General features: G+C 40.4%; 1 protein-coding gene across 2 annotated transcripts; it reads left to right on the top strand.

Annotated features, from left to right (window-relative positions):
- Positions 1-4,462: 4,462 nt before the first annotated feature.
- On the top strand, positions 4,463-85,557 carry CD109 (CD109 molecule). Of its 2 annotated transcripts, XM_087776695.1 has the most exons (33): positions 4,463-4,634; positions 4,971-5,131; positions 19,944-19,972; positions 23,582-23,812; positions 23,956-24,081; positions 33,030-33,069; positions 33,704-33,788; positions 36,028-36,124; positions 37,190-37,325; positions 38,216-38,325; positions 39,872-40,111; positions 40,461-40,562; positions 40,657-40,719; positions 42,238-42,414; positions 45,286-45,438; positions 46,182-46,256; positions 46,686-46,746; positions 47,290-47,425; positions 48,190-48,307; positions 51,053-51,166; positions 51,380-51,598; positions 53,145-53,295; positions 53,867-54,043; positions 58,782-58,863; positions 60,190-60,418; positions 60,966-61,131; positions 62,266-62,456; positions 65,857-66,012; positions 66,097-66,162; positions 73,841-73,977; positions 78,395-78,551; positions 78,970-79,072; positions 81,533-85,557. In XM_087776695.1, the coding sequence occupies exons 1-33, from the start codon at positions 4,555-4,557 to the stop codon at positions 81,721-81,723; spliced, it is 4,359 nt and encodes a 1,452-aa protein (XP_087632821.1). In that variant the 5' UTR covers positions 4,463-4,554; the 3' UTR covers positions 81,724-85,557. The 2 variants fall into 2 exon arrangements, with proteins under 2 accessions (XP_087632821.1, XP_087632822.1); XM_087776696.1 differs by lacking the exons at positions 4,463-4,634; positions 4,971-5,131 and adding an exon at positions 7,185-7,229.
- Positions 85,558-121,896: the final 36,339 nt, after the last annotated feature.

The following is a 121,896-nucleotide window of genomic DNA, read 5'->3' as shown; positions in this document are numbered from 1 at the left end:
TTCACTATAATTCTCGTCCACTCACTATGAGTGATAAACCAGACTTTTGCTTCCATCCTAGTTCCATGAGCTGCTGAATCATAGTTTCTGCTAGGACCTCATCCAAAGCATAGGCTTTAATTAAAAGATTTATCCATCCCCTAAATGAGCTTTGTTGCAGGCCCTGAGTTCAGTGATGCATAAGGCAACTGGCTGAGCTTTTGAAAAGACAGAATATTGTGCTGGAAGAGACTATAGTGATCTTCTAGTTCAAATTTCCACATAACATAGCTCTTCAGATTTCCCTGAATTTGCCTCATTTCATGGAAACACACTTTGTTTGCACCGCAATCTGGTTGAATGCCTGCTGAATCCAGCTGAATGTCTGACCAGACAAGTTCATCGTCTAATGCTAAAAGCAGGACAAGGCATTGACCATTCGAGTCCTTGCTGTCATAATTTTTGTTGAGATTTTCTCCAGTATTTTAAGTACTGTAGTGATTAGGTTTTTACATTTACCAAACAGTACTATTTTCTACATGTGATATTAGAGAAAAACAGACCTTGCTGTGCATTCGTTTATTTTCAGCCAATCTTCATACAATTAGTAGTGCTTGCTAGGTGCTGCAATCCTTCTTATTTACCAAGGCAGAAGTTGCTTTCTGGACTCATTAAGGAACCATTAGCAAAAATCCAGCAAAATAAGGTTCCTGAGGAGCAGTGATGGTGGTAACAGTGGAATTTTCATTATGGTCACACGTCACAGATGGGTATAAAACTTGAGTCTGGTAATGCTTGCTTAACTCCAAAATGTGAAAATTGAACAGAGATGGATTTTTCAGCTATCTTCGCTGGCGTGCTAAACACGATAATCTGTTTTACCTCCCAAATTGTGTCTCCAGAGTATCTACTGCACTGGCTTGGAGCAGTTGAAGATTATTGAATCCTCTCATGCTAGGTTATACTCTTTCAAAATTATTTCTAATATGCAGAAGTCAGGTCCAAAACAAATTTCCCTCACATGGTGATGTCAGTAAGTTGCTGTGCAGTTCCCTGCTTCCAGTTTTGTGCACAAATTAGTCTCTCAGGTGTTTGTCAGAGCCAGGCATTTAAAACCTACTTAGGCCTGAGACACTGCCAAATGGTTGTTTCTATGGTCTTGAAAATGATGTGTATCCCAGCTAAGGTTTTTTGCTTAATTAAACACAGATCTTCTAGCAGTTTAATAGGCCTGTTCTGGGTGGACAGGTATTTTTTAGCCGAGGATGTTTTGTGCCCTATAACAGAAGCCATTGGGTATGCAAAAACTTTTTAAATCTAGGCTCCCCTAAGTTTAAATTTAACCACTCTAGCACAAACTGAAGTGCTGCTTGTTTTTGTTTGAGTTACCAGTCTGACCTAGATCAAACTAAGCAGTGACATGTAACTGCATAACGAAACCCTAGTGTAGGCAACCGTAAATGGAAATGAGCAGATTAACAGAGCGCAGGGGAATGTAACAGTCCTGTAATCGGTAAGGTTGCGTGATAAATTATGCTTACCAGACAGACAAGTCAAGTCCAACAGAACAAATAGTTTACACTTAGGGAGCATGAATAGGCTTAACCCAATTCTCTATAGGTATGCTTATTTTCCAGTTATACCTGAGTCATTTTTATTGTCTGTGCAGAGGAATGTACAGAGGAGGCTTGAGATACATGGTGTAGTTATAGCATACACTGGCTGCAGGGCTGAAGTTGGCTTAAAATTTCCTTATTTCATCTCATATCTGCTCACACTCCACAGTTTCCTATCTACATACTGTGCTGACAGGCACTTGTGGGGCTGTGTTGCAAACAGGGTCACTGAAATGAGCGGTGTTAGAAATAAACCTCTCTCCAGAAAGAGCTGCATGGCACAGGCTGCAGAGTGGGGCTGGGAGGGCTGCGGGCCGCAAAGCTGGGAGGTGCTGGGTGGAGAATGGGAGAGGGAGCTCCTGGGGCTGGCTGTCTCATGGGAACCATCACACAGTATAACTACTCCCTGTTCAGGTACCGTATTTAGTGTTGTTTGGGCACCAAAGAAGGACCACATTTGATGATAAAAGAATGTAGGAGTTGAAATGGTGTTTCGGGGAAATCACAACTTATGTTACAATGAAAATTAGCAGCTGGAGAGCACTTTTGAAAATCAAGACCTTGTTTAGATGCTGGTAAGATGTGACTCATAAAATTATGTCTGAAGTGGGCTATTACGTGTTTAAGTTTTCTGCTAACTGGGAACTTACTGAATCCTTATGTCCCACATTTGATTCCTAAATGGTGTGTTTAACCATGAAAACCCTCTACAAGTACCTACAGTGTAGTATATCCCATTTGGAAATGAAATTATGAAAAGGGGCTTTAAGTGTCTTCTGACAAGGCAGAGGGAATCAAAGGGTGGTATAACTCCAGCAGAGGAAACTCCATGTTGGATTAGGAAGGGAATGAAGGGATTATGTTCAGAATACTCAGGGCTTCAGAGATCTCCAAGTAGTAGGATGGTCCTCCATTAATTTAACCTGTCTCTGAGTACATGGATATAACTGTAAGAAATGGAGCTTGCATGTTGTTATGGAATGGCATCTAACATTTAATTTCTGTTTATCCATTTCTTATCCGTGATAAATCTATTCAGGACAGATGAAATCCTAATATTAATAATCCATTTATTCTCTTATTTCCTGCTGTAGGATTCCTTTATTGGTATTTTTGTAGAAGAGGAGATCAAATACATATACAAAAGTATCTTTAAATAACAAGCCCTTAGGAGAAAAAAGGGAAGATGAGAGTCCACAATACTGTGGCACAACTGGGCAAAATCTGTGACATTTGCAAGCACTTTCACTAATGGACTTTTGGGCTACATCCATGCTAATGAACTAAACAGTGCCAGCAAATGTTCTTGGGACTGGAAGCTGATTGTTTCTACCCTCAAGCTGACCTGGGCATGGTTTTGCCCTGGCCAGCAAGTGCTGTCTTGAACAATTCACAGTGTGGTTTGGGGGTTGGCATGGGCCATACCCAATAGGAAGTTTGGATGTGGCCACCTTGTTTCGGAGACCAAGAGAGCTGATTAGTATTGACAGGTATGGTAGAGTGCCAGTTGGGCTCAGTGCCAGAGACTGGAGAAATGTGTACTATGAGTAGCTTTACCATCAGAGGCTGGGGTGCTTGGGATGCAGCACTACTTGTAAGCACTTTTTCCCACCATCTCCAAGAAAAGGAGTGCCAGTGACTGTTCATCTTCCCTGCCTGCTTCTCACAAGCAACAAGTTAAGGACTTACAAATAACAGCAGCAAACATCTCCCAGACTTTGTCTTATCATGCACCTTTTGCAGGTGAGGAGCTGCCAAGACTGACCTTCCTGGCATCAGCTGTGGTTGCTGTAATATCGCCCCTTCCCCAGTCTACAGAGGTGGCACCCTCTCTCCTGTCACTACAAAGACTGGCACTCCAAAAAGAATCAGCAGAAGCATGAAAACTTACAAAAGCAAATTTAAAAGATGTAAAAAGACTGCATGACTGCCTGGGATACTGTTAGAGCACGGTGTTTATGTACATTTACTGCTCATATCTGATTTTCATAAGAACAATAGATGATGCTTCTATTCAGGGCTGTAACTGATGGTATTTTGCCTGCGTAACGCAATGCAGAGGATGCCAGCCCAGCACTGCCGGAGAGGCAGACTTCAAGAACTGGGTGGAGTTTCCAAACGTATTAGACTTGTGCAGCGACGAAAGAATTCAGATGAATCAAAACATTGTTAGATGTGCCTAGTCTACCCAGTTATAATAAACATGCTAAAGGAGCAGAATCTCACCCAAGCTACTTCAGGGCACTTTTTGGACTCTGAAAGTGGGTTAAGATGCATATGCAGACATGACCTTATTTTGCAGATATTGGGCAGAGAGGACAGCCCAGCCAGAGCTACATTACCAATCGGTTCACGTTTAAGTAGCTACGAGGCTCCTTGAATTTCTACCAGCATCGCTCTCCCCATTCAGACCCAGAACCGTTCCCGACTTGCCTCCGAGCCCGAGCCCCAGGCCAGCCCGCCCCGGCGGGCTCTCCTGCAGTGCAAAGCCTTATCGATAAACGGACAGGTCCCGGCAAGGGGCTGGCACTCAGCTCGGTGCTACCGGCAGAAAACCTTACTCTCCGTGTGTACTTTGTAGGATGTTGTGTGCGTCTGGGAATCCCACCCGCTCCCCAGCTGCATCTGCCCGAAGGTGCGGGGTGCGAGGGCTGCGGGGAGCGGAAATGCACCGCTGGATACAGATGTGCATACGTCCATGTCTGGCTCCTTGGCTGCCCCCCCCCCCGCTCCCCCGGGCCGGCCTCGGGAACGCCCCCGCGGGTGCTCATGCGGCTGCCGCCGGCGGAGCCTGCCTGGCGCTGGGGCAGCGGCGGCCGCTCCCTTCCCTCCCCCGCCCGCGAAGGCGCCTCCCGCCCGGCCCCGGCCCCGGCCCCGGCCCCGGCCCCGGCCCTGCGCACAGCGCCGGACCCAGCGGGCTGCGGGCAGCGCGGCCGCGGGGCAGGGCGCACCGAGCGCCATGGCGCGGAGCAGCGGCGCTCTCCTCCGCCTCCTCCTCTTGCTTCTCCTCCTTCTCCTCGGCAGCTCCGCGGCGGCCGGGTACGTGGGGCCGGGTGGGCCGGGGGCGGGCGGGTGCGCGGGGCTCCGCGCCTCCCCTCCCCTCCCCGCGGGCGCGGAGGCTGCGCGGGGCAGCGGGGCGCTTCCCCGGGGGCTCCCCCGCGCCCGCCCGGCGGCCGAGCGGGCGGAGCGGCGCTGCCTTCTCCCCGTCCTGCTGGGTAGCGCCTGGGGAGCGAGCATCACCTCAGCCGCCGCAGCGGAGGGCAGCAGCAGAGCTGTGCAACATGTATCGTACGGTATTATGTGGACGCTGTTACTTTTTGGGGGGTCGTATTTCACTGCCCGCCCTTTCTCCCTCTGCCCTTTTGGATTTTCCAGACCTACGTTCCTGGTGGCAGTTCCCTGGAACATCAGGCCTGGAGCAAACGTGACGGTTGGGGTGGCTCTGCTGCCGGACAGCCCAGCGCAGGTCATCGTAAGGGGAGAGGTGATCAGAGATAACGAGACCATCTTGAGCAGGGAAATGGTCTTTGAGAAAGGTAAGAGAGTGGACTTGGCCTGGAAGGATGTAGATTTGCCTTCTCCCGCAAATATTTTGTTAATCCCAAAATATCACAGCTTCTAAACAGCACTAAAACAGGAACTTTATTTTACCAAGTAGGGGTCACTTATGGGAAAATAATCTTGTACTCTGCTGGCTCTGTGTGCAGGTGGGCGACTGAGCTGGATAGCGAGTGGTTGCATGGGTGGGCTAACTCATTGTAAACTCTGAAAATAATCCGATCGTAGCGAAGTGCGATGGATGTGGGGTTTCTGAGGTGCCAGGAAGTACTCTGGTCAGTGTCGTGGGGCCACTGAAGAAGAAGTAGAAGTAGAAGTAGGGGCCACTGAAAAAGAAGAAGTAGAGGAAGAGGTGCTCACTGTTAGGGTGCTTGTTAAGGTGCATGGTTGAAGCACGTGGGGCAATGGTAAGGGTGGAACAAACAAAGCGATAAAGCATCTGGAGCTGGCTGCTTCTCATGCCCTAAGAAAGGGAGGACCTGAGGGCAATAGGGAAGTGGAGATGACAATAGGAAAGTGGAGATGACTGTGTCAGACACCGTTACTTGGAAGCTCTGTGCATTTGCGGAAACAGAAATGTTTAAGGATCAAGGACTGAATCGTGGGACAGGTCAGGGATTGAAGACAGGTAAACCATAGAGCAGGCTGATTTAATGTATGCCCCCTGGGCAGCAGCAGAGGACATGGTGGCAGTTCTGAGTAGCTGGAGAACGGATATCCTGGTCACTGCTCCTTTTCATAAAGACCAGCTGGGAACACAAGCATAGAGATATCCTGCCTGAGATTTGCCCTCATAAGAAAGAAAATATTTTGTCTGGATAATCCAGCTTTCAAACTGCTTTTAGCATGAGGCAATATAAATGACACCCAAATTCTAGCTTTTTATTTGTCAAAAGTAGAGAGTCTGGGAGCAGTATGAGGTCCTAGAAAAATCTACCCTGCTATAATGTACTTTCTTCTTGTTGATGTCAACTAATTTTTCTATTAATGTCTTATAGTTAATGTAGATGACTTAATTGGAAGCACCACACCTTCATTTCAAAGCCTTCATGAAAGCCCACCTCTCTTCACAACCTGTAGAGAAGACTGAGGCTTTGAGTACGATGGAGTGCATTTGACCAGATCAAAAAATTCATGGCCCCATGATGCAGAAAAGCATATCTGACCAAAGCTTTTCTTCCTATTTCAAATATTCTGAAAAAGTTTTCCAGAACTATGCATTGGCAGGTTTTACTTCAGGTTGGGTATTGTTTATCCACTCTAATCTTATATTGTTATCAGGTATATCTCCTCCAGCAGCCAATGTAAAAACATAAACCTGAGGCAAATTTCCTGTAGTGCTATGGCTAATTAAAAAAAAAAATCATCTAAGTGTTCATTCCTGATTTAAATCAAATTTGTACACCTCATCTGTTAGTGTCCAAATCTAACACTAGTGATTGTGGTGATGTGTGCCTAAGGCAATTACTTTAGGAGGACAGATTTGCTAGCACCTAAAATCTGCAGGCAAGTAAAACAGACTGGCTGTCATGCCTACGGTCCTTGCTCTTAAGTCTCCAGAACACACTACATGCCATATTTACATTTTGCTTATTCAAAAATACAGACCAAGCCTATTGGACTAGACATAGCAGAGGATTCAGCAGTGGATAAAGGAACATTCTTATTCTGTGGAGAAAATAACTTTGATGTATTTATTATGCTATTAGTAGTGAGCTTGCCATTTTAAGTTCACAATTCCTCTTCAAACCATTCCTGGCAGTATTTTGATACAAAAACAAAAGAAACCCAAATCAACTGATTTATTGTTTTTAAAAGAAAAACTGTCTTTTCCTTTTCTTCCTCTAACTATACTGGCTTTTATTTCCTGCTTCTGTTCTGCTTAACGTCAAGTTCAGTGAGCCTTGCATGAGTTTCAACCTGTCTGTTGTTGTTTCAACATTAAAAAGCAGACAACCAACTGGTAATTCCAAGCATGTGAAAATATGTGGATGTCTCTGTCTGCACAGCACACAGAACGATGCTTGACACTGGGAGTTGCTGAAGTCAGGAGGAACGGTGGGTGATCAGGAACAGGTATGAGACTGTGTCAGACTGGGTACAGTGAGGAAAAAGGAGAAATGCTATAGTGCATGACTTGAAGTGCATGGATTTATTGTTAACTTTTAATCTTTTTCCTGTCTTTTAAATATATATTTGAATTTTCCATGCTTTTTTACTTGATAAATGGAACAGTAAAAAAAAAAAAAAAGGGTGCTGACCATGCAGTCTATTTCCTCTTGCAGAAATCTTAAAATTTAGTATGTGGCCATCCATTCTTTAAAGTCAAGTTATATAATTTGTTAGTCATTTGTTCTCTGTGAACAAATACGTAAGCAAAACCGTTACGGGCCAGAAGCAAGGGAACTGCCCTGTAACAGAGGGTGTAGTGTTGAAGTTGTGTATCCGAAGGTGCTACAGGGGTGGATCAGTTGTGAATAGAGTTACTCAGAGAGAAAGCAGTTTGTCAGAGAGAAAGCAGTTTGTCTGAATAAGATTCTAAAGCTTTAAATTCTTCACTGAAGAGCAAAACAACCTTAAGATTAAATATGTAGCTATATTGTTATAGCTGCGTTAGCCTATGAATGTGACTGAAGGAAGACTGAGGGAGGTTTTATTAGGCCAGCTGTTGCAGTTGAAGGAAAAAAACCTGAACATATCTCCAAGCGCACAAAATCTTCTTTAAATGACATAATTGCTGCTTATATTAGTTCCCAGAAAATGTTGCTTTATCTGTCACTTGGGCCCATTAGGTTACAGAGTGGCTAATACAGCGGTATTACTGTTCCTGTGGTGCACATGAGTTTGATGACTTTTATTGCCATGTGTCTATGCAAAATAAGTCTTAAGGGAGGCAGGGTGTAGCTGAAGTTGTTGACTATGCTGAATATCCAGAAAGCTGGAACTGATCTCCTACCTTGGTTGGGCTGCAAATTCAGTGGCACTGTTGCCCAAGCTGGCTCAATTATGCTCTGTATTTTGTGTTTTTCCTTGCATGGTGACAGCAAAAGCAGGTGATTAACTGCTTTGAGAAACTGATCCAACTGAAAAATAAAGTTTTTATTTTGTTGAATATTTTTTTAGGCAGACAGGTTCCCTGCTCTGGTGTGCAAACATTTGTGCTGATAGAACTGAGATGGGCACAGAGTTGGGAATTGGATGCCGGGGACAGAGGACAGGCTGAGGTTTTTATTAGTGCTGTTTAATCTTGCAGGCCAAGTTCAGCCGAGTACCTAAGCGTAAGAGCTATTACGTACCTGTCTGGCAAAGTACATCTGCAGTTGCTTAAGGATGTGCTCTGGTTCTCCAGCAGCAGCTCAGTATGGTACCTGTACTGGTCTAAATTTCTGAGTTAGCTCCATAAAAAGATGCGGTTGAATTAGAGGCACAGTTATTTTCTCTTTATATAATATAACTCTTGCTTTATATAAGAAATAGAATGCTTGCTTTCTGATGATTGATAAAACATTCACTGTTTTAATGTTACTGGAAGTGGAATTTTGATATCTGAGTGATTCCTGGGAAATTGTCCATTAGAGAAAGGCTTTAGCAGTGAGGTTGGTTCACATCTTTATCGTGCTTTTCCTATAACAAAGGGAAAAGAAATCTATTTATTAATAAGTGGCTAGTTTGTATTTTTCAGAGTGAGGGAGAAAGTGTGCATGCACATGCATTTAAAGAAGTGCTAATATTTTGAGCTTGGCTCAATATTCCAGAATCCAAATGTACTGTAGCAAGGGAGATTGTTTAAGACTGATGTTTTGGTACAGAAATTAAGTTAATTAAATTAAATGTAGTGAAAACAGACCAACTGAATGTCTGCAAGCAGGGTGTTGCTGCTACAGGTAAACTTTGTGTGAGCAAGCACAACCAAAAAAAAAAAGTCAGTGCGTCACCAGGAGAAAACAGGTTTCCATTGTCTGCAGCAGACTTTAGAAAAACACAAAACACTAACTAAAGCTGTTTCTGTGCACCGTGTCAAGCCTTGATACATTTTCTGTGGAAATGCAGTATCAGAAAGATCCTCACCCTGGTTGAAAATGACTGCAGAAAATAACAATGGCTTATGTGCAATTTGAGCTGTTGGGTTTTCTGGGTCAACAGCAACAAAAAAAAGATGGGAATAACAGACAGGCAAGTTAAATTTTATGCATGATTGGCTTGATTTTCAGTGATTACAGTGAAGGGTGACTCTTGCCATGCATATTTATCCAGTCATCGATCAATAAAGACATAGTTTAAATTGGCAAGAAGTGTTGTCTTACAAGGTTTGCTACCCAGACATTGCAGTGTGTGTTAGTGTATAAGAAACCTTATAACTTAATTGCGAGAGCTTCTGAAAAGTCTGTTTTCCTTGTTGGTGCTAGAATGATTTGGAAAGAGTAAGTAGCATGTAAGTTGAAAAAACAAATTTGTTTTGAGAAAGCCTTTCATATGTAATGAGGTGTCATCATTTACCAGACTGTGTGAACGTTTTTAATTCTTACGAGTAACATTTAGTTAGAGCTTCTGGCATTTAAGGTACAGCATTATGTATTTAAGGCATGGTGAGTGAGAACTACTTTGTGAACTGAAGAATCTGGTTTACAATAGCACGCGTAGTTTGGGTTCCCTGTAAATTACTTGTACGTGTTAATTAATTTGCAGTGCTTTTCTGTACTTCTGGAGAGGAGTAAATGTACTTGTTAACAGAGGTTATGAGCTAGAGTGTGGTAAATACTCAGCTAGGATTTACGAAACGTGATAGAGTTTGTGAGAACGTCTGTCAAGCTCAGACATGTAGTGATCATCCATATAGACAATGGAAAATCTGTTTTTACCAGAAGGCATGTTTTGCATACTTAATAATACGGTTCTGACCACATTAGTATGTGAAACAGTGAAAAACACTAGGAATCGTAAGTTGTAAAGTAACAGCTAAATGGGAATGAATGGCCTAGGTACGCCAGTCCCTTTTGTTAACCTTGAGTTGCCTCTGTACCTTATTTCAGAATAAAATGACTGACTCATTGGTGGCCACAAAATCTATGCTGAAAATCTGTGGGGCAAAGTGTTTTGCTGGCAGTTCAGTGGGACAGCTTCTTTCTGCCTAATTCTGTATCAATGCCTAAAAAGCCACACAGCAAGAGACCAGGAGTCCCCTGATTTTGTGTCCATAACCTCCACCTCCAAATGTATGTGTAACTGTGCCTCATGAAAAATAAGTTGTCAAATAGTCATCACATGCAGATAACCTATGCAAAGGCAGAATGAAGTAAAAGTTTTGGGGAAGGAGGCATTGGGGCTGGGTCCACACATGAAGGAGCTAGTAGGGAACAGGGTGCTCTCTTATTGGCTTTCATATTGCTGGAGTACATATAAGAAGAAAAAAAACAGGTTTTTGTGCCTGTTGTTGAATCCACCCTGCTAACAGGCCCATTAAGTAGTTTGCAGAAAAATGGAAGTAGCAATCCCATCCAGTACTTGAGCTTTATCTTATTGATTGGATGCTGTTTAAGATTTGAGGGAGAGTCCTCCTTCTGTGGCTCAAGGCTTATGTGCTCATACGTGAGGTCGTTGTCGTAACCATATTCTTCACCGATATCCAGCCAAGGAGAGTGTGGCCTGTCGAGCGCTACAGGCTGTTTCACAGCACCTTGAGAAGGGTGGAATAATTCACTTATAGCAGAAATGGTGGCAGTGGGGCAACTCTTACAGAGGAGGGAATATTACATGCACCAGTGTGGGATTCCCTGTTGCTACTGTGAACTGGAGAGGCTTTACAGCTTTTAGGAAAGGGAGGAGAGAGAAAAACAAAGTAAAGGCTGTGAATTTGGGGAAAAAAAAGGTGATGCCAATAAACAAAAGGAATTGGGAGGTAAGATGCTATCAGAAGCAAGAAGGAAGGGAAGCAAAGGGAGAAAGCTCTTGAGGGATTCATATTAAAGGGACAAGTACATGTTACCCTAACATAGCAGAAGGGTAAGTAACTAAGGTAAAGTAACTAAACACAACCTTATCACTGGCCAAAAAACAACAGAAAAAAGGAAAAGCGTGTGTATAAACTGAAAAGGAGATCAGATTACAAAGGTTGAGCATAAAGGAGTAGCATGAGTAAGAAAGGACAAAACTGGAAAGGCCAAGCAGTGAGTAGGAAAGAATGTGAAGGATAGTAAGGCAGGATCTTTAAATATCATATTGGTAGCAAGTAAGCTAGCAAAGGATGTGGCTTGCTATTCACTCTGATGAGAAGGGCATTGCTCAGTGATACTGAGAGGCAGTAAGTGTTCAGTCTTCGCTAAGAGGATCAATTAACTGCCATGGAAAAGAGTGAAGAATTAAAGCAACAAAAGGGGAGGAGAAGGTTAAAGAGTGCTTTGGCAAAGTAGATGTTTAGGCCTGATAAAATTGCCTGTAGAATATTTAGGGAATTGACTGAAATAATTTTAAAACTGCTAGTGAAGTTTTGAGAGCATGAATGAAGAGAGAGGTTCTGGAAGATTAAAAACCTGCAAATAAAATGTGTTCCACCGTGGGCTGGCAGGGGTTGTAGGTGGAGAAGAAGCAGGATATTGTTATATTTTGACTTTAGTAAGGCTTTTGATAGTCTGGCATGGCACTCTGACAAGCCAGCTGGGGAAGCGGGGACAGCTTATTTAATATGTTTGTGGCTGGATGGAAAATAGTATTCACAAAGTAGGTCTAAGTGGTTCACTCTCAAACTGGAAATGGCTTGCCCTGAAACTGTATTGTTCAGTACGACTGACATGGATGAAAAAGGCAGAATGTTTATTAGATTAGTGAAGGGGTGACAAGGATGCTGGGAGGAAGGATTAGATTTTGAACTCATTTTGGCAATATGGGAAATGTTCAGGGAAAAAACTAGAGTGTGATTCACTAGGGCAACTGCATAGTTCTTCTCTTGTTGAGGAATAAAAGAGCGTGCATTTACTGGATGGGGAACAAGGTGAAGAAGCAGTCCTGCAGAAAAAGATGTGTGTGTGTGGGGTGGGTGATGGTTTAAAGGTACCAAAAAGTGAAAGCTTGTAAGTAATCCTGTGGTGCTCAAAAAAGTAGGCAAATACTGTACACAAATGTATACACAGAAATATTTTCTGTACGCTATGAGAAAGTATTCTAATAATCTTCACAGCTCTAATTAGGCATCCTGGGGAATGCTGTGCCTGATTTGGGGCACTCCTAATGGAGGCTGTGAACCAACTGGAGAAATTCCAGAGAGAGCAGAGGGAAAGATCAGAGATCTCTCAGGAGACAAGTTCAAACCAGACAGAAGAAGGTGGGCCTTCACATGAGATGGAAATAAATTGTGGAACTCCATATCCCAGGTGTTGTGGATGGAAAATGTGATTGCACAAATTCATGAGACAAAAGTCCATCAGGGACCAGTCCAGTATAAAGACACTAACTTTGGCTTTTCAAGCCCCAAGCCTCCCCCAAGATTGCATAGTCTGGGAAGAGTACCCAAGGAAGAGTCACTGTGTACTTGTTCTGTTTTTACGCTGTTCAGATGTCTGTCCTTGACCATTGCTGGAGACGGGACCTTGGGCTAAACAGACTTTTGGTTTGACCCTGGGAGTCTCTTCTACATTCTGGAAAGCATTTGAGGAGAGATGGGAGGAATTGGGGTGAAGTGTCAGGAGAAGTGTGCTATGCACCTGGTTATTATGCTTCAGGTACGTAAAACGTAGCTTTAAAGAGAAAGGGATGCAAGCTAACAGTGGATCTCCAGATGGGTCTAGAGTAATGTCCTTAGTGGTGTCTAATTAGAAGGAGATCCAAGCTGAAGTGTTGAGGGTTATAGAAGTACCTGCAGAGGCAGGAAGCAGTTGGTAAATTGATGGGTCTCCAGTCATACACAGGTGACTTCTCTTTTCATGAGACTCTTACAACTATCTGCACTGGCAGTGTTGCCAGTTCCCATGCTTTGCTATCCCTACACTCTGCGTTGCAGGCTGAAGCTAGAACTTGCTAGCAGCTGCAGAGTTTGGTGGCTTTAATTACAAAAATGCCTGTACATGTTGCCTTTCTCCTGTCCTCCAGAGCTGCGGTACCCTGTCTCTTGACCGGACCCTCAGGTGATAAATTCTGGTCCAGTTCGTATTATTACTCCTGACCCTTTACACCTTTCTCCATAGGCAGTGCTGATACCCTGCCTCTCTCTCCCCCTTTATAATTTCTGACTGCTTTTAGACCCCAAGATGGCAAAAAGGATTGAAGAGGATAAGGGGCGGTGGAAACAGGGAGTAGGGTAATGAGTGGCTGTGGAGGGAAGTGTACGTAGTGCTGGCAGCAGGAAGGGTTTAGGAGGCTTTGTGGAGCAAGTATGTACCCCTTTGCTACAGGCCTGTTGGCTTCATTTGGCTTTGGATGTCAGCCTGTATACTGAAATCCCTATTGCATGCGTTTGAGTGCTGTCTTGCCCCTTCTTCTATTGTCTGGCCCAAATTTAGCCATAACTTAACAGCAGTGGCTCACATTATGTATTTTGGGCTACTAGCGTAACTAACCAGTGCTAATTTGGGTGCTAATTTTAGGATAATAGATGAGAAATATAATACATTTAAAGAAAACCGTGAACTCGACAGATTTTTTGAAAACACAAAAATAGTGTATCTTTTGGATAGGAAGAAAAATCTGGAAGGACATTAAAGAACATTATTTTTTATTTCTCTGATGTGAGTTTTTGATATAGACTCCACAGTAGAAAAAATTCCATTTACCTCTGCAAAGAAAATGCTTTTCTGTAAACATTTCCTAAGCATGGATATGTGAACACAGCTGCCAGAAGAAGGACGTGGCATCATTTCAGTAAATCAATCTGAAGTGATTCCAGTTATATTTTTCCGTTCTCACACAGGACTAAGAAGGAATGAGGATGTAGGTAGAAAAGGTTAAGTGAGAAAGTCTGTTTGTAGTGATGCCTACCACATGAGCTAGAATATAGAGTCAAGACCTGAGTTTGCGTAAATTAGTTAGAGATTGAAGCGCTGCTGTACTGATTTATATTGGCACAAGCTCTAGTTCACTGTGCCAAGCCGTACAGTCATTTTTCTGGAACCTCTGTCCTTTTCGGGGAGTGGAAGCTGAAACATTTACCTCTAGTCCTAGTGCTGGTGGTGTCAGCTCAAGAAGGGGTAGCGTAAGTTTCTGGGTTTGGGTCAGGCTCATGCAATGGGAAGAATGTAAGATGCCATAATTCGTGCAGCTCTCCATAAATCTGAAAAAAATATGCATGTATTTGGCTCTGTAGGATTTTTTCCTATTTGCTTTGCTGATAACAAGACTATTAGACCTCAAAAAAATGGCATGGTGACAAGGTACACTAAAAAGATGACTTAATTTCCCACTGCCGTCTGTACTGGTGACATGTCACTACCACACTGCCTTTGGTTCCTCTTCTGCTGGACTGTCCTAAACGCCAAGGACTCTGAGCAAGAGGAGGCAGGACAACGTGGTGTTTGTTTCCACAGTATTTCCATGTATTTCCTCAGTGCAGTATTTATTGAATGAATACAGTACAAGCATCAGGAATTCTGTGAGAGAAATGATTTTGTGAGTGACAGGAAGGATGTTTTTGCTTGAAGGATCAGGCGACTTCTGTGGGGATTTTTTTGGTTGTTTGTTTTTTAACTTTCCTCAAGATTAGTCTGGAATGGTCCACCGAATTTTTCCTGCCTCCCCCTGCAGCTAGGCCATGGCTCCAGCTGGGTGTTTTCTTTAACTAATCCCTTGCGGTATCACGGACACGTGTTCTCGCCCGGTCTTTCCCATCTGTGGCCAGTTGTAGTCGTGCCGGTTAGTCCACTGCTGCGGAGCACAGATGTGACGAGTCAGAACAAAGCGTTTTGTGGTCTGCAATGCTTGGTGCAGCTGGCGTAGCTCTTCTGGGCTCCTTTCTAAACCTACTTTCACTGCCTGACGTTAGTTACCCGTAATCGTTGGGAGCTTTATTTAATAACTGAAAGGATCCCTTGCAGGGATGTGCCAAAGGAGGGTGACAACTGTTGCCATTTCTGGGGACAGTGGACTCTGCTGATGTCATGTGTAAATCATGTGGAAGTGTTACACACTGCACGTGGGTAAAAGTGTCCAGCTGCATGATAGCAGAGCTTCCAGCAGGGCAGTGCCATGTGCTAACTGTCGGACCGTGGTTAACTCCTTATAAACCTGACATTGCTGTACCATTAAATATATCTTTAATTCATCAAGTGGACAGAAAAATGTGGTGAATTTCAGCAATTCAGCATTGGCATAAAGGAAATATGCCAATATGCCTATGGCTCTCACTTGACCACATCCAAAGCCATCCCTGGGTGTAGCCAAGCAGAGCTCCAGGGGATTGATTGCAGCTTGGTAGTCTCTGAGAACATGGGAAAATCTTGCATGACAGAGACATTCACTGCAACGCCAAAGAGCTTTGGATCTGCCCAGGCTGCTCAGTTCCTAACAAAATAATTACATGGTGACATGAATTGGAAGATTACCTCATGCCCTGGAGCCTCCTTTATGATTTTCGCTGGCTGGGAATGAGACAGCACTCAGGGCTTTATCAAGGCAGCCAGAGAGGCTGTAGCTCCTTAACACCACTTCAGAAGGTAAATGCTTTCTGCGTTGCACAAAGGAGAAATGACTGTGATTTAAATCTCCCTCCTCCCCAACTGCTTCTCCCTCTGCATCACAGCTGTATCTGGCTCAGACCTGATGTTAAGTCTCCCAGGCCTGGGAAGAAACCCAGTATTTCTACCTTAAGATTTCTGTCTTTTGCATACTAGTTGTTCTCAAAATAGGTGGAGGCAAGCAGACACTGCCCTGAGGAGAAAGCTGCAAAGCACCTGCCCTGTTATGTGAAAGGGTGCTTTGAAAGCCATTAAATGCTGCGCAGGGCCATGCGTAGCAGTCCCCTTTGGTGCTCTGCCCTTGCAGTGCGTGTGTACTACTAGTGTGTTTGCATTGGCGTGGGTAAAGATGGAAATAGAAAGCCCGTGGTGTGGGCTGTGGTATGAATATCAGATTTGTGCTTGGTGTCTTGCAATGTACTGAAGTCACTGCTAAAACTTGCTATAATTAACTGTGTTGGATAGATTAAAGCTAGTGTAGCAATGCTTACTGTGTGCATATCCACTCAGGCGCATGTGGTAAATAAAACCAAGTTCCTGTTCCTTGTTAATAACTAATTATTAGCAGTGACAAAGGCTTTTTTTTTTTCTGGTGCCACAGTGTCATAGGTTGTGGCCATACAAAACCCAGCTTTAGCACAGCCTTACACAACTGAGAGAAATCCCAGGAGGCAGCTTTATACCATCTCTGTTGTTGCTAGTTACCCTACATCCAGCCTCCTTTACCAGTGAAATATCATAATCCCTTAAAAAAAAATCTTCCTAGCTAACAGTAACTCTGTCTCTTGTAAGTTAGGAAGATAAAAGTTTCCTTTAGGTAAAATGATGTCTCTTTTAGTGTGATTGTCTGGGCATGGAGTTGTTTGGGTAGATGGTGGGAATAAATATATTGGCCAGTCCAGAGGGGTTTACATTGCCTACGAATTGGGTACTCTGTAGGACTGTGTAATGGCTCTCCCGTAGCTGGTGGCCGTCCTGTAGCCCTGTGTGCCAAGCAAGCTTGGCCGAGCGTGGGGCTCCCTGCCACTGTGCAGTGGGGCAGGGTGCCCCCTCCGCTGGCTACTGAGAAGTGTGTGTTTTGCCTGAGACTCCTGGCTGGAAAACCTCAAAGGCTGGTGGGGTTCCTCAGAGTCAATGACTGCCTGGGCTGCTTTTCGAGTATAAAGTAGAGAGGGATGATAGGAGAAAAATTGTGGCTTTAACAGTAGCATAAACATGTGGAAAGAACTGTATTGCTTAGGGCCCAATGCCACTTGTCCCCATTAAGCTTTTGAATACCAGAATGAAGTACTGGAGTGTGCTACCCACAAATTTCATTTGTGGGATATGAGTCATTTGGTTTAAGCCAGGTTATAATTTGAATAGACGGTACATGCTGGACGGGATTTTTCCTTTAGCACTCTGGCAGCAGCCAGGACAACCTGTGTTCAGTCCATCGAGACTTCCTTCTGTTTGCCACTGTCAAAGGAAAGAATTCCTTGACTTTTAAAACTAGCATTTATTGGAGTTCAAAGGTCAAGTGATTGCTTCATCTTGGAATGCTTTTACGTCCAGGATCAAGAAGGGCATAAATTAAACAAATTAATTAAATTTTTTTTGCTTACTCCATGAAACAAATGAGTAAAAGATAGATGTAAACCCGTTGCTTTTTAGGAGATATAAAAGGGTCTAATTGAATGGAATCAGCAAAAGAAATATGAGTCAATATGAGTCAGCAGTGTGCCCTGGCAGCCAAGAGGGCAAGCCGCATCCTGGGGTGCATCAAGCACAGCATAACCAGCTGGTCAAGAAAGGTGATTATCCCACTGCCTTCAGCGTTGGTGCGGCCTCGCCTTGAGTACCGTGTGCAGTTCTGGGCCCCACAATTTAAGAAGCATGTGAAGGTCCTTGTATCCGTCCAGAGGACAGCAACAAAGCTGCTTAACAGGGCTGGAAGGCATGTCCTATGAGGAAAGGCTAAGGACTTTGGGCTTGTCTAGTTTGGAGTAAAGGAGGCTGAGGGGAGACCTCACTGCTGTCTACAGCTTCCTGAGGAGGGGAAGTGGAGAGGGAGATGCTGAGCTCTTCTCCCTGGTCTCCAGTGACAGGACGCGTGGGAATGGTTCAGAGCTGCACCAGAGGAGGTTTAGACTGGACATTACGAAGCTTTTTTTTTACCAAGAGGGTGGTCAAGCACTGGACCAGGCTTCCTAGAGAGGTGGTCAATGCCCCAAGCCTGTCAGTGTTTAAGAGGCATTTGGACAATGCCCTTAATAACATACTTTAACTTTTCGTCAGCCCTGAATTGGTCATGCATTTGGACTAGGTGATTGTTGTAGGTCCCTTCCAACTGAAATAGTCCTATTCTATTCTATTCTATTCTATTCTATTCTATTCTATTCTATTCTATTCTAAAATACATTACATAATTAAAATTAAAGCTGTGGCACTAATGCGTCCATGATGTAATGATATCCAGGATCTTAACAGCACATTTATTTGGATTCTAAAAATATTTGAGGCCACATTATCAAAAATAGTTAAAATAATAAGTTATATTAACCCACATACATTAATATGTTGGTTACTTATTCCCATGGTGATGTAATGCAGTGAGGATGGTTAATTCTGGGTGGTCCTTTGCTTAAGGGTGGTAAATCCTGTGCACGGTTTTGAAAATTTTAGCCTTTATCTGAGCTGCAGAATCAATGGAAAATAATAACTCTGGTGGAGCAGAGGATTGAATAGATTGTAAAGGTGTTTCAGTCTATGTGAATGTAAAGGAAAACGTTCAAGTGGAGAACATGGATGTCAGCCCCCACCAAACAGAGAAGTAATATTGCTGTAGACTGAAGTTCATACTTTTGCAGCCCTGCAAAAGGTATTGCACGTCTTCCATCAACCATGTAAGGGAGGAAGGGGTAGAGTGGATGTGTCTGGTGAAGAGGAGGCTGAGAGCTGGTACCCAGTGAAGAAGCAGCTTTAGGTTGTTGTAGACGTAATGGCGTGACACAGACATACTGCCACACTGCTGGCTTCATTTCATACCAGTGAAACCACCAGGTAGGAGGTTACTGTTAGAGGGAATGGCCAGGATTAAGGCAGTTTTTTTCCATTTTGCCTTTCTCTAATAATGTGTAGTTTAAAGTCTTTTCCTTTTTTATTCCTTCTAGAAAAGTTGTTAATCTTGATAAAAATGACTACAAAAAGTAGTCACCTACTAAACTGCAGAAGAGATTAATACAAAATATGCTGGGTTTCTCTTACATGTGAAGAAATTGCAGAATCAACTTCTTTGCAGAAGCAGAGGGATGCTTTGGTCTTAGGGCAGTGGTACCTGAGAGGGGAGTCGTTCTCAAGGATAGCAGTGCCAAACCATACCCTTCTTGTTCAGGTAGCTCCCAGCTGGGACACTGTTGGCACCCTCAGACCATTACTTAAGTGGAGCACTACATTTCAGTTCTTCTGGGCTGTTCTGCTCTGGCTGGTTCTTTTAGCAGATTTGGGATGGTAATGATTGTTAGGGAGTTGCTGAATTTGGTAGCCTGATCGTGGGGTGATTGTGTCTCTGACCGGGGTGTTGGGGTTCCCCCCTGCTGGTGTGCCTCTGGGCTTGTGGCGATGGGTGTATGACAAGCTGAGTGCTCCCTCGGCATGGGGCTGGGTGTTATTGGGGTTCCCTCACCTGCCGTCCTTCCTTTGTGCTCCTTCATATGTCGGTGGAGATGAGCTGCTTATCCCATAGCCTAATAGTGGCTGACAGTGGCCTTGACAGGACTTGGGAGGAATAAATGCGGGGAATGAGATGTTGAATGAAGTATTAACACAGTATGTCAATACTGACTAATGCAGCAGTTGCTTCAGGCTGTATATTTTTTAGTTTCATGTCCAGACAGTGTTTGGCAGCAATCAGCTGTCCGATAAGCGTGTGCGTGCTGGCCAGCCAGTCGCAGCCATTGCATGTGTGTTGGCTGCACGGTCCATGTGCCCTGAGCTCGAGTAGCTGCTTCAAGGGAATTTCATTGTCCAATGGGTATTACAGGCAGTGTGGGAATGGGGGAGGAGCACTCCTCTTCTAATTAACCTGATAATGATGATGCTTTGTTAAGTTTTTATAAAGTTCCTGACAGTGTGGTATTTCTTCTTTTTTATTCAGATTCCTTTGGGACTCTTGTTCTTCCAGTAGTAAGTATTTCTTTCCTTTCCTCCTTGCTCAGAAAATGTTGACTCTCTGTAACTTTTCATCAGTTGGTGTTGATGAGGTGACGTGTTTTGTACGTGATCCTAGCTATTTTCACATTCTCAGATGAGTGTATTTACTGACCAATAAGCCAAGGAGTTTTCAGATCAAGTGCTCTGCAGCTTGTTGCAAGTAATTACAGGATGTGGGAGCTGATTTCCAGCATCAGCACGAGCTATCATAAAACTTGAACACAGAACTTTGCTTTGTGATTTTTTTGACTGGCTGATATCTACATCTCTATTTCAGACACACCATGAGGGCTAATTAGAGCTGAAAGAATTGTGCAAAGCAATAATTGAGAAATATTAAAATGAAAATGTATTTATACGCAGTCTTCTTAAGGATTTGGCAATACACGTTCAGTGAAAGTACATAATAAGCTAACTTGTCAACAAAAATGTATAATATCGAATTGTATGTGGAGTATGAATCCTGAATTTATAATCTTGGATGTTCATCTTGAAAACCCGATCTAAAGAATTATGTATTTATGTCAGGAAAAAAGTTTTACCAAAGTCTTTATATTTTTAGACATCTGTAAGTCTGAGTATCCCTAAATCCAGTGGGTTTAAATTCTGATCTCAAATAAACGGTATATCAGATTAAATAATCTGGAAACGTTTGATAGACGGAAAATCAATGACAATGAGGAACTCAATATTATGAAGACTACTAGGTTGAAATGCATCTGTACAAACTGTAAATTACCAAACATAGAAAATTCAGTTTAAAAAAAAAGGTTAAATTAGCAAGTTCCTTAATACAATTTGGCCAGGTCCTAAAGTGTTCAAGCACCTAAAACTAGGCGCGGTGAATTCCTTCCTCTCTCGCCACTATCTGAAGTGATGAAAACTGACTCATTTTTTTAACAGTAAGATGTTTTTTTCATTTGTGTAGCCACGGTAGACTTAGGTTTTGCCCAAAGTGTAGTTGGCTGGTAGCAGAAGGTGGGTAATGAGTTTCTGGTTTCAGACATCATCTTTTCCAGAGGAAACAGTAGGTTCCTTGTCTGAGGTGCTCGTGACAGTGGCTGGTGTGGTCAGAAGTACGTGTGATGGCCTTTTTCTCTCTTATGTTAGGAGTGCCAAAATGGGGATAGTAATACCGTTCACTTGGGGGATGTATTGACTAAGATAAAATATTTTCACAGCAAGTTCCTACCACCTACTGTTAGAGGCTGCCTTGCTTATATTTGCCTTTGGAGAAGCAGTTGGTGGGGCTGAGGTAAATAGTTACCATTATTGTAGCAGTGACCTTCTGGAAGTGTGGTATTAGTGCAGTTTCTGTTAGCATAGATGTGTGAACCAGAAGGTGGGTTACTTTGCACCTCAGCTGCCCTAATACACTGCTGTGGCAATGCAAACTTCATTGCCTCTGGCTTTTACATCCAGAAAGGTACAACAGGCAGTTTTGTCACCGTGTTGCAGGAAGGAAAGATCTTTTGAAATATAAAAAGTACAAAAATCAAGGGAGCAACCCATGCCATCTATCATTATTCATGACAGGAAAAAGATACAGAAAAATATATGAGGTCTCTAAATGGCATTTACAGAATTTTAACGAAGAAATCAAAGACAATCCTTGCATGTATGTTAAAATAATGCTGTAAGAGCACAATTCACTGCTATGATGAGACAAAAAAAGCTTATTTTCCCCCCCGTTTTGATTTTCAATGTTTATAATGTTTCCTGGACTTCTTGTAGGGAATCCTGTCTACTTTTTAGGGAATACACCTTCTTTAGTAAATGGTAATATTCATAGCTGAATTAGTTTTGAGGTAATATTTGACAGATGCAGTAACTAAGGCAGTTCCTCCTATTTAATATATTCCAGGATACTTGGCGTGGAAGTTGGAGAGTGTTGAAATATGTGAATCATATGTTCTTGGCAATGTGTATACAAAAACCTGCAGTTGAAGAAAATGCAGAATCTATTTCAGTGTGGTGCTTTGCACCTAAAATTTAGTTAGATAAGTCCAGATTCGGAATCTCTTCTTCCTGTGTCATCATACGCTTGCTCATGGGTGAAAAAGACAGCCTGTGTATTTTTCCCCTTCCTGATTTTATTTTTCCTGGCTTGTTTTTAAAAACAAAGTCAACAGAGAGGGATGAAATTGTAGCCAATTCCTCTTTATAGGTAAACACACAGAGAAGGAAATTTATTCGATACAGACATTTGCATCTACCTCATTTGTCACCCTGTGACATTTTTCCCTGTTTGGGAATTTCTGTTACCTCACTGTGTGCTCTTAAAATGAATTTTGACAGCACAACAGCCTTTCATTACAGAGCTTGGTAGGATACTTTTGAAGGGCTGTGCCTGGTGAGTTAACAGCTGTAATTTTCATTACCAGTGCAAGAGGAGTGCTTCATTTCCATATGTTATGCCGAAAAATGCAAGACTGTCTGTTTTAGTTGTCTTGACTTCAGAGGTTTTACTCCAGATTTACTGTTGTAACTGCAAACAGAAGCATGTGACTCTTAAGCTTTTTAGCAGGGCTACTTGTTGGAACCAGCTGTGTGCTGTGTTAAAACCCCTTTCCTTCTTCAAAGAGACACTCCTAAGCAGATGGTGGTACAGAAGCCGGCATCTGGGCTGGAATGTCCCTGGGGTCATTCGTTGTCTGTGTGGGCTCTGCTCGAGGTGAAATTCCCGTGTGCTGCAGCAGCTCTGCTTTGAGCCTTTTGACCCCTGTGGCTGGGATTCCTCCTACCTAACTTTAGACATGAACTGATGCATCTGAGTTATGAGCTCTAGATTTCCTCTGTCCAGTGGAGAGACAGAGAGGGAGACCTGTGCATGGTTATTCTGATCTTACGTGGTATAAATTTCCTTGCCAGTGATGTCTGTCTGTGGTTACTGCCAGCACTGAAGGAGCCTTCAATGTCTATCCTAAATAAGTTAACCATATCAAATGTCTCTTCCTTTATTCCTTAATATTTTGGAAGGAATAATTATTTTACTTTCTAGATGAGTTGTAATATGTGCTGTAATTATGAGTCATTAAACCGAAATGAGGCAAAATCAGTGAGGTTTCTATTGAAAAACAGTACCTCACCTCATGAGATCTTCATTCTGAATTTGATTTTTCTACCCCATAGAACATGAAGCTAAAGCTTGTAAAAAGAAGTGCAAGGTTTTCTTACTGTCCTGCTCATCTTGCCTGCATATAGCTTCTTCAGCTCTTTTATTTTTGGAAAATTCATTACCAAAAAATGATGAAGTCAGAAAAAAAATTAGCCCCCCAAATCAAACCCAAGAAATTTCTAACTAACAGTGAAAATAAAAGAGAGAGCACAATGTGTGTGTGTGTCTGATTACTACTGAAAATTAGATGCAAATCTGTTGAAAAGTTGCTTCTGATAACACATTTTCAGGTAATTGTTGAAATGATACTTTAAAGCCCTGAAATCCTTTTTTTCTTTTTGAAAATTTACATAAGTTGAGAAGTTCAGGAATATGTCAGATCTTTATGTCAAATGTTTTTTGGAATAATAATATCTTCAAGAATATTTTGGATAGTTAAGAGAGAGTCACTATTTTCTTTTTAGTTGCCTTTGAACAGTGCTTCTGGGAATTATGAATTACTGGTGGAAGGCCATGCTGATGGCCGGCGCATCTTCTCTAACCGTACCAGCTTGATGTACATGTCAAAGAGCATCTCCGTATTCATCCAGACTGATAAATCTATGTATAAACCAGGACAAGACGTGATGTTTCGGATTGTCACCTTCTATCCTGATCTCAAACCTTACAAAGCGTCTCTGAATATATATATCCGAGTAAGTATTTGCAGGAACCTAGTTATATATTGGCATTTCTCATATGTTCCAACTTTGTGACAAATAAAGATCATGTGTATTGCTACCTAAATCTGGCTAGCAAGACCACTCGCATTTAACATGCAGCCTGACTTTTCTCCTAGGACCCTCGGAAGAAATTGATTCAGCAGTGGTTGATGGAAGAGGGTGATTTGGGTGTAGTTTCCAAAAAATTTCAGTTATCAATGAACCCTCCACTAGGAGACTGGTCCATAGAGGTGGAAGTGAACGTGAGTATTAACATTGCCAAATCACAGAGAGATTTCATTTCTCCTGATAGATGTGAATAAAATTGTGTTTACTTTGGTGAAGCAAAACCAGAAGTAAGCATGAACCATGAGAAGAGGGAATCCTTCACTCATGGCAAACTCAATATATTATGCAAACCTGACCAGAATTTCAGTAGTATATGGTTTTGTAAGGAAAGATACTAAAAAAAGCATATATATTTTATCCTAAGGTCTGTGTTTTCATTCTAAAATACAAATGTTATTTAAAAAGTGAGGATTTTTAATATTGATATCAAAAAAAGATCTTATGGAGTACTACATTTTTTTTTAGGTGAAATGCCCTTATGTTTATTTTGTAAGTGAAAATCGTACAGAAATTCATTGTGCCCTGCAGTGCAGCCAGTCACTGTCTCAAGGGATGTGGAATCAAAGACTGTCATTTACAAATCTCTGCCTAGTTTTAGGGGTGTTTCAGCAATTCAAAATGACTGAGGAGTTACTGCGGAAAAAATAACTATGCAAAATAGAAAGGATAAATAGTAAAGCAGACCTATTGCATAACAAAACTGGTGTGATCTAGTTTGCACATTGCTGTTGGTAATAGTTGTATCAGTCAAATCCTTTAAGCTGTACACTTCTCATACACTGTGGAACATGTTGCAAAAATAACCGAAGGTTTAGCTGTTCAAAACTCTTGTGTGTCAGGTTTATTCAACCTGCTTTAAATGCGTGTAATTTGGGAACTGCATTTCCGACTTGGCTTGCAGTGGCCGTTCAGAGATATTTAGCAAGTACAGACAGGACTGCTTAATGTTCCCTAATAAGGGAGATGATGGGGTAGAAAGCAGAAAAACTCATGTGGTCATGTATTTCTTGGGAGTAATATTTACCAGTACCAGTTATATGCTTGATAGATTTCTACAGGCTGAGGTGGGTGAGGGTGGTGCTCAAGTGAGTGTCAGGACTGGATTTTTCAAACACGTTCTCATCTGGGTGTGGAGTCATTACTGTTGTCTTTGATGGGAAAAATGTTTTAAGTTGTTCCTGCCCTTGTCCCTGTGCTCAGCCTCTCCTTACCCTCCCTGTGCTGCTGTTCAATAGCTTCTCAGTCACACTGAGGCAGCTGTAGTAAGGCTGAGATCTAAAGCGGGCCTGGGAAGTGACCCAGATTGAAAAGCATCTCCATGTTTTTCTTTGCCTAACCCAGACCAGGTCACTGATCTGGCTGACAGCACAGCCCCGCTCACAGCTGCACAGGTGCTTTTCAGGAGGTGGGAAAGTGTGGCTCAGACATGGGAACAAAGGCTGGTGGCAGCGGTGGGCTCCTTCAACAGCTCGCTTGCCAGGCAAAAAAGTGTGTGTGAAATTTTGCTTGGGCTTTCTGCGAAGTCTTGAGTAATCCTTAAGTCAGGAGGACACAGCTGAAGGAACTGCAGCAGCTGTTTTCAGGATCTGAATATGACTGCCACTCCCTCCTGAAACAAAACCAAAAAGAAAAGGAAAAAAGATTGTAAAATTGAAAGACAAATGCCTTAGGTTCATCTTGGCTAATGAAACAGCTGTGAGAAAACAGACAAGTGAAGTGAAATGTTAGTAGGCCATAGGAGATGGTGTTCTAAATTTTAGCTGTGTAGTGTGTACTACAGAAGGTTAATGAACATGGAAAACATATGACAGGGTGGGAATCTCTTCTCAAGTCATGAGTAATGGGAAGAAGACAAATAGGGAACATTTTGTTCACTGTCTCTTCCAATGCATGGTTAGAGGGCACCAGGTGAAGGAGGTAAAGAGCAATTTTAAGACAGCATAACTGAACTGTACAGCACAGCACTGGCGGGTGTTGTGAATACTGAAAACTCAGGTGGGATCAAAAAATGTCTGGACAAATTCACTGAAGTACAGTCCATTAAGAACTGTTAAGTGGAAAGCCCCGAGGCTCAGACTGGCACAGAGTCACTGCTGCCTACCCTGGTTGCTGCAGTTCTCTAGGTGTTGAACCTTGGCTGCTGCCAAAGACCAGACATTGGCCTTCACATTGGATCTACCAGGGTGCACTCTTTCCTAGGTTGTCTTTATCATATTTTATTAAGAACATCTCATTTTTTTCCCCACTCTTATATTTTTAAAGCTTAGGGTTTTAGCATTGAGTGTGACATTGAATGCGGTGTTTAGGGTTCTTAATAGAGCTCTAAATGCTTCAGTGGCACGAAGAATATCCAGGGGCTGGAATACTGTCCATCACTCTAGAATATCTTTCTCTATTCACCATTGTTACAGGAGACAGTTCAAGGTGGAAAGTACTGCAAAATGCTTTTGGTACATTTAACAAAATGCTTTCTTGGGAAACGGTAAACTTGGGCAGAACAGAAATCAGATTATCTTTTTCTATTGACAGAGGAAATGGTTAATACTTAAGAAACACTGCATTTAGTAAGTGGATAAAAGGGGAACTAGGAGATAGATATCAATATAAATGAATGTCTGAACTCTTGCATACTTCTAGGAAATCTAAAGATTCCAAGGAAATCTTAATTGTTAATAAAAGTATGAAAGAGTTTTTAAAGTTTGCTAGGAACAAAAGAAAATCCGGTGGTGGCAGAGCCCAGTAACATGAGGAAACAGTAATTATGTGGCAAAGATGGAAGCATTTAAAAGGGGTGATGGTTCTGTGTGGTTAAGTGAATCTCAGTGTGAGGAGATTTGAGAAGACCAGCAGAAGATGAACGTCCTTAGCAGAAAAGAGTAAGGGAGGTAACATGGGAAACTTCAGACCTGTCATCTGGCATGAGAAAAACAATCACAAAGGTGATTTGGGATTCCTCTGATAAAGAATTAAATTCTTTAAGGCTATTATGGATTTGGCTAATAAGGTAGATTTACTGATGTAACGGATTTTTGCAAAAGCTTTTCATTGTACAAAATCCTAATGAAAAACAGCAATGTATGTAAAGTTTGTCAAAGAAGGGTGGATTGATTTTTGGGTAATCGACACTCACCCAGGGTGTTTCTAATATAAACTGATGACAGAATTTGCGGATGGAGTCAGGGGAGAAAGCTCCATGGTGGGAGACTGCAGAAGTCCCACCTGTTGACTGTATATCAAAGGATCAAATGAATCAATGGATTTATTGATTACAGTCTGTTAGTGCCGTTATAGGTTTTAAAAGGCTTTTTAATCTAGTGGAGAAAGGCATAGTATGAACCAACTAATAGAAATTGAAGCCAAATTCTCTTGGGCATATATATATCTTTCATCAATGAGGCTTTTAATCACTGGAACAAAAAAAAAAAAAGGGAGTGAGAGCTTCTCTGTTACTCAGTGTTTTAGCATCAGAAATGATTGCCTTTTTGGAAGATGCATTATAATAATGCAGGTTGCTGGAGTAGCTGAATACTTGAGTAACCAAACCTGGGATAAAAGCAGGTCAGGCTAAATGGTTCCTTCTGTCATTAAACTCTTTGAATTGAAAATTAAAATAGAGGAGAAAAAGAACAGTGTATTATATACAAAAAAAGAATTGTAGGCTTTGGGGTCCAGAAAAACCTGGCTATCCTTACAATTCTTATCCTGTGGGGATAAAACAGCAACCCCAAGCCCCACATGTGGAAGCTTATGTTGTTTACTTTCAGGCTCCTTTTCCTCCATCATTCACACTTGCTCTGCTTTAATTTTCAAATTCTATGTTAAAAGAATATAATTAGAAAGCAATATGCAGTATATTTCTGTAGCATGTGCGTACACAGCATCTTATGTTGGATAAAGCTATCGTGCAGAACATATTAAATAACTATCGCAACATTCACACTATTACACTAGGTCTATCTAGTGGGTTGTCTCACAGACTTATTTTTTTGATAGCATGTCGTACCATTGGATTAATGAAACCTGCAAGAAACCTTGCAGAATAAAGAAAAAGAACTTTTCTGATGGGAAGCTCTTTTTGATTCTCTTGGTTACAAGTGAGCTTATGCCCTGAAATACAAGGTCGTGTGGGATGGGATTCAGTTTGAGGTTTAATACAAGTGGTTGTCTGTATGTAGGTGATATGGTGGAGGTTTAGTTGGTGTTCAGTGAAAGCTAGTGAGTGACCTGGATCACTCCGAGTGGGTATTCCTAGCTATTGCCTGGATATTCCTCACTGTTCTGCAGCTGCTCAGCGGTCCAAGGGAGGTACAGGTGTTTTCTGTGTCATATATAAAGTTGTATGGATTCATCAATCCCTTCCTGATAACAGAGGTCACTGAGAACTTAGATTTACTGCTAAGGAATACTTAGTATATATCTGGCATTTTTAATAGATATGCCTACCTATCCTTAATTAGTACAGCTCGCCCTGGGTCCACATGGGATCCAGCGCAGCTTATGGATCTACTCAGGGCTTTAGGAACATCTTCAGATGGCAAACCCAGGCCGATCTCCTCATGACTTAGCTATCCTGGTGCCACGACCTGAGCTTTCTAGTTAAATAGTCAACTGTCCAGCCTTTCTATCTCAAGTTGCCCTCTTGTCTTTAAAGAGTGTTGTTAAGTCAGTAAATAACATTTCCCTTCCACTGGTTACAGAGCAGTTCCCAAGTGTACCAAGTTTGGATTCCTGGAATTACCGCCTCTGAATCCTGTTTTAAATCAGGTTCTGGCTTCTTGCTGCTGTTAAACATCCTGTAGTACTTTTTAATAAGAGTTCAGGTGTTAGTACAGCTGGTCCAAGAAAACTCAAGACAGAGTAATTACAGTCTGGTTCCCAAGTCTCCACCTTGTATTTTAGTTGGATATTGTATATTTCCTGTTGTGGAGCCTGGTGCTGAAAGGCTTTTAGTGGCCGAGTTTGAGTAGTAGGCATCTCTGACCAGAAGTTGTTCCTAGTTATAAGTTATATTTTATATAAGTTATATTTTGTAATCTAATATGTGGAAGTTGTTATTTGGAAATTTATGATCAAATATTGAAGAGTGGTAATGTTTCAGGTGCAACGAGGACTTTCTAAAATATTTTTGAAGAGAATTATGGTTTTTTAAAAGCTTCGGCTGTAAAGCAACTTTCAAAATCAACTGGGGTTGATTATATAGTTTACACTTTAAATTTTTTAACTTTTGAGGTTTTATGTATGTTACAGTGTATCCACAGTGAATTCTGTGATGTTTTACTGCTAGGTCAGCTACAGATTTCACATGTGATCCATTGAGTTTGAGGTTATATCATTACTTAAAATAAGTGTCACCCTCCTTCAAAAACCAGACTGTATGTAAAACCTTTGGACTTGGCTGCGTATTCAGTAGTTTGCAAATGAGCACTGATATTTAATCAGGATCTGATAGTGTGAATACTGGCAACAATGGTGGGACTCCCCTTGGTTTCTGGAGACCGTGCTGGTGGATTTGAACAGCAGTTTGGGAATTCACACGGAATTTTATTTTGGGGTTTATTTCCTGCATGTGAAAATAAAGCATGAAAGTGATGATGAAACGCTTCTGTTAATTCTGTCTAGCTAAAAATTGTTTTATTTAGCTGCAAAGCAGAAGCGGAGGCGTGTTTCTGAGGCGGGCCGTGAGATGGCGGTGTAGCCACGGGCATACAGGCGGTGCCAGCACCGCGTTTTCAGGGCGAAGCCCTGAGACCACACCCAGAGTCTTTCCTCAGGCCATAACTTATGACGCACGTAAATGTCAGAAACAAATAAGAAAGTGGACCTAGACCAGATTCGTTTCAGGGACTTTCAATTGCCAAAGAAGAAGAAAAAATTTTGAGGGAACAATTCCTGTGATCTCACTTGTTAGATTAGACCCAAATGACTTCAAACAGGACTGTTCATCACAGAGGAGCAAAATCTGGACGGTAGTTGTTAGTGATTCTTAGGTGTCAGGATCCACAGCATCAAAGGCTCAACTGCAGAAAGGCTCCATCATCGTCACAATCTCAGAGTATTTATGAGTCTCTTTTTGTCACTTTTTTCTTAACACTCTGGGCAATGTGCACAGAATGTAATAGATGTTTTGCAGTTAAAGAAATGGTGATTTAGAGCAAAATGCTAATAGTCTGGAAGGGTGAGTGTGTTTAAGAAGCAGGAGAAGGAATGGAAGACAAAAAGTGTACTAGAATAAAGCAGCGCTGGAAACAAGTAGAATAAGCATAGTGTTATTTTCCTATCTTAATAAAAAAAAAAAACCCTCTCTTGGGTTGTATATATAACTTACTGCTTGTCTCAAAAGCCAGCACTCCTGGAAACTGGTTTAACAACTTCCACTCCAAAATATTTGAACAATATTTGCCAGAGAGGCAGCCCTGCCCCGAAGAGCTAAAATGATACGGAGTGGTTGAAGTGCTGTTACTTGTCCTATTCCAAACCAGTTTGGCTGAAAAGCGTGCGTTAGTGGGAAATCTGTCTTGGTATTCAAATCATCAAGATGACCTAGTAGGGTCTTTTCCTTTCTCTGCACTGTGAAGCGCGGCTTGCTTTCTGTCATAAAAATTGTCATTTTAGAGAAGGTACAGCCAAGAGCGCTAGTCTCACTTTAATCTCTGTTTTCTACTGCTTACAGTTCTCTTAGCTTTTTTTTTTTTTTTTTGACTTCTAAGGTAATGTGAAACAAAATCTCATTTTCAAGGGAGATGCTTTTCCGTCCTGCCAGCTGGGGTAACGTTCTGTTCATGGTTTGCTTAATGGCAAGGGTGACATATATATGCTTAACATTGGAAATAAAAGATGTACAGAGAACCAGACATGAGATAAATTTACTACAGGTCATTTTCCTAAGATACCTGTTCCTAAGATTACCTGATAGTAATCTGATTGTGGACTGCATGTCTGTGCTGTAGCATTTTGTGTTGTAAGGTTTATGATCTGCGCAAGTGTTGTAAAAATAACAGATTCTGCGTTTATCTTTTCAAACCTAGGAATATAAAAATGGCAATTATTTTGGTGATCAGTGACTTAATCATGAAATCGGTAGCAATCTGATTTTTACTTTGATAGAAGTCTTTTGCTAGGAAAAGTGTAAATATAGAGGTATAAGGGGCTTGGTCTAGCATGCCTAATTGCAAAGTCGTTTATCAGTTATAATTGTTTCCAACTTGGATCCTGGTCCTAGGGCTTTTCCCACAGGAGTTCTCAGTTTATCCTCTCTTGCCACAGACACTCATTCCCATCTGACATATCTTGATGCTACCTGACAATTGGTTATCCAATTCAGTCTCCTTTGCCCTACATTTCAAACCATGTTCACTGAGATACTCCAGCACATATGATAACTTGTAGCGGTGTTACTGTTCTCAGGAATAATCAAAGTAATCAGACTTCTGAGCTCCACATCAGCATAACCTCATCATGCAATTGAGGAGCAGCTGGCGATATTAACCTTTCAAAATAGCCACCTCCTAGTGACAGACTGTTGTCATTCTTGATCTTTCCCCTATTTCCCAGAAGACTCTTAAGCAAAGAGGCAAAATAGGCTTTCAAAAGGAGCCTCTCCCTTCCTGTCCTTTGCGAAGTGGAGACTCCTTTGGTTTCTCAGCCCATTCTTCCAGCCCAGCTGAGCTCAGATTTTCCTCTTGGAAAATCATTGCTCCAGTGTAATCCCTGTGTCAAGCAGATCAGCTGAGATTCAGAGCTCCAGTTCTAACTGCTGCTGCTGGTAAATCACCTCATGCCCTTTCCCTGCTGATGGCAGCTTTTGGTATGATGCTGTAGAAAAATAATTGAATGAGGGTTATATGTCTGCCGACAAATGACATACATGCTTGGTCAGAATCATAGAACTGTTTACGTTGGAAAAGACCTTTAAGATCACCGAGTCCAACTGTAAACCTATCACTGCCAAGTCCACCACTAAACCATGCCCATAAGCACCCACATCTACATGTCTTCTAAATACCTCCAGGGATGGGGACTCAACCACTTCCCTGGGCAGCCTGTGCCAATGCTTGATAACCCTTTCAGTGAAGAAATTTTTCCTAATATTGAATTTAAACCTCCCCTGGCATAACTTGAATTACTCACACTTTAGCAAGAAAGAACAATCAAATAAGACAACAAAAAGCAAAATTTATGTGGCTGACTACCATGATGTTTTGGTCAACTGTCATTGTATCAAGGAACAGAAATAGCTGCTGAATTTTTAATGTTCAGAGAGTGAAAAAAAAACTTTAAAATGAATTTCAAACAATGTGCCACATATGGCCTGATGTACCCCATCTCAAAGAAATGCCAGAATATGCTTTCAGATACCCTCCTGACGAAAAGCAGGAAATAAGTAAAAAAATTAGAAAAATAGGAAAATAGACGAGAACATAAGTAACAATATATTGTATAGTTGTTTATTTCTTCCACTGATTTTTAACTAACAAATAAACAAGACAGGAAGATATAACCCAAGAATATCTCTGCTGAAGTAAGTATGCACTGTAGACTGTAACAAAATTTTAGCTGCCTTTTGAGTAAATGAAGAAACTTAAGATTATACATGCTTTTGAAATGGCCTTGTCCTCTAGATAGACACTGTAGGAGCTTCTCTTTTGTGTAGAGATACTTGAGTTAATTTTAAATGAGCTAGTAAAGATGCTGCTGGTAGGTCGGTCATGGTTTATCATGATGACTGTGAGTACTTATGGTAGGTTATTTTAGGCTAGCTAGCTCGGAAATTTGTTGTTTTATACAGAAACCAGCCGTATGTAGAGGTCTGAAGATCGGAAGCTCCACAAGCTCTTCATTATATATACTCACAATCTGCGTCATGTGAGCTTCTGTTTCCTTCTGTGGTGCAAATACATACTACTGGTTCCTACAAGAGCTTCGTAACAGGAGCTGATAATGGTTGAGCCATGATTTAAAATCACATCATGTCAGAAATTGTAATTTAACTTGAATATGGGTGGGATTTGGCCTAGAAGGTATGTTAAACTTGCTAATCTAACCACAATTGTATGTATTTTCTCATATGATTTTTTTCCAATAGGGTCAAGTTCATTATCAAAGATTTAAAGTGATGGAATACGGTAAGTTTTACTTAAGGGCATTTAGTAGCGACCAAAATGGGTAGTTGGTTCTCCATTAATTTAGACTAGCTTCCCTTGGCTAGCACAAACCTTTTGAATACTCCCAGAAAGTCTAATGTCCAAATCTCTTGCTTCTCTGAGACTGACTCTGTGTCCTGGGAAAAACGTTGTCTTATCAGCTGCTGTGTTTATCTTTGGTAGTTTTAATGACCTACCACTGTAGTGTCTGGATTTCACGCAATCTTTAAAATACTTACTTTAAGCCTATGAGATGCAGTTATTGTCCCTGTTTTTCCAGAATCATGCAGGCAATGTGGTCATCCCAAAATATCTGTATAATGTCTGATCATGAAGCTTGCTGATGATTCTGTAAAGGCCGAAAAAGCTAAACATTTTATATTTCAGTCTTAAAAGCTTGTGTGCAGGCTGCTCCTATGATGCTTGTTCTCCTTTCAACAAAAAGTCTTAGTCTGGGGCATGCATGAGATTGGGTTAAAAATATATCTTACCTTATATTCCTTAGGAAACTGTAGTAGTCTTTATAATATTATATGTCCTACCCTTACTACTTAAAAAAAGAAAAAAATATTATTTCTTGTGTGAATTTAATGCTTTCTGTAATTTTTTTTTTAAGTTTTACCAAAATTTGATGTTATGATAACAACACCATTATACTACTCTTTGAAAGAGGAAGACGTAACTGGTGTTGTCACTGCAAAGTAAGTAAATCATTGATACCATTGTCACCCTCACTCTTAAGAAAATTATTGTAGGTCTCTAAGAGTCAAAGTGAAAACTTATATTTAGAATGTTAAAAAAGTACCTTCTAGTCAAAATTAGTTGGCTAGCATCCATTTCTAGTTACTGGATTTTGTGATAACAATGTTAGATAAATCTTCAGACTTCTAGTTGTTTTTTTGGCCTGGTAAATGTATTTCTAGACTATAGCCAAGACACTTTTAGCTACCTTATTCAGAAAATTTCTTGAGTGTTTTACTTATGATGTATATTTTGAGGCCTTTTTTTTGTTTGTTTTTATGGCTCTTTTATGGTGCTCTCCAATTTATCACATCAAGGTCTGTAGGTAGAGTAACTATATTTTATTAGACCACTTGGAAAATTATGCAAACTTCTATGCACATCTTTCTTGATCTAATTTATCCACATTGTGGATTTGAAGTATAGTCTTCTCCTGCCTATCAAAATACCTATACCTATAAATGGGTGAAGCATTAAAAACTCTTGAGAAATTCAGAAGAGACTTCACTGTAGACTATTGTATAAATAATATTTTATTTTTCAGCTGAACAAATATCTAGACAAAAAATTTAGCATGCATTAATCTCAAATAGAAATTAATTTTATTTCGGGAAGATGAGAGCCAGATAGAGCTACCTGGTAGATCCATTCCAGAAGACCTGAAATAAAAGGTCTTTTGTGGGTTATTTAATGCCATAAAATACATACCTTCTAAACAAGCGCTTCATTTATAAGTGAAATACAGAAATGATTGTTTAACAAGCTATTTAAGTTAAATATTTGGACTTTTGAGAAAAAGCTTCCTTTCCTAGAGGGAATGCAACCTGATATTATAAACCATCTAGGTTTCTCATAAGGGGCAATTTTTTTAAAAAGGTTTTCCTCAATTTTTTTTCCCATTCTGCTTTGCTTTTGGAATCCATTATATGCCAATGTGAATTTAGTTTCCTAAGTTGTTTTGGTCTTCCACAGGGTACTTGGCTCCTTCATTAGGTATACTCGTAAGATACTTGAAAGTGTACCTGTCTGCTGCAATAAATCCAGACTTGGATGCAAGTGAATTGTCTGAGATTGAATCCCAGCAGTGCAAAAGTTTTACTGATATGTCATAATTATTTATAGGGAATGACTTCATTCCTGGTGACTGTTTTTATAGGCATAATGCCTCTGTATACAAAGAGTTTATATGTTCCTTACACTTGTAGATGTCGTAAAACCCTTTTCCTTTCTCATCTCTGAAGTATTATTAGATTAAGTTAAGTACAGGGATGCTACCCAATGACAGTATCATTTCAAGGTTAATGGCAGCTTATTACTGTAATTAGGTCTGCTTGGAAAGACTGAGTTCAGGTGCAAGACAGTGTTGTTAGAGTTCTTCCTGTAACTATGCTATTTGATTATTCTTTCCCTCTGCTTTTCAGCTTTGATATTTCTTAAGGGGCTGCCAATCAAATCCATAATGATTTAAAGTACTTAAAGTTACCATATCTGAATGTATTACTGCTGATGGACTAGAATGATTTTGGGTTCCTCCCTGCTTTCTCTGTCTGAATCTGATAATGTCATGGCTTCTCTTATGTACAACTTGGAAACATTTATACAAAATTTTTATTTTATTGCTGCTCACTGACTGCAGGTTGCTAATGGCATTCTAAGAAGTGAATATGTTACAGTTTTCAGATTTGCCACAGCTGCAAATTATGTTTGCCATTTAATAATGCCATGATTTCTTTGGACTGTGATTACTAAATAGTTTGAGTACAAATATCTTGAGATCTCTCATTTTGTGTTGGCAGCATTTGGGAAGCAAAACACTTGCACTTCCCACGTCCCATTTTGACTCTACTGCATATTAATTATGATGCTACATTGGTGTTCTATTCAATAACTTGCTTTCAGCTTAGCTTAATATAGTTAATTTTCCTACATTGTACAGCCCATAATAATAGGAATGGGTCTATAGAGCTCATGTGCAGGAAAGTGCAGCACTGTGTATCTGCTCCAGGTTTTGGGCTTCTGACTTTAGTGTTGACAAACTGGTCTCGGTATTGAAAACTCCATGTTTCAAAGTACAAATGTGTTCTAGCCATGTTTGAGGCCAGGGAAAAATATTTTAGTAGAATCTTTTCCCTTGAGAGCTCTTCAGGAGCCCAAGCCCTGGAGGTGGTGTGTTGTTTGACTTTGACTGATGTGTTTCAGGTACACGTATGGAAAGCCAGTAAAGGGAACTGTAACAGTCACTTGCCTTTCTGTCTCTTACTGGACAAATAAGAGAAATATAACAACAACAATGGAGGTGAGTCTTCTGTTAGCAGTTTGTGGCGTTGTAGACTTTAAGCCTGTGTCCCCCTTTGTAGGTTACATATGCCTGGGACCATTCTTGAGTGCTGAGTTCAGCTGGCATGGTCTATGGAGTCACTTGCATGAATAGTGTTAAACTCTCTTTAATTTCCAAAATAAAGTGTCGACATTCAGACTACTTGTGGGAATGATACTTGGGCACTGTGGTCCCTTGAACTGTGCCTGGAAGTTATTTTGGAGAGTGCTAGTTGGCCCAGGTAGAAAAACGTTCCAGGAGCCGCTGTAGCAGCGTAGGTGATGGAGGACCCACGCCCAGGAACGCTCCCTGGCCCCGTGTGTGCCCCTACACACGCAGCCCTGTGTTACAAGGCCAGAGGAGACCACTGCAATTGTCTATGTGGAGACCAAAGTGTTTTGCCTAGTAAGTACATTGGAGTTACTCTTCTAGTTGTAACCTGGAGCATGAAATTTAAAAAGTCATGCGGTTTTGATCTGAAGACTTAAAAGTGGTGATAGATTCATGGCATCCTTTTGCAAAATCAGTCATTTTACTTTTGAGCTGTGGACTATGTTTAAAACAGGTTCAATTTCTGCTAAATTATGTGCCTGTTGTTTTCTGTTGGCTGACTTCAGCAGTTGGCTGACTTCAGTGCCTTCAGCAGCACTTAGCCCACAGAAACTCTCAGCTCAGGGGTGCTTGATAGGGTGTACCCTGCTCCTCAGGCAGAGACCTGTTCATTGTATTTTTCAGTAAAGCATAGGCACCACTGCTCTGGCCATATAGAACTGGATAATTCTAGATATTAGGGGAAAAAAAAAAGTAACTTTCTCCATAAGGCATTGTTGACTAAAAAGTAATGAACTTCTACTGGATTTAATAAAAATGGTTACTGAGAGCAAAAAATAAAGGTCAGCTTTCATAATTTTCTGGTGTTGATACTCCAGAACTTGTGTGTGGGGAGGGCTACAGGACTTAACCAGAAATAAGCTGTTGTAGATGGAAAGGTGTCCTTGGCTTTGCTGGCTCAACATTTTTTTTTTTTTTTGTTCTCCATTGCAGATAAATGGATCTGTGAATGTAACCTGTAACAAGCTTATGTTGCAAAGCTTGAACGCTGATCAGTCGTGGCACCAAGGAGACAGTGATTACACAGAGCCAATAGAAATTATTGCAGTGGTCACTGAGTCGCTCACAGGTATGTGGCTGTGTGATGTCTTCCGAGAGAAATCCAAAGAGTAGGTGGTGCTGGAAGAGCTTACCGCTGTGTGGAAGGGCTTGGAGTGCTAGAAAAGCATCATGTGCTGATGGCAGTATGAACCATCTACATGCAAATATATTATCTGAAAAAAAATATTATCTGAACTGTTGCTTGCCTAGATATTAAATAGTTTAACCAGCTGTTAACTCAGTTGAATACAGTTCTATGCTAAAAAGTTTATTAAATAACCAAGAAATATGTTCAGATGCAGGCTTAAAGTCAATGATTGATCACTTTTGATTAGAAGAACAGGCATAAAGAATTTCTAGCATTAGCCTGAGTCTTACAAACTTAGTTTAATCATAAACTTACCTTGTTTGTTTGTGAACCACATCAGTAGAAAGACTTCTCTGGCCCCACGTTGTCCACTGTCTACCCTCTTCTAGACCAGCTGATTTACAAACTGAGCCTTTTTGTGAGTTCATGTTCCACTGCACCTTGCATATTAGAAAAAAAATCATTTGTACAGAATTTCTGCCTGTCCCAGAAACTAGGTTTCATTAGTGACTTTCTGTAGAAACCCTGGCAAGGTGAAGTTGGCTGATTTGGGATTCATAAGTTCCTTCCTTGTGTCATTCTGACATAGTCTGCATGGAGTAGAGCGCTATGTGGTATGGATTATTTAGCGTTGTGGAAGACAGTACCAGTACATATACCACCTTTCTACTGATCCTTAGCCGGACAGATGAAGAGTGACAGGAGTAGAAATGGTGAAAAATATGATAGAATTATTTAAAAATCATGGATAGTATTATTAAATAGTATTGCTGCTAAAGGAATATGTATGTTAAAAGCATGTTGTCTAAACACATACAATTATTCAACAGGAATCTCCCAAAATTCAAGTACCATCATATTTCCAAAGCAAAGTGACTATTTTATTGAATTTATGGACTACACTAGAGTTATAAAACCGTCTCTGAACTTCATAGCTACTGTAAGTTCTTTTGTTTTATTATGATCTGTGCATAAACAAATGTGACTTCTTCTCCTGCATTTTTGCTTAGATGCCAAAGTTTGCCTTGGATTTTTAAGTATAATTTACAGATTTGTTTTCAAATTACCTGTTTTTCATGATACATATTGGCAGATACTAATCTTAGAGGTGTTTGCTCTAGAAAAGGATAAAGTGGCAGGGAAAGCTCTAGTGTATATATTTGAGTATAGTTTGTCAGCATTCTTATGGAAGAGAAATCTTTCTGGTTTATAGCTGTTTGTTTTCCATTAGGTGACTGTGCTTTAAAACAATAGAGTAGTTATTGAGTCCCAACCCTCCTAATAATATTTGTATATGGAAGTTCGTATATATATACACACACAAATATATACTTTATATAATGGATATATATATAATTAAGCAGCATATTGCATATTGCCTAACTGCATTTTGCTTGAAAAGGGGAATCGACTTTACAATTCTTGAGCCTTTACTGTATAGAAATCAGACCTAAATGCCAATAAAATAGGCTGAATATACACTTTCAGAGTAGATTGGCTCAAGCCATAGCTTTGTGCTAGCCTGATCATTTGGGTGTTTGGTTTTTGTCCTTTTCATTTTCCTTGCCAGCATCCCAGTTTGACTCCAGCTCTGACCTGCTGCTTCTTCCTCTTCCAAAGGTGAGCTGAGTGAGAGTTAGCTGAGGCATTTAGCAACGCTTGCAGCTGGCAGAGAAGAAGGTATCAGTTATGCTCCCAGAGGAGTGTGAAGGAACAACTGCTGCTCTTACTAGTCAGTGTAGACTCTGTACAGAGAGAGGATAGGAAGATAATGGCTGAGGAGGAAAGGTAATGGAGTGACAGACCTCTGGATTGAAAAAGGGAAACATTAGTTTGCTGCTTTTAAATGTAGAAGTTGAATTTTTGGAGTGTGGAATGCAGAAGGATATTGGTTTTGCTATGAATGAGAATCTGCTTGAATATGGGACTAAAGGTTGATGTAAGTTGTGGTGCTGGTTGATGGATGCTGGAGTTGCAGACTGTCAATTTTGGGCCTGTTTTAAGTCTTTTCTTCAGCTCATTTGATGAATCCATAAAGACATCTGACTCAGCACCATCTCTGCTCATCTGAGACATTTTCTGGCACATGATGTAATGTTAGGATGTCCTTTGTTGTAGTAGTGAGATACAAGTGATAAAATTAAATATTCAGGCTGTAGGTAGGATATGTATAATTTGTGTGAGAGACAAGCATCTTCAACAAGAAGAGTAATTGGGAGAGCTGAAAGGCAGGTCACCTTTCAGTTCCATCTGCTTTGCTTTTGCTCTTTTTTTATTCCCTGGAGTTATGAATAATTTTGTTCTTGGACAACTTGCCTACCTGCAGTGCTTACAAGGGATTAAAAATAAAGTTACTGATGTGTGAGAAATGTGAGGATGCCCTTGGTTTTTTGATATGGTGTGAGTGCAGATATGGTTACCTGTCATGCATCGTGCATTTTAGCTTTACCCTGTTTGATGGGTGTTTTCTTTCTTTTTGTTTTTAGCTAAAGGTGACACGTTCTGATAGTAACCAGCTGACAGCTGAAGAGAGGCAGAATCTTGTCACAATCACTGCACAACAGTCAGACCTGCTTTTTCACCACTCTTCACTTTCTCACCTTGAGAATGAGGCAACAGAGGAGAGAAATCTGACAGTCCATGTCCTGAATTACACGGTCCCAGAAAATGGAATAATTGATATTGAGTTTCCAATCCTGTCTGATACAAAAACTCTGAGAGTTCAGGTATTGCTTTGTAAAATGTTACTTTGGAGCAGTGGCATACCAAATTGAGCGGGCTGTGATATGCTATTCTTGCCATCTGCAACAGCTGATATGCCACCTACTGTTATTTTCCTTACCTCATATTCATGTTTGAGCTGGAAAGAAAGTGACAGATCCTGTCTAAATGTGATCTAATAATTGCACCAAGATAGCAAGGGAAAAAACAAAACAGATAGATACCCAAAGCAAGCAGTAAAGTGGTCCTGAACTGCAATTAAGGCTACCATGCTCTTGTAAACAGTACCATATATGTGAACATCACACAGATTTTTCTGTTTTCTTAAGAGCTTTGTTTTGCATTGTCTCACAGGCAGAGTTCCTCAGCAGTAGGACCGACATAGGTGTTTATGATGTGTTCAGCTCCCCCAGCCAGACCTATCTCCAGGTTAAAACAAAGAGCCAGGATATAAAGGTACAATCTGAGACAAAACTTGCCAAGATACGAACTGTTCGAGTTACTCATCATGTTTCCATACTCATCCATATGAATCGTATGCTTTTCCTAGGCTGGGAAGCCTTTTGAGCTGAGCATTGCAAGCAACAAGCCAGTGAGAGAGTTCCACTATCTGGTAAGTTACTGTTTTTATATATGGGGATAACCCAAGGTGACTTTTTCCAACTTGAGAAATACTCCAGTGAGTGGAATGTGATTGAACGTTAGAGAGATTCAGCATTTTTTATTGTGCTTTGTGAAAGAGGTGGCCCAAAAACTTCCTTTCCACTAGGATGGTCCTTTTTGAAAGAGAGCTCCATTTCGCTACCTAGCAGAAATCCCCATGGCACTGTAAGGAAGTGGTCTCTGGGAGAAGTGTGTCTCTGATTGGGGTGTTCGGTTATTGCTGCTTGCAGCTGTGTGAGACAAGGCTCAACTGTAAGAGCAATACTGTCTCTGTCTGTGCAGGGCACCTGCGATGGCAGAAGGGGCAGGGATGTCCCAGGAGCAGCCCAGGCTGGGACTTGTCAGCAGGACCTTGTCAGCAGGTCCACCAGCAGATGCAGGTGGAAGAAGGGGGCTGGTGGAGCCTGTACGCAGGTTCAGGACTGTCAGGGCTGAGCCTGCAGGCACGGGGTGAGGAGAAGACCTGCCTGCTGAGGAAACAGATGGTCCAGAGCGCAGGGTGGCATTTTTAACAAGGGAGCTTCGTAGGAAGCATTTTAAAATAAATGGCTTGGGTAATGGCTTGTTTAATGGCTCAGCTGCTGTACTGTATGTTACAGCATCTGGATTGAAGGGTTTCTTATAAATACCATCATCAGTCTCCCATCCTGTCTTTAACACATGCCTGTCTTGTGCACAGTCTACACCATAACGATCATGATAACTACAATTCTTTTTCTTTCAGAGACTTTAATAGTAAACTGAATAAGTAAAACCTTGGGACAATATAAAATGTGGGCATTCATGTGTATTTTCTAAAACAGAAACACTCTCTAGAAGACTTAAAAAAAATCACGTCCATGCAGTCAAAGGCAGGGAACTGCCCTTCATGGCTCTGTCTTCATTAGTAAGTGGTATGGTCCAATAGGAACAGATTTAGAGTGAAAAAGTTGATGCTGTGGGCCTGAACTCCAGGTATTTCATGGTACCTTCAGACTAGGTCTAATCTGATCTGGTAAAATGAATGCCTGTTTTTAACTGGAACACGTTAGTGGGCCCCAGTTCACACTCTCCATGGTGCAAACCAAAGTGTGGTAAGTACGGGTGTTTGGGAGATTTGCTTTTAAAATTATATTCCTGATCCAAACTCAAATGCTATTATAGATGACCCACATGACCTAGCTGTATTACTGTTGTATTTTTACGTTGTCATAGCATATGTTGTGCTGTGCACTCATTGTTGTAGTTCTTTACTTCTCCATTGTGATACAGGAATTAAAGCATGGACAAAATCTATTTCTAATATTTAAATATTACATTACCCGCCTGTTCCATACCCAGTCTCATAGAACTGGTCAACCACTTAGTTAAAAAAAAAAAAAATCACAGCTATATGTCTCTTATTTTAACAGCTATTTGCAGAAGAAATTGCAGAGCTTATGACATATTGAGATACCAACAGGTTGAGTGTTTCATTTTTTTCTTTCAGGTGTTATCTAAGGAACAAATTATGGCTTTTGGCACAAAGACTGCAAAAACATTCACTTTAACAGCAGAAAATTCCTGGGCTCCTTTGGCATGTATACTTGTATTCTACGTTGATGAGCTTGGAGTGGTTGTAAATGATGCTCTCACTGTCCCCATTCAGCCTGTTTTGGATGACAAGGTAACTATATTGAACTTGAGTCTGAGATCATGTTTTTGTCTGTTTGTTGCATGGTAAACAGTATTTTAGATCATAGGATTGTAAATGTAAAAAATTCCTCATCGAGGATCTAATCTGAGGTTTGTGTAAGTCCTTGGAAGGACTTTTGATAATACCAGTGAAGTTAGGGTCCAGCTGTTGCATATCTGAAAGAAATTTCTACTGGCCCTATGTTTTCCACATAAACAGATGCACAGCGTCTCCTTGTGTTTTTAACAGTTTGGTCAATTACTGAGCCAAAGATTGCTCTGGCCAATGTAGTGGAAAGGTACTCATAAGTGCTCTAAGTGTGGAACTGTAAACGTTTATGAAGACATTGTTCTAGCCAGACAGTGGTCACCTTGTACATGGTGTGTCATCAGTGAACGTGGCCAGTGTTCGTGTTTCATGTGACCGTGCATACTTTAACTCAAAAAAGCTTGAAGAGGAGTGGGAAAACTACTATTGCAGCAATGAAATGATTTTCCCAGCTTACTCACCAGGATGAGATTTGGTTCTTTGTGCAAATAAAAGCCTCGCTGTGACTTTTTACAGGTGAGACCACCCAAAGGCTCTCAATGGGTTCAAATTCTTCCTCCCCTATGGAAACTCTAACACTTATAACCAGACATCAGTAGGGAGACTGTTTGTCTTACTCCTGCATGAAAAATTTCTCCATTTGCTTCATGATTTATCCAAACTCAGGATATGAGCGTTGTTATCACAGGATAAGGAAGTGGAGAGGCAGGATGGTGAGAGAGCTGCAGGCACATGTTTGTTGGTTATGGTTATTATGTACCAGTATCTGAAGAATCTAAATAAACAGAAAACAAATAAGATAATTTAGTTGAAACTTAGGAATTTTAGGATAGCTATAGGAAGATATTTCTAATGAGGAAGGCATAACAGTTTGGTTCAGCCTTCTGGAAACAAGCTGAAATCTTTCCACTGATTGCAGTGTCCACAAATAGATTGCATTATATTTTGTAGAATTGAGGTGAGGCCTGATCTTGGAAACACCAGTTTGATTATAGTTTATGGATGAAAAACACGATCCTAGTGTATATACAGAGAGGATGAAAAATTGAGATGATTGATAAATTATGAGAATTTAGTATCAACCTACTGTATTTGCTGTATTTCACTGGATAATGAAAAAATGTAAAATAAGGAAAGAACTGATCTCAAAGGCTTCAAAATTTCAAGCTATTTCCGTTTCGCCATTTCAAGCTAGCCACTGAAATTAATTCAGTACTGTGGAAAGCTACTTTCTCTGCAATTGGTAACCTTGCCTAACATTTGATTTCTGTAAATGAGTTGGTAAAATCAAATATACAGAGCCGCAGTGCCATAGCGTACCCAGAAACAAACCATTTTTCTGCGTGAATCAGTCTGATGCCCATTTACAGTGAAGCATATGTTGCTAATCCCATTTATGTTGGCAACATTATTGTGTTTGCTATTGCTCTGTGATTTTCGTACTGAATGTGCTTGGAAGATACCATTACACAGTTTTATCAGAGGAAGGGTATGATGGGGCTGTAGACTGAGACATCTAAATACATGTATTTACGTGTAGGGTCAGGATTCAGTTGCTTAAGCACAGACATCTAGTGTCCTCCAAGAGGCCACAGGGTATTCAAGACATCATCATGGGATGGGTGGATGTTTCAAAGGTCCTATGGGAGACCTATCCCTTTCTGGAATGGGAGCTGAGGGTCAGACAGCGTGCTGTGGGACAACTCAAGTGTTTCCAGGTGCCTTCAGGTGACTGAGTCTCATCTCTGTATGTGAGTTATATGTCTAAACTCAGTTTACAGAGAATCAGTTGCTCCAAAAGAGTGTGGTTTTAAGTTATTCTTCCTGGGCTCCAATGTCTGCTCCAGAGGGGCAGGTTATGTGTCCTGTCTGGCAGCACCACTGGATGTGTCTTGGATACCTTTGAACATCTCAAATGGCACTAAGTGCCAGTGTTTATGTAACTGAATCCCACCCACAGCCAGTACAGTCAGTGGCGCCTGTAGGACTGTTTTCTTTACCACCACTTGGATTTATGCTTCATGGTAAGCCAAAGTGCTATCTAGTCTCCATTATTTCTTTTGACTCTGTGTGTGATGGGAGCTTAAACACTGAACTGAAATGTGGACAGCTAAATGTAGGTAACTTAAGTGTGGAGCTAAATTCTACGTCAAGACTTTGTAGTAGTGGTGTTTTGATGAGGGAAAAGAGTAAAATTGTTCATTTTAAACAGAAATTCTGCATTGTCATCTGATGCAGTGGAGATGGGATGCATTAGAAATACCTTACAGCAGATGACCTTTCCTCTCTTCAGTACCCCAGGGAAGGCATATTGATGCTGTATTAGCCTATTTATTTCCTTCTTCCTTACCCATGCACCTATTACATATATCCCTTTTCTGTATTGATCTCACTGTGGAACACTTACTTGTAATCTTTGAGGGCTGAATTTTTTCCCAAAATAATCTTTCCTTAAATACGTTACATGCTGTATTGTGCATTGATAAGCAGTGAATGTGTTTCTTTTACTGCCCTCAGCTGTAGAAACTGGTGTATCTTTGTGGCTCAAGCGATTGCTGCTCATATACTAAGAGCTGGTTGAAATAAATGACAATGGATCCTGATGCTGACTTCCCACCAGTCCAAGGAACTGATGAGCTAAGAGAACAAGAGAGCAACATGAATGACGTAGTGTTTTCCCAAAGTTCCTAGGAAAAGCTAATCCGGAGTCTTAATTATAGCCAATTAAGCAAAGAAAATGCTTCCTTGGAGTTGTTAGTGGCTGTAAATGTCACTGTATAATTTAAACCAGTGCCGTTTTTTACTTTTTTCTAGATTAAAATCTCTTGGAGCAAAGATAAGGTCAAGCCATCTGAGAAAGTCTCCCTTAAAATCAGTACAACAGAACCAGGATCAGTAATTGGACTTGCAGTTGTTGATAAAAGTACAAAGCTTCTAGGAGAAAGCAGTGACATAACAGAAGATTCTGTAAGTAAATGGGAAAAAAGGTTTTCATTATTGCGTGTATGAAAGATCTATGTTTATGGAAATGTTACAGTTCTGTGCTGAATGAGTAATGTTCTTTGAGCAGGATTTTTAGTCCTTAATTATGCAAATATTTTTTACTTCTGCAAGTAGTTTACCGACGCGAGAGGAAAAGACTGTAAGGCTTACAAGGTAATAGGCCCAGCATTTATAATTCCAACTAATACTTTATTGTTCTTCCATTTGATAAACTGCTCAGTTAAGACTTGTCAGTTTCTTTCAGGAGAGACAAGAAAGTCAGAAAAACTCCCTAATGATTTGTGCTTTGTGCTCTTCAAAATTAGTAATATAAAATAAAGAAAGAATTTTATTATTTGAAGAGCAGAATAAATTCGTCTTTTTGAATTCCCTTTACGTGCAGAAGCTCTAGTGCATCACCGATTTGAAAGAGCTGACAAAATACATCATTTCAGAAGTGCTCAGATGACATAGCCTAAGTGCCATAGAATATCAGTGGGCTGTAGGCTCCTGTTTTAGGCTTATATAGTCCTGGTCACTCTTCCATTAATCATGAAACCTTTGCAGCCTAATCTCCTTCATCCTGTCACGGATTCTTTTCTCTTTGACATGAGAGCTAAGTGAGCTGCTGCTTGAGGTACAGCTCTATGAATTAGCATCTACAACAGTGAAAGTTCTGAAAAATGTGAGTTTGCATTCACTCTTTGGATGATTTTTTCTTGTCTTAGGTCTTCCATGAGCTCAATTTATACAGCACAGTGCAGTATTTCCCCTTGGTCAGAGGTTCTTTTGGTGTCTTTCAGGTACCTTTTTTTTTTTTACTTCTAAGCTGTTTTTTTTTACTGCTTACTGATTTGTACATCACTTGCTAGAAGAAAATGCCCCTTTCAAAGTTTGGGACTGGCGACAATGTACATGGCTTGTATGGGTTTTGAATTGTGAAATTTATCACTATGTAAATACTCTGAATGCAAAGAAATATGTTTGTATTTTCATGAATACAGATTGCTTATGCTTGATATTGTCTTCTCTTTGAAAAGTTTTCAGTCAATAAGGCAATATTCAGATTCAGATGATCTCAATTTTGTTGGTTCCTGTATATTACTTGCTTTAGTTCTATGATTGCTTTATTATGATTTTATTTTCTTAAAAAAAAAGAAAAAGAAAATAGATAAGCACTGTTGATGTCCTGAATGTCCTGTATTGAGATATACTGTATAAATTTTATCCAGAAATGCAGCCTTTGGGTATCAACTGATGCAATTCTTGAGGAAGATAAGGAACATTTTCTTTGTAAGTAATAAAAATAATTGTAGCCAAATCTAATGAATGTACTGAGTGGGGAAGGAGGTCCATGGGTTAGGGCCCCTGTTAGGTCTTCTTACTGTACTGCATACAGGCTGCATCCAGCCTTGCAAACCATTACCATTTCCAAGGTTCAAGACATACAAAATGCATATAGTATTTTAAAAAATTCCTTTTTGCTGCTGTCCTGAGCAACACTACCACTTAAAGGCCTGAGGGTGAACGGAGTTTTTATTTGCAGTTCCAGTTGATATATGTTGCAGTGGTTTGTCATGTATAGCCATATTACACCAGTTACATAAGCACTCCGGAGAGGCCATGTAGAAATTTGTGTGAAACTTTTTTTATTCTTAAAAAAAACAAGCAAGAAAAAAAAATAGTTCCTAATGTCACAGAGCAGTGTTATCATATGTAACAAAGCTATAGATTATACTCCAAACACTGTATTAATTTCACTTTTCTTAACTGTATTAATTTGATTTTTGTTAAACCTAGATATTTGTAGGTAGGACAATATTTTTTATTTTGTAGATGGTGGAATGATACCCATAGAAGATGGTTTCGGTGATGATATGCCAGTATCTAAAAATGGACCTCCTGATTTCATCAATCTCTATGTGAGGACACATTTTCCAGAGACTTGGCTTTGGATCGACACTAAAACTAGGTATAAGATTAGAAGCAAATGGAAACTGATTTACACTTGCCGTTGTTATTTTCTAGGTATTAGTAGCATTCTGCACTGGTGCTGAAGAACTGTTTAAAAATGTAGTATTATTTATATTCTACTACCACCTACAGGCCGCAAGTGAGATTGGAGACCCACTCAATGAGGCATTGTACAACTGCACAAAATAGGACAATGCCTGACTGAAGGCCTTGTAGTTTCAATAGAAACTAGATAAAACTCCTGGAGACAAAATAAACTCTCTTCCTTTTACAGATGGGGAGATAACAGATAGGGACACCCAGTTTTTTTCTCTACAGTACATGAGAAGATGGTGATTAGCCCGGACAGGGAAATCTGTTCCTGTCTGCACCTAATTCAACGAGCAGTTCAAACTGTCAAATGATGGTGAAATCTGACCTGTGTTGTGAAGCACAAATCTTGTATTCTTTCACAGCTGAGAAGTTTGGGAAGCAACCGTCACCTGGGATTGTTTTAAAGGATCTGTAAAAATTGATTACATGTAATGTGATTCAATGTAATTACCTTCAATTCTTGTAATTTAAAATAATTTTATTTTTTCTAATCATTTTGATCCCATCAAAAATATTTCTAAATGATTAGGAAAAGAAAAACAGATGATCAGCAGCTTTTCTTGCCAAGAGTTTGGACTTAAGTTTTGATGCATTTTAAACATTTTTGTCCACTTACTGATATCTGTAAATGGATGCTTTTGAAAGTCTGCTCTCCCCTTCTGCCATCAGATCTGACACAGACACCACAATGGAAGTCATTGTACCTGATACCATCACATCCTGGGTAGCCAGTGCTTTTGTGATGTCTGAAAACAGCGGGCTTGGAGTGACGACTGCTCCAGTGGAGGTACTGTGGCACTAGACAGTTCTCCTTTAGATGCTGGTAACACTGCAGGTTATTACTGGAAGCTGTATTTTATTTCTAACAGCAGCCGTCTCCTTATATTAATAGAGTGCTTGAGAGGCTGTGTATATTCAAACTGTAAAGAAAACATCATCACTGAAGACATAGGTGATAACTGTATTTGCCTCCCCTTCCTGCTCATATAAATATCTCAGACATTATACAGATAATTGGATACCTATTTCCATTGGAGCAATTGTTTTGTTAGAGCACTTTCAGGATGTGCCCACTTCAGAATCTTCCTATGTAGAAAGGGGGAATGACGACAGCGTGTTTCCATGTTTTCTTGGCTCTGCCAAGAGGGCTTTCCATGAATTGATTGTGCATGCAGGGATGTTGCACAGACTAGCTGGGAAGAGGTGGTGGGATGGGAGAAGCACGCTGTCTGCTGGAAAGATCATGCCACTGCGCTGCTCTGCTAATACCTCAGGAGGGAGGATGGGAGAATTGCTTAGACTAAATTCTAGCCTTGCTTTCATTTATCTGTCAAAACCAGCCTTGGACTAAACATAGGTTCTACTTTTTGGGTGACTTAGCTTGAGGAGCAGAGCGGACACTGAGAGCCAGTGGTGGGATGAGATGCCTCTTGCTGCCCAGTTCTTGTCTCCTGAGGCTCTTTTTGTGCTTCCAAGTGTTTGAGTTGTTTAGCTATTTAAGCTAAATTCAGCTTAATCCTCAGGTTAGATCTCTAACCTGCGATTCACAACATACAAGGGCAGTTGTCCTAGGCTCACTCTGTATTCATGGTAGCAGCTGCTTAGAGAGAATTATTTAGCCTGTTTAAAATAGGAATTACTTTTTGAAGTCTCATTTAGCTAGTATTTTATATACATTGAATAATCCTCCGAAGGTAGTTATCTCCTTCCATTCATTATGTAAAGAATCTATATGTGCCTAACTGAGAGAACTCCATGTAAGTGCCTAAGGTTAGAAAGGTGGAAACTGTGCAGTACTGGGTCATAGATTTCCAACTTGATGCCAGGACTACTCCAAGCATAGCTTGGAGGCAGCCATTTACCCGTTTAAGTTCTCATGCCCTCAGATTCGTGGGGAGGGGCAACTTTTGGGATCCAAACCGAGATCTAGGTCCAGATTTCATAGTTGGCTGCTACACCAGACACAGAACATGTGCTTTGAACATCCTGATCATAACTCCACCACAGAATTTGGAGCCCAATCTGGATTTTGCGGCTAATGCTCCTTTGAGACTAGAATCATGATTCTCATTTCTTTCACTCGACTTGGCAGAGATGGGACAGAAAGAGGAATAGTTTTCTGATTCAAACTGTATGAAAATATATGCTTGGCCTCTCATCCTCAAATTTGAGAAGGCTGCAAATACAACAGATGTTGAGATTATTATTCAACTATAATCACCCACATGCGCTGTTCAGTACTTCACCCTCGTTGGGATGTTTATATTGTGCTTAGAGTTCCATATGGCTGAAACATGTTAATCAGTACCATACAGAGAGGCAAATAAAAGAAATGCATGGAAACTGGAGTGGGGAAATAAATAAGTGACATCTGCGTGCTTAATGTCATTTACCGCTTTGCATCTTGTTTTTATTTGACTTATACTACACAGAGTGTCGATAATTTTACCCTGCCATATTTTGTTGTAGTATACTGGAATATTGCTGAGTGTAAAACTTTAGTATTGCAAGAGTTTTAGAGAAAAGCAAAACAAAAAAGACAAAGAAAATAGGTACATAGGGAAAACTTCCACTAAGAACTAACCAAAAATTCTCCATCAGAACTTCTCTAATGTCTAATATTTAAAGAAGTTTTTGACACTGAAAGCTTTAGGAAACAAATTTTCAAAGTTCTAAAAAGAAAATGTTGGAATACTTGCTTGCTAGAAAGAAAGCTGAGGGGTTTTTGCATTTGAAACTCAAAACACTTGAAAGAATTTTTTTAATAAAAACCAAATTAAAACCGTTTTTAGTTGACATTTCAGTAATAAACGGTATCATGCTTCAGCCATTCTTATTGTACAGATGTTCATAAACAGTGAAATTTTGATCCTATTCAGCTCGATGAGAGCTTACCACTGATTTCTTAGAGCCAAGACTTCATCCAAAAACCTCTGTTCACAGATAAAAGTAACTGCTTGCTGGTGTATTTCTGCAGTTTTTATTTTAATTAAGAAAAGATGTATTTTTACAAATATAACTAAAGAACTTATGCCAAGATTAATCTTACAAAATAACACATCATTCTAAGGTGTTGGTGAATTACGGAATTCGGGAGAGTTATGTTGTATTCCAACATCCGTTCCTGTATTGACATGGAGACAGGGCAGCTGACAGGTTCTTAATCCTCCATTATTTGTGCAATCAAAACAGTTCACAGTTACCTTAATGAGATCGCAGGACAGATCACAGCTTCCAAACTTGCCAGATGATAGGCTTTTAGTCCCGTTTAGGTGCCTCTGTTGGAACTTGCCCTGTCAAAGCTGTCAGCAGCTCTCATTTGAATGGCGCTGCTGAATTCCCACAAAAGTGCTAACGATCAGAAGCATCTTTGGCTTCTGCTTCAGCCCTGCAGTAATACATTTTGTTAACTGTAGAGTACAAGTAAACATACTCTGTCATCTGAATTTAAAAGTGATCAGAAGACAACTTATATAGTCATTTTCTTGCTAGTATCTGATTGTAGGGGTTCACTGATGATTTTGTTTTACAGCTAGAAGCTTTTCAACCTTTCTTCATTTTCCTGAACCTTCCATACTCTGTCATCAGAGGAGAGCAGTTCATTTTGGAAGTGAACATCTTTAATTATTTGAAAGAAGAAGCTGAGGTAAAATAACAGTCTCTTTGTGCTTGAATGTTACTAGGTGCTGCAGGGTTTTCATCACCAGTGGAGACCATGTCTTTCTCTTGTGAGAATTGTCATATTTTCTTCAGTGGGTGGACCATAAAGCTATTTCTTTATACACAAAAAATGTGGCAGCTTATGAAAGCAGTTTTTCTAAATTAACACTTCGTATTGCAAATGTTACTGTATTTACAGGTTACTGTGATCCTGGATATGAATGATGCTTTTGAAATTATTCTAACATCCAATGAAATAAATGCTACGGAAAATCAACAGTCTATATCTGTACTAAGTGAGGATGGGAAAACTGTTCAATTCCCAATCAAGCCAAAACAGCTGGGAGAGATTCCCATCAAAGTGACAGCAATATCATCTGCTGCTTCTGATGCTATCATACAGAAAGTTTTAGTAAAGGTAAACAGTCTGCAGCTTGGCGTGTTCCTGAAATAAATTGTTCCCTAAAATAGACAGCAGAGTGCAGCAAAAAGGCAAGCCAATTTACTTGTCTGCCTCTTGCTCTGTAAGGTTGGTTTCGGGTCAGGTGGCTTTAAGTAGAAACCACTTCTTTTAAAATAATTTCTCCTTCAAAATTCTTTAGATCTCCTTCCAGGAATGAACACATAGATCTGTTCTACAACAGATAGTACGTCAAATGCTTATAAAAGCAGGGTGAAACCTATTTGTGCATCAGTGAACCCCTGGTGCTACAGCTAGCTTAATAGTCTGTGGAGAGTGGACCAAATAACTGTGTTATGGATAAGTACGATCAATTTTGCCATACACCTGGCCTTAGTACAAAGCCTATTGCATATGAACATTTCTATATTTTGTTAGTGGTGGAAATTTAGCCCCCAGACTTTCTGATAAACCAGAAACTGATAAGTCTTGCCTAACTTTGGACATCTAAGTCTCATTCATGTTAGCCTCCATTTCAGTGGAAGGTGGTACAAATGTGTACATCTCATACTTATGATTCTAGAATCGGAGAATGGTTGAGGTTGGAAGGGAGTAGGCCAACCTTCCTGCTCAGGGCAGGATCAACTACAACAGGACACTCAGAACCATGTATGGTCAGGTTTTTAATATCCCCAAGGACAGGGACTTCACAACCTCTCTGGGCAGCTTATTGCAGTGTTTGAACGCCCTCACAGTTAAAAAAGTATGTTTTTATGTTTAAAAGGAAATCCCTTTATTTCAATTTGTGTGCGTGGCCTCCTATTCTGCTGTTGGGCATCATTGAGAAGAGCCTAGCTCCATCTTCTTTACACCCTCCCTTCAGGTATTTATACACATTGGTGAGATCCCCCTGAGCCTTCTCTTCTCCAGGCTTGAACAGGGCCAGTTCTCTCAGCCTCTCCTTTGACTACTTAAAACCACTATCCTGGGGGGTTGTGAGCTGTTTTCAGGTGGAGGCACTTACTACTGCCCATTCTGCTGAAGTTCAGTTGTTGTGCAGAAGAGAATAAAAGCCTGTTAGACCAAGCTGTAGGCTGAGGAAAGAAACCCATTTATTTTCTCTGCTTCAAGGACAATTTTTCTCAAGGGATTTTGCATGCATGAGGAAATGAAACCTTTATGGTCATGTAGCTAACTTCAGGTTAAGTCCCCCTTGTATGACAGGTTGTAGGATTGCAGACAGCATGACAGGTACCACCTCCAGCCTTAGCATTTGCTCGGCCGTGGAGCTCGGTGCTTGGCAGAAATGCTTTCATTGACTTTGCAGGTGTATTTTTGTAATTGACACGTGATCTTAAGAAGCAAATAATGGAGGTAGGTCTTTATAAGAAAAACATTTCTGTGTAAGTTTGGACGGGCCAATAGCTCAGGTTCTTGATGTGTTAGCAAGCAGCACAAAAGACCTGACAGTGTTTTAGATCCCTCAGTATAGTGAGCACACAACTCCTGTCCTAAAAGCAACAAACTGTTGGAGATTACAATAATCCTGTCTTTATTTTGGTAGGCTGAAGGACTGGAACAGACATATTCTCAGACAATTCTTTTGGATTTGACTTCAGATTTGAATAAACCACAATCAGTGTCAAAAACTTTGGATTTTACTTTTCCTTCTGATGTTGTAAGTGGCAGTGAGAGAGTGCAGGTCACTGTTGTTGGTAAGGATTATCTTATTCTGTTTCCATTTTTATTATTTATTGGTCAGCTATTTTTTTTTTTAAATAGTTTTTTGCCTGCTGGGCTTTTGTTGAACTCAGTATCTAAGATACATGTGTCCATTTTCAGAGTTAGAGAGGGAGTTAGATTTTAATAAGGAAAGTCCTGCAAAGTTTGCTAGTATCCTGTTTTAATTCTGCTTGTCTGCAGAATAAAACCCAAAACCTGACAGATTGTTGTTTCTTGTGACACCTAGGCTTTGATAACTGTGGGTGAGAGAAGAAATACAGGAATTTTCAAATATGTACCATTACCCTTTTTTTTTTTTTTTTTTTAAATGGTGGCTGTTTGAAATTACTCTGTAGTTGGAAAGGTCTGTGGGGAAATGGGTCAGTGGGCACAAAGTTGATGAGAAGATGGAAGTATCTTTTCTGCCTGGTTAGTGGTATTCAGTACAAACGTTCCTAATGTATCATATTTTATCCCAGTTTAGATGATCCCACCCTTTATGTGTGAGGTATGCATTTATTTGCAAGAGGCTTTTATTTATTTTCATTAACTTTTATTTTTCAGGTGATTTACTTGGGCCTTCTATCAACGGTTTGTCGTCATTGATTAAGATGCCTTATGGCTGCGGTGAACAGAATATGATCAATTTTGCTCCAAATGTTTATGTTTTGCAATACCTGACTAAAACCAGGCAACTGAGAGAGGATATTAAATCAAAAGCTGTATCGTTTATGAGAAAAGGTCTGTATGCTTAAAAGAAAGATGTTAGATTTTTAAGAACTCTTACTAGTAAAAAGATATCTGTGACTGCATTTGGTGTTTGAAATACTGCTCTGTTGGTGTCATGAGAACTGGAAGAAAAGCCCGTCTTCTCTTTCTTCTCCTCTTTCTTCTGGGCTGACAGAATTAAAGAGCAAATGATTTTGTTTACAAGGGCAAGTTTGCTCAGAAAAAACATGTTGTTTTTATATAGTTACTTTTTTTCAGATGAAAAATGCATTTTAGAAGGTAATTCATATGGATTTCCTAGGTGGTGGTGATTTCTCCATTGATAAAACCATGTGTGAGCAAACATTTCTTACCTCTGCTTGAGGCACAGAGGTTGAAAATTAGTCAGTGGGCAGAGTGAACCATGTTCATCCCATGTGTGTATCTGTCTTCAGTGACACCATCCCCATCCTGCCATGTGCTGGTAGAGCTCAAGGAGAGGCGTTTACTCTGGTAGCTGGCTTTCACCCACCCAAGTTTTAGACTTGGCCAGAAATGAACTCTATGCTGGAAATCAAAAGCTGGAAAATTTTAGTTGGAAATTGTTGTATATTTTAATTGGGAAATACTCCAGGGCATCACAAAGTGTGGAGAACATAGTTGCGCTATGCTTCTTTGTGCCTTTTGGATCAGATAGGGTCTAACTGCGATGTACCACGCTCGCCACATGTCAGTCTGCATGCTGAGAGCCTGGTTCACAGAGAGGAATGATACCATCTTCATGTGAGCTACACCCTTACTAAGGGACCATGATGACATTTTCAAATTTTGTTTACTCTCTGTAAGTCTTTAATTAGTTTTTTTTTTTGGTGTTAGATTTTTTTCTTTAAGTTGTTGACATTTCCCTTGGAAAAGACACAGCTCAAAATAAATTTTCCTTTCACCAGGATCCCAATTTTCTGTCAAAAGCAGTTAAATGATTTTTCTTAAAATCTTTGTACTACATGGTTTAGTTGAAAAGTAAGGTGAGGGGGAAGAGGAAGAGATGTGTTATGTAAACAGCTACTCTGAAGTTTGTAAGCAATCTACCACTCTTGGAAGCCTGAGTTTTGCTACCATAATTTTCTGAAGTTTTCCAGTAACTGATTTATTAAAGTTATTTCAAAGCAAGTGAAAATAATAGGATTAAATGTCACTTACATACAAAGCGTTGTGTTACTTAACTTGTTCCTGGGGCTTTGAATTTAGGTACATGTTTTTAACACTGTAGTAACCAAAACATTTGTAACCTTAAGATAGAAAAGAACCACAATCTAAAAAATACTCTGTTTTTTTGCTTTATTTTAGCAATTGACTTCGGTTGTTGCACTGATTTTTTTAAAATGGAATCTTAAAGTTGAAATTTATCTTTAGTTTGAGATGTAACTTTTATAAGCTCAGTTTTTGAAAGGATTGTCATGAAGTTTAATTTGAAACAGACTTTATTTCACATGTAATAATTCACTAAATATTTGGAAAAGTGACCTCATAATCTGAAGTAAATATAATTAATTTTAAGGCTAAATGCTTGTGAGAAGAAGGAATCATATAGCTAGCAGAGACTGCTGTATGATCTTTCTTTTAGCAGCTTTTATTTACCTAGAACAAAGGCAAAGCAAAAGAAAAATTGCCTTCCAAAAAATTCCTTCAGTTGTGGGAGTGAGAGATCCCATCCTCAAATCACTTCTTCAGAAATAAAAAAAATCCTGGTTGGTCTGAAAACTTTGGTGCTAGACCCAAAGCAAGTAATGAGTTTGAGCAGTATTTCCAAGCTGTTTGAAATGTGAGACCCTTTAGTCTTTCACATATTTCTGAAGTCCTTTCCATCCCGATGCACTCCTCTTTTGCTCAGTGAGCCTCCTACATCTCTTGGGTTCCAGCCAGTCCTCTGGGAGTACTAGTGTACATCTTCCTAATAGGATCCTTCTTTTCCTTGCCTTTCCACTTGTATTTGTTGACATTTGAAGTATCATTTTTCATGTCTGATTGAGTGTCCATTGGAACGAACACAGTGGTTCACAGCCCCCAGGTCTCCCGTTCCAGCATTTCTGCAGGCTTTCCCGTGTTAGATACGCTCGTGCTTGGAGACTTTTGCGTGACTGCAACAGGGTTGGCATTGAGAAGAAAGCAAGCAGACTGTAGGAAATAGCTGAGTGATTGCTCTGTCCTCCCTCTGGTTCTGCTCATCTTTCTGATCCCTCACAACCTTAACAAATTCTGAGGTAAATTTATCCCTGTGTAAGGGCTGCTTGGCAGTCTTTGTTAAGCAGGCTGTTGGTCTTAGTTTAGTTTTTACACTACCAGCAGGGTGGTGATTATACTACTTATTGCTGTATATTGCCTGTTGTGCAAAGAAGCAGAAGACCTCAGTTTTCAGGCCTTGCAGTCAGATACTTTTGAAGAGGAAGCAATCTATTTGTATATATACATATATTCGTGTTCCTTATAGCACATTATTTGGAGGCTTAAACTTTGACAGTGACTTTTGCTTTCCTTGGTGAGAAATGCCACTCATTCCTTCTTTTTTCCTTGCACTCAAGAGTGCTTGACTCCTCAAGATCATTAACTGAGAGGACAGATTTATCTGTATGGGAAAGATTCACCAGTTTTAATCATGTAATTAATCACTGTTGTTGTGCTAAATAAATTATAAACCCCCTATATTTAAGTGGAAATTGGAATTTCAAACTCTTCTAAAGAGACAAAAACTAAACCTGATGCTACTGGGGTAAGAGTTTGTATGGGAAGGTGCACTGGTATACTGTAGCAGTTCATATTCGCATCTTTATATCTATACCTCTTCTATTATAGAGATACCCTGACTAGGATTTCATCTTACACTGTAACTTAGATTGAGAGACCAGACCATTTGTTCCTTAGTAATTAAGGCTGTGGTTCAGTCACTATGTATCTATATTCAGGATAGTATGTAAGTGGGTGATTAATCCTTTATCAGTGAAAGCAAGGAACATTTTTCAGGGTGTTGTGGTTTAACCCCAGCCGGCCACTAAGCCCCACATAGCCGCTCGCTCACCCTCCCCTGGTGGGATGGGGGAGAGAATCGGAAGAGTAAAAGTGAGAAAACTTGTGGGTTGAGATAAAGACAGTTTAATAGGGAAAGCAAAAGCCGTGCATGCAAGCAAAGCAAAACAAGGAATTCATTCACTGCTTCCCATTAGTAGGCAGGTGTTCAGCCATCTCCAGGAAAGCAGGGCTCCATCATGTGTAACGGTTACTTGGGAAGACAAATGCCATCACTCCAAATGTATCCCCCCTTCCTCCTTTTTTCTCCAGTTTTATATGCTGAGCATAATGCCATATGGTATGGGATGTCACTTTGGTCAGTGAGGGTCAGCTGTCCCAGCTGTGTCCCCTCCCAGCTTCTTGTGCACCCCCAGCCTCCTTGCTGGTGGGGTGGTGTGAGAAGCAGAAAAGGCCTTGACTCTATGTAAGCACTGCTCAGCAGTAACAAAAACATCCCTGTGTTATCAACGCTGTTTCCAGCACAAATCCAGAACATAGCCCCATACTAGCTACTATGAAGAAGATGAACTCTGTTGCAGCCAAAACCAGCATGCAGGGGAACAGTTGTAGTTGGATGGACCTCATGGGAAGTGTTTGTAAATTCATTCATTTGTGTAGGACTTAATGATAGTTGCCTGAGGGTTTTCCTTCTGCCTGGCTGATTCAATATTGTGTCTGTATCTGTCAGGTGGTAGACTACTGAATATAATTTCTTAATTATAATAGCCAAAATAGTAAAGCCAAGGAAAAAGACAAGGTGGGGGGAAAGAAGAAAAAATGTCTTGTGAAATGCTATAAATAGATATGATTATTGTTCTGGATACACAAATGGCAAGCAAAATGTGAGGGAAGGAAGGCTTTAGATATCAGAAACTACAGTGAGTAGCATATCATAGGAAGCTTTTAATTTCTAACATTAATGAACATTGGTTCTGCAGTGAAGTCAGCTGTTGAGTGAGGATGCTGCTGGTGGACGTGAGCAGCTAGTGAGCCCTTAGGGCCCTTTTATTATAGGTGTTCAATAGTCAGGAGAAAGCTGTGCTTGTTCTGGATACTGAAAAATCTTCAGATACAGTTTAAATGGATCCTTCTCAGGATTTCAGGATCTTCAGGTCTTTTGAAATTGTTCACTCATTTCAGAACAGCCTCTTCTAGCATGCTTTTTCTGATAGCTCGTCCTTTGATTTGGCAAAAGCAAGCTGCTGAAAGGGTCAGCAGCATTTGTAGCTTTGCTGTACCCTTGCCCTTCCAGTTGGAAAATACTTGATTTTTGCTTGTGCTTCCTTCTGCTGGAAAGGTAGAGCATTTCTGTAGGCGCACAACTCCAGCTTTCCAAAGCGATGAAGCACTGAACTATAGCTGCTACTCTGCTCTGCGCTTGCTGCTGTGCTCCTGGAGCCACCGAGTTATGTGGGAGAGTGTCTCTCTGCACTCTGCTGTCGTGTTTGGGTGGCAGATGAGTGGGAGCAGGAGCTTCTGGTTCTGCTTCTTTAGATGGATCCTTCATGTTGCTGCTGCCCACTTTCTCATCATCTTCTGCACCGTTTTGTGTGTTCCTACATATTTGGGAGATTTTTAATGAAATAGGAGCTCAAGTTCTGCCCTTCTCAGCCTTAGAAAGTGCCTCGCTTCACATCAGCAGATAGTTTGTGCTGGAACCCACATGAGAGGAAAGTGTTCAATACCTGTCTCTGCTTTTCCACTTCAGGCTACCAGAGAGAGCTGCTTTTCCAAAGGGATGATGGCTCTTTTAGTGCCTTTGGAAATGAAGATCCCTCTGGGAGCACATGGTAAGTAGTTCTGCCAGATTCACTGTGGAATTTGAATACTTTAGATATTTTCCCTGCGACTAAAAATTTTTTGTGAAGCTGGTAAAAATTTCTGGCTGTATTAGCCTTCTACCTGGTTTTCATTAGGTGTTTAGGCCAACTCTAAGGTCATTCTGCTGGATAACATGCTGTCAGAGCCATTATTAGGGCAAGACTTTTTAATTTTGCAAAAGATGAATGGTGAATTATTTTAGCCAGGGGAATAGATTGATCTGAAAGTTTTTCTGTTGCCTTCCTCCAAGGAATGAAGAATAATAGTTAAATGACTTATTCTTGCAGTTGACTGAAACCATTTAGGGCTCTGTGTTCATTATCGCTTCAAACAGATTTTCAGTTCTTTCCATACTGGAGGCAGAAGACTGACTGAGGCATTTCCTAGGGGGTGAACAGAGTTACTGGTGGTAAAAAATTGTCCTACTTACCTTTCTTACACCTCCTTTTTTTGAGACTGCAAATACAGCTGAAAAAGCCTTTTCAGTGCTGAATTTCACCCTGAGAAGCATAGTGAGCATAGTAGTGGAAGCTAGATAGATAACAGAGACAAGTTCCAACACTTTGTTCAGCTAATCCACGTTCAGTTAGTTTAAATATACTTATGTATTTCAGTACACACTGCTGACCTTAAATAGAACCATCCCAGTTACTGTGCCACTGATTGAGTCACTCCTCCTGGAGTCAGTGAGCATCTTTCATTGACATTGGCAGGATTTGCCTTAGACTCAGTATTGATGGATTGGAAAATGAAGATAATTTATCTATACTGGCAACTCTGGTACTTAAATAGTGCAATGGCAGGTTATATGAGTGCACCTTTGGCAAAGAAGGGAGTCAAAGCAGAACTTGGGATTATTAATGAATAAAACAACAAAGGTTGTTTCAATGATACAATTAACTTAATTAATTATTAACAATTAATTAATTAACATCACACTCATAACCACATTACTTTGTAAACTATGATTTGTGTCACTTTAGCCTAGCAGCAGAAGGCAGGAGAGCAACATTTGAATAAAGATAAATGTGTGCTAGCACGAGTCTATACTCTGTATTTATTTTTGAAACATAACAGCTGCAAAAGGAATGATCTTTAGGAACAAGGACATATATTCATTTTTTGGTGGATTAAGCTTAGTCTACTTGCTTGTTTGGGTGAGGCACGTGTTTTCCTCTGTGCTTGGGAAGTGTGCGTAGAACACCTTATGCATCACAGTATTCTACATAATCTTAAACAGAAGAAGCTGTAATACGTTGCTAATTTTGTCATATTTGATCAACCGTTTCCCCAAGGTTATCAGCTTTTGTATTAAGATGTTTCCTTCAAGCTCGTCCATTCATAGATATTGACCAAGATGTACTCATGGATACAGCTAAATGGATTGTCCGGCATCAGAAATTAAATGGAGAATTTCATGAGCCTGGGAAAGTGTTACACAGTGATCTTCAAGGAGGCACCAATAATCCAGTCACTCTCACAGCTTACATCATGTCATCCCTCCTAGGGTTCCCAGATAAACAGGTATTGGAATTCATAAATAGAATGCATAGTTACTGGAACACTTCAAAAATTGTCATACTGCCTGGCAAACACTTGGTAGTTTAAGGAAATAGAGGGACATCTGAACAGAGACAAAATTTAACCTGATTTTGTTAAACTTCCCTCTACTTTAGCTTATCTACCTGAGACAATACGAAGTTGTGCAGTTAGGCCCTTCAATTTTATGTGCCTTTGCAAAATCTAAAGGCAGTTGCTTTTCGAAACAATATTGTCATGGCTTTAGTCCAAGAACTTGCAAGGAAATTTATGGGGGGAACTATCCTTAGAGATGTTAAGTCATTCCAGTTGATTTCATTGAGATTACTCATGTTCATAAAAGACAGTGCCAGATCAAAAGGCTTGCCTTTGAGGTTCATGCCTGTGACTCTGGAAGAGATTTTCAGTATTTCTTGGTTATTGTTTGGTGATAATAATGTTTCTGTTTCTGTACAAATTTTTATTTTAGATTATAATATTTCAATATATATTTTATTCACTGTACATTCTTCAATATGATATTCATTTCCAGCATGCTTATGTCATCAAGAGTGCTACAAACTTTCTAGAAGATAAATTAGAAGAAGGCATTTCGGATAATTACACTTTGGCACTTGTGACGTATGCATTGTCCTGGGCAAAAAGTACAAAAGCAAAGGAAGCACTGAATATATTGAACCAGAGGGCAGAACGCCAAGGTATTGCACAACTATTTTATACAGTTGTATAGATGGATTTTTGTCAAATTTAAAAATACCTATCGTATATCTACAGCTACATATGGAATTAGAGATGAAGAGAATCCCTCTTCTGAATTCAAATCTGTTTGGAGTATGATATAGAGAATAAGCTAAGAACTTCCAAGACAGCCTTAATGAAAAGTGTCCATAAATGAATGACAAATCACAACAAAGCTACGCCTTTCAGTCTCAATTACCATGTTCCTGATGGAAGTACCATGGTGCTGCTGAAGAACATTACTTGTCAGTTTTTCCATGTTATTATGTGCACTTGTAAGATCAGCCTGGTTAGAGAGATGGATGGGGTTAGCTATTCCAAAGTAGTCTGGATAGATCAGGAGTGTGGGGGGGGGCAATTAGTTAAAATCAGTATCAGAATGAATTGTTGAAGGATTGGGCTTTCTGTAAGACAATACAGAGGTGCGTTGCATTTTCTGTAGGGACTCATCTCATAATGTTTAACCTCTTCCAAGTTCGGCATGACTGAATTTTGTTCCCTGTTTTGGGGGAAGAACAGACCATATGGAGCATAAGAAGTGGAAGTTTTTGGTTCAAAATAGTAACTGTCCTCTTGAAAAATCCAAAGGAATTAATGTTCTAGCCTAGAAATAGAGCCTTTTGGGTGTCGCTCTCTGTTTACCGAGTTAGGCCTTTCGGACAGTAACGCGGGAAGAAGTCACTTTTTTGGAAGGTTTCACTCAAGAATGAGCCTAGTGAGCAGCCATGCTGCCTGAGGTGCCTCCTCTAGTCCTGAAGAGAAAGGAGCACCCCAGCAACAAGGTGGCCTTTTCACAAGGGCTCTTTTATGTGAGCACTTCAGGCTGACAACAAAAGGATCAGTGTAAAGTTCACTGAAATCAATGGAAGTGACTATTTGGACTCCAGCTTTTTTTTGTATCTAGATTCAGCCATGGCTGAGGAAGTGCTTAAGTCAGTCCTTTATGGGACATATGCCTAAACATGAACACAGTTTTAAAGAACCTTGCTAGATCCCATACGTAAGCCTTAATTAGGATGTTTCCCTTAAGTCTTTCCCAGAAGTCCAAAGACTTCCGTCTGTGGATCTGAGGTTATTATTGGTTTCTTTTGCAGGAGAATTTCGTTTCTGGATAACACCTGCTTCTGAAATTTCTGATTCATGGCAGCCACGGTCTATTGATATTGAACTTGCAGCATATGCTCTGCTCTCACACTTTCATCAAGACAGATTAGCAGAGGGGATCCCTATTATGAAATGGTTAAGTCAGCAAAGAAATCACCTTGGGGGATTTTCATCTACTCAGGTAATATCTTGTCTCAAGGGGCTTTGTTATACTTTCTAAATGAGCATTGTATATTAAAAAAAAAAAAGAAAAAGAAAAAGAAAAAAGGGACCATTTGTTTTTTACATAACAATTACTGAATTTTGTTTTCCTGTAACAGCCTTGGTTACGTGCAGGCTTGCATTCTTTGCAATATTGACAAACCTGGACTACCAGTTTTAGTATTTTGGCAAGTATGATAAAAAACAGAATTAGAAGGTCACCTTGATTATATAAAATATTAATAACAAAAGATCTTAAATTAAGAAGAAGAAGTGATGCCCATGGAAAAATAATTAATCAGATTTTCCAAGCAAGTGCGATAAATATCTGTGCTTATTTTCTTTCCAAGGAGAGAAACCTCTTTCTATTCTTTCCATATGTGGGTCCTCAAACTCCTGAAAGGCTATTAACTGAGATAAGAAAGTAGGTTTTCGAGAAGCAGCCTAACCTAGTGCCTTTGTTGGCAGCTGGTCTTAACTTAATAATGTACTTTGTCCTCATTGTTACATAGATTTTTGATGGGCCATGAAATTTGGAAGATCTACATTATCTCCAGGATGTTTCCATGTTATTGAAACCACATCTTGTAAGCTGTGCTGGCATCCAGAAAATTTATATAGTACTTTGGATTGCATTAATTTAAACTAGCTTTTAAATTAACTACAAATGCTGGTCACAGTAAAATGTCACATTTCATCATACTGCTTGGTACCCAGCTGTACAGGCTATCCTTCATTATTTTCAAATGTTTGTTGGTATTAATCTGAGATAAATTAGTTCTAATAAATAAAATGCAATTTAAGAACCAGCCTGGTTCCCCTGAGGTTCTGGTATTTTTCTAATGTGTTAATTCTTGCTTATTATTTGAAGAGGCTGATTGAAGCACTAAATGAGTTGAAAAAGCTTTTCTCTATTCTCCAGAAACCATTTTTACTTGAAAGTTTGAAAATCCAGCAGTGTACCATTTACCCCGAGGGTGAAGTTAAGAAATGAATTTAATCCTTTTGTTCTTCCATAATCTAAACTATTTTGATTTCAAAATTACTCCAGTGTCTCTCTAGATGCCTTTTTTAATTTGTGGAAATAACCCCATACTTTTTGTTAACTTCTAAGATTGCTTTAAAAAAAAGTTTTGAGTGTTTCCTTCCATGAGTTTATTACATTAGAAACTTAATATATTTTTAAACAATAAGGAGGAAAGTAATAAGTTGCATGTGTGAAGTTCTGTAAGTTAGGCTGTGATAACTCATTGCAATTTGTATGCATAGTGTAGCTTACTATGAATTTGCAATCAGTATATTTTGCTTTATAATGCTTTTAATGTTTGAGCATAAAATGTACATATCTCATATATACAGGAAAACAATCCATACAAAAAATAGCATATATATGAATGTAGACTTAAATGGTAGGGAAGAGTAGCAAATTTTGCAAAGCCTGTGTTGCTGGGCAAGAGGGGCCTATGAGTCTGAGTTGAGACCGTATTCCCTAACTTTTCAGGTTGTGTATTGGATGCAGCATTGTCATACTGAGCCGTGCACCTCGTGCTTCAACTGTGAATGTTTCCTGGTGAAAAGCCTTGGGTATGCCTTCTGCTTTAGACCATGCCCAGGGGCACGTTTATCTTCTCTGTAGGTGGTTCTTTGCCCTCTTGTTTTTCACCTGTGTTTCTGAGAGTCATTTGAGCCTAAGGTGTGGAAGAGCTCGGAATTCACCTTGGCCATGGCAGATAGCATTTCTGGACATCTTGAACTCTGTCTCAATTTAGGGCAAGAAATGTAAATGTAAGAAATGTATTTGTAAGGACTTGGAGAAAGCACTTCAAGGTATTCCTTGGTTTCCACAACTTAGGTAAGGGCAGGCATATTTCTGCTTTCAGATGTTTAAAATCAGATTCTCCAACAGGATCTTATAGCTCCTTAGGTCTATAAGGTAGATCAGATATATGGATGTGTTAGGTCGCTGTAGTTTCATACACTTCAATGTGAAAGAAGTTTTGTAAGTTTAGGCTTCCAAGCCATAGATCTTCATCGGAAACTGACTGGGTAAGGGTCCAATTCAGAGTCATTCAGTCATTCAGATGCTTTGTCACTGTCTTCTGCAAAGGAGTAATCAAAGACATTCTTTCAGGGTAAATATTGGCCTCCTACTGAAAAAGTCTGCCACTTACGCCAGACTATTAAATCTCCCTGTAGCCCACTAGTTGCATCTATTCTGGGAATTGGGATCCCAGCTGTAGTGGTTCAGTGTACCAGCAACTTTGGCACTGTTGCTAATCAGCTTATCTTTCTGGATTTTAATCAGTGAAGCAGGTCATCTCAGACAAGGACATGGCACAGGAAGGAGAGTGGTTTCTAATCATTTAAAGTGAATAGGCAGCATGTGCTGGTACCTTGAGGTACGGCACAGTCACCATGTTGTACTTAATGAGCTTCTGTTTTGTTAGAATTTTGTTACTAGACATGACCTAAGAATGAATAAAACATCTCTGTATGCTGAGCCTGCAAGGCCAATTCCTTCACTGTCACTGGTTAAAAATAGGTGCAAAATTAACTACACGAACAGTAAAAATCCCTGAGAAGCATTAGAGACATATAATTGATCACTATATTTTTTTCCAGGAAATAGCGGATGTTAAAATTCTCATTCACTAAACTGTGCTGGTCCAAATGTTCAAAGACTGCCTCTTCTGTTCAAAACCTGGAGAGCTAAGCCTGCAATTGTACACAAGGATAAACAAAAGAGAATTTTAGATGTATATATGATAATATGTTTATAAGCATATTCTGCAGTGGTTAAACAATTGCACAAAACCTTTTGAACAAATACAGAGTACAAAAAGTGGGCTGAGCCCCTTTGAAATTGTTGCTGGGGTCTGATAGAAACTCATTTCAGGCTTTTTTTAAACAAATGTTAATAGTTTTTCAGACCTATAGCTTTTGCTTTGGTGATCAAGGTACCCTGAATAACTCCTGTGCAGTACTGGATATTTAATGCATAGGCACTCAATAAATCTAGAAAGCAGCAGTATCGTTACTTTCCTCATTGGCTTTCTCTTCCCTGTCGGCATGGTGTGTGATTCTGACTGCTGTATCTACCGGCGTGTCAGGTCTTCCACATACCTTGCACAAGAGGAAAACTTTCTTAGCTGGCTCCCACCTCATTCTCTGTTGCGTGTCACAGTAGCTAACTTGTTGTCCTGTGTAGCCGTTCCTCTTCTGTGCTGGGATCCTTCATGCCAGTGGAATCCCAACAGAGATGTGGAGGTGGCTGCATGAAGACTCCAGCATAATCAAGAAATGGGACATGGCCCGTACACAGATAGTTCACTGTGCAGGCTTCTTCTGTTTAATGCAGAAAGATTTGTTTCTCTCAACAGGACACGGTGGTGGCTTTGCAAGCCTTGAGTCTATTTGCAACTGTCACTACTGCAAGCAAAACAGAAATGGATGTAACAGTGATAGCACCTTCTTTGAAAACTCCAGAAACATTTTCAATTGATAGTCGAAATCGTTTTCTGCTTCAGACTAAGGAGGTACTGTAGAAAGTGAGGAATACTTCTGTAAAGTCTGCTGACTGAAAGTACTTTGAAAATACTGTTTACTCATCTTTCTTTCAGATTCCTCCTGCACAACCAATGATAATTACAGTGACAGTGGAGGGAACAGGATTTGCTGTCTTTCAGGTACGCAATGCAGTTATTCTTGCTAAGATATGCTCTCTATAAGGAGGGTATATTTTGGAAGCTCTATAACACATGCTAATAAGAGAAATCTTCTGAAATGTCTTAAGCCAATACCAAAGCACTTTACTAACTGAAGAATGCTGTGAACCAAATATTGTTTGAATGGACACATTCGTGTGATTGTTTATGTCCTATGTCCTGGCCTTTTAAGTACTGCTGGATGATTGACAGTTTTGAGGCATTTCTTTGGGCCAGAGACATATCAAAGCAGCTCTGTCCTCCTGCAGAAATGCAGTGTCTGTTTGCAAGGCAAAGAACTGCAGTGGTACATTGGCAGGCACAAAGGTCAGAGTAAAAAAGGCATGTGGACCAGGCAGAAACGCCTCATCGGGAACCTGTGGTAAACTGTGGTAAGGCACAGATCAGTACAGAACAAGATTACACTGCTAGTTGTTAGAGTTATTTTCCTTTTATTGAAGTAGAATACAACAATAGTGCAAAAGCTAAAAATAAAGAGTATTACGGCCAGGTTCTCCAGCAATTTTTACACTGTTCTGAAACAGCATGAAAGACGGAGTCAAAGGAGCCTGCAAACTGCCAACAGTGATAGATGCTTACCATCAGCCAAAAGTGGGGGCATGGCAAAGAGTGGAAGGAGGTATAGTGACCCTCTCTCTGCCTGTCCTGCGGAAGACTGTGTTTTGGTACTATAAATTCAAACATCTTTACTGATATTTAAACAAATTAAGCTGGGATCAGCACATACTGTATTTAGAACTACCAAACCGTAAATAGCCTTTTTATGCTTTTCAGCTGCTTGCTCTTCCCCCATAACAGAGATTATGTTCTGAAGAAATTCTGCCTCCAAGATTTTCCCTAACTCTATATGAAATATCATATGAGAAGAAGACAGTATTGGATCTGATTTGATGTGGCCACTAATGGGTCTCTCTTCCCTGCTGTCCTGTCCATGGTAGTGGCTTAGAACCACACAGGTGATAAGGAAGACCTTTGAAAAGCTATGGATAATACAGAAATATTAGTCTCTGAGCATGAAAGACTCATTTTATGGGAAGTATATAGATAAACTCATAATTGCTGAGTGTATCGCAAAACCAGAGTGAGTTCCTACTAGACTCCTTCTAGTCGTACTCAGAAAAACTGAACTTAGACTGCTTTTAATGGTCTTAAAGTTTTATGCCAGGTCACATTCCATCTCAAGTTCCTTCCAACCTGACCTTCGCTTCAGTGTTCTTATGCATCTGGCAAGCAAAAAAGCATGGTGATGGTTGGTAAATATGCTTTTGGATAAAAGACCTTTACAAAGAAACCTTCACGGCTACCTATCAGCAGTGAACAGCAGCTAGAGATACACCTCATTCATTCAGCACCGGTCTGCAAAATGCACAGTGCCATAAATCGTGACCTGTGTTTATTAATTCCCAGAAGTGCAAATGAAGTTTACAGCAGAGTTCAAAAGTTTCAGAGGATAATTTAGATTCAGACCTGCAGGCCAAGATAGGAATGAACATCTCAGCAAGACTGCATTCACACATCTGTGGTTTCAGTGTGTGTGTGTATGTGGAATGTAACAAAGTGGGGCTCCAGAACAGTTAAGACTACTTAACCTTAATCATTATTGAGAAATACTCCCTGATATTAAGTCAACTAATTTGTCAGGCGAGCTGATCAAAAACATTTCAGCAAATTGTTTCTTGCTGGAAGGCACTGATTTGTTGAAATGAATGCCTTTTGTGGAAGCACATTAGTTCCAATTACATTTTTGCCAGCAGGAAAATTTCACATCCAAACCAGCATGTCTGGTCAAGACTGAGCAGAAGTCTTCCACCCAGAATAGCCAGTAGTTGACTCCGTAGCTAGAGCACTCCTTGGAGGTGTATAGCACCATGGATTAAGTTCCTGGTTTGTTGTATGAACATGCAAATGTGCTCCCAAATAGCTGGTGTTCAGGAACCAACGCCAGGTTATCGTCTTCATTTAGGTCACTGTGCTGTTGCCTTTTTTCCTGCAGCTTTGAGTCAGAGATGCTGTGACTTGATTCAAAATATTGTACTTAACACACTGGAGTAGCTTCTCCAAAACTATTTCTTTGCTGCGATCAATTCTTTCCTCCTGCTTCTTTTGGCAGGTCTGGTATTCTAAAAGAAAGAGCACTGATGCCATTTGAATGAGATTTCTCTTTTTCCCAGACACAGGCTAGATCTGGGTCGCATTTAATAAATCAGATAGCATATGACATTGCGATCACATTTCTTCGGCTGGGTTTCATTGTCTTAGGCCCGCCAAAGTACAGTGGTGAGATTCACTGTTCTGGGATTTGACTTTCTGGCCAAATGTATCGTGTCAAAACAGTAATTCATTTAAATATCACAAAACAAGATTCGGTCCATTAATGGAAAAGGCTGCTTTCCCAACAGAATGGATTTTTAGAAAAAAAAAACTTATTTTTTTGTGAAATCTCACTGTCTGTGTGTGCGAGTTGGCAGTGCATTCACTCTTGACCCTGCAGGATCTCATAAAATGTATTTATTTTGGATAGTATAATTGCAAAAGCAGACATTTACTTGTAGCTTTCTGGTCCTGCTGTCAACAAAGTCTCGTAGCTCATCCCTTCATTATGTGGGCACATACTATGGATGACCTGAGACACTGACTCTTCAAGAGGAAAGAGAGGATGGTTGTAGGGTTAGGGTATATGAAAGGCACTCTCTAGAGAAAGGACTCGAGGAAGCGATCTTCCCTAGGTGGCCTGCTGAAAGTCTTGGAAGAAACATCTCTCTGTTGTCTGGAGCCACTGTGAACTGGGCTTGGCAAATGCCTCAAAAATTTGGCGTGGCCCATGCCTTCTGGAAGGAAGGAGAATGCCACTGAAATCCAAGACTAGCGTAGGGTGGGCAAGCTCAAGGAGGATGGGTACAGGCAAAGTCGATAGGTGAACGAGATCTCCTTGATCTCCTGGTCATGTATAGAGAGGGAGCGAGGAAAAAACTGAGAATCACCTGTTGTTACTGAAACTCGCTGACTGTTTATTCCACTCAGCGTATTTTTACTAGACTTAGGCAAAGGACCGAATGTTGTTCAGTGTGATGGTACTGAAAAGATACACAAGGTACACTGTGAAATGCACACATATTTCTCTGTTACAGTTTGAGTAGATACTAAGTAGTCAAAAAGGGACATAAAATTACTGGAGATTATTTCATTGAATTCATATCCTCGATCAAGCACATTTGTGCTGCTAGTTGAAGAACAAAAAGGATGGGAAAAGAGACATTGATTAGGGCATTACAAATGAGTCATGTTTTTTTGAAATGTGTTTCACTTGATTGGGTCAGATACTGTTACAAGCATCTCTCTCATGCAGAAGATTAGCTTTTAATTTTCTCTTCTTGGGCCTCTCACCAGAACTGGTTGGAGTATGACAAGACTGGACCAATTCTGCCTTTAGCTTTGGCAGCTGCTTCTTAAAAGGGTTAAGAAGAAATGCCGTTGCTCATTTTGTTGATTTAATGGTAGTTTCTGTGTAATAGCCTTCTGTCCCCAAAGTAAGAGCGTATAAAGAAGGAGGCTTTAATTAAACTCTGTGTTGTGAAAAAGATTTTTCCTTCATTGTCATGAGAAATCAGGAAAGTCAGACCGTAACAGTGATAACTTATTCCATAAAAATACTAGCTGATTGACCTGTTCAGTATGTGGTTTCAGACATCCTGCATTGGCAGTAAATTCCTATTCATTAGCTTTTTCTGGCAAAAGTTAAAACAGCTTTGTTTCTGTGATGACAGATTGTTGAGGCACCGCCAGCTTGTCTTTACCAAACTTTCTGCATGCCTTTAACTGGCAGGCTTTCTAGATTGGCTTCGTCCTTGGTACTGCCTTCTCCTGCAGAGCAGTTGTACAGGATAAATCTTCAGTGTTGCACCACAGTTGTCCTGAGCGCCTGTACAGAATTGGCTCTGTTCTCGTACAGCATGCTAAATTCAGCAATGCAGGGCAATCGTGTGTGTAGATTGGAAGAAAAAGCATAACTCATATCAAGGAGTTAGAGACATAGGAGCAAAAGCAAAAATCAGGAATTAAAGACCCCTCTGTTTGCACAGTCTTGCTAGCCTATAACTGACTTGCTAACCTATAACTTGGACAACCCCCATCATACCTTTAAATTTGGACTGATTTCCATTTGCTGCCGGAAACTGTTGTAAAGGGACTATGATTTTCCAGAAGCACTCTTCATTCCCTTTTCCTTAGCCAAGCAAAGTACATGTTAGGGTCTTGCAAGGGGAGTTATTTGACACACTTTCTAATTATTTTTCTACCAAAATCAAAGAAGAAGATCGCCCCCTGCCTTGCCATGTGTTTTATCTTCATGGCTAAAGGAATAGATAAAGATTATTAGTTTGTATGTGAAAACTGTATGCAAACTTACTGTTCTGTTGTTGGTGAGAATCACTATTTTGCCAATGTCAATTATTCTTTGATAGTAAATATTTTCTTAGTTTCTTGTATTTGATTTTGTCATTCTAGGGTTTTGAAAGTTGAGTTTTCTGATTCATCACGCTGAAGTGCTTAGTCAGCAACCCATTCTCTTGTCCTCTGTCAGAGGTGGTGTCCTGTTTGTGCCACAGCAAAGGGATGCTGCACTTACCATCAACATCGCAACGGGTGTTAATCAGTCTGAAGCAACTTAGAATGTTGTCTCAAAGTTAAATTTCATTTTTGGTGTCTTTTATTGGGTATAAGTATACAAGTATGCTAGAGCAGATGTGCTGGGACAACTGATATAGTTCATTATCCTGTATCCCGTAGTGGCCAGTAGAGAGAGAATGACCAATGGAGGCTAGCAGGACAGGGCAAACATGAAATGATAACTCACTGGTGTACCCTCTTGCCCTTTACCAGTTTGCAACACAGGGCCTTCCCAATCCAGAGGTCATCTCTGGCTTGGTAGATATTTCCTTGATAGATTTTTTTTTTTCTCCCATAAATATGTAACTTTTAAAATATTTCTAAGCTTTTAACAACAACAGCTTCTTGTGGCAAGTAGTTCTGCAGCTAATGGTGTATTGCATGTAGAAGCACTACCTCTTTCTCCTCTTGAATCTGCTCCCCTAGTTCTTGTATTTGGAGAGAAGGCCTAAGAGTGACTGTGTTGGGTCTGACCCCCACCTCGCTACAACCTCCTTTCAGATAGTTGTAGAGAGCGATAAGGTCTCCCCTCAGCCTGCTCTTCTCCAAACCAAACAACCCCAGTTCCCTCAGCCGCTCCTCAGAAGACTTGTGCTCTAGACCCTTCACCAGCTTCATTGCCCTTCTTTGGACATGCTCCAGCACCTCCATGTCCTTCTTGTAGTGAGGGGCCCAAAACTGAACACAATATTTGAGTTGCGGCCTCACCAGTGCCGAGTACAGGGGGACGATTACTTCCCTGGTCCTGCTGGCCACACAGTTTCTGATACAAGCCAGGATGCTATTGGCTTTCTTGGCCACCTGGGCACACTGCTGGCTCATGTTCAGCCTGCTGTCGACCAGCACCCTCAGGTCCTTTTCCGCTGGGCAGCTTTCCAGCCACTCCTCCCCAAGCCTGTAGCGTTGCATGGGGTTGTTGTGACCAAAGTGCAGGACCCGGCACTTAGCCTTGTTGAACCACATACAGTTGGCCTTGGCCCATCGATCCAGCCTGTCCAGATCCCTCTGTAGGGCCTTCCTACCCTCCAGCAGATCAACACTCCTGCCCAACCTTCAGCTGGACGTAGTTTCTGTGGGCTTAGAAAATTTTGATTCCATGAAGTTGTCTATTTTGCCCTTGAACACTTGTATAGTTTAGTATATCTGCAGCATCTTGTGGGAGGGAATTCCACAATTTAATCTTGCGTTGCATGAAAAACTGTTTCCTATTCATCTTTCCCATGCAGGTCAGTATTCTGTAGACCTTTACTGTGTCCTTCTTCCAACTTACCTGTTGATGGCTGAATTTTCATCTATTTTACCATTTCTTAAATGGTAAACAGATCTGGTAGTAATCAGTCCAAAACCCATTGTTATGTACATAAAAATTCTTTCATTCTGCAACTCTTTGCAGTAATCCTAGTCTTTGCAACCTCAAATAAATTAGTATAATCAGCAAACTTTATCACATCAGGATTCACCCTGTTTTCCACATCATGTATGAATGTGTTTAACGGTGGTCACCCAGCACAGATTCCTTTAGGACTCCACTCCTTTCATGTATGAACGTTCATTCCTACCCTCTATTCCTGTCTTTTAACAGCCCTTTATCCCTTGTCAGCTTCTTTTGTTCTGGTACCTTTGGCTAGTAATCTTCCTAACCAGCTACATGCCAATGTAACATCCAGGTAGCTTATACTAGACAGAGCTCCGTTGTCCATGTTTTTTCATTTGATTCAGGTAGCTGGTGGGTTTATAGCAACAACCTATTACCCAACATGTCATATTTACTCATTTGTCCATTAATTTGACTCTTTATTATAGTTTCGACCATGTTTTCTGGTACAAATACTGAGTTTACTTGATATCCACAGTTCTCTAGACTCCCACTACTCTTAGAAATTGCTGTCACATTTGTCATCCTCCAGTCTGGTACCAAGGCAGTTTTAAAGAAAAACTGCAGGTAATGATTCAGCTGTTTATTTACCTCATCAAGTTCAATTCTGTAGGCAGTACACCCTGGTTTTTTACTGCATAATTTTCTGTCATGGCTAGTAACGTGAGAGTACTCATGGGTTGCTCAATTCCAGCTCCAACATTTCTGCTTTGGCTGTTGGCATTGGAAATTTTATTTTGATATTGAGATAATCAGGCTATCTCCTAATTATTCAGACCTCTTGTAGGGACTTCTGGTTTTACCACTCTTCTACCACTGTTTCAAGCATCTTATACACGTCTGCACTAGAAGAATTGGAAACTCTTCAGACACTGCCTAACAGATGAGCTTATTTTGTGTTAATGTTACTGTCCTCCATTGGACATACTGTCATACTTCCTTACTTGGCTCACTTAGCAGCGCTTGGCAGTTGTTGAGCGGAAAGGGCAAGAGCTCTGTCCTTGAGGCAGACTGATGACTGTAGCTTTGTCTTTGCACAGATGAACCAGATGATGAAACCGCTTACTTTTAACTGCAAGAAAACTGTGTTGTTCTGAGCTTGGAGTAACATGCTATTCCTCATCTGTTTTGAGTGTATGTATGCTGTGACATGAAGACTGAAAACAAATTCTGTACATATGCTATGTATTTGCTCTTGCTCTGCTTTCATATACAGCCTGTCTCTTTTAACCCAGTGGGTATCAGTCTCTGAAGTTTGCCTTTATTCATCCCATTTCATGCTGTCAGGAAGTAGCTGCACACACTATAAACCAGCAGACGGCAACTAGGGAGAAAATTGCTGGTTATCCTAGAGCTCCCTTGTGTTTGCCTCAGTTATGTCCTGCTAATTGCATTGGTTCCGCTGCATTACAAAGTGTTCAGAAAGGATATTTCTTTCAGAGAATTCCTGTGAATCTCATGTGTGCAACTGTCAGATGCAAGGTTGTATCCTTTTTTATGTGAACACTCCTTAGGCATTATACTGTTACAAACGTAGGATTTTAACCACACAGATTTGCTTTACGTATGTCATCTAATGTCTCTACTTGCAATCCACAGCTCAATGTTATTTACAACACAAAACACCCTGATCAGAGACTCAAATCTGTCCGAAAACAAGAAGCCTTTGACTTGAATGTTGATGTAAAGGATGACAAAGATGATAAAAACCATTTGACCTTGAATGTGTGCACAAGGTAGGTAATTCAGTTGGAGCATCTCATACACCTCTTTGTCTATACAGCTTTTAAATTATTTAAAATGAGCTAAATTATCCATTTGTGTGTATGGATTTACTAATGTATAGGATATAAACATATAACTAAAGAGAATAAAAGAATTGCTTTGTAAAAATGGCAGTAGTTAACCTAAGAAGTGATTCATAAGCCATTAAATAGAGTGATAGATCTTTTGTGCAAGACTGTTGCTGGCCAGGTCATATTTTTTTACTAGTATGCATAAAGATAGTGGTGCCCTAAGTGTTAGAGGTATATGGAAGAGTTTGTGTGAAATACAAGAAAAAGCTCAAAGGCTTCTTTGGTGCAAGTGCTTCTTAGCTATCTGGAGAACTGTGGACAGACTTGAAAATTGAACCAATGTCTTCCACATTCTAACTTCTACTAACAGACTGTGACAACTGCCCATTACTCTTACCTTTCACAAACAGAATGCTTTGCTTCTGATCTAGAAGTAGATACTTTTTTTTTTTTTGGTAAAAAGAGGAGGAAACTCTGAAGTGCTGAAAACACCATGAAATAGAAGTAATCATTCTTTGGTCATTTCTATTAATAAACTTTGCTCGGAACAATTTTGGCAGGAGTCAAAATCCGTGTTTACATAATGATAAATTCAACTGGCGTTTTGTCTTATTGTGCAAGTATCTTTGTGGTCTTTCATTTACCAGTATTTCTTATAGTTATTAATTTGGCAATATAATATAATATAATATAATATAATATAATATAATATAATATAATATAATATAATATAATATAATATAATATAATATAATATAATATAATATAATATAATATAATATAATACAATATAATATAATACAATATAATATAATATAATATAATACAATATAATACAACATAACATAACATAACATAACATAACATAACATAACATAACATAACAATACTGTAAGCATCATTCTAGAGTTGAAAGAGGTGATGAGTTTTCTGGCTGGTCTAATTCTATTCTTTGTGCTGAATAAGGACAGGGGAGGGTGCATCTGGGATGATGTTTCTTGTTCAGTAAACACCTACTAAGAACTGCGCTGAGACTGCTGAAGCATCATCTCAGAGACCACAGAACAGCCACCAGATGTTACCTGGACAGAATTTGGATCAGATGAGAACAAGTGACATTGAACAGTCATATTGCATATTCCTAGGTCAGCCAGTCATTAAACCAAGCTGTTTCTTTGACTGCTTTGCTGCCTCATTTTTACTTGCTGTGAAAGTGTTTATACATGTTTTTAAAAGAAATATATGAAGATGTTTGTTCTCTGGCAGTTTCTTCAATACGTACTTCTTATTGTAGTTGCAGAGCACTGCATATTTCACAGAAAACCTTATAGGACATCGTATCTCTCTATATATATTTATGTTTTTTTATCTTCTGTCTTTTATTATCTACAAGGGTGTTGAGATGACTACATTCTTTGTAGTTAGGATTTCATTTGTTTGTGAATACTTCCTCTAGAAACATTTTCTTCTTGAGACATTGTAATGGGTTCCTTGTAAATGCAAGATTTGCAAAGTACCACCTGATCTGCCATGATTACTCTTGTATCCCTTTCCTTCACATCCTCTTTTTGTTATTTATTTAAACTTTAAACACCATATGCCTAGAACTGGTTTTATGCTCTGCCTATCACAAGGGAGCTGTGACTGGAGATGGAGCCTCTAGGTGACACCATCATACAAATAATCAGCTATAGTGAATATGATTTCAGTACAGAGAGGATTGATTTAATTTTGGAAATAGCCAGCAGGCACAAAGCCAGAGCCCTGTTTTTATGTGTTTCTGGTAACCAGTTCAGTGATACAGATGGTGGGCAGGGACACTAGGATACACGAGAGCTCTTGAAATAGAATGGGCTTTTTCTCTTTTAAAGTTTTCTATGAAGTGTCAACAGCTTTCTAAAGTCTAGCACAAACTCCTGACATGTAAAGGGCTTACATGATGGGTCTGGGCTAAGTCTTGGCTAAGCATTCTGATTTTCTAGCTAAGACCTTTGGCTCAGTAAGGTCTCCATCTCTCTGGGAAGGCTCTAGGGTGATGATGTTTTAATTGCAAAGTGTTCAAAGGATAGGGGAAAATCTAGTGGCATTATAAAACTGCCCCAGGAGAATATTTGGAACATTAAGATCCATTAACTCTTATTATGGAAAGTGGACTGGTATAAGTTCTAGTAAGTGTGTGTTTCTGTTCTTTAGGCTGAGACTTTGTCTCTGGTTGCTTGGCTTGATAGACTAGTGATCCTCTTCTTTTTTCCCTATATATTATATGTAATATATACATTATCTATAGTAAATTCCTGAATTAGTTTAAAGTTGGTCTACTTATAATCTTTACAGCATGATGTGGCTTTCTGGTAGAGAAACCAAAGGAGGCAAATACAGAAAGACTGCTGAAATCTCAACCAGTTTAGCTAGCTGTGGGTATGCATAGTCAGGTAATGGAGGCTGCAGCTTTGCAATTTTTTTCTTTCTCTAATCTGCAGAGTATTCCACCTTCTTTTAACCAGCTTGATAGTGATTGGCCATGGTCATTTCAACTGGGTATCATTTATGACGCTGGAGCAGATAATGTCTCGTTCAGCTTGAACTGATTCTTGGTTAGAGGAGCTAACTCACTGTCTGGGAGGCAAATACCCAGGGCTGCCAGTTTCTTCTCTGGTTGGTCTTGTTGCCCGCATACCATTTCCAGGCATGGGAAACTGATCGCTGATGGTTCTACTCACTCTCTTGTTTATGCTTTCTGCCCACACTAGCTTGGTGTTGTTTTCTCCTCTTTGCATCATCTATGAGAGGATCTCACACAGATCTCATTGCTGAAGAGCTGAAACATAAAATTCAACTCAAAAGGTTCTCAGTTCTCTTCAGGTACAAGTTTCAAGTCTGCTTTCTTTCTCTTTCTGGTCATTCTTCTTGCATGGTGATTTTTTTTTCTGTTTTAAGAGATCATGGAGTTGAAGAGATGATACCAGGAGCTACCCCCAAGGCTGTCTCTCTTCTTCATTAGAGAGACAGATCCTCATAACTTCTAGGCATATATCTTATTCACTTCTTGACAATACCAAGCTGGTTTGGTTACCTGTTGGTATTTTGGTAGCATCCCAGGCTGGCTAGACAGCTTGGGTATTTTCCTCCCCTCTTATTGGTAATTATGCAGAAATAATTACATCCAGTTCCAATTCAGTTATTTGTTTTCAACAGCAGCTACTTTGGCACAGCACATCATCCAACAGATGGTTTCATTTGTTTCTAATTTCGTGAGCCAACTGAAGTCAGCAGTTGTGCTGTATTTCTTTCAAAGTCATATCTGCGTTCAATCAGCCGTCCTGCCAGGCTTAACAGCATTGCTTTGAAAGTAAGTCTTCCCTTTTCTTAAACCATCCAGGTCTACAAAGAAATAGTTTTATCCAATTACTTTCAACTACTGTCAGGCCTCCAAAATGAGGATTGGAGGCATTTCTATTCTATTATAACAATAATCATTTACCCTCCATGCCAAGGCAGGGGAAACCTCTTCTGCCACCTACTTTATTTAAAGCAATACAATCTTTTGCAGGTCATTTAAGTATCACTTGTAGCACAGAACACCATAAATATATTTTGATAGTTCTGTTGTGCACCATAGTATGTAAGGCTTGCTCAACAGAGCAAAGCTTTTTAGTCCAGCATCTGATTCTCATATTGGAAGAAGATATAATAATAAGCATTATTTAGGAAAAAAGAGGGAACTCAGCTTATTAAATCTTCTTTTTCCAAAATCAGATGAATAACATGGCTATGCATTTTAAAACTGGAGCTTTGAGAAATAATCTGATGATGACTTTGTTAATGGAACCATCAGTCTCTATGAAGAAAATATGAAAATATTTGGGAGACTTTTTTGGTCTATACGTTTATCTCACCCTCTAAAAATGAATAAAAGCAAAACAATGCATCCATAAGAGGAAATATGTCTATTTCAGTTCAAGAGTTCCTACAGCAGTTTCTTAATTACTTCTTTTGAAACATGTTTAATTGCAGTATTCCCTGCATATTTGTGATGTAAACCTGCACTTATAGGTGCCAATGGAAAGCTTCTAGTGGTGTCAGTGTAGTCTCTCATATGATTTATGTACTGCAGTTTTCTCAGTGCTAAACCTGCTTTTGCATATGTGGTTGAAATTATCGGGCAGAATAATAGAGAAATCAACTATTATCGCTTTAACATCAGAAATCTTCTTGTCGGCATTTTGTTCCATTTGTTTGTTAAGTATTCTTAAGCATTATTGCTTCCGTAGGTGGGATTTAATGATCAAACAGTTTCTTTGGAGCGTCAGCTACTGTATTTCTACTAAAAGTTTTTTTGTCTCTGTGTTTTGAAAAGGTACTTGGGTTCTGGCACAGCTCCCAGTAGTGGTATGGTCCTCATGGAGGTTGGCTTACTCAGCGGTTTCTCTGTGTCACCAGATTTCATTCCATTAGACAAGACAGTTAAGAAGATGGAAAAGGACGATGGAAAAGTCAACCTATACTTAGACTCTGTAAGTTGAAAATAACAAAAAGAAATGTGTTCGTAGTGATGTTAATCTTGACTCTGCCATTGTTTGGTTTAAATTGGAAAGACATTATGATTGTATTCTTTGGGGACGTCAATATCTACTATTCACATTGAATTTATAGCTCCACTGTTTTTCAGTGAGACTGATGGGTAGGTACAACTCAGTTATATTTGTAAGGCGTTTCTAGATTAAGCCTCTTAAAAATCATGTATAAGAAGGCAGACATTTCAAGAAGTCTGAAATTTGGCCAAAATGAGTACAAATGAGAGAAGCATCTTTATATGCATCCTGATTCCAAGTCTTTAGAAATGAAGGGGACTGCCGCTGAGCTACAAGTCCTTACCTCTTCCATGAAACCACCATCCCAGCATTCTCAGATGTTTCTCTTTTGTTTTTCTAGCTAAATGAAACACAGGTTTGTGTGGATATTCCGGCTGTGAGAGACTTCAAAGTGGCAAATATCCAAGATGCTTCAGTGACTATAGTGGATTACTATGAACCTAGTAAGTGTCAGTCATTCCAAATGGATCTTGGTGATTCAGAAGTTTAAAAGAAAGTTTCTTTTCATGGAAACAGGACAAATTTTAGTGAAGAGCAAGCCACATTGCACTGAAATTTACTTTTTTTCATTGAACTACAGCCTTTTTGGACATTGACATGCCAAATTTTCTAACAAATAGTAGTGTTTTTCCATATACATGTTTACTGTCCTAATGAGTTGATTCCTCAGCTGGTGTGAATTGTCGTAACTTAATTGTCAGCTGGTATAAATTGGCTTCATTCCGGCCCACTGTGTTCTCAAAACTACCAAAATGAAGCAGGAACTTCACTGTGGTTCACTTACCAAGTTAATGATTGTCTTTCAAGTAGCTTTTTCATCTGTTTCTTGTTTAAACTAAGAGTCCTTCACTGGAGAAAATGCCAGTGTTTTGATTCTATAGTTATGTAAAAAAGATGTACCTGGGGAAAAACAGTTTCAAAGTTTTTTGGTTTGATGGGTTTTTTTTGTATAGAGTGTTTTAGAGAAAGGCAGCAATGTACAAAGATCTTGGGCAAAATGAAAAGCAAAGAAAGATTACAAGCTGCTGGAGAAGATACTAGAGAGGTTTTCATTACACTAGTCAGCTGAAACATTATTAAGGATTTGGGCTTGGTTTGAGATAAGGCATTAAAAAGCTGTATAGGCAATTTTCTTCATGTTGGTTTGTTTTAGCACAAGACAGAGACAATCAAGTATGTTATGATGTGTACTACTTTAGCTAGATGAAGATCTCATTTATTCTATGTAGGTTGAAATGCTTTTTCAATCACAGAATTTTAAACTAAAATAGGAAATTAGTGGATGTAATGAAACTGTCCATTAACCTAGAGCATGTTTTAAGTCCTAGTGGCTTAACAAGTTAGAGTAATTTTTATTTGAGGCAAACACATAACACTTAGAATCTGTGGCCAAAATGAATTTCCACATGCTTTAATGACTAGGAGAAAAGCTCAGGACCTAGTCTTTTGTAAGAATGCTGTTAGATAGGGTAATGAATAAATGTATAAAAAAGTCACATATAAACGCACATGTGTAAATACTTCTGTTTAAATACATTTAATGTCTATAAATTCTCAATTAATAAATCAATATTAATTTAAAGATATGAATTAATATCCTTAAGGACTAAAATTTTTATGATGCAATCAGTACTGCAATAGAAGGGTTTAACTTTAAGAAAAAGATTGCTTCAAATATTATTTTACAAGATGCCATTCCTATTACTATGTAGCATAGGCATCTTATTGGTCAACATATATACATATGCCACGATTCCGAGTTCTTCTGAGAGAACTCCTTCCTATCTAATACAGGAACATGCTTTTGTTTTAATCTGTTATTTTCCATCACTCTCATAGTTGGTAACCCAAGCTGCAGGTGTATATTTTTTGTGATGGTGACAGTCAGATTCCTGTCGTATTCAGAGCTAGGAGATATCTAAGGATTCCTCGTGCTCTGGCATGTATCAAAAAGTTATGTCTGTGTGGCTGATATTACAACTGGTATAAGAGCTGGGTTGGATGCCAGTATAGCAGTGCCAGCAAGGAGATCTACCAGGGTTAATATACACAGCTGCTCAGCATATTCAAATGACTGTGCTGCTTCTCTTACCTGACTTTGCTCAGAGCTAGTTGGGTGTCACTGTTGGGTAAGCGTTATGCCTCATAAAGACACATTTTTATTTTTACTTTTTTAATATCTTGAGGCTTGAAAGGAAACTGAATATAATTTCAGTTAAAAAATACTACTAATAAAAAAAAGAAATTGCAGTGTCCCTAGTTGGAATGAAAACCCTCAAACCACGAAACCCACTAAGGGAATGAAACTTTGCAAAAGCTTGTTCTGTAAGCAATTACCATGCATTGATGTTTTTGAAATGAATATGGCTTTCCAGGCTTCGAGTCTGTTCAGCTCTGTAGCAACACTTCAGGAAACTGGGGAGCAAAATACAGGAGCAGGAGCTAGGTGAGGTGGGCAGTCCCAGATTCAGGAATCTGAAGCTTCCAAACAGAATAGTGAGAGAGAAAGCATCAATTGTGAGAGACCTAGCTCTTGAATGTCTTAGCCAGTAACCTGCCAGGTAAATCATCCCAGTTCCTTTGTCATAGGGGTTACTGCATAGGTAGGGGCAAAATTCCTTTTAAAATGTTTGAACTGGGTCTAACAGTTGAGATTGAGGCTATGAAAATGTGCCTTTCACCAAACATTTGCCTGAATATATTGAGAACGTTTTGATGTTTTGGGAAAAGGACAAAGTTTAATGCCTAGGCTTAAACACCCACCCTGGGAAGTGTTTTGCAGTGTATGATGAGGTCTGCATCAGAGTTTAGTGCATCCTTTAAAAATGCTTTTTTTGTGAAGCTAATTTGTTGGCCAGTTCTCAGAAGTTCATTAACTAATGTTGACTAACCTTTCTGAACAGGGAGAAGAGCAGTGAGAAGCTACAATTCAGAAGTAATGCAAAGTATAACCCCTTGTGACTTCTGTGAAAGTGATTGCAGTCTTTGCCAACGAGATGGTTCTCCAGCCTTGCTTCAGCACTCTTTGTTGGCCTCCTTGCTCTGTGTGCTATTTGTCCTTCATGTAAACATGCTGTGCAGTTGGGTGCTGTAAAAGGAAACAGATTATGTGTCACATTTAAGGTTTCTGTAAATTATCCAAAGAAAATTTTATGTTCAGATACCAGCCTGTCTAGTGATTACAGTGACCAAACTCCTGCTGCGTTCAGGGAGAGCTGGGCTGGCCCATATGGTAAATTTCTGGCTGTGCCAGAAAACTTCTTTAAGTGTCTGCTGGAAAAACTTTCCAAGTCTTAGTTTCATACTGAAGTTATTTTCTGAAGAAGCACAGAGTTAAGTGAGAAAGAGTCTGAGAAAATACAAACCTAGCTACATGTTCCCACTCCCTTTTCACCCCAGCTTTCGATTGTGCTTGTTTTTTTAGGGACATATGTTAGTTTACCATGCTTTTCCGAAACACTATCTGCCTCTCCGTTGGGGTGTTGGTAAGCAGAATGCTGGGAGCTTGGTATCAGAGCTCGCTTTGTTCTGTTCTGCAGACATGACACTTGACATTAATATTAAATTTTGCAGTATGCTCACATGGGGAAAAATATGAAAAATAAAAGGAGCTGGCTTCAGAGCAGATCCAAGAGCCAGAAAGTGCATTCACAAACTGCTGAATGCTCCAGAAAATTGTCAGTCTTTTTTTATCATTGCAGAGGAGCTAGGTGGAGTTTTTGCCAATTCATAAGCTAATCATGTTTGAAAATAAGGCCTCAGGATGTTCTCATGTATTTTACTTTGGAAGGCTTTTACTGTAAATGTATCAAAGATGGAGTCTATGTTTGAGACTTCATTTTTCCAGGGTTATTCAGAAACAAACCTAATTCTGTTTCCATGTGAGAACGCTGGTGTCAGCTGGCATATTTATGGCCAGCAGGACGAAGACTGCTTTGATCCTTTTCTGGTTTTCGGAAGTCTTCTAGGAATGTCACTCTGGGGCATCATTTATGTCTTGCGTTTGCAGTGTCGTCTTGTCAACAATTTAAGCGGCATAACCCTAAAGAGCTGTTTACTGCTCTCTGTGCCATGTCAGCTGGTTGGCCCTGAATGCCATCTGTGCGTGCAACTCCTGTTGTTGGTTGGCGGGAGAGGCTTTTGGGAGATGTGGGCTGGACATGCATTCAGTCCAGCAAAACAGTTGGCTGCTTGCTTAACTTAAGCACATCCTTGTGCGCTTAAGTGCTTTGCTGAAGTGGAATGGAGGAGAGGGACAGTGAAGGACAGCAGGCACTTTTACACCCAAACCTGCTCTTTGCACATGGGGAGAATTTCAGGTCTCTATGAATGTGGAAACGTGTGAGCATGGGATCTCTTCCCTCCTGAGTGAGCGTTCCCTGTCTGGCAGCCTATTTATCCTTCTTGAACACTGCCTATGATACCTAATGCTTACTTCTTTTTGATAAGGAAGCCAAGTCAATAACATTCCTAGTTACTAAAATGAAGTTAATAGCTGTCGTGCCAACTAACAAGAGTTAGAAATTTTAAGGCTATTGATTCCCTTTCTTTTATAACTTTTGTGTGTAGATGTGCACATGTGTGCATATGGCAGTCACTTTCCTTCAGCAATTTCTAATTTTTATTCAAATTTTGCTACTGCTTAAAATGTATATTTTTGTATTTTATGCTGATCCATACTTTTGTTCAAAAAGGAAATTAGTGCATGGTAGCATGGGAAGAGGCCTGAACTTCCTGAACTGGGTGCCTTCTAATACCGAGGTATAGGTTTTTAACTGCAAAACTAGTTTAGGTGGGGTTATTTGTTTTACTTCAGCTGTATTTAGAATTCACAATGTTTTCCACAAACTTGGGGTTCTGTTCTGTCTCTCTGGCAGAGCTTAGGCCTGGTTCTTTGTAGTCAGTTCATGCTTTTCAGTTGCCTTTGGTGCACTTTGGATCTAGCCCCTTGAATAGTTGTTTAGTGCCTTAACATGAGTGCCCATGCTGCTCTCTGACTCACATGAAGTAACATCGTATTTATTGAAATCCAAAGCACTACTTAGTCAATAGGATGCAGGATCTGACCCTCTGTTAGTTGTGCCCTTGGTTACATGGCTCCAGAGCTAATAGAAACCAAGATACAAACTGAAATGTATCTTTGCATCTCAAATCCTTTATCCATGTATGGGAGCATAGACTGAATTGTGCCAAGTGTAAGATCTGGAGAACATTCACACTCTGAGCTGGGATGTGTTTTGCTGTGGGTGCACTGTGAAAGCAGGTCTTCTTTTGCCTTTGGGGACAGCAGCCTTGACATGTCATTTGCCTCCATTTATTATAATTTCAGGAACCCAAAGCTCACATGCTTTCAGTTTTTACTATATGTAGAGCTTCTAAGAGGAACATTGATACCTGACTAATGTTAGGATAAAGAGGCTTATTTTCTAGACAAGATGTACTGGAGATAAACTACTCCTTTGCAGTTGATAGTAGGAATAAATTAGTTTTATTTTGCAGGCAGTCCCAGCTTCCTGAATATCCTCAAGAAAAATGGATTTAAACTGCTCAGCCTAATTTCAGACAGGGCAGCTTTTTCTAGTATTCCCTTACATTTGTTTTTGAGACAAACAACACATGTTTTTAAATGACTCTTGGCTGCCTTGCACACCCTACCAAGAAGCGTCAGTAATAATGCACCATGTCATGGAAATTGTGGGAGTCAGTGAACAAACATCCTCTTCTATTTTACTTTTTTCTACACAGCAGGCATATCATTACAGACATCCAAATCTGCCTCTGTACTAAGCTATTCTAAAGGAACAGTGTACATCATATGACTTCAAACAAATATTTACACTAGGTGGCCTTGAACTTTCCTACACCAATGCCTTTGGTCAGTTTGCAGTTGCAGCTAGTGCTTTGAGTGAGTTACAGAGGATGAATTTTGCATTGTGTGTTGGCAGTGAGTGGAACAGAGGAAAGGAAATATTATGTGGCATAGTGACTTTTTTTGTTTTCCTCATGGTTATGTAGGAACCTTTACACAAATGCTCAGCATATATATTTTTTCCATTGCTCTGTAAAGTCAGTTTTTGATGTTAGAAGGGCCATGCTCCCACTCAGTTACTAGGAAATCTTTTAGCAGAAGATCTTTAGGAACTCTTTAGGAACAAGGTCTTTAAGGAGCTTTAAGGCATGGTGGCAAAAGCAGTCAGGAAAAGGTATTTTGTGATGGAGTCTTCATGTTGCATTGCCTGAACATTTTTGTGTGATTGCTCTTTGTTTGAAATTTGAGCATTTTCTAGTACTTCCCGTGCCCTTTTCAGCCTTGTGCTGTCAATGGACATAGTCTACACAGAGCCATTAATACACTATTAAATCAGTAAGAAATAATAATTTATTTAGGATTGAGTTCAAAACAAAACCATAGTGCATTTTAAAGTGCACTCCCCAAATTCTACCTTTGCTGTCATCCGTGATCTTAGCCGAAGTTTTCTCTACAGGTTTCTCGTGTGCATCATCCAGAAATCTTCTATACTGAATGTTGTTGTACAGAACAGGGAACGAGTGTTGCCTAACAACGGGTTTACAGTACCTCGGAGTCTGCATGCTGGGCCAGCTCGGTGGCTGGTTTTGTTCCCAGCACAGCACCAACACGCTCCCATTTACTTCACAAGCAGGAGCTTGTGGCTTGTGCACATCAATGGCACGTGATAACGGGGGAAGTGGCCAGAGTGGTGCAGGAGAAACAGAAGAGCCAAGGTCCAACGTTACGTGACTCTCTTTTGGCTTGAAAGGTAGTGTTGAAAATCAAACCTAAGATTCAAAAATTGGTTTTATTCAGTTTTCAAAATACTATCCTGGCAATACTTCTCCGGATGTGTTGCCCAAGTTGGTACGAATATTGACAATATTTGGTTTAAGCAGATTCCTGTAGAAAGCATAGGTATATGCATAGCCATTATCTAGGCCCCAGTGTACTACAGTGTCCAATGTATGTGCAATTAAAAACATACTAGATCTTCACAAAGTGCCCAGACCAACAACATTGTGTGATGTTCTGTCTTTCAAAACATGGTTAGGCTTTTAGGAAAAATTATATTTGGAAAGCAACTGGTGCCTAATGGCATAACTTTTCTATCTCAAACACTAAGAAAGGGTATTCAATTTTAATTCTAATGGCCAATAATATTTCTGTTACAGCCTTCCTTCTTCTACCATGAATCTTTATCCAGTGAACCATCTTTATGTGTTTAGTCCTCTAAATACATAGAAGATTTTGAAATTAGGTGTTCTCATTAGTAATTTATCCATGAAATATAACAGCAGATATTTGATCAGGTCTTTCAACTTATTATTAGATTCTCCTTTTCCCCATGTCAAAATATTTGACTTCAGTGTTTTTTCTTACTCAGTTTATTATATTTTTGTGTGCTACTTGGAAATATCATTGCACTAACGCTATTCTATGCAATAAAGTCTGACAGTGTGCTGTATTAGATCAATCCAGTGATTATTTTTCCTAATGGGTAGCTCGCTATTTTCAGATATGTATGAGCATTAATTGCTTATGTGCCTCATTTGAGTCACCAGAACTCCAGTGTTAAGATTTCTCTTTAATTTCAAATCATACATTTTGTTTCTGTATTCCTTAGTGCTTACCCAAAAGCTTCATCAGCCTTGCTCAGATCTTATGATGTCATATTATGAATTGATTTTTTTGTTGTGGTTTTTAGTATTGTTAGGTTGGGTGGGATACTAATATGAGGAAGAAATATAAAAAACCACTGGCTCAGAGGAAGTATCATATAAGCAGGTGTAATGTACCATACATTAGCTGTCCTACTGGCTATTGCATCTCTTCTTTTTCCATTTCAGGCCTTAAGCAATTTGAACTAAAATTCTTGGCTGCCTTGAGACGTAGTCAGATACCCACTTTGATCTAGTTTAGGATCATCCTACACATTTCCACTTTTGATCAAATCAGAAATGGTAGAAAAAGAATGCTTTTATGAGCTGTTTGGAGCAAACAGAGGTGAACTAACATGCCAGCTATGCAAATTGCTTCTGTCTTTTCAAATAATAAAACAAATGTTAAGGAACTAGACTGTTTCACAGGATTTTGGAAAATTGTCATTGATCTATTTTTCTTCAAATAAAGTTTGCAATAGCTATTTTTAAATTCTATTAAAGATGACTTTTAATAATATATGTCTAGTGTTTGTTTGTTTAACAATACAGCCACCTGTAGTAGATCGTGGTTTCTGTACTGTCTTGACCACTGCCCATCCTCAGCATATCTTAGAGGCTGCCTCACCTGTGTTTTAAAGCTCATACTTTGAAGTGGTGCAATGGTGACTTCCATGGTCAGGCTGCTAACCATGGCCTTACAGATCATTGTTTGGGACTTTTCTGATTAGGCGTCACCACATTTTAAAAGCATATTATTTTAGTCAACGTGAAGTTGTTGGAAGCTTTGCTGTTAACGTCAACAGAAGTAGTATACCTAAGATTATGTGATGAACTCAAGGCAAGCCCTTTGTGGTCATGGAGAACCTCAGGAACTGTACTGTTTCTGTGAACAGGAGCAAACCTTTGAGATATAGAGCTTATTGCTGTATGGGGCCTGAAGTGGAAGTAAAAAAGCTTCAAGTAATTGTTATACCAAAGTAGTTTATAAAAAAACTAATTGAATTGGTGTGCAAATTTTTTTTTTTCAGGTGAACTGCTATTTTAACTGTTGTTTTTCATGCTTTAGAAGTTTGGCCTTCATGACAGTACCTTTCCCTAATTCTCCTCACAATTCTCTCACCGTTCCTCCTGCCTGCCTTTGGAAGAGTTTCCTGGACCTTTTCAGCTTCGAGGTCAGGTTCTGCTCCGTCTTGCTCAGCTCTTTTACCCTGACCTCTCAGTGATCTCACCCATGAGCTCAGCAACCATCCCTGTGCTGATGTCTCACAGATCTACCCTTTCCTTCAGAGCTTTTGTTCCCTGCCAGGACTAAAATCCTTTTTGGTCTTATTTATGGATAAATAGCTATCAACTCAAACTCAGGGTGGATAAAGGACACTTGGGACTTGTCAGCACAGATTTATGAAGCTGAAATCACATTTAACCAACCTGATAGCTTTCTATGATGAGAGGACTGGCTGCGTGGATGAGGAAGAACAGTGGATGTTTATATAGACTTTCTCTCATAACATCCTCGTAGATAAACTGATGAAGTATGGGCTAAATGGGTTGGCACTGAGACTGAAAACTGGCTCAACAGCTGGACTGAAAGGATTGTCATCAGCAGCACAAAGCCCAGCCTGAGAGCAGTCACTGGTGGTGTACCCCAGGAGCTGATGCATGCATGGCTTTGCATCCTCTTACATGCACTTACAAAGCTGTATCACGGCTTTCCTGCTGTGGTGGGTTGACATCGGCCAGCAACTAAGCACCCACCAGCTGCTCACTCACTTCTCACCCCCAGCAGGATGGGGGAGAGAATCGTGAGGGCAAAGAGAGAAAAACTCATGAGTTGAGATAAGGACAGTTTAATAGGGGAAGGGGAAAATAGGAAAAAAAAAGAAAAAGCAAGGGATGCAAAGGCAATCACTGACCACCTCCCGCCAGCAGACTGATGCCCAGCAAGTCTCTGTGCAGCAGCTGCTTTGGAAAGTACCTCCAGTTTTATTGCTGAGCATGACATTATATGGTATGGACCATCCCTTGGGGCAGTTTGGGTCACCTGTCCCAGCTGTGTCCCCTCCCAGCCTCCTGCCCACCCGCAGCCTACTTCCTAGGAGAGCAGAAGGCCTTGATGCAGCTGAAACATCAGTGTGTTATCATCAACACCGTTTTGGTCACAAATCTGAAACACAGCACTGCAAGGGCTACTAGGAAGAAAATGAACTCCATCCTAGCCAGATCAGTACACCTGCAAACCCCTCCAGCAGGTCTCCTTTGCTGTGATATTTCACGTGATGATGTGTGTGTGACCACTCACAAGCCTTATGCTCCCATGGAGCTGAGAGCTATTGCGATGACCAGCATCTCCTCACTCACTGTTCCTTGTGCCCTCTGCCTGTGTGTGTCTGCTGCTGTCTCTGCCCTTCTAGTGAGATTGCAAGGCTCTTGCCGTCTAGGCAAAGCCTGCCTTTTCCTATACCGATGTACAAGTTTGTTGCAATAGAGTCTTTCACTGTATGTTCCAATAATAGCCTTTTATGGGGAAATACAGTAAATCCTGGGAGTATAAATTTGGAAATGTTTTATTTTGATAGAATTTAAAACACCTCAGTTGTACAGATCAAGAATCCACTGAAGTAAAATTACTGTATTAGTTAGCTTCAAAAAAAATCCCATTCTATCATTTGTTTTGCTTACCTAGAGCTCTCCTCACAATCCTCAGACCTTGTAGAAAATACACCTATTTCCAGATGGCAGCAGATGATAAAAGATACAGAACGTTTCAGTCTTGTTTCTTGGGTTTTTCCTCCCATATGTGTAACTGCTTTAAGAGCTGCAGGTTTGTGGGTTTACATTTTTTTTTGCCCAGAATGAGAAGATAATAAAGCAATAAAAACACTCTGCTTAATCTTATTGCCATATGTCTCAGTTGTGTGTTCTTATTCTTAACACGTGACTTATGGTGATGTTCCTTTAATAGAAAAGCACTTCCCAAAGTGGAAGATCGTTTCATGGTTTTTCTGTTTTCTAAAAATATTTTCCCTTATGCTCAAGACAACATATGCCTGATGTCTGCCATTTGTTCGTGCTCCCTTTCTGCCTCCTTTCTGCCTGTTATTAGCACATTAGGGATTGAGGAGTGGTAATCTTTAACGGCATTGAGAACTGCAGCAGGCTGTGACTGCTGAATGTGGAGAGTGTAAATTTCTAATAATATAAAATGGTGGATGCTATTTGCAGGCTTTGCGTGCTCTGCAAATGATCCTTTTCTTGTTTTCCCTTTGATTCCTTTCATTTGAGTTTACTTCTGGTCGCTAGCGTATTACTGCAGTCCCAGTAAACACAGCACAGTCCTGAGGGGTGACAGGACTGTGACCTTAGGGGAGTAACCGAGGAGGCAAATCTTCCTATACTGTCTGAATAATTGATGGAAGGAGATGGGTTTCTGAAAAGCGTAAGTCAGAGCACCTAAATGATCTCCTGTTTGATTTATTTGTTTATTTATTGTGCTGCTGCTATAGGGGGAGCCTAAGGAGGCTGATATCCTAGTGAAAGTATCTTAAGATCCATCAGGCTCAATAAGTTAGGGGGAGAGACGAGATATACATGTAAGCGTAAGAAAGGGTTAGTTATGAACCATCAGTGCATCCTTTGGCTTCTCTTGGGAATGACCCAAGTCCCCGGCATGATATACAAAGTCCTGGGACTCCGTCAGAGGTAGACCAGCCCTGGAGGGAGATGTGCCCTGTGAGACATGGAGTTGCTTCATATAGTGACCACCTTTGTGGTAAGATATTTTCCATGTGAAAAAAAGTGCAGTCTAACACAGCCATGACTTCCAGGGTTGATTTTACCTCCGAGCATACTGTGACCGAGTACAGCTGTATTTACCTGGGCAAAGCAGAAGTTCAAACCTCATGTATCAGAGGTTAAACTAGCCTTGAACTGTGAGAGATGAGGAATAAATTGGATGTAATATACAGTATTGTGCAGCTAAATTTTCATACCTTTCTCTGGAAGCATCCTCATCCTCCCTACTGGGCTGGATGTGTTTCTGCTGTAATCCACTGTTAAAGGAAACTCTAAGTCCTTCTGGTGCAAGGATCCCTGGATGGAACTGCCACTTACCATCCTCTTCTGGGCTTTGATAGCCTTAAAACAACTGACAGTCGCAGTGGAGGAAGGATTATGCAGGTCTGGCAGATCTTTTGAAGCCCCAGAAGGGAAAGTTACATTGAGCCAAGTTTCACAGGGGTGTGTTGGGGTCCTACTTGGAAAGCTAGAAAAGAGCCTTATTAAATTTGCAGGCAGCAATAGACTGGGGGGACTTCCAGCACTGCAGAGACCAGAATTCAAGTTGACCTTGACAGAATGCAGAAATGCTCTAAAAACATCGGTTCCACTTTAACAGAGATAACAGCAAAGCCCTGTGCCCAGGAGAGACAGTGCTCAGCTGCACAGATGCAGACTGGGGAATGACGAACAAGGCAGAAGTCCTGCGGAAGGAAAGCCGGGATGCAAATGGCTCAATCACTGAACGCTGGCCAAGCTATTGCATCTGACAGCATTTGTCAAGCTATTGCAAAAGAAGCAAACATGCTGGGTTGTGTAAACAGGAGCGTTGTCCGAAAAGCAGTGCTTTCTCCAGCGGACGTTGCTGCAGTCTCAGCCGGAGCAGCTGCTCCGACGTGGCCACAGCACTCCAGTGACAAGGGGCTCCAAATGGAAACGGCAGCCGAAATGATCAGGGACCTCGCAGGCGAGATGTATGAGGAAGGGGTTAAAGAAAGCAGTGGTTTAATCTACAGAACAGTTAATGTGATAACAGTTTATCATGGAGATTTTTATGATAATAACAAAAATAGTAAAGAGATTTAAATAGCAGCAAGGAGCGTTTAGTGTAGATATTAATAAAAAGAGTCAAAAGATCTTGAATACTTAAGTTTCTGAAAGTAGCTTGTAGGCTAAATAATATCATGGAAGCCTAAGATATAAAATCCAACTGTTGTAGCTGGACAACTGAAAGAGTGCGAAGCCTGAGAGCGGGGCTTTTAAGCAGTTAGGTACAAATGAGCTCGGAATGCCTGTGCTGGCCTGGGAGGCTAACAAAGGCCGAGGTAAGACATGGGGGCAGTTCCTGGAGGAGCTGTTGTAAATCCCACCTGGGGCACGGACATGATTTCTCAATGTCCCTGACACTCTTATTTATCTGGGTCCAGAAACCTATCATTGACTCTGCTTCCAAAAGGCCATAGCAAGCACTTGAATAAATAGTTGCATAGTGGAACAGGCTTATTTAGATGCAAAACTTGCTTTGTGTTTATATTCCTACTGGCAATTTACATTTAGGTTTTGTCTTGTATTTTAGGTAGTGTTTGTTGCATTTGGTATCCTGTCTTATTTTCTTCATTTGCCTTCAATTTTAAGTCTTCTATGAAATCCATATGGTTGATTCCGTCCAAGCTGTCTACAAGGATTGCTTTGTAGTTTTACCTTATAATATATTTTCTGTAGTTTTATGCACTGTTGTCTGCCATAATCTCCCAGCTGATATATGAACAGATTAATAAACCTAGAAGTGTGTCTTCTAGGCCAACATTTTTATTACGATCATTGAGAAGGCAATAAAACTGATTCACTGTTTGTGAAAGCCTGCAAGAAAAGGGAAACCACTGAGTTTATTACAATGCCATTCAATATATTTTATTATTAGAAGAAATTAATATACAGTTAAATTTTCAGACAGTTTAAAATTTGTAGGGTGGTAGACAACAATAAGTTAATTTTGCAGTCTGACTGGAGATACTTGGTACTGTGGTCTCCAGACTGAGTCACTTACATGGAAATCTGAATTTCAGTTTTGTCAATAATTGTTTAATTTCAAAATATTTTTGTATTAAACATGAACAAAACCAAAATTGTATAAATGTAACATGAAACAACATCTTAAATCAATGTGGCTGTCAATTAGATTTAAAATTTCTGGTTTCAATATTGATGTTACCCCTAAACAAAGCAAAGTGGGAAGATGAGACATGTACACTACGGACCAGTTCCTAGAAAGGTGGTTTTGATGCAGGCTACAAGATAAAACATAGAAGCAACCAGAGCTTGAGTTTAACTGTAAATATTGGTGCAAACATACCATCTTGTTCTACACAAGCAGTACTGGAACTGTCAGGCAGATGCGTGTGAAAGTGGTGCAGAAGTGTTGACTCTCTTTTTTTTCTGACCCATGGACACCTTTAAAATACCCGTTACCACTTGCAGAGGAAGCGCAAGTTGGTGGTGCTCGCTTTCAGACCTCAGTATCGCGTTCCTTTTGCTGTGGTAGCACACGTCTGTCTGGCACCAGCAGGGTGCTCGTGTCTTGAAACCAGTCGAGACCTTAGGCACTGCTACTTAGTCAAGAGACGATTTGAATATGTCTGGAGCAAAGAATGAGAAATCATATCCCTAATAAAGAGGAATAAAATGATATAAAAAAGGGCCTCGATCTGATTCACAACAGCCGCCTACCAGGGAGACTCTATGGATTTCCCTGGGGACTTTTCTGGCTCACATTGATGGAAAGGGAGGACTGGGCTGAGGGATACTTTAGGCAAGTGGATAGACATTTCTTTATATTTTTTGAGAGATGAATGCTTGTTAAAATGCTGGATCAAGGGGCAAGGATAGTAATATAAGCACATGTGGAAATAATGTACTGAGAAAGCTCTGTGGTTTCATATGGAGAAAAAAGATAGCAGCCAACTCTAGCTCAGTGGGCAACTAATTAAGCCAGAGATCTCTCTGTACATTGTATTCTAAGTTCAGTACAAAAGCATGTATCAGCAAGGTGCCATATGACTGTTTTCCTTTATAGTTTGCGGTTTGATTTGAGGAATGACCTATGCATCATCACCATAGTGATCATTTAAAGATGAATGGCTTGGCTGGATGTTAGTTGAGAATCAATATGATTTATGTGTCTTGTTCCTGTGCATTATCATTTTCCTTGGTCAGTTGTTCACATGCAGTTTAGGTCTGGTGTTTCTCCCTTCTTGGTTTTAATTGGATCTTAGTTAGAATAATAAAAATATGAACGCTTTTAATGTTTAACAACATTAAATTATATTGAGACAGTTGTAAGGAGTGAGTTTGCCATTGCTTCATATTCTACTTGTTCCATTTAAAATGGGATGCTATAGTTTTTATGGCTCCTTCCCTGACTCCATCCACCATGTTTCCAATATACAGAGACCAACCACAGTCTAGAAGACTCTTATTACAGAGGAAGCAAAGCCAAAAAAAAAAGGTGTGAATTCTTTGTAAGGAAGCACAGTGTGTGGTCTCGAAATGGTGCCTCTCACCAAAGGAGTAAGAGACATTTAACAGTGCGTTATACAGAAAACAATGCCTAGTGTGACCTATCCAGCTCTGCCTCAGCTGTTTCTCTAGTTTCATTCTTTTTCCACTTATTCATAATGATGTTATTCTTCTACATTTACAATAAGTAGGATCGGGATAATGCTGCACAAGGTCAAATACAGGAACACTCTCAAACACAAACCTAAACCCCAAGTCCCTCTAGATTAGCACATTTTGCCTGGCAACTGGTGGGGCAGATCTGGCTTGCAGGAGGTTCACACCTGGCCCTTCTTACTGGAGTTGATCAAAACCAAGTTGTGTGAACTGCAAGCAAAGCCATGAGTCACCTTGCGCTCCCCCAGCCCGGGCAGCTGCAGGCATGGGGTGACGAGGAGAGGGGGCAGTGAGCAAAGGTGGCTGCTTGGGGCAAGAGCAGCCTGGCAGGCAGCGCTTGCTATCTGCACTGTCCTGCCCCAATGCCCAGGCATGAGAGTGGCCATCTCCCACGCGGGGCAGCAGCCAGCCTCTGTGCCTGCTCACCGTCCAAAAAACACCTGAGTGTGTCTGAGGGACATAGGGAAAGCTGGCTGTGTGGAAGAAGGAAAGCAAGAGAGGGAGAAGGAACAAAACTCGAATGAGGCTGATGTTAAGACTGTTGGTGTTAAATCAATGTATAGATCAGTATTTATTCTGTGCTAGTGGCAGCAAAACTGACTCTTCAGACTGACATTACAGGGCTTGTTTTACAGGTTGCAAAACACATTCCTACATGTATTCAAGATGCGTTTTATTGGTCTGAACATGAATCTCTTGCTCTGCATCACGTGCAGTGTACGTGTGAAGGATGTCAAGGAACAGGACATGCTAGCATAAACAAGCCGAGCAAGAGTCAACAACATCAAGCTGCAGTGGAAAAAGGCAAACAACAGACTCCGATGTGCAAACAAGAGTACAGCTTGGAAGTCGTGAGACACCCTTCCACTTCTCAGCTACTGGGAATGCCACGGCCGTGTTTTGTTGAGGTCTGCGACAGGAAACCAGTGATCTGGCTGTGGAGTTCCCCGGGGCAGACAACAAGGGTTGGCTAGAAACCACAGCCACCATGGGAAGGTTAAATGAATTAAGGTCTCTTGAAGCCCTTGGAGGTAGGGGTATGGGATAAGACGTTTCTCTGTCAACTATGTCTAGCTATATCAAAAACTCTTGAAAAGTTGAGGAGAATAATTTGTTTGCTGTGACCATGAGAGGTAAGATTAGAAGCAGGTGATTAAATTGCAGAAAGTAAGTTTCGGTTGAAATATCAGGGGGAACCTTGCTAAAAGGACAAACAAACTGTGGGATAGGCTGTTGTGGGAGACAGCCTGCTTCTTCAGCAAGACGTTCTTTAGGAGCAAGTTAGACAAACATCTGCTAATAATGACCTGGGTCTGTACGAGTCTGTCTAGGTGGTGGCGATGGAATAAGTAATCTCTTGATGTCCTTTCCAGTGCTGTTTTGTTATGAGCTGATGTCTGCAAGCTCTGCTGCAATGACACAGCATTGCACAGCTTTTATAAGAGGCCTACTGAGATGTGCAGGGTGTAAATTTCTGCTGATGCTAAGTGCTGAAAAACTGCTCTAAATTTGCTGGAGTTACAGTGGAGTTATGTGGTACAAATGAAAATCTAGCCCATAATTCCCTCCATAAGTCAATGCTGATTCTTAAAAGCATAGTGGGACTGCCGGGACATTGGACTTCTAATTTATAATGGGGTTCACTGTATTTGCAGAATGAAACAGTTGCTCTTGAAAATGCCTCATCGGAAAGTATAGGATCAGGCATTCTATAAGAAGGGGTATCAGATAGAGTGATCTGAATTTCTGAGTCTTTCGGGGGTTGACTATGCCTAATAAATGTGAGCAGGGAACCTAACTACCTATCTGAGTTGCATAAACATGCACAGGTACCTTTTTCCCAGGCTGTTCCTAAGGTGAGGCCGAATCATATCATAGGTTTTATAGGTTTCAAAGCCCAGCTCCTTATTCTTATAAAGAGATTTAAATGATGTCTTTGTGACTGTGCTGGTTACAGCTGTGTTGTTAGATTATAGTGTGCAGATTCAACTTTACAGAGTACGAGCAAGCTACCCGGGGAGTGTTTTCATTAGTGGCTACGATTCTGTGCCAAGCTTTGTCCTCCCTATCATATTTCTGCTGAGCTTTCCTACTTCTTCACCATTTCCTTCCCCAGGGATAAAATCAAAATGCTAGAGGTTACAAAACCAGAAAAATGATACTGAATATACCTTGGGCACATAATAGCACTCACAAAAAGCAAGATTGTGATAACCAAGATAACAAGAACACTTTTGATTTTTAGTCACACCTTTCCATGAAACCAAAGCTCATGTTTGCTTGTCCAAACAGATGTTGAACAAATGAACTATTTATCACTGAATTAAGTGTGTGCTGAAGGCAGGCTGTTAGGCAGAAGCGCAGCTGTACACCCAGTACCTTTAAAATACATCTACAGATGAGGCTGGCATGGTCCCAATGCTTCCTATTATCATATTTCTTGCTGTACTTACAGTTTTGCCACATTTTAAGTGCTGTGGCTGGCTGTGCAAGGGCCTTAGGAGCCCAGGACTACACAAGGCCCCAAGAGTCAGGGCCCTTCTAGGGTGTCTTAGGTTTAGGAGTCCTCATGAACTTTCTTAGCAAGTAGCTCTGCTCTTCCTGCTCCCTGGCACTGAGGTGGTGGGGAAAAAAGGCCCCTTATTTAAGTGACTAAATATCTATTACATGTAATAGATTCACTGGCGTGCTGTAAAGCACAGTATAATGGGTGGGTTTTTCATACTTACCAACAAACTGCTTCTCCAGGAAAGACTGTGTTGAGGATTGAACCTTGAAGGGGTCAACCATGCAACAGACTACTGTAGGGCATCAGTCTAGGTAGAAGACACTGGCTGATGGACCTGACTGTTGGCAATGACAGCTAATAACCGTTGGCCTGATTATTCAAAATAGAAACAACCCCTGTTCCTTGGGAGGCCAACACAATTGCAAGATGGAGATTGATGACATGGCTAATAAAACAAATAGGGAATTTCTCTTTTCCTGGTGAGAATACTCACTACCTCCATAAAGGCAACTCAGAGAGAGAACGAGAAAGGATATAAAGATGTCCCGACATCTTTAAACTTTTCGCTCTTGAAAAATTCTTTGGCACTGCTCTGCATCTTTTCAAATATTCCATTAACATTTACAGAAGGAAGTCTATCCTGGTTGTTCAGCAACACTGCTTGCTAGAGATGCTAGTCACCATTTCAAGTGACTGAGAGAATGACAGAGAATGTAGCTGGTAGCACACACTTGTCGAGCAGAAATCAACCAAAGCCAACCTGCAGGATTATGTGGGAGCAGCGATAACTGTAGGGAGAGATTTTTGACCTCTGCAAGTTAGTAGTTTTGCATATCCACATGTGTATGGCTTGAATAGAAGCACAGCAGTTTGTTATTTTCTGTTCTACAGCTTGCAGCTGCATATATAAACACTTTAAATTTGAAATCCTCCCAAATCTGTGAAGTCCCCAATGATGTAGGTCTTATATCCTGGCAGGAGTTCAACTCAACATCTCCAAATGCGTGTTGATGAGGTATGCACACTCATCAGATACTTTCCAAATTTCCATTCTTCTGGGGTGCAGATGCCCATGAAAGAAGCCACAATGCTGGGCCAGAGCAAATACCAGAACTGCTGCCCTTGAGCCATTGTAGTTTTACCATCTGGGAAACAATTGATTGCATCCATTTTAAAAATCAACTGCTGTGTTATTAACTTTTTAAAAAATTATTATTTCTTAGTGAGAGCAGTAATCTAAACATTAGCACAAATCAGTGCACGCCTTGCAGCACTTGGAGCACAGACAGACCCAGGTGTAGAATTTTCTTTGGAGGCCACCAATGAGTCTCAGCTGAGGCACCTTCTCAAAGTGCGGATGTAATGCTCAGCCACCAGCTGCACACATTTTGGGCTTTTGGGCCATCTTCAAGTACTTATGTTGAATATTTCAGAATCAGAAGTGGAGATAAATTTCAGTTCTTGGTTTCTGAAAATCCCAGAGTCCCAGGGAGCTGTAAGTGATCTGCTCCTTTGAAAATGACCTCACTGCTGTCTGTTGACCTAACTACGATTATAAGAGCTTACTGGTAGGTTCACATTGGAAACAACATTGCCAATAGTCAAAATGAAAAAATCTGTACACACAGTATCGGCATAACTTGGGTAATGCCTAGTGAGTGAGCCTGGCAGGGTCTGAAAACCAGGTGACAAACATTTTTTTTTAATCGTCTTTCTCCTAATGCCAACAAACAGCCCAGTGTAACTCTAGTTCTACTCTTCAGCATGCTGTATTGGATTTTATCTGGTTTTATTAGGGTAGTCAGTTTTTGTGCAAATCTTTCCATACATGAAGTTAAGCAGAGAAAATAAAGGAGGCAGAAAGATCAAATTACTATGCTGTTAGATTTTTTCCCTTTTATTACTTACAGCAGAGCATACAAAGCTTATGTACCATCATGTTTTATGAAGGAGGCTGATGCTCAAGCAGAAGAGGTTCACACATAATTTGTAACTGAAAATCCCACATTTTTAGCTTACTTGGGAAATACCACTAGTTTAGAGAAAATGCACGTTCAGCCACAATCCGTTTTCACTGGATCCTATGCCCAAACCATCCTATTAGAGAGTCCCAAAGCCACAGGAACTTACCGAGTTTTCTTTCAAGCTTCTGGATGATCTACAAGTATTTCAGTAAGTCTTGTGTAGACTCCTAGTAAAAGATTAGATCCCTTAATTAAAGAAAGAATAGGCAGGTCAGTACCCAAAGTTTTTTTAAACAGGATTTTCTTTTAAATGTAACTATAGAAGGAATTTATAGCTGGTTTTATAAAAGTATATCAGGTAAAGTATTTCAGATACATTCACTAAAAGATTTTGCAGACAAAGAGATTTTCAAAAGCTCAAGAAGCAGTTTAGTCCCCAGCTGCTATGAGCAGCAAATTCCCATTTTGAAAAACCTCCCGTAACTGATTGTAAATGATGCTCTGATTTCCTAAACAGATTTTCTGAAACCAGATTCTACTTCAGATCAACCTTTTGGACAGCCTTTCAGGTACTAAACTAATGGAATATGGTGTCCAGCCTCAGCTGAGTGTAACCTAACTGAAAACTTGTCAACCAAAAACGTTCTAGTCAGATCATTAAACAGCTGCTTCATGTTCTTTTTCCTGGGGTATGTGAAACTTCAGGCATGCACACACAATATCCAATTTTAAAAGGTGTGGTAGAGGAGCAGTTGTCACTTCAGCATGCTCAGGTACGTCAGGACTTGGTGCATGTGTGGTTGTCACTGACTGTATTGTTACTGTTCGCTGGGACAGCTAAGGAGTCCTTCTCAGTGGCCATGACCCACCTGTGCCAGGCATCATATGATCACGGAGGAAAATGGAAAAATGGAGTCCCTACTCCAGAAGACTCACTATCAACACATGAAACAGGGAGGACACAGAAGGGTCTGGGCAGCTGAAGGAACACGCGGAAATAGCGAGACAGCTACAAAGCAGCAGGTAGAACAATCTTGATTGATAGTATGTGTCTGGTAGAGCCCAGGTGTAGGTAACACTCTGGACCAGATCCTCTCATCTTCTCTTTGAATCTCATTAAAGCTACAAAGCATCAACACCTATAAACTTACTTTAACTCTGTAATTAAATGGGCCTTATGCTGCTTTGCATGATTGGTACTTTAAGGGCACGTTGAGATCATTAAGATTGCTTTGCGTAGGACCCTTAGTGGTGTCATGATCAGTTTTAAGGGTCAGAGGAGAAACCACGGTGGGATTTGAGTTCAGCTATAAACTTTTGAAGAGATTGCAAATTTGGGGATGACAGATTGCCTCTTGGTTTAAATATTTAAAAAAAAAAAAGCCTTCCTTTGTTTTTATTAGTCCCCCATGTAACTAAATAGTTATTCTGGAAATATCATTAAAATGGATTAAAAAGAAATGTTACCCATAAGAGAAGTTTCATCATTGCATTCAATTTTCTCCATGGAAAACAGTAGGTTTTTAATGTAATTGAATGTCAAAGCTCTGCAGATGTAATTGCTGTGCTTTTTAAAAGAAAAAGTTAATTAGAAGTGGCACTCCCCTGATTAGCTTTTCTCCCTTTTGGATGACTGCTGCTCCACCTTTGTGTGCAGAACTGGTGAGTGGAAAAATCACGCAAGGAACCGAGAAATGAAAGAAATTAAAAGCACCCTAAAATCGCTGGCTCTGTCTCCTTTTCAGCAAATACCGTCTTCATAAATAGAAAGGATGACCATGGTACTCTGGAACTGCCTTGCTGTGCAGAAGGTGATTCAGAAATGGAGGAAGTCCAGAAGAACAATGGGGGTGGTGAGGAGCGAGGGAGGATTCCAGATTTAATAACATTGGAAAATTTGAATCAAACCTGAACTTCATTAAAGTTTCCGAGTTTCTGCCCTGAAATTTGGAAATATCAGAACAGTACAATTTCTCCAGTGGTTTAATACTTGACTTTTTGCAGCTTGGGGAGAGATGATAAAGCAGCTCAATTCAGAGTAAGCTCCAAAGAGCTCCTGCATCTTAGGCACACTTGCTGCCGAGTACTGTAATAAAGCCAACAGTTTTACGCCTCCAAGAGATTGACCTCATTGCAAGGAAGCAAGTATTTTAGGACTGGGAAAATCTTTATCAGCCAACTATATCAGGAAATATTTGGGTCTGAGTGAAGGATAACATACATTCTTGTATAGGTAAAAAAGATACATATAGCTGTACTTTAAAACGCTGTATGTACTGTTCTGTATGTGGTATGTGATGTGTATGAACATCTGGAACAAACAGATAGTATTTTTGATAAACAGTTGGTGCTACGATCATTTTGTAGTTTTTCACAAGCCCAGAGGTCTATTAGAAGGTATTACAAAAGCTGAGCATTTGTTTGCAAGGGTCGAATTTTGAAACAACAGGAAAATAAGCAAGATCCCCAGACATACATATTCAGAAGGCATATTTTGCCTGCCAAACTGAGGTGCAAGCACAAGGGCCTCCTGAGTGCCCAGTTTCGAGAGTTCAAGATGGCTCAGATGGCTGATTTGGCCTGAGGTTTATTATTGCCAGTACATTGGGATAAAAGAAGGAGTATGGATCATGTTGATATAATTCCAGGAGATACCTGCAGAAATTTCTCAGAATTTCCTGGTTTTCATTTTCTCTTCTTTTCAGTTTTGATGCTGGATGTGAATTTTCAAACCAAGATATTCTTGAGAGATTTCTATTTTGAGAGTGTTTCATGATGAGTGCATTCCATATCTTTGCAATGTCATCATTCAGCACTTTATGGCAATGATTTCATTTTGTAAAAGTTGTAATTCGCCATAAAGTTAGGAAAAAGACCATAAAACATTGCTGGAATTGCAGAAAAATTGCAAAGTCTAACTCACCTAGCAGAAGCTTTAAAATTTCAGTAAGCTGAGGTTCAGATTTGATTCAAATATTCCAGATTTACTGAGTTGTGATAGTTTTCCTTAAATGATCGTCCTGACCTCATTTAATAAAAATACCTTAAACTCAAGACTGATTTAGTCTTTGATATTTCAGAAACTTGGCAGGGGGTGGAGGTGTTATTTGCACTTCCCTGAACCCTTTTGATGATATTGAAAAAGATACTGGTTTTCTCACAGTATTGTCTAGAAGAGTCCAGTTATGGTAGTGCCTATTTATCTTATTATGGATTAGACAATGTCTGATATGACAGAGCCCTAACCACACCTGTTATGTGAAAGGTTGAGTTTTAAGACCTACGTCGTATGAAACCTACATCTCCAAATAAATACCTAAATATTTTTCTGTTGTTATCCTCTTATGGGCTGTTTTTCTTTGGACCAGAAATTCTAATTGAGTATTAAAGAAACGCTTCCCCCAAAACGTTCTTTAAATTTCTGAGCTCTGGGTAAAAAAATAATAAGCCTAAAGTCATACCTTATGGTAATACAATTTTTTTTTTGTCCTTAAAGCCTCAAAGAGATCAAAGTAATAAGAAGACTGGAAGAAGTGGCATTCAAATTAAAATAAACTTTGGATTCTGGTGAGAGGCAATATTGAGATACTTGCTTGGGAAGAAGCCGTTACTGAAAAACAAAACCCCAAGCCCAAAACCTCCCAAGGAGAAACAGATGTTTTTGGCCTAGTATGTGTTTATCAGTTCTTAAAATTCCAGTTTCACGCCTCCAAACTCATAAAACAATGAAGAACATCTTTAATATTAGCATATGAATACATTGCTATCAATAGATAGCTCCAGTCAGACTATTGATGAACCGTACATTAGAAATTGGTTTCAATTCTCTTATTGTATCAACATCACATAACGTCATGATCTGAACTTCTCAAGAGCATGAATGAGGTACTGTTAAATTAAAGCTTCTAACCCAAGTTAGTCCCTGCACAACAAAATGTTTCCATCCATGCTAGGAATCACGTGGATCACATTTCAGCACTGACCCTATGGATTAAGCTAAAGCAATGGAGCTCCAAACCATATTTCCTTGCACAAAGAAGATTTTCTCACCGATTCCCACACTATGAACATACTTAAAATGTGCTGAAAATGGGCTTGGCACTATGTATGCTGTCTGGTAAAATAGTCCCTCCCTTCAGCTGTCTATAGACTGAAAAACAGACTGAGAGAAGATTAACTGTTGAGAAGGCAGACAGCAAAAGAAACTTGAACACTTTAGGAAAACTTAGCTTCAAGTCTTGCGATGAATGAGAGCTACTTTGTTTCAGGAGTCTCTACGTCTACTGATTATAGCAATGGCCCATTACTTAGAATTGATAAACTGAATTTAGAGACTAACATTACAGGATTTCTTTCTTCCTTCCCGAACTTATATGAAGTGTCATCACTTAACTTGAAAAACAGCATCTTTACCTCATAGCATATCGAATAACTGAGCCTATTAATTTTTTCCAATTTTAAAGAATGCCTAGCAATAAAACTTTTTAAAAACATTAAGCCAAGTATCAGCCTTTGCCATTCAGTGAGAAGAGTGGTGTGTTCTCCAGATGACAATGGATCAAATTGTCATGGTACTTAAAGATTCATCCAGAGATGCTGGGCAGCCTTAACTCCCAGGCATGTCAGAGGGGCTTAGGAGCGCTCAGAAACTTGTAACTTTGGAGGCTTCTAGATGAGGTGCTGGCATAGTGCTTATTCAGGCTGATGAGCTGCATTCAGTCTTATTTCCTTTCAGGGATGGATAAGACCTGCCATCTAGCCCATGAGCCATGCTTTCCTTTGTCTCCTGAGGAACATGCTGCCACTTACAATTCCAGAGCAATGAAACACATAGTCTTTTAGTAAATTAAAATATGAAAAAAATGGTGTTTTCAACTTGCAAAGTCAGTGATGTTTTCTTCGCTGAACTGGCCAGGTTTCAGTGCAACTCAAGGCTGCCTGGAGAAAACACTGGCCTGGGAGTCAGGTGTGGAATCAGAGGGGGTGACTCTTTTGTCTCTATAACAGCCCTTAGTTCATTAAGTGTTGGTAGAGATATCCTGAAAATTTTTCAAAACTGAAAATTCACAAATTCTGTATTGTGGACCACAGGGTAGGTGCCAACATATTGGCCTGCCTTCTTCACCCCCATGAAAATCTCATATAGCTCAAATTAAACAAACCTAAACTAAACAAGAATGAGTCAGCCTTCTCTACTGCCATCTAACCTGAGGTGATCTCTAGGAAGGACATACCTGTTTTCTACTCCCTTTCCTTGTAGAGGTTTTCCCACCCAGATCTTTACCTACTGAACAGCTGCTCTCTGCCAGGCTTTTCTGTACCTCTTCCCTTCCAGTAGCAGGTCACTCTTGGGGTTGCCCTGAGGACTCCTGTGCAGATTTCCTCCTCCTCTTCCTCTGCCCAGCTTTTGTTGACTTCATTGTTGGGGCTTCTGCTTCCCTTGAGAGAGTTTGTGACCATCCAGAAATTACCTCTGCTAGGAAATTATTCTTTTCCTTAAAGGAATGTGTTCTTAAAAATAACACTAACCTTTCAGGGTAGACTCAAGGGATGACTAATACTTTGGCGTACTCTCAGCAGTTCATATTCTCTCCTTCTCTCTCTTTCCTTTCAGTTCCATTGTGTGGATTTTCTAACTCTCTTTAGAACATAATTGGAAAGCATATCTTTGTTTATCTCTTCCACCGCACTTTTTTTTTCCTCTGTAACTCATCTTGCTACTCTAGAAATATGAAGGACTCTGAACAAATAACAATGGGTAACCAGTACTTTGATGACCATTGTCCTTATTTTCTCTAGGTTCTTTCAGACACGGATTTTATCTTCCTCATTTTTTGCCATCTGTGGTGAAGACAATGCAAGCCTTAGCATTTTGCAGCAGACATCTGTAATAATCCTCCACTTCCCTCCTTTTATCTACAGTAATTGAGCTCAGTCTATCCTCTTCAGATTTAAAGGTTTTGGAAAGAATAGACAGTATATATCTCTCTTCCTTTTCCCTCGTCCAGCTGAAGTGGTGTGTTTTTTTCTCTTGGTTTTATGAAGAGGACTAGATGATTACTGTACTGTCACCAGTATCCTCTGCTAAGTTGCATAACTGCCAACTTGAAAATCCTTCTGGATGCTTCGCTTTCCCAGCACATGCTGTTCTACTGTTCACACCATTTATTCTAATACTTGTCAGCTATACAGTGCTTTTTTTTTTTTAATACTCGTCAGCCTGAAGACCCCATGAGGATAAGTGTTAGTCTCTTTTCAAGGAAGACATAATAAGAACAATTAATTTCTGAAGGAGAAAGGGGTGAAATCCATTGCACCTGCTGGCTTCCAGAGCAGCTAAAGTCACAGAGGCAACTTCAAGGCCAGGTTTCTAGGAGTGTTGAACTGTCGTAGCTCCTGCTGCCTTCGGTTGGAGTGGGAGGAGGCGACAGCCCAATCCATGTCTGCTTGGGGAGGGGTGTGTGGAGGCTTGCGGCAATGGGAGGCCTCCTTGTGATTCTGCTGAGACCAAGAGGACGCTGGGGACCCAGCCCTGGAGGAGGCTCTCCAGGTCATTGACCTGAGGCCAGCTGCATTAGATAATCCCTTCTGGTAGCTGACTGGACTCCTCCAAGAACAGTCTGGAAGCCCACTTCATTTGCCATCCCCCGTTCCATTTAGTCCTTGTGTTGGGAATCTCATTTGCATCCGCATTGTTCTGCTTGTTAGAAACCTTCTCCTAACTTCCAGACTATATTTATCATTTATGCTTATAGTCTGGACCACAGAAAGCAGCCAGAACAGACAACTCCAAGAAGAGGTGATCACAAATGGTATGTTTTACTAGCTTTTTTATGGGTCTTGGGTGCTTACAGTTTTCTAAACAATTAAACAATATGTTGTCTGTCATGATCACTTTTTTTCTTTTGATTTCTAGCCAGAAGTAAGTCTTCTCTTAGGATGCCACTTTATCCCATCTCATCAGCTCAATGCCCTCACAGGATGAATGCAGTGCAACACACTTTCTGTGGGACAGCTGCCCTTGGGAACATGGGAGCGTGCCTGCTAATGAAAGTGGCTCAGAGTCAGAGACACGCTTGTAACAGGGAGACTCCATCAATTGCACTTTAGAGATAACAGTGGGGTAATAAATGAGCTCCAAAATAGTTCAGATAGCTTGGAGTCATTCAGTGACCCCACCTGAAATACCATTGCCCCATTTATTGCTATGCTGTCGGAGATGTAAACAATAAAGGGAGGTGGATAGGTGCCCTATGGAAATAAAAAGGAAAGGCATTTTCCATCAGGACCCTTTGACAGTGCCATTCCCCTCTGTGGTCCAAGATCAGCGAGGACAGACCTTCAGGGCACACTACAGTGTGTCCTGTAACTGATAGAGGGGATCAGGAGTGTGCTGCCCTGTTTGTTCTTCACCTATTGTGCATGCCTTTCTGTTTGGCTCATTTTCCTTTTCCTCGGTCTGATGTAATTTTATAGATGAGGCATAAATGGAAAGATTGCAACAGACCTCTAGTAGCTTTTTCCATTGACATAATGCTTTATGCTTTTAAAACTGTTTCAAATAAATATGATAATTAATAGAGGTAGTCAACAAATTAGGAACATAAGGCATTTTTGGAGGATGAGCAAAGACCACCCGGCATATCACATATTTTCCTTACACACATATCTTCCCAGACCTACTCTAGCCAACTGCTACACAAACAGCTCTAATATTACAATCCTAACGGTTTTATTGGTTATGTCTAGATTTGCCACAGTCATAATTAAAAAGTGTGCTATATGCTTGACCAAAGAATCATAGAGCATCCCAGAAATGATAGAAAACAGGACTGCTAGGAACTTTAGCTGATCATTATTTCCATTGCTTCCATGACCACTTGTGATGCCTGACAGATATTTGTCTAACCTGTTAAAAGTTTCAAGTCAGCCATCGTGCTGCTTTGGTCTCACAGCTAAACCAAAGTTGCACTTCAATAACCAGCCCCCTACCACTCCTGCTCCCTAACAACAGGAGTTCTTACTCCCGAAAATTGGTGTTGGGATGATGGTCAAACTGGGGCTACATTTTACTGTTCCTGGGTAAAAAATATCTCCCTAGAGTTTCATTCCATAAAGCCCACTGGCACAAATGACAGCTGCAATTTCTCACCCGGGCATTCAGAAGCAGGTTGTTTTTGCCAATCGCAGTAGCAGCAAGGGTAGAAACCTATTTTTCAAAAGTCTTGGGAACCTGCTTCTCCTTTTTTTTTGTGTACGACTTTTTATTCATATAGAAGCTCATAAGAGAAGGCGCTCCCAATGCTCGGACACCTTTGGCAAACTTTGAAGTGTATTAAAGGGATCACTTTGCATTTCCTTGAGCATAGCCCCAAAACACGGCTAGATCAGAAGGAAGGAAATGAGTTCACCCCTCTGCCATCCTCAGATTTTTGTGTCCCTCGGTTCCCCACCCACCTCCTTGCAGGCGAGGAATACGATTCTCTCTCAGAGATTAATGACTGCATGTGGCTCAGGGGAAGAAATAATTTCCAAGGCATCGAGCCCTAATAGAGAATTTCCTGCTGTGCTCCTGCAACACTGGGGCTCAACAATAGCGCACGGCTAAGGCAGCTCTGACCAGCCGCCAGCGGGAACAGAGGACATCGCTTAGGAAAGACCTGGCTTCCTAAGACTGGTTTAAAAAAACCCAGTCTGGCAGACAGCCCGTTGTCAGTGCAAGTCTGTGGAGAGCCCACATTTGGTATCTTCATGAAGGGAAATGCCTCATCAGAAGTGGGAGGCTGAGCTGATTAGCTGCAGCCTCCAAACAGAGCCGAACCATTGCCCTGTGCAGAGCACAGCACCAGAATCTCATCTCCAGCTGCGGCTGACACAGGCTCAAAAGACAGTTGCAAAGTTCATACCCAAAAAAAAAAAAAAAAAAAAAAAAAAAAAAAGAAAGGGCGCAATCCTTTAGCCATCTGGTAAGTGGAAAAAAGCAAACTTTGCTACAGTGGTTGCTAATCTTCGCCTGGCGGCTGGGATGCTGACCAGACACCCCGATTACAAAACCAAAGAGCAGAAGGCAGGCACGCACCTGTCAGGAAATGAGCAGAAAGTGTGGCTCTTCCGACTGCTTGGCACAAGCAGCCTGTGTCACCTACCCGGAGCCAACCCCACGGTGTCCCAAAATGCTACGTAATGCAACTGACAGCTCTGGTCAGTGGAGACAGTGATTTTAAAGCAGACTGCCACTGCTATTGCCCTTGCCACATCCCATGGTTATTCATTAAGGCAGTCTGGAGGCCTTCACAGTGGTGGAAGCTCCACATATCTGAGAATAACGCTGGCAAGGCAACATCTCAGTCCCTCTTTTATGAGCGTCCTATCCTCAGTGAGAGGACAGTGTGGTGGGAGGGGAGCAGAGGAGGCAACTGGGTTTCATTTCTGCCACCTCTGCAGAGGGGTAGGAATGAAGGGCACAGGTAAAGAGAGTGAGCAAGTGACCCATTGCTCCTTTTTTAAAAAGAAATATTTAGGCTCCTGTCTTCAGGGTTATGGCTTCTGAGTGGATGGGGAAAAATCCTAAAAATCAAGGGGCAGTACCAGAAGCAATGGGGGAAGAGCAGAAGCCCCTGTCCTGAAAGCACTGGTGAGATTTGCTGGTTTCCCACTTATTGCTGGGTTTTTCCTGAAGCTCCTGTCCTGAGGTGCCTAGCTCATCTCATGCATTGCATGGTGAACTGAAGACAGACACCTAAAACTTAGATCTTGCGAGGCTCAGAGCACCCTATGGACTTGATCCTAATGCGTACCCAGTTAATATCTGAGGAGAGGTGAATAGACTGGCCTGCCTGAGAGCCAATGCCATCTACAGTCCATGCCATCAATAAGAAACCAATGCTAGGCTGGTTCCAGTCAACCGTAACCACAACCCAGCCTGTTTCAAAGTCCTCTGAGTGACAAGTATGCCTTTTGAGTGGGGCTGGCAGGTAGGAGCACCAGAAATAGGTGCCTGATGTAAGTGCAGCTCAGGTGGGGATATCTTTTAATACCAGTAGTTAAATGCATTGGAGGCAAAAAAAGTAAGACAAATCCTGTTTATCGACTTTCACTTTAATGAAGAAAAGTAAATTTGCTTTTCCTGCTTTTTGCTTCTTACATACCTCTCTGAATGGGCATCCTATCTGTAGCATTTTACACTTATGGAGCAACAGTGCAAAAACTGGCATTACATTCCCCTGAGTTCCCATCCTATTCCCATAGGGATTTAGGGAGGAACTCCACCAGACACAGCATTTGGCAGGGCTTTGGTCTTTATTTTTTTCTGAGCCCAGAAAACTCTATTTCTGTTTGATCCTGATGAGACTGGTGTTGAGGAATTTGCCACCAGTGAAAGGGCCACTGAGCTTTCGGGGAGGATGAAACCGCAAACGTTCATTGTTACCTCTGGTTGAGAAAGGAAAACGGCCTGCACAGTAGCCTTATTTAACCTGTGTGCTGCCCCTCAGACAGCCTGACATCAGGCCTGCCGCGATGGCAAAATAGCGCTGCTCTGAGTCTGCAAAAATAATTAGGATATTCTGCTGCTGCAGGGACTGGGGCCAAGCAGCAAAGACAATCTGCCTTTGAATGCAATCAAACGCAAGTTTCTGCTCCGAAGGCTGGGGGGAAATGCCAGGAGGACAATTTGAGCGCTAGCGGGACGTCTAGCCGCGGGGCTGGGCAGCGTGCCAGCCTGCGCAGAGCCGCTTGGCCACCGCCACCTGCCTCCGCCCGAGAAAATACTGGGACATTATAAGAAGATTTGTCAACCAAGACATTTGGTCTTCCAGTATTTAGAAGATACCCAAACCTTTATTGTGGCTACTACTGCTAATGGTAACAATCACAGCAAATTCTAATGAATATAATGGTTTACCTTGAATTATCAGGACCAATGAGTAAAGGGAAAATGGCAATGTTCCAGTATTATCACATTTGTTTATAGTTTAAAATACATTCAGGACAGATTCGGTTTCTTTTTCAGGCTGAAGAAAAGAAGGTTTACAACTACGGTGGCTGAGCACCTGTTAGACCTCTTGCCGGTCTCTGTCCAAGCTTGGATCCAACTGCTTTTCATCATCAAGGTGAAATTCCCAGCATCAGCAGTGCTGGAAATTTGCTCCTCATTCATTTTTCCTCTAGTTCCAGCAATGAAATAACACTATAACAAATGCATCAAAACAAGCCTGGAAAAATATTTGCTGTAGTACGGAAAGCAGGAGATAAGAAGACTTGTGAACCACTGCAATTTCTGTGCATATGTACTCAAATCAAATCAAATTTGATTTGCAATGTATGTATTATTTCTTCCAGACTCATTTTTCTGCAACAGTTGAACTACCACGTCATTTGGTATAATGTCTGTGTGCTTTTTTCCTAAGACAGGTCTTGTTTGTACTCTCCTCTAAAGCAGGGAACAGTAACTCTTATACATGATGTGATTTATTATCCCAGCTGCTCTTAAACAACACAGGCTTATAGTTAAATCAGTCTGCTGAACAAAATTATTAGTTGAATAAATTTGAGGAGCAAAAGAAACTCAGTGAAACTTCTCACCAATATTTCAGTCTCCTATCTGAATAAAGCCCTTTTGCTCAGACTTTGTGAACAGCTGACTCGGTAGAGTATATATTTTACAATCCCAGCATTAAATATATAATTTCTTTCAAGCAAAGATCCTGATGAAGTGAAGGCAATTGAATACCGGATTGCTGGTGTTTGCAGTGGGAAAAGAGTAAAGCAGCTGGTAAGAGCCACCCATGAGTTTGTTTCTCAAGGAGCGGTGCAGCCCTCGCTGCAGCTGTGCCCGGGGCTCGCTGCCTGTGGCTCTGATGCAGGGGACAGCAGGCAGCTCTCAGTCCCGCCAGACTTCCTCTGTTTTTATACCCAGGCACTCAAGTCTTCTAGTTCGTTGCCTGTACTGTCGGAAACTGGGTTGCTGAGCCACCGCCACAGCTGGATGTCATTGCTGGTGACGTTTCCCTGGTACAGAGAAGGACTTGCTGCCTTTTCAGTCGCTCAGGGATGACCATTACTAGTCAGGCACATCTCACCTGCCCAGCAAATCAAGCCAGTAGGCAGCTGGTAGCCAGTTATAGTCCCCATTTTAGAGCTGAGGATGGAGACAAGGAGGGATTTCCTGCTGTCCCACACCAAATACCCTCCCATGGCTGGTTGCAGACCTCCCAGCCCCTTACCTTGCAGCCCTACTGACTCCCTTGACTAGTCTCTCTTGTGGTTTAACACAGCAAAATGCTCGCCGGAAAACAAGAAACCTCAAACCATTCCTGTTCACAGATGCCAGGGAAGTCAGATTTCGCCCCCCACAGCGCTCATTGGACTCCTATCCAGGGGTGGCCATGGGGGTGGTCCAGTCTTGCTGCAGCAGGGTGGCCCGGGGGCTCAGCCAAGCCCCCCGCCATGCCACAGGAGAGGGCTTTGAGAGGGAAAACCCTTTGGTAAGCAAAAGGATTAATCACACCTAGGGGGGGGAATGGCAGATCAGAAGCACAGAACAAAGCGAAAAGATGGCTTTGATTATAAGAGGATTCATAAAGTCATCACTTGGAGAGAAACACAGCACCTGGGGAAGGGACGTGTTGCTGGGAGGGGGAGAGCAACAGAGGCTTTAATTTTCATGTGTTTTTCTTGGGCTACAAAGCAGAGATCACACAGGTGATGGTGTACCCTGGCACCGCTCCGCCATGCACTGGCTGCTAAGAAATGAGCTTCGTAGTCCTGCTCTGCCCATGAACCTCTCCCTGGGGGGATAAATCCTCACCCTTTTCACAGGCACTCAGGCTGGGAGTTGTGTCCTCGGTCCAAAGCGAAAGGATATTAACCAAGATTGCATGTGGGTATAAGCAAAGGCAAACAATCAGTTGTACAACTTTGGCTCTTCATGCGGAGCAGACCTTTGCTTTGTTTCCCTGAACCGTCAGGGCTTTACATGGTAGAGCAGCAATGGATATCTCCCAGGGACAGAGATCAGGGACGTAGCCGCTTGGAAAATTTCAATGTGAAACTGAAAAAAATTAAAATTTCATCCAAAAAAACCCCAAAACTGCAGATTAGGTTTCAGCCAAAACTGTCAAATGTTGGGGGGAATTGCTTCAAAAAAGCAAATGATGAAAGAATTGTGGTTTCCTATGAAAAAGCAAGAGAAAAACTTCCAGGAAGGTTTTTGCCTAGTCAAAAATGTACTTTTCCATTAAAAAACAAAAAAAATTATTAGATTAGACAATTTCTCCCCTGTTCTGGTTAGGCCCAGCATTCCTGAGAGGACCATATCCACTAGATGTCAGTCTATTGCCATGCAATAAAAACAAATGAGCCAGAAATGTCATCAGGAGTTTTTCAGGGTGAGGATATTTCCACTGAGCTGTCTTCTGTCAAAAATGTTGCCAATAACTCCTTAATTTCTATAAAAATCCTCAGCTTTGGATTTCCAGAGTTCTTCAAAGTGATTGCAACACATTCCATGGACTATGCCAGCCAGATATTTTTCCACTACCACATCTAACCCCCGACTGACCTTTGATTCACCAGATCTTTAAAAACTTTTAAGCACCATCTGAATGGCATATAAAGAGAGTTTAATCCCCCCTAACTCCTCAACCCCTCACACCTCCCCCTTCAGTTCATGGTGGTACTGATTTTCTAGAGACAGAGAAACAAGCACCTTGTTTAGCTGAGGTATTTGTACATAGCAAAAAATTTCTTTCTGCAATATTTTACATAGCTGAAGAGAACATCTTTCTCCCTGATACCAACATGTGAAGACCAATGGGGTGTATTCCATGAAACATACTATTTAAAAAAATTGTTGTGATTATCCTGCTCTCAGCAATCATTTGTTTTGGGCTGCAGGTGTTGCAAAAAAAAAGGCCAAAAAAGCCATTGGAGATAATGACTGCAGAAAAGGATATTCTTCCCACCACACATGACAAATGCTGTGCTACTGTAAATTGCTCGCACTGACTTTCATTCCCAAATTGACTTCTGTGGAATTTGTGGCAGTTATATCACAAGAAAATGTGGGCATCAGTTTCTAAAAGTTGTGGTCTGGGTGGCGGGCTGTTTCATTATATTCTGCTGCTTGTATCTTCATCAGTATTGTTTGCACCTTCTTCAATATTGATTCTGCTCCAAGAAAAATATGTGAGATTTACCTTTGGCATGGAATGCAATAGAAGAAATTGTTTAGACCTCAGATGAGAATGGTGCTTTCTTTCACAGCAGCAAAACTATAATTTTAGGAGGTTTGTTCACATACTTTCCCTGCTGAATTAGAACCCGAATTTTCAGAAGATTGAGCCTCTCTTTCACATACACATATGTCTCTAACAACAAGGGCAGTTCAGATTTGGAGGGTTTTGTATACGACAAGCCAGCTTTTCTGAATAGCACACGGAGGCAGATGAACAATACTTTAAGTACAAAATCTGCTAGGGTATCTGGGTTTTGGCCTTTTCTTGATGATCAGTTGTAAATCCTTCATGCTCAGAAGAAACTCTGTGTCTTAAGAAAAGTTATAAAAAATTTTCTGAAGAAGGCTTTTTTTTTTTTTTGGCGCAATTAATTTATACCTAATACTTGCAACTAAATTTCATGGGCTTGCATAGCTCCTACACTTTTTAATATCGGATTATTGGGAGATAGATAATCAGTTGGCAAAAGTAATAATGTGTGCATCAGATTTGTTTTTTGCAGACTGGACAAAATAGGAAAGAAAAAAAGATCCTAGTCAGTCATAAAACTTCAAAGCCTCACCTTCCTTACAGAATACGTGAGTGAAGATTGAGAAATGTACCTCCTCATATTAAATACCCTCCTGTTCTTCTAGGTGGTGGGCATCAAGCCGTGCTTCATAGTAAAGGCCTCAGGAGAGACCAAGGGATAGTTTGGGTGACCACCAGCCTTATGCTGGTAATGAGAAGAAGCTGAAGCCTCATCTTCCCCTAAGAAGATGCTGTGATTGAGCTGTACAAATTAAATTTGTTTTTTATTTCTAAAAATAAAAAAGTGGCTGGCATAACAATGAGGTGTAAATATGCAGTTAATAAACTGAGTCTCTTGGTGTTGACTGGGGTTTAGTGCTGAGAAAATTGTCAGTAATGAGACCTAAGAAGCCATACACACATAGCTTGCTCAAAAGGAGCCTAAAGAAGTCAGCAGCAAAAGTTTGGGAGAAAGCACTAGCTAACTACATGTTCTGACTTGCAAGCACTATTTCCAGCCACATTTGGCTTTCATTTACAAGTCTTTCTTTGCACATGGGGTCTGTCTCACAGGTGTAGTGTGTTCCAGACAGCAGAGATCAAACAAAATTGGATAAATCTGCCTATTGAGACTTAACACATGATGTATGCTGGAAGATATGATACAACACCTTTGGTCCTCCGTAGTTATTCATAAGTTGGAACATACTCTTATTTAAAGAGGTTCACTGGAAAACTGTTGTTTAATTTGTTCTAGCCTAACACTTACCTTCAAACCATAAGTGGGCTTTTCTCTGTAACTGTAACAGTTTATATGAGCTGTGATCTCTCAGGTAGGTCTTTGTTTTTCAGCTCGTCCAGGATCATTAGACTGTCTGCTGGTGACAATTATTTCTCCCAGGTCTTTGGGAACACACAGTAATCAAGCAGTTTAAACAAGGCAGACAACCCAACCCTGCTCTATCCCCGTGCAGTTTCACTATTGCATGAGTCCTAGCTTAGAGGGTCACCAGAAAGGTTTAGATCTTCTCACATAATAGTCCAGGTCCCTCTCCTAGATGGGAAATAATACTGCTTTTAGCTTCAAAGTTTGTTCAACACACTGCAAAGCCACATTTCCTTTTTAGCTAGCTAGCAAGGTTAGGCTTTGCATGTAAAATCATCTGGGAACAGACTTTCTCAAGACAAGTATTCTGGGCCCTTCCTTTGACCAAAAATGTATAGCTTCTTTTTATGTAATTTTCTTTTAGATTTGGCTCTGGGGCTAGGAAATACAAAAAAGTTAATTTTGTTTTGAAAACACTCCTTAATGACAACAACAGAAAAAAATCCAAGGCTTGCTTTATTTTTTTGACCACTCACATGGAAAGAATCTGCTAGAAAATGTGTTGTTAATAATCTCTCAATGTAAGCTATCTTTAGGATTTATTCTGATACCCCTTTCCCTGAAGAGTGTCCTTGGAATAATGGCAAGGCTTATATGTTCCCACAGTCCTAGAAACTATGTGGTGTGGGTTTTTCCTCCTGTTATAAGGCCACCTTAACTTAGATAGTTGAAAGAATAAGGGCCAGGTGAACATCCTTCTTTGAAGGTCCCAGTGATCCTTCAGACTATGAATAGAAAGATGAACCAGCATCATGTTCTTGCACAGAAACCCAAGAAGAGTTTCAGCCCAGGGATGTAGTCTCCCCAGGTAGCAATTTATTTAAAAATGGCTCTGTTGTGGAAGGATTCTTTGGGACAGGCACCGAGAAGCAGAGGAAAGACTGAGAGGTCTAAGATGAAGCATGCTGTTGCAAATGATAGGAACAGGTCTCCAAAATGTTAGTACAAAGCCTGCAATGACAAAAGTGGTCCAGAAATGAAAACTGAGTATAGTACCGCCCTCGCATTGAGGAAAAGTGGCTGATTGGAAGGTGATAAAAAGTGACTAAAAAAAAGGAAGAAGTTTCACTCAGTCTAGGGAGGCATCCATGAAGAAGAACATTAATTATGTCTCCTGAAAGAGAAATGCCATTTCTGCAGTGGAAGCCAATTAGCAGCTAATTGTTTCTCTCCATTCTTGAAAACGACAATTAGAAAATGTTACGCACCGAAAGACAACATGAATGAGGAGTCTAGATCAGCAGTTAAAATGCTGATTTACAAAGCCCCAAGAACAGTGTCTGCTCCATAAGGGAAGATGGGGAGAAACACCACTGCCCTGAGGTGCTCCATCTTGACTTGGTGTGATAAACAGGGAGACCAAGAAGAGTCAAGAGGTATCCTAAGGGAGAAGCTGCTGGCCATCAGATTGTCTTTTTGAGGCCAGGAAAGCCTGAGTCAGAGCTATCCCTGAAGAATACATTTCACTGGGTCCCACCCTGAACTGGGACACATAATCTTCACTTTACTGCATTATATATTTTTGGGGAACTGTGAAACTTGTTCGGGCACTCTAGAAGATCCTGCCACAGTGTCAGGCCTCCACCTCAGGGCTGTCTGAAACATCGTGATGGGCCGTCTGGGGACAGTAAATAAAATGGCCAGACCCCTAAGGACTGGATGGGTACTGTTATACTGCTGCAGTAAATGCTCCCAGTCCCCAGATGATCAAATCTAGAGTCTGAATAAGCAAAGTAATGCATAGGTGTGTAAGAGAGGAAAGCAGCTACAACAAGCAGCAGCTCCTCAGATCAGCTCCAGAAAGAAAAGCAGTAAGAAGTTTGCATAAAACAAAGAACATAAAGCAAAAAAATGAGACACGGGTGGAAATGCAGGGATGGTATCGCTGCAGAGCTGAAGCAGCTGCTGAAAGAGATAATAGTAAAACACTTGATCAGCACAAGTAGGTCCTAAGTGCCATGCTTGCACTGCTCGGCTTGTTCATGGTAACAGAAGAGTGCGGAAAACAGGGAAGATGGGGGAGTATGATGGCAGAGCAGTCTCCAGAGGTGCTGGACAGACTAATACTACAAATTGCTGCTGCCCGAGGTTAGGGAAATGCCATGTACCCGCAGGCAGAGACTGATACTGCAGGCTGCGGAGACAGAAAGGAGAGGTGGGGGAGTGGAGTGGAACATTTTATGCAAAAGCTGCAATACACTGCTAAGATATTAACTACAAAATCCCTTTAAATCAGGTTACTGAGAAAAGGAGGTAGAAATATCTGGATAGATGTTTAAGAATGAAACAAGCTTCTCTGCCAGGACAATCTGCCTTTAGACAGCTGGAAAGAAACATGAAAGGGGCTGACTAGCAGTAACCTTCTGCTGAAGTCGGGTTGAAAGGGAAAGCTTTTGTGTCTGAACATGAAAGATGCCTGAGAGATGTAAGACAAAGCTGAGAGATTTTTTGAAACATTGTTCTTGCCCTAAGCAATGTTTGGCAGACTAAATATGGTTTTTCTTCAAGGTACGAATTTAAGTTAGCATTCAGATCTGAGAGATGGTCTGAAATGAGATGCGTAGCATCCATATTACTGATTCTCCGTATTAATTATCTTTAAAAATAATGTATTATCATTTGATCATAGTAGTCCAGTGCAATAAAGAGTTTGAGGCTGAGTTTTCCACTGCCGGGGCAATGTTTAGCAAGGTTATCTTTTATAAACGGTACTCCAGGAATCAATTGTTCCTTCTGAGATTTTTCAGAATGGGAGATTGTTACACAAGCTCTAAGAAGGTCACAAAAAGAAATGAATGGGATTGTTTTGCCCATATAAAAATAACAGGGGAATGCTAAAATTCATCATTATTGGCAGCCTCAGGGCACATTGCTGCAAGTTAGCGTTGCCGGGACAGTGCATGGGAGTTTGGAAAATGTCTGCTTGCACTTTGCCGAGTTCTCATCGTTGCTTATTCATTTCTCACTTTCCAACATAGTAAAGCCAACATTTTTCATATTTGGATGGCAAAGTCCAGCTGAGTTAATTAAATCAGAAGTGAGCAGGATACCAAGTGATTTCATAGAGTATGTCAGTTGTGTTTTTTATGCAGGGGATTTTCTCAGTATGCTGTGTTTGGAACATGGAAGAAAAATCAAACCGTTGTTTTTTCCCCTTGTTTTTAGTGTGTGTGTTGAATAATGCCCTTCTGACTGTGCCATCTTTGTCAGGAGAGGTGTGGCAGCTCCTCACAAGGTCTGTGCCTGACTAAATAAGCCAAAGCAGAGCAGCCTTACGGTTCAGACAAGCAACCAAACTGGTGGAGTTTGACAAGTTATTACCAGTCAGCTGAGCCACAGTAATTCTGTGGATGTGCTTTAAGCATGTGGCAAATCTAAGTTACTGTAGTAAAGCTTCAACCTCTTTCATTGCAGACTAAGAGATCTGCAGCATCCAAATTAGGAGTTATCTTCTGTACTTTGCTGGGAGAGTTACAATACAAAGACAACGGGGATTTTGCATCAGGGCTATACATACGATATGGCTGTGTAACGGTTATGAAATATACCTTCTGCTGTTCCAGACCAAATAGTAGGTCAAGCTTTGCCATCAGCATGTTTTGACCTTTATTTGCCCAGAGAGCTGAACAGCCCAGTTTTTACATCTAAGTGGTCCTCCTTTCCGCTTCCACTTGTTCTGGCTGCTTTCCTCTCCCACACCTGTGTATAACCTTGCTTAGTCAGACTTCAGATTTGATTATGTGAGGACTGACAGCAGATGGCAAATAACTGTGATAAAGGTTTTTGTAGTAAGGACATTACCTCTCCAGGAACTGCTGTAAAGGTGATGTGTTTCACAAAGGCTATCAGCAGAACCAAGAAAGGATGAGTTTGTTTGCTTTGTACAAGGATAGCAGGTTTTGAACCCTACAAACTTAAATTTGCTCTACCTTTTTTTGTTCGTTTTTGTTAACAACTTTTTCTTGTCAGGTGCCTACATTTTCAAACTGACATTATTTAGTGACTCTTACTGTATAAGAAACGAAAAATACTTTAGACTTTTATCTGAGATAGTGAGATTTACAACTTGGCAAATCAGAAATTTCTTTTTCTTGCCATTAGAGATACAATGAAGTTATTTTACAGCTCTGAGATCCATTAGTTTTTGCATGCAGTTATTCATCAACAAACATATAGTACAAGCCATTCCTGTTAAGAACAGAAATGTTAAAGTTTTAGGCTCTCACAGCACGACTGCATGAGAATCCAATGAGGTCAAAACATAGTAAGCAGCTAACTGATTCCCTCAGGTAGCATTAACGGAGAGGAAACTGAACTGCCCACGTGCATAAGACAGCTTTCCATGGATTTTCCATTAAATGTTCTGTCAGTTTGCTGGAGTTTTCTTTACTTGTTGAAAGCAGCCAAACTAATGTTACAGAAAAGGAGAATTAGTCAGAGGTGAGAGAATAATACTCTGGGAGCTTCCTTCAGATTTGTGAGTTTCTTCTTGATTTTTTTCCAGTTTCCCAGCCAACCACAAGATAAACTGATACCTGCCTCAGTGCTGCATGCAGTGCTGTCATGTCTTGTAGTACCAGGAGAAATGTTTTTGTGACATGCTGAAAAACTCTTCTAGCATTCTCTCTTTTTGTCTTAAATCTGTATTGTAAATATTGCTAGAGGAATGAAGTCAGTGTGGGATCAGTTTAGAGAATGGTTGCTACTGGTGTGAATACAAAGCATCAAAAAGACAGTGAGAATGGGTGGGGATGTCTGAAAATACCCCAAGGGAAATCTTTGAGTATACACTGCAGTTATGTTTAAAATACACTTTTAATCTGCAGTCACTTGGTGATGCTCTTGAGTTGTATTTCAGCTTTGGAACAGATAATTGGCAGAAGGGAATATATTATTTAATTGTTCTTCCATTTTCACTCCTCTCAGCTGAATCCTGAGTTTAGGATAGGGTCCCATTGTACACTCCTGAGCCCTCTCCTAGATCTCTCCTGCATAGACTCAATAAATGAGGCTAGACTCATTGTGGGTTCTTCTGTGCCAGAAAAGATCAGCCCAGGAGGTGGGATTCATCTCACTATTTCCAGCCATCTAAAAATATCCACTGAAAATTAGTTGTTCAGACTCTTCATTGTTGCTAGAGAGACAGAGGCCCTTCCAGAGAGTACTTCATCTCAACTCACCATAAGAAAAGTGGCCAGCTCTCCTTTGACCACAGAAAAAGCCTACATGAGTATCATATATTGGATTACCAATTTTTTTGTGCCCCTTCCTAAAGTCGTTTCTCTTTTTTGGCCCCATGGGCTAATCCATTCCCATGTTGCATTCACAGTACAGCACAGCCCGGATCTACCTGAAATACAGTAAAGAGCATGGCATGCTATAGAAACCAGCATAAGGTATATGACCAAATGTTCAGAGATTTCTGCAGTTTCTCAACTGTAACAGGAATCTAAGGAGCTAAACCATATCTTGAAACAATGCTAAAAATAGCTGCATCAGCTCTGCTCTGCTATGTCCAAGACTTCTGTTCATGCCAGCCTCCTGTGGCACTGGGGAGCTAAGTTTTCTGAAATTGTAGCTGCTGAAGATCCGGTCCTGGGACTATTCTGACACAGTGCTGCTCATCTGAACTATTTAAAAAGGTTTATTAGAGGGATAAAATGGTCTAGTCAATTCTGACTTGTATACAAGGCCAGAGAATCCAGCCACATTTTATTTTTCAGCATGTGTATCTTTCTGTAGCACCTTTTCCCTCAGACGGGTATGATCTTTTAATATGTTGACTCATTGGATGAAAAAATTATTGTAAAGCATAAATACTTGTGTGCTTTATGTTTTGTGTTGTAATGGTGTGTAACAAAGGACCTTTGTGATTCCAGAAAACCTGCCTTAGATAACCGGTGTTTATAAGAAAATAGCTGCAAGTTACACAACTGATGATTTTGTATTTATGGTAACTCAGTGGGAAGTGGGCGACTTTTAAACCAGACTCAAATATGGAGGTCTTTTTATTGGCAACGTCCTGTCTTTGCAAAGCGTATGCTTGAAAGCTGTAGTTAGATGTTATTTGTTTCTTTGGCCTCATGGCCTGACTAATCAGACAGCCTTAGAATTTGCGGACGTTGAATCAGCACCAGTTTGCCTTAAATTCTGGGTATGTTCATGTGCTGTTTGTCCAGGCATGATTTTTCAGAGTTTGTTCTTGATCAACAACTATTTGAGTGTGATGCAGCAGACCCTGTCTGGGCTGAACGCTGCATTTATATTGCTGTGAGATCTCAAGTAAATGCTATTGGAAAGTTTTATTATCTGCTGTAAACAGTGGAAATACCAACAAGGAAAGTCAATTAATGTCAAAAATTATTTTCATACTGTCCCATCCTGAGGGTTGCTTAACCTGGTCAACTGTATGGGGATGTAATGGAATAGGGTGCAGTAACAAAGTCAAAAAAGCTACTGAAGAACTGCCGACACTCCACCACCTGTATCCAAGAAATTTTGTTCTTAGAGGCAAAAAGCTGCTCTAAGGGCAACTTGCAAGCCAAACATATACTCCTTTGACTTAGGGAGTCGATGGCTGAGCCTCTCCTACTGTCAAGCTGTCAGTGAGTCTGACCTGAACTTGGACTTCTTTTCTTTTCTTTTTTTCTGCAGACTGCAGTGAATTGATCAATGTCACTGGCAGATTTGTCACTGTGGTATTTTCCGATCCCAGTGCCTGGAGGCCCCTGTCTGCTCGCGTAGAACAGATTATCCTGTCACTGCAATGCAAGGGCCATGGCAGTTTTATCCCTCACTCTAGGAACAAAAAGCAAAATGAGGAATCCAACTAGAAATGTTCCTAAGCTTTCAAAAACAAAATGCACATGGGTCAGAGTCCTTGGCCTGTGTGCTCCATCTATGGAAAGAAATAATAAATCAGTGAATTCCTCTCCAGCAGATTTCTCAAGCACTATAAAAGAGTCTGATACATTGAATGAGACGTCTGTGTTGAAGAGTTGAAGAAATGCTTATTCCTATTTTATCTCAATCTGTTTCTTTTCTTTCTATTTATTTTTAAAGAAAAGAAAACATTCTCAGTAGTCGTCAGCCTGATATCTGTAAAATATTCTGCTTCTTCTGAATGACCACAGGAAAAAGTCTAAAGTTGTATGTTTACTAGAAATCGTATGAATTCTATGAATTATTAGTCATATGAAAAATATTATTTTTACAGAACAAGGAAGAACATATGTTTCCTATTTGACGTAAAGTACTGTTGTCTTACAAAGAGACAGAAAACATTGAATTCCATGCAACAGAAGAAATAGTAATCCCGAATACTTTTAAAGTATATTGCTGCAGCCTATGCCAGTCACTGAAGATGTTTTCCACTCCTTCCTGCACCTGTTATTTTTTTTTCATACAAAACCACACTTTGCAAGAAGAGGGATTTTATATCAGGACTTGATTGGTAACCGAATGTAAGTGGTGTTTTTCAACTAAAATGTTTGAATATTCAGCCATTTCTGGCAGAATGGCTGCCTTTAAAATTTAGATGGTTGTTCTTGCAATAGTTACTCATTTTATTCACAGGATTTTCCATTTTAAGTATAGTTTATGCTGCAAATGACATAGTGAAACCAATGATTTTAGTAACCTCAGAATATAAGATTATTTGTAGATCATATGTCGTTTCTAGGCTAAATGCTGTAAACAGACATCTTTTTACTGCATTGTATACTATAGCTCTGTGATGTCTCAATATAATTTAACTGATGCATCCAGGTAGGATGGAGCTTGTTGAAAGATGGTTGAGTGATACTTCTTAGGTTGGACTTTCCTAAACTTGAGTGGTTACCAGTGAATACCATGGAAGGCAAATTTCTACTGCAGAAAACTTAATTGTTTGGGTTAAGTTTCGGATGGGTAGAATGGGAATGAATTGGTAAAATAATTCTTTACAACAATTTCTGGCTTATCATTGTCTTCTCCTGGAGATTCGTACACCACATAAAAGCACTGATTGATGCTTAATGATCTGAAGAGTATGTGAATTGAG

Source organism: Nipponia nippon, unplaced genomic scaffold (assembly GCF_047370975.1).
Source record: "Nipponia nippon isolate SJK-2023a ecotype South Korea unplaced genomic scaffold, ASM4737097v1 scaffold_4, whole genome shotgun sequence".
Lineage (NCBI taxonomy): Eukaryota > Metazoa > Chordata > Aves > Pelecaniformes > Threskiornithidae > Nipponia > Nipponia nippon.
Note: the sequence above shows the minus strand (reverse complement) of the source record. Positions and strands in the feature narration are given on the sequence as shown.

Coding starts and splice junctions, on each gene's coding strand:
- CD109 (XM_087776695.1), top strand. CDS start 4,555: ATGGCGCGGAGCAGCGGCGCTCTCCTCCGCCTCCTCCTCTTGCTTCTC. Junction 46,257..46,685: donor GTTCTTTTGGTGTCTTTCAG/GTACCTTTTTTT, acceptor AATTTTATCCAG/AAATGCAGCCTTTGGGTATC. Junction 47,426..48,189: donor TGGATCGACACTAAAACTAG/GTATAAGATTAG, acceptor TTCTGCCATCAG/ATCTGACACAGACACCACAA.